Source organism: Populus alba, chromosome 14 (assembly GCF_005239225.2).
Source record: "Populus alba chromosome 14, ASM523922v2, whole genome shotgun sequence".
Classification (NCBI taxonomy): Eukaryota; Viridiplantae; Streptophyta; class Magnoliopsida; order Malpighiales; family Salicaceae; genus Populus; species Populus alba.
Window position 1 is genome coordinate 4,630,147 of NC_133297.1, and position 120,178 is coordinate 4,750,324.

Here is a 120,178-nt window from a genome sequence, read left to right on the forward strand (position 1 = left end):
GAAAGCAGTCGCGGGAAAAGAAGATGAAGCGCTGCCACAGCTGACGATCCATACGCTAGAAGAAGTCTCCGCCAAGACCGTTGTGCGCAAGCTGGCTCCAGGCGAAAAGTTTCAGAATTGGGTGACACAAGAAGCTCCAGTGGTTTTCAAAATGTAAACCAACTTTTGTTTGCCTTAGCATGTTTTTGTCATTGCCTATGTTTGCTTTGTTTTTCTCTAGTTGACAATCAAGGCTCATGATGTCAGCTAGATTTCTATATTTGTCATAGAGCCCACCTTTTTCCTTTGAATGAATGTGAGATCATGCACTTTTTCAGAAATTGTTTTATATATATATGCATTTACACCAAGCACTTCCCGCTTTCAGGAATCCTGAAAGCGGATCTCCAACGACATCACATACATTTAGCATCAAGAATAAATGGCCAAACTTGAACGAGCATGTAATAGCTATGGAAGAAGAAGAGTGGGATGAAAGCAATATCAGTGAATTCACCAGGCTAGTAGAACAACAGGAACATACTTGGAAGCCTGCCACCGAGAAACTCGAAACCATCAATGTGGGCAATGGTCAGCTCAAGAAAGAGTTAAAAATAGGTACCCTAGTTACTTCTGAACAAAGGATAAAAATGATCACCCTATTACAAGAGTATTCAGATGTCTTTGCTTGGTCCTATGAAGATATGCCCGGTTTGGATACAAGTATTGTAGAGCACAAGATACCGTTGGAAGAAGGTTATAAGCCAGTCAAGCAGAAGCTAAGGAGGGCCCACCCGGACGTCTGGATCAAGGTCAAGGCAGAACTCGAAAAGCAGTGGGATGCTGGTTTTTTAGAAGTAGTTAGATACCCACAATGGGTGTCTAACATTGTTGTGGTGCCTAAGAAGGAAGGGAAGATTCGAGTTTGTGTGGATTTTCGGAATTTGAATAAAGCTAGCCCTAAGGATGATTTTCCTCTACCACACATAGATGTTTTAGTGGATAATGCGGCCCGAAGTTCCACTTATTCCTTTATGGACGGTTTTTCAGGATACAACCAAATAAAAATGGCTTTAGAGGATAAGGCGAAAACAACTTTTGTCACGCCTTGGGGGACCTACTGCTACAAGGTCATGCCATTTGGGTTAAAGAACGCGGGTGCAACATATCAAAGAGCAATGGTGACTCTATTCCACAACATGATGCACAAAGAAATTGAGGTGTATGTAGATGATATGATTGCCAAGTCTAAAAAGGAACAAGATCATATGGAAGTTTTGAGGAAGTTATTTGGGAGGTTGAGGAAGTATGAACTAAGGCTTAATCCTGCAAAATGTTCATTCGGAGTTAAATCGGGCAAGCTGTTGGGATTTGTGGTAAGTGATAGAGGTATAGAGGTGGATCCGGATAAAGTAAGGGCCATCCAGGCCATGTCGTCCCCTAAGACGGAGAAAGAAGTAAGAGGATTCTTGGGAAGGTTGAATTACATTGCTCGGTTTATAGCTCAGCTAACAACAACATGCGAGCCTATATTCCGGCTACTAAGGAAAAAGAATCCCGGAACCTGGAATGAGGAGTGTGAGGAGGCATTCAATAAAATCAAGCATTATTTACAAAATCCACGTTTACTGGTTCCTCCTGTATCAGGAAAACCTCTAGTATTATATCTAACCGTTACTGAAGTAGCCATAGGTTGTGTATTGGGTCAGCAGGATGAAACCGGAAGGAAGGAAAGAGCTATTTATTACTTGAGTAAAAAAATCACTGAATGTGAGTCCAGATACACGGAGATAGAAAGGCTTTGTTGTGCGTTGGTGTGGGCGGCAAAGAGGTTGCGACATTACATGTTATACTATACCACTTGGTTGATTTCAAAAGTGGATCCTCTGAGGTATATTTGTAATAAGCCTTTTCTCTCAAGTAGGATTGCAAGGTGGCAAGTTTTATTAGCAGAATATGACATAGTGTATATGACAAGGAAGGCCGTAAAAGGGAGTGCAATCGCAGACCATCTGGCCGATAATGCTATTAAAGATTACGAACCTTTGGATTTTGATTTCCCTGATGAAGATATATTGTCAATAGAAAAGGAAGAAGAAAAGACAGATTGGTGGACCATGTTTTTTGATGGGGCAGTAAATGTATATGGTAACGGGGCAGGGGCGGTAATAATCTCTCCTGATAAGAAACAATACCCAGTTTCAGTCAAACTACACTTCAAGTGCACCAACAATACAGCTGAGTATAAAGCTTGTATCCTCGGTTTAGAAGCAGCATTGGAGCTGAAAATAAAGAAGATAGATGTATATGGGGACTCAATGTTGATCATCTGCCAGGTAAAAGGGGAATGGCAAACCAAAGAAGAAAAGTTGAGGCCTTACCAGGAATACCTATCCCTGCTAGCAAAGGAATTTGAAGAAATTAGATTCACCCATCTGGGAAGGGAGGGGAACCATTTTGCGGATGCTTTGGCCACATTAGCTGCTATGACTACCATTGATCTCAAGTGCAAGGTACAACCGGTACACATTGATATTAGAAATGATCCAGCTCACTGTTGTTTAGTTGAGGGAGAGATAGACGGACAACCTTGGTATTATGATATCAAGAATCTTGTGCAGAATCAGGAATATCCGGTGGGAGCTTCTAAGACGGATAAGAAAACCTTGAGAAGGTTGGCTATAGACTTCTATTTAGATGGAGAGATTTTATATAAAAGGTCATTTGATGGAACCTTGTTAAGGTGTTTAGATGAGGCAGATGCTGGAAGGGCATTAAGAGAGGTCCATGAGGGGATTTGCTCAACCCATGCTAGCGGACATATGATGGCAAGGAAAATCCAAAGGGCTGGTTATTTTTGGATGACACTAGAAAAAGACTGTATAGACTATGTCAGAAAATGTCACAAATGTCAAATTTACAGTGACAAGGTCAATATGCCACCCGCTCCTCTGTTTAACTTAACATCTCCATGGCCCTTCGCGATGTGGGGAATTGATGTGATTGGACCTGTAAACCCAAAAGCGAGCAATGGTCATAGATTTATCCTCGTGGCTATTGACTACTTCACAAAATGGGTAGAAGCCGGGTCATTTGCTCATGTGACGCAAAAAGTGGTGAAGAAATTTATTGAGAGAGATTTGATATGTCGGTATGGTCCACCAGAAAAGATTATAACTGGTAATGCCCAAAATTTCAACGGCAAGAGGATAATAGAGCTCTGCACTAAATGGAAAATCAAGCATTCCAATTCTTCGCCTTATAGACCAAAGATGAATGGGGCGGTAGAAGCTGCTAACAAGAATGTCAAAAAGATTATTCAAAAGATGGTAGTCACCTATAGGGATTGGCATGAGATGTTGCCATTTGCCCTTCATGCATATCGCACCGCAGTTCGAACCTCGACAGGGTCTACACCATATTCTCTGGTATACAGTATGGAAGCAGTGATGCCCTTGGAAGTGGAAATCCCGTCGTTAAGAGTTTTAATAGATTCTGAGTTAGAAGAGGCCGAGTGGGCCAAAGTGAGACACGAGCAACTGAACCTGATCAGTGAAAAGAGGATGGCTGCAATATGTCATCACCAGCTTTACCAGAAACGAATGGCTAAGGCGTATGATAAGAAGGTTAGACCGCGGATGTTTCAAGAAGGGGATCTGGTATTAAAGAAAATATTGGCATTACCCGGAGATGATCAAAGCAAATGGGCACCAAATTACGAGGGTCCTTACGTAGTAACAAAGGCATTCTCAGGAGGAGCATTGAAGTTAGCTAGAATGGATGGAGAAGACTTAGCTAGGCCTGTGAATTCTGACTCTGTAAAAAGATATTATGCTTGATGTAAGCCCTTAAATCAATAAAGCAAAGTTTGGCCATTGATTTCTTTCTTCTTGCATTGATCTCACAACATTCATTTTCGCATTAATCCAAACAGTGCATGTCTTGGTGTTATTCTCATCACTTATTAAAAAGTTTAGCATCAGCTGAACGCATGTCTTCCCTATATAAAAGCTCAGACTAGGATCACACCCCTACGTTGGGGGCAATACAAGATGTTTTTACGGAAGCTAATAGATTTGAAAACCAAGCTAAAGCATTTGACAAAAACATGACAAAAAGGCAATAACAAGTCATACATTTTGAGAAAGTGACTACTTGAAGAAAGTCAAAGACTTCTTCTCCAAGAATATGATCAATAAAAAGAGGCAACACGAGAGATGAATCCAGCATACGACTTCAAAAGCAAGCCCGTGTTAAGAAAGAGCTTCACGAACTAGAAGAAGATGATGGGGCCTATGTTTCAAACCAGGTACGAATGCATGCATTGCATCTAATCATAAATCATTGCATGTTTGTTTTTTATCGTTACAGGAGGAGATCTTAGTGCATTCCAACAAGATTGTGGACGAAGAAAGAATCGTTGAGTTGATTCTAGAACAACAAGAAGAGAAGATAATAGCTTCCAAACCCTGCCCGTACGAAGAACGACATCAATATTAACTTTGGTAATAAAGAATCGCCAGATGGGGTTCCAGGCTGTTTGAGATCGCCAGAAGGGATCTCGTATTTCACTATTGTGGAGGTCGCCAGATGGGACCTCATAGTTCACGTTTGCTAAAAGGAATCGCCAGATGGGATTCCGAGATGATTAAAGGAGATCGCCAGAAGGGATCTCGTGTTTCGCTATTTGGAGGTCGCCAGATGGGACCTCATATTTCATGTTGGTAATAAGGAATCGCCAGACGGGATTCCAAGTTGTTTGAGATCGCCAGAAGGGATCTTGTATTTCACTATTATGGAGGTCGCCAGATGGGACCTCATATTTTATGTTGGTAATAAGGAATCGCCAGATGGGATTCCAAGTTGTTTGAGATCGCCAGAAGGGATCTCGTATTTCACTATTATGGAGGTCGCCAGATGGGACCTCATATGTCATGTTTGTTAAAAGGAATCGCCAGATGGGATTCCAAGTTGATTAAAGGAGATCGCCAGAAGGGATCTCGGGTTTCACTATTTGGAGGTCGCCAGATGGGACCTCGTATTTCATGTTTGTTAAAAGGAATCGCCAGATGGGATTCCAAGTTGATTAAAAGAGATCGCCAGAAGGGATCTCGAGTTTCACTATTTGGAGGTCGCCAGATGGGACCTCGTATTTCATGTTGGTTAAAAGGAATCGCCAGATGGGATTCCAAGTTGATTAAAGGAGATCGCCAGAAAGGATCTCGTGTTTCACTATTTGGAGGTCGCCAGATGGGACCTCATATCTCATATTTCATATAGGAATCGCCAGATGGGGTTCCGATTTGATTAAAGAAGATCGCCAGAAGGGATCTCGTATTTCGATAATTGTCAAAAGAGGTCGCCAGAGGGGACCTCATATTTTCTATTTTCAGGGAATCGCCAGATGGGATCCCAAAATTTGAGGTCGAAGAGGATTGCTGTAAAGAAGGAGTTTCAGATCGATCAAGCTTCGACCAGATCAGTTTCAGGAGTTCAGACTGGGTTATCTTTATAAAACTTACTACGCCTTTGCTTCGTAAGCATTATAAAGAGGGGGCATCTATTGTAACCCATTTTTGGGCTAAATAAATAAATAGTCGAAGAAGGTTAGAAAAATAACAAGAGGCATAAGCGCTCAGAACATGGTCGAAAGATTGGTCAAGGAGGTTAAAAAATACAGAGATTGGATTTTTGGCAGTATTTTCTTGAAGGATGAGAGCCCTGTTGAGAAGGAAAATGTGAATTTTTGAGGAGAAAAGCCCAAATTTAGATGTTTATGGACTTAATTGGATTTTATAGAGGATTGGAGTGCAAGAAAAATTGATTTTTAAGTCAATTTGGGCTTTAATTAGAAGAAATTTAAGTTCTAGGGCCAAAATATATTTTTTAGGAATTTATTGGGTCAAATCAGGGGCTTAATTGCATAAATATTGAAGTTTAATGGCCAATTAGGGGTTTAATTGTGAAAATCCGAAACCAGGGACCAATTTGGAAAAAGCGGGTAAATATAGGGGGCTGTTTTGAATTATTCAGGGGCGTAATTGAAGAAATTGGAAGTTTATTGATCAATTGAGGGCTTAATTGCATAAATCAGAGGCCAAGGACCAAGGTGAAAAACGCGGCCAACTATGGGGGCGAGGACCGAAATTGGCAGGGACTGAATTGAAATGAACAAAGATGATTGAGGGCTAAATTCGAAATGGGGCGCGTTTTGGCGCCATTTTTAAATGAAACGGCGTGTTTTCTCCGAAAACGACGCCGTTTCATACATAAAAAAAAAAAAAAGACCGAACGGTGCCGTTTTGAACGGCACTGTTCCCCTTTCTTCTTCCTCCCCGAACGTGCAGCAGCATGGACGAAACCTTTGTTTAATCAGTCGGTGCCCCTCTCTCCTCGCGTGCGCTGACATACCAAGCCCATGCACCTCGGACGACGCGAAGCCAGGAGGGCCACGCCGTGATCGACCACGCTCACCGACCAGCCGACCGGCGCTGCCCCCCACGTTGCCCAGCTCAACCCACCTTGTTCTGCTCCCCACGCTGCCCATGCAGCCCCGCTCCTTTGCCCACCTATAAAAGAAGAGGAAAGATGTGAAGCACGGGAGGGAGAGGAAGAAACCGAAACCAAGAGAGAGAAAGAGACTGAAGGAGAGAGAAACAGTGGACCTAAAGAAATAAACACCTAAAACTCAAGAAAACGAAACTGAGAAAAGGGAGAAGAGGACAGAAGCCGTGGGAGAGTTTAAAGAAAACGTTAACCGAACACGACCCGAGAGTGCACACCCGAACTGTTGGGAACCGTCGTTCTGAGCCGCCGACCTCCGCTGCAACACCGTCAGCCCGTACGTTCGACCAGCAGCCTCACCTCCGCCGTGCCAGGTATTTTTTCTTTCCCCCCCTACATTTTCATTTTTTTATATTTGTTATCCTCCTGCATGCAGAATCATTCTGCATGCAAGAGGTAGGGGAAAGGAAAATAATTCCCTTTCCCCGTGGGTTTTTACACTGGGCCGGGTTTCCGGCCCAGTTTTGTTATTATTTATTTTGGGCCAGACCGAGTCTGGCCCAGTCTAAAGAGTTTTTTGTTGGGCCGAGATCGGCCCATCCTCCTTGCGGGCCTAGATCGGCCCGATTCTAGCTAGGTTGGGTTCGGCCCATTCATTTGGGCCGGCCCAACCCGAATTGTTATTATATATATATTATGAATTATAGTATATTGTAATATATATGTGTGTATATTGTGTTATATATATTTTTACTAAAAAAAAAATATTTCAAAAAATCTTAAAAAATATTGTTGATTTCCCTGAATAGTTTTTGTCAAAATGGGTTAATGTTGGTTGGTATTTTTATACTGTAAAGATACCAAACCAGTGCTAAAAATACCCGGTTTTCGTAAAAATATCAAAGATTTTCCGAATAAAAAATGTTTTTGCTTTCAAAAGAATTTCTAAAAAATACCTAAAAATGTTGTTGATTTTTCTGCATTTTTATTAAAGTGTAATAATATTGGGTTGTATTTTTATACCGTAAGGATACAAGCTCAGTATTTAAATACCTGATTTACGTCAAAAAAAAAAAGAATTGATAATAATAATATTTTCAAAAATTTTGTTTTGTTTTAAAATACGGCCTAGTCTCTCCAATATATATATATACATATTATAACATCATATTTTCACACAACAAATGAAATTTTCAAAACAATATATGTATTATCATGCTTTTTGGCTTTAATAACTAGTTTATTCAAGCCATGAGAACTAGGCCAATATTTCAAAAATTCTAAAAAATCTTTTTGGTGCTATTAGTAGTATTTGGGATTACGAATTTATACGTAAAACGTATTCCTAAATATTATTAATAAAGTTTTGGTATAGACATTAGAACGGTTAGGATTTTTTCCCGATAAGATAAAGACCTTCTTACCGAGGAGGATTTTTCTTGAACCATAGACAGACCAACAACTAGAAAAACACGAAAATACCTTAGATTTTATCAGACAATAAAACAATGCAGCTTACCTTAGGTAGGGCGTATTTGGGGTGCTAATACCTTCCCTTTACGCAACCAGTCCCCGTACCCGATCTTTGAGACCAATTAGGGTTCCTAGTGACCAAAATACTAGGTGGCGACTCCCATTCCATTTTCCACCCACAAAAGACAATATTTTCTTGTATCCCCATAGATATAGATAGATTTACATTGTAGATAAGAAAATGGAACAATCATATGATTTTCGCCGCGACACCGCACACGTGCGACAACAATAAACACACAAAAACACAAACAAATCAGACAAAAACAAAGCTTAGTCTACAAGGTCCCCAGCGGAGTCGTCATTCTGTCGCACGTGTGCGGCGTCGCGGCGAAAAAATAATTTATTTTCATTTTAAATCTACAATGTAAATCTATATCTATGTGGAAAATGTAGGGAGACAAGGAATTCTTGTCGTTTATTGGTAGAAAATGGAATGGGAGTCGCCACCTAGTATTTTGGTCACTAGGAACCTTAACTGGTCTTAGAGATCGGGTACGGGGACTGGTTGCGTAAAGGGAAGGTATTAGCACCCCAAATACGCCTTACCTAAGGTAAGCTGCATTGTTTGATTGTCTGATAAAAAACTAAGGTGTTATTGTGTTTCTAGTTGTTGGTCTGTCCATGGTTCAAGAAAAATCCTCCTCGGTAAGGAGGTCTTTATCTTATCGGGTAAAAACCTAACCGTTCTAACGTCTATACAAAAACTTTGTTTTTAATATTAGGAATACGTTTTACGTATAAATTCGTAATCCCAAATACTAAAAGAAAACACAATAATTTTTTTGGAATTTTTGAAACATTGGCCTAGTTCTCATGGCTTGAATAAACTGGTTATTAAAGCCAAAATGCATGCTAATACATATATTATTTCGAAATTTTCTTTGTGTGTATGAAAATGTGATGCGATGATTTTTCTTTATTTTGGAGTGACTAGACCGTATTTTAAAACAAAAACATTTTTTTTTATGTAAATATATTTTTGATGTTTTGACGAAAATCGGGTATTTTAATACTGGGTTTGTATCCTTACGGTATAAAAATACAACCCATATTAAGCCATTTTGATAAAAATATGCAGGAAAATCAAAAAATATTTTTCAAGGATTTTTCAGAATATTTTTTAATTTTTTTTTTTGATATATATCCACATATATTTAAATAATATAAAACAATATAATAAATAATATAATATATTATGTGGGCTGGGCCGGCCCAACTAACTGGGCCGGACTCAGCCCCCAAAAGGTAGGGCCAGGCTCGGCCCAAAAGGGAGTGGGCCGATCTCGGCCCAACAAACCCTCCTATCTTTATGTGGGCCAGACCCGGCCCAGACAGCAGGTCTGGGCCAGAATCAGTCTGGCCCGCCAACACATCATAACTGGGCCAGAAACGGCCTGGCCCAGTTAGAGAAAAAAAACATCAGTGCTGGGCCAGAACCAGCCTGGCCCAGCACTGGAAAACCAACCGGGGGGGGAATTATTTTTCCCCTCCCCTCCTCCTGCATGCAGAACGAAGAGGAAAACGCAAACAGTGGAAAAAATGCAGGCGAAGAAGACTTTACCTGGCGCGGAGGAGGCGGTGCTGCTGGTCGGACTGCTTCGCTGGTGGTGCTGCGATGGAGGCTGGTGGCGGTGTCGTGGCTCACGGACGGCGACTCCCAGCAGCGGTGCAACTGTTTCAAGCGGAGGAGGGAGAGATTACTGTTCTTCCTTTCTCCTCCGTGTGCTTTCTTCTTCCTTTTGTTTTCGGTGGTTTCCCTTTATCTCTTTCGTTCCTCCCTCAGTTCGTGCTCTCCGTTTTGTTTTAAAAAAACTCCCCTCCCCGTTTTCAAGCTTCCCTTAATCTTTCCTTTCTCTCTCTATTTCATTCCTTTCTTTTCGGTCTCTCCCTCTTGGTTCCTCCCTCGGTTCGTTCTTTCCGTTCCTTTCGTTTTCCCCCCCCCCTCGAACTGGTCTTCAGAGCAGTATTTATAGAGTAAAGGGGAGCGGGGGTGTCATTATGGCTGCTTGGGGAGCGGGGCAGCGCCGGTCGGTTGGCCAGTGGGCGTGGCTGGCAGGCGCGACTCCCTCGGCTTTTCATCATGAGAGGGCGTGGGGTTTCGAGTTGTGGCAGGCGTTGGCGGAGGAGAGAGGCAGCAGCATTTAAAGAAGAAAAAACAAAAATCTTTCTCTCTTCCCTTGCCGGACGTCTAGGGGAAGAAGAAAGAGGAACAGTGTCTCAAAACGACACCGTTCCGAGCTTTTCCTTTTTAAAAAAAAAAAAAAAACATGAAACGGCGTCGTTTTGGACAAAACGCGCCGTTTCATTTAACTGGCGCCAGCACGTCAACTTCCAAATCAGCCCTCAATTATATTTTGTACATTTCAATTGCATCCCTTTCAATTTCCGTCTCCGCCCCTCTTGTTGGCCGCGTTTTTCACTTTGGTCCTTGGTCTCTGATTTATGCAATTTGACTCTCAATTAATCAATAAACTTCTAATTTCTTCAATTAGGCCCCTGAATCAATTCAAAACAGCCCCTTCTATCTTCGCGCCTTTTCCAAATTGGTCCCTGGTTTCGGATTTTCACAATTAAGCCCCTAATTGGCCATTAAACTTCAATATTTATGCAATTAAGCCCCTGATTTGACCTAATAAATTCCTAAAAAATATATTTTGGCCCCAGAACTTAAATTTCTTCTAATTAAAGTCCAAATTGACTTAAAAATCAATTTTTCTTGCACTCAAATCCTCTATAAATTCAATTAAAAATCCAATTAAGTCCATAAACCTCCAAATTTGGACTTTTCTCCTCAAAAAACAAATTTCTTATCCACCAGGGCTTTCATCATTCAAGAATATATTGTCAAAAATTCATCTTTGTATTTTTAACCTCCTTGACTAATTTTTCTGACCATGTTCTGGGCGATTCATGCCTCTTGTTATTTTTCTAACCTCTTTTGGCTATTTATTTTATTTTTTGTGGGGACCCAAAAAAAATAAGAGTTAAGATGTTATAACTTAACTTTTCAAATTTATTATTCAGATCATGAACTCAATTGTATTTAATAATGTTTTTTTTATGAATTTATGTTTAATTTAGAGGGTGTTTGGAAATGTGGTTGTTGTTGCTTTTCAAAGTACTTTTCACTTAGAAAAGCATGTCAATAATGTTTTTTTTATTTTTAAAAAATTATTTTTGAGATTAGCATATTAAAATGATTTGAAAACATCAAAAACATATTAATTTCAAGCAAAAAAAAATTTAAATTTTATAAAAAATGCTTTTAAAACGTAATTACAAATGCACAATAAATATATATAAAAACAAAAAACAAAAAAAGCCAAAAAACTTTAGCCCGGGAGCCCTATGGAATAGCCCCTTGTGATGAAGAGCTTATTGGCACGTGGTGGGGTCTTCAAGCCAAGACCTTGGACTTATTTTTTTTTTTTTTTTTTTAAAGGGTTGGACATCATTCCTTTTTTAAAAAATACGTGAGCAATAAGTCACATGCTGACGCAAACATTATTTTATCTACGAGTCTAAATTTTAATCATTATTATAATAGCTGGAAAATCAGGTTATTATAATCGAGAGTCGACTTCTTTCAGATAGAAGAATATTACTACCAGTCAAGATCGAGGGAGCAATGAGCTGGATCCATCTTTGCTTCTTGACATTGACCCATGCCGAGAAAAGACAGAGGAGATGGAGAATTAATGGAACTTGGGATTTTGGTGAACGATGATAATCAGATGTGGGGGCATGTTATTATAAGTATTATCTGAGCACCCTATGGCATAGCCCATCGTAATGAACAGCGTATTGGCACGTGGGTGGGCCTTCAAGCCAAGAACTGAGCTCTTGGAATTGATTTTATTTTATTTTTTATGTTTTAAAGGGTTGGACATCATTCTTTTTTTAAAATATACGTGAGCAATGCGTCACCTGCTGATGCAAGAAACTTTTCATCTATGAGTCTAGATTCTGACTACTACTATGGTGGTGGTGGCTGGAAAACCATGTTAATATTTTGTTTTTTCCTGATAAATTTAATTTTTAAGCTATTTGAATTCAAAACACCGTATAGAAACATCTAAAAATCAATTTATTAACTAAAAACACTTAAAAAATATCTAAAAATCCAAAATTAAATCAAGTTTGATCTAACTTCCTCATCTTAGACATTCTTTCAAGCAACACGATAACTATTAAACCTCTCTCATTGCATGGAGCCTAGAAACACTAAAAAAACTATTTTGATGGTCAAGGATGATATGAACAATGACCTTCTCTTTAACAGCTATACGCTAGTAATCTTTTTCTCTCCTTTTTCTAACGAGGGTGGCTAAAAACTAATACAAATTAACTTTTTTACTAAAATTGAATATGTGATTTGAAGGGATCTAAATTGTATAAATTATATTATTTTTAAAAATTGAGAACCTATATGTATTCTTTGTAAAAAGTTAAAAACCCTAGTACGCCATCTATTTTTGATGTATTTTTAATTTCAGCTCCTTTTTTTCAATTCCAAAATTTCCATAATTTTCCATCTATTTCACCTCTATATATATATCATCTCATCAGCCTCTCGAGAGTCGACTTCTTTCAGATAGAAAAATATTACTACCAGTCAAGATCGAGGGAGCAATGAGCTGGATCCATCTTTGCTTCCTGACAATGACCCATGCCGAGAAAATACAGAGGAGATGGATAATTAATTAATGGAGAATTAATGCAATCAGCTTTCAAAACGAGAGTAGTTTACATATCTTGCCCTCCCTCTTCAAGCTTCAAATGAAATGGATCTTTAATGCCGTCGTTGTAAGGCCAAACTCGGTAACTATACCGAGATATGTAAAAATCTCAACTTGGACTATTTTTTAATATTTAGTCAGTCTTTCATAACTCGCAGTTATGATTCAAGTGGTTTAGATTATTTATTTATTTTATTTTATTTGATAGTAAAAGATACAAAAATTAATTTATCATCAATTCAATATTCAAGATTAAAATTCAATAAAAATCTCAAATTAAATGATGTAATTAGAAAAAAAGGCAAAGATTAAAAAAGAAAAAAACCAAAAAATCTTGACCCAAATTTTTAATATTTAATTAACATGTTAAATTTATGACTCGAGTTATGAACTTTATTAAATTAATTTTATATTTTAAATTTATTATATAATAAGATGAAAACTAATTTATTAGGAAAAAATGGCAGAAGCTTGAAAGTTAAAAATTAGAATTTCATCTTCACACGATTGATCGATTGATATTGACTCAAATCAATACGAAGTGATAGGTTTTTATAGATAATTAGCTTATCATGGAGATAATATACAAAGTTAATTTGGTCATTTCATTAAATTTGAATAGTTAAGTTGTCTTAAGATGTAATTAAATGGTAATTTTTTGGATTATAGCAAGTAACTATATATTAATTGGAATAAAAAAACACCACCACAAGACAGGGACGTCACACGTTACGTGCCACCTAATCTTACACTTCTCTTTAATTCTTTGAAATGATGGTGCTAATTTTGGTTTTTGAAAAACAAATTATTTGTTTAAAATATTTTTTTTGTTTTAAATTATTTTTTTATATTTTCAAAATTATTTTGATGTGTTAATATCAAAAATAATTTTTTTAAAATAAAAAAATATTATTTTAATATATTTATAAATAAAAAACATTTTTAAAAAACCAAACATTACTATCCCACCAAACACCACATTAACCAATATGTTATAAAAAATCTCAAGGGGTCCATTCCATAGTAGTGGTATGACACAGTTAGCAATTGTGTCTTTAAATAAAATAAAAATAAAGTAGCCAATCCTATCCCAGATAGTGACATTATTATATTTTTTTTTCCTATTTCTTTTTATTGAACAATTGTCAAAATTTCTCAGACAGAGATTAAATTATCCAATAAAAAACAAGTTATTTATACAAATCTTAATGTAATATTTAGCATGTTTACAATATTAGTTGATCCTAATTGTCCTGTGTTAGATGTTCTTTGAACTGTATTGAATAATTTTGTCTTATTATAATTTTGATAGACATTGAACGAGACTTAATCAAGCCTAAATCTGGATCAGTCCAGATTTTTATATATATAAAAAAATAGAAGAAATATTGGTCAAATCTAACTAGTAAAAATCTCAAATCAACATGCAACACAATCGACTTGAGATAAAACACGGGTTAGAAATTTATTGATTTTTTTTATTAAAATAAGTTTGTTTTGATTTTTTTTTTAATTTGGATCAACCTGGTTGACCCTCTTCTCACGTGATCCAAGCTTTACCCTAGATAATAATTATTTTTATTCATACATTAACTTAACTCAACTCGAGTTGACCCTTTAGACCAGTGAATCAAGTGTTGTCTCGGGTCGACCTCTAAGTTAGATTTTAAAATTATCTTATAGATATTAAGTGAAAATATATATTTTTATGTTGACTTGAATCAACCATGTTATAGATATTAAGTGAAAATATATTTTTTTCCCTTTTCTTTTTATTTTTTTTTTAATTCCTTTCATTGCTATTTCTTTTTAATTTAATAGATTGCAGGATCGAGAGATTAACCGGGGTTTAAAAGGCTCACCTGTGCTATTTTTCTTTCTTTTTTAAGCTCTTTTTTTTTTGTTTCATTTTCTAACATTGTTTTGCTTCTTCTTCTTCTTTTTGGTTGTTTTGAAAATAACATGGGCTATCTCGAGTTTTTTTTTTTTTGCCTTTGTTGAATTTAAATGTTTTAAAAGAAATTTTGTTTTTGAAATCAGATCAAATTAATTGATTAAATATAAATATAAAATATTTGTTTCATGATATTTTATTTTTTAATTAAATTAAATTAATTTATTTTATCATTTGACATTAAACTGGTCAGGAGTTGAGTATTTTTGAAATGAGCTTGGGTCTACAATTTAATGGATTGTGGGTCTGAAAGATTAACCTGGGTTTAAGAGGCACACATGAACTCTTTATTTTAGCTTTTTTCTTTTATCGTCCAACATTGTTTTGCTTATTTTTTTTATACTTTTTATAGAATTTTTTAGTCGGTTTTAAAATAACACGGATTATCTTGAATTATTTTTGGACTTTGTTGAATTAATTCTTTTTAATTAAATTAATTAATTAAATAAATATAAATATAAAATAACCATTTCATAATATTTTATTTTATGTACCTTTTTGGGTTAATATTGATCTAATAGTGCATACACTCCTTTCAATTTTATTTTATTTACTTTTTGGAAAGTCATTTTGATCTGATAACATTGGAGATGAATAAAAAATCTCTTATATATCATTAATAAGGTATAATATCTTTTATATATCATTAATAAGTGATAAATATTAAATATTTTTTTAAAATTTTTATTCATCTAAGAGTGTAAATAGATAAATACCATTGATCTTAACATTTTTTGTTAAAACTTATGACAAAAAACAAGCGGAGTTCTGCGACCCAATAAAGGGCCTCAAATGATCACTAGTTTTACATGCATCTTGGCTCGACAAGATGATGAGTCTAAGAATGTTGAGTTGGATAGCTTTTTAAATCTACATATATTTAGGCTCATCACGTAGCATGATTTATAAATATTGAGCTTGGTAGATTATCAGACTCACGTGTATGTGGGTCTAACTCATAACTAAGTGCATGTATACTTAAACTCAACATGTATCCGAGCTTGGATATTGGTTCATTTGGTCTTTTTTAAGCTATTGCAAATGTAAAAGATGCAAGATGACAGCATAAAAAAAAAAAAAAAAAAAACCTTCAGTCCGCGAGTGAGCTTTGCCTTACCTCAATTGTGTGACGTCCTAATTTGCCTCAGCCGAAAGACATCATATATTCTCTAATCATCACCTAACTGCTCTCTAATCACCAAAAAATTAAAAAGAAAAGAAAAGACAAATATAACATGGTTCATGATTTGTTTCTTAATTATTTTTTAATTCGAAGTTGAAACTCATTTGACGTATTGCTGAAACCTAAGTTTATTTTTTAATAAAGGCCTTCGAGAGTCTAAGGTTGTCCCCATGCGTGAACTGTTATTTTTGTTTCTATACATTACTCTGATGAAATGAAAATTAAATATTGTTCTTCTGGTGTTATAATTAGTGTAAACAACTCTAGGCAATGCCTTCTTTTTTTTTTGACAACCCGGGGTGTCCGTACCAGCTTACGTGCACCACAACTAATTCCCGGACCCATTGAACATCCTGCAAACCTAGTAGGCAAGTAAGGCACTGCGGGAGCGACAGACGTACACCCTATGACTCGAACCAAGGATGTATAGACAAGGAAACCCTTGCCAGGACCGCTGAGCTACATGCCTCGGTGCGCGGCAATGCCTTTTTATTATTCCTATATGAGGTTAAGGTAGTAGTGAGCCATAATTTTTTAAATGAGGAGGTAAATTACTCATAATTGATGTGGTTCTTACTGACTTGTTGTTTTATACAAGTGGATTAAACATAAATATTAAATATTTTCTTTTTAATATATCTACTATATCTATAATTTATATATTTTAACTTTTCTAAAGCATAAGACATAAGAGGTTACTTGCCTAATTAATTAATAGCTTATGGCTTGAAGATAAATTTTACAAAAAAGATAGAGGCAGGTACAATAGTAAAAAAATAAAAAAGAGTTTGGATGAATTAACATCTAGCAAAGAAAATTAAGCGTGAGTATGTGTGGGCAGGTTGCCCGTGAAAATAGACCAGCGTGAGTGTGTTGGCAGGTCGCTCTTGAAAATAGATCACTTTTCTTTAAAAAGGGCAAGTTGTCTAAGATAATGAGACTATTTTCTTTTAAAAAGCGAAGTTCTTGGATGAGTGAATCACTCAGTAAGTAAGGAAGACCTTTTGTTTTCTTTACAAGTTTATTATACAAAATATTGAGGAATTTTTGCTTTGTAAGCATTATAAAAAGGAGGCATTTGTTGCTACCCAATTTTTTACCCATATTTTTGATAAATTTTAAGAAAAATAAAAAATAGCAAAAAAACAAAGAAAAACCCAAAAAATATATTTTTGATATATTTGCATCATTTTCAACGTCATTTCAGAAGAATCTAAATTTTCAAAGGTATTTTGAACGCGTTCAACTTTTAACGCGTTAATTTTACAATCACTGATTTTTCTTGTTGAGTCGACATTGATATTGCTCACTTTCAAAAATACCAAAAATAAGAAAAATCAAAATTTACAAAAAAGAAGGAAAAGAAAAGAAAAGTTGAGGGACTAGTTTGAAACATGGGGGGAAGAAAAATTGAGAGAAAAGAAAAAAAAGTTAAACCTAAAAAACCCATCTCTAATGTAGCCACCACCTTTCTCCTCTAAAAAACAAACCGGCCACCCCCCCCGCCTTGAAAATAGAACAAGGACCCTGCCTTTTCTCTTTTTTGGAGACCGTCCCTAGGCTCTCCATCTTCCCGGCAAAAGGAGAGAAACCCAACGCCCAGCCAATAAAAACCAGTCGGCGGCTATGGCCATTTCAGATTCTCCCTTCTTCTCCTTCCAGCCGATTTCCCCTTTGTAAAAAAACAGAGAGCGCAAACCTCCCTCACCAGCTGGTCTTCGCCGGCGACGGCACGTGGATCCACGCACTGTCAGTGGCTAGTCCAGCTGATCCTAGAAGGCTTCCCTGCGGTTCTGTATTTTTTAGGGGTCTTTTCTGTAATTTTGAATTTGTTAAGGCCTTGCTTGGGTAAATTTTAAATATTTGTTATTTTGTAATATGTAAAAGTGAGGTGTGAGTTGAGAATAGTAAAAAGTGACATGGAAGTGTGTGTTTGTATTTTTATTTATTTATGTTATTGAATTATAAAAATCAAAAAGACAAAAAATTAAGGGTTTAATTTGAATATAGTTAAATATCTCAAATGACAAATAAAATTAAGTTGTATTTTTCATGAAAATGTAAGAACAAGTTTCTACATATATTCTGAGATTTAATAACTGATTTATTAAAGCCTTAGAATTTGATTAATGTTTCAAATTTTTAAATCACATCAAACCGCAAAGTAGCTTAATAGGATGCGCTAGAGGTGCTAATACATTTTTTAGTCACAAACCAGTTCTTGACTCGTGAATTTCTAATAATGACCAATATATTAGGGTTTCCTAGTAACGCTTAATGAAATATTAAATGGCGACTCTCAAATCAAGCAAGACAACAAAAAAATCGCTAATCAATCACTGCGCGCAGGTGATGTGTGATGTCGCACGTCAAATCCGCGTGGCTTCAACTTGATAATTTTTTCTCGTTTATGCGTTGATTTGATTGGTTCGTTGGAGTCACCATCTAAGAATTTATTAAAGGCTACTAGGAAACCGGATGTACTGGTTTTGTCAGAGATTCGCAGGTAAGGAACTTATTGTGGTTATGGAAGGTATTAGCATCCTAACGCACCCTACCTGATGTAAAATGCTTCGTGACTTTGATGTATTAAAAAAGTTTTAAAATTTTTATTTTTTCATTGAATATTAAAAATATAACTTACGTATAAGTTAATAATTCTAAACCATAAGCAAATTAAAATATTAAATTCTTCTTTATTTTTTACAATTTTATCATAAATAAATAAAAATCCATAATAAACATTCAAATACATACATACACTTTTGACTATATATATATATATATATATATATTTTACCCTTTTCTTTTCTTTTTCTTTTTTTTTTAATTTTTTTTCTTTACATCCCCAAGTACAAAATACAAATTCAAAATAACTAAAAAAAAAATTATATTAATAGCCCCAAAACAATCTGAAAATTACAGGGAAGCTCTTTTGCAGGCCGGAACAGTGACAAGGAAGGTTTCTGGGCTGCTGTTTGGGGAAGAAAAAATTTCAAGCAAGCCGCGGGGGGGGGGGGGGGGGCGGCCGATAGGGTTAGGTTTAGGGTTTGGGCAGTGCCAGCTCACTTTAGTGGCAGCTATTAGGTGATTTTGTTGCCTCAGACAGATTGGTGCCAGCTTAGCTTGACAATTATGAGAGTAGTGGAGAGGAGAGTACTCCTCCTATATAATCTTGTTTGGATTTAAAAATCGGCCCCTCAACTTTTTCTTTATAAATTCAATATTTTTTAATTTTTTTATATTTTAAGAAACAAGTAATATAAATATTAATTCAAAGAGAAAAATCAATGATTTTAAAAAAACCACGTAAAAAAGTCAAATGTGTTTCAAAAACCTATGAAAATTTAATTTTTTTTTAGACAATGTTAAAAATGCTAAAAACGATGTAAATATATTAAAAATATATTTATTTTGAATTTTTTTTATTTTTACTAATTTTAAATTTTAAAATTTTTTTATCAAAAAAATGTATTAGTAAGAACATTGTCGGTGGACGCTGTGTTCCATTAATGATTGCTGCACATACAGTACTCCTCCTCCTATATATAGCATGCACAAGAGACACAAGTTACAGAGAATGGAAGTGTGAGAGAGGCTGCCATTTTTCAGCTAAAGCAGTATATATTGCGTTCAGGATCAGAGGAAGCTCTGCTGTTTGATCTCCATTTGTAAAATATTATTACTGTTTTTCACAGGCCAGGTACTCGGTTTCTCTGTGTTTTTTTTCCCTTTCATTATTTTTATTCAGCGTATAATTTCTTTTTATTTCAATAAAGCTAGTTTTTAAATTACTGCATGATGTAAGCTGTTAATTATCTCGTTAAATCAAATAAATTACCATGAGCGACCTGACCCTACCCTCGTGCATGTGAATATCGGGTTTAATGATTAATTAAGAGGTATACTCCTTTCTTTGTTAATTATTGAGTTTTAAAGTTGGTTTAGTTTGCAAGGGAATAAAGAAGAAAATAATTTTTATCTCATATTAAAAACATATTTTTAAAAAATATTTTTAAGTGTGAATTTTTATTATATAGTAAATTAAGTAAAAATTATAGTGGGTAAGCTTCTTTAGTGTGCCTTCTAATACTATTATATAAATATTTATAATATAAAATAGAAGATACTTGACACTTGAAGTTTAATTTGTAGTGAGATTAATTCTTTAATAGGTTATTTTTTTAATTAATTTTAATATTTATGAATGTTCGGATAAAATTAAATAATAGTTATTGAGTTTAATTCAAAATATAATTTTATTATTAATAGTCATATAATTTTATTAAAATATTTTAAATCTATATAAACTTGTCATTACATAAAAGAGATAAATAAAAAAAATATTTTTTTTCCCTTTTTTTTGTTTTTATTCTTTTAGTGTTTTAAAGATGTTGTCTCAGTGTGAAAATATGTGAATAAACATTAACCAGCTAGTGTGCTTTCTAGTACTATTATATAAATATTCATAATATAAAATAGAAGATACTTGATACTTGATACTTGAAGTTTTAATTTGTAGTGAGATTAATTAGGTTATTTTTTTAATTAATTTTCATATTTGTAAATGTTGGATAAAATTAAATAATAGTTATTCAGTTTAATTCAAAATATAACTGTATTATTAATAGTCATATAATTTCATTAAAATATTTTAAATCTATATAAACTTGTCATTACATAAAAGAGATAAATAAAAAAAGTTTTTTTTTCCTTTTGATTTTTATTTATTATTCTTTTAGAGTTTTAAAAATGTTGTCTCTGTGTGAAAATAAATAAAACAATGTTTTTTACCTATTTAGTTTCTATTTGTTTCCATATCCAAAATATTGCCAACACAAACACCCTAAACATTAACCAGCTAGGGAGGTGCACTTTATGGTGAGAATATGTGAATAACATAACAGAAGTAGTTCAATAGTATGAATTAATTTCCCTTGTTAACAAAAATAAAATCTTTTACGAATTTAAAGATCTTTTACACTTTTTTTTTTATCCTAATTAAATTTTGGTGAACTAATCCATTATCTTGTCAGATAAATCACTTAGTTTCATTGGAAACTAACAGCAAATATTAGCATTGTGTTATGCTGCATAAGCAAAAAAATTCAAACGCGTGGAAATATTTTTGTGAAATAGATTCTATTGTTAGTACGTAACTGTTGTTTATTTATGTTCCTGGACAGCAAAATTTGATAGATGGGAGAGATTCGTTCACCATACTTTTCTATTGATCAAGAACACCTCGAAGATAATGCTGAAATTCGTTCACCATATTTCTCAAGTGGTGGAGACTACCTTGGAGTTAATGCTGAAATTCGTTCTCCATATTTCTCAAGTGGTGGAGATTACCATGGAGATAATGCCGGAATTCATTCCTCGTATTTTTCAGCTGCAGACTACCATGGAGAAGATGCTGAAATTCCTTCCGGAACATTCTTTCACCAAGATAATATTGTTGAGAATCCATACAATCAAGAACACCAGTATATTTTTCAAAACACGTACAACGCAGAAAAGGTCAGTCAACAGTCAAAAGGTGAAGAACTGTACTCGGATCTTGAAGCTGGAGCTGTACCTAAAATCGGGAAATATTGTATCTACAGAGTTCATGATGCAGTTCGCAAATCAAATGAAGCCATCTATACTCCTCAAGAAGTTTCTATAGGTCCTATTCACCATGGCAAGACGAATTTGCAGCCCATGAATACGCAAAAGCGGATTTATTTGAAAGCATTCTGTAACAGGGTGGTAGGGGAAACAAAGGATCAGCGTGTGAAGCTCCTGGATGAAATTTGGGACATCATTAAAAACGCAGAGGAGAAAATCCGCCGATGTTATGAAGATGGTTCTCATAAAGTTGACGATAGTGATCGGTTTGTGAAAATGGTGTTGTTGGATGCTGTTTTCATCTTGGAGTACTTGTTGAGGAATAAAGATTCTAAAAAATATGAAGATGATTCCTTATTGAGTAGAAGCGGGTTAAGGTTCCTGATTCGACGAGACTTGTTGCTGCTCGAGAATCAGTTGCCATTCTTCATTCTTGAGAAATTACATGGCCATCTTCTCGAAGACGGCGAAGGAGAATATACTTCTTTTCGAGATCTTGCCTACGAGTACTTAAATAGGTACAATGCGAGTGTAAACAAGCCGAGCGTCGACAACAAGGAGATATTACATTTCACCGATTTGGTCAGATCTTCATTATCCATCAAAAGCCATCCAGAAAGGAGGAGTGACGAACCGATTATAAATCCTTATAGCGCAACCAAGCTGCATGAGGCAGCGATTAATTTTAAGAAATCTCGAAATGATCAATGCTTAGTTGACGTAACATTTACTTCTACAAAAGGTGAGTTACGCATACCAGGTCTTCAGATAGACCACCACACTGAATATCTCTTCAGCAATCTCATTGCCTTGGAGCGGTGTCATTATAAAGGAGAAGAGTACATCAGCCATTACGTTAAGCTACTTGAAACTCTTGTTGCCACACCCAAAGATGCGGCTCTCCTCATTAAAAATAAAATCATTGACACAAAAAGAGATGGTGCTTCAGTGAAGCATCTGATTGACAAGCTTTCCGCAGAAACTTTTGAAGTATATTCCAGTTATAATAGCCTCTGCAAGCAGCTGGATCAACACTACCAGAAATCCTGGTTGAAAAATAGCGCATACTTTAGAGAGGTATATTTTGGAAACCTTTGGAGAAGTACTGCAACTGTTAGTGCAACTGTCTTGCTCCTCTCCACTCTTGTACAGACAATTTGTTCAGTCCTTTCCTTGACAAGGGGACCAAGTTAGCCCCAATCCGGTGTCATTTTATTTCTCTCATTGTTGACTTTCGTTGTATTGTTTGTGTACTATCCGTTTCCTTTGCAGTTTTTCATTGTACTTCAACTCATGGGCTTTCTTTGTATTTAGTATTCATGACTTTGTAATGGATGCTGTCTTCACTATCAAGTTCATCCTGCAGAATTCAACAAATCTCCATCGTAAAGAGTAAAAAATTATCTTAGGAAAGCAAAAATTGATAGTGAAGATTATCTTAGGACTTGATACTACTCGAAAATCAACTACCTTACTTAATTGTTGAGAAACAGTATGACAAGAGATATTACCCTACATTTCTTCAGCTTATCTATAACTACCCTGCAGTGGAGGCAAAACCTCATCCAAGGGAAGTAAGACATTTCATTGATTTGGTAAGGTGTTCTATGTTGATTGAGAAACAGTATGATGATGATGATGATGATCAATAGTGTAAAAGAAAAATCCAACTGTTTTTAGCAGAATTCAAGGCTGGCTTTCTATGGTTGCACCTGTTCTCATAGTACTAGGCATTCAAATCAACACAAAAATCATGATAACAAGTGAAAAATTCACTAATTTGCTCGCAGAACAATAATAATTGTTTTCAAAAGTATTTTTATTTTAAAATATATAAAAATAATTTTTAATATCAACAGTTAAATAATATTTTTCCTTACTTTTTTATTTAGATCATTGAGAATGTCAAAAAATGTTCGTAAGAGTTAGAAAGATTTGGATTTTAAAAGGGAAAAAAAATGCATCTCTTAGATCAATGTCTTCATTCCCTTTTTATGTTTTTTTTTTTTTGACAAAAGAATTTAATTAACAATGTTCTTTTTGAATCTTTATTACAAAGAACATTGTTAATTAAATTCTTTTGTCAAAAAAAAAAAAAACATAAAAAGGGAATGAAGACATTGATCTAAGAGATGCATTTTTTTTCCCTTTTAAAATCCAAATCTTTCTAACTCTTACGAATATTGATTTTAATTATTAGATGATTAAATAAAAATTAGTTTTTGAAATTACCCCCGCAACATGATGCTGGCGGAAAAGCTATGTACGTTACTCTCTCTCTCTGTTTCGTCCTTTGACAGCTTGTTCATTCCAGCAAAGAAACAACAGTGGGTGTGCTGGGGATGGGACTTGGGATTTTGGTGAACGATGATAATCAGATGTGGGGCCATTTTATTATAAATATTATCTGAGCATCCTATGGCATAGCCCATTGTAATGAAGTGACTAGTGGCACGTGGGTGGGCCTTCAAGTCTAGAATTGAGTTCTTGGACTTTATTTATTTATTATTATTATTATTTTATGTTTTAAAGGGTTGGACATCATTTTTTCTTTAAAATATACGTGAGCAATGCGTCACCTGCTGAGGCAAGTTCTAACCATTATTGTGGTGGTGACTGGAAAATCAGGTTAGTATTTTATTTTTTCTTGATAAATTCAATTTTTAAGCCATTTGAATTCAAAACATCTCATAAACATCCTTGGAACACCTAAAAATTAATTTATCAACCAAAAACACTCCAAAAATATCCAAAAATCCAATTAAAATAATTAAATGAATTTTTATGAATACTGATTTTAAGAGTCTGAATTAAAGATTCAAGAAAGACAACAAACTTCATTAATCTCTAAGCCAATTTCTTAGGATCTTGTGCTCCTCAAGTTTACACGTGTTGATTTCTCAATCATAATTATTTTTATATAACGACATATCTATATCTAATTAGTTTTGTTTAAAATTATGTCATATTCGAGTGTCTCAACTTAATGCAAATACAATTATTGCTTTTAGACATGCACAAGTATAAAAAATGCAGTGTTTAGTTCAACAAATCCAACGGCCAGCGAATTTCAGTAGAAAAAAACAAGAAAGAAAATACAAAATACAATTATGGCTGCACCTTTCCTGGACATGAAATTAGAGAAAGATAAGTAGAAATTGTATAATAATGCTGGACACAAACTCGGCTTGGTTTATGATTGTGTTTGGTAATTTATTATGATTTGTTTTTAATTAAAAAATATATTAAAATAATTTTTTTATTTTTTAATTAATAAATTAAAATCATAAAAATACATCAATTTAATTTTTTTTAAATAAAAAAAATTTAAAAATTACTTTGCAAGGAAAAAAGTTACGAGCACTAAGATTCGAAATTTAGCCACTTGAATTCTGGGTTTATTTTTGTACACGGTGAAAATTATAGTTTTAAAAAGCATAAAAATAATATTTTTTTAGCATGAAATAGAAATAAATACATAGAAAAACAAGCACCGGCCGCGAGACAAACCATTATAGCAGGAGAGAGTAGAGAGCACTGCCGCAATAAATATACTTGTGCTGGGATTGTTGAACGAACCATTAAAAGCCAACTCTACCAGTAAACCTAACCACATACGGATTTTTATTTTATCACCTCAATGATAAATACAATTTAGATATTTATGATTTCTTTTTGGCTAAACAGCTTAAACCTCTGGGAATATTAACCCATTTAATTAAAATCAGATTCTTTTATCAAATATTATATGTTCATTCATTAAAAGACTCTAATGTGTGAAAGTCACTTGTAAATTGTTCTAAACCTTTTATTTATGATTTATTTTTAAATATTTATTTTGAGTATACAAACAAATAAAATATCAATAGTGGTTGATTCAAATAATTTAGTGCTTGTTTATTTTAAATAAGGTTTTGAGTTCAAGTCTCGTATAGTATATCATTGCTGGGAGAACCTTTTCTTTTTGTGGACTAATCTGGCTTAATAAAATTAATCAGGGTTTAATGAATTTCCGGATTCTAGGATTTAGATTTAAAAAAAATGATAATTGAACTATTTTTCTAATTTATTTCTCACCATCTAATTAAAATAAAAACAGCAACAAAAAGCGCCAGTAATTTCAGAACTAGCCACGCAAACTTGATTAAATTAGATTTCATTAAATCAGGCATCAATTGGCATTGCAATCATCCAACCAAAAACGCCAATAATTTCTTTCATTCGTCCCTCTCGGTCAAGGCAGCCCCCTGTAGCACAGTCAAAAGGTAGCTTTTTTATGCTCCACAAAAAACCTTCATCCGAATCATCCTTATCCTGTTCTTTTTACTTTCCCTGCATAACCTCTTCCCATCTGGACCCATGCTAGCTTGACTAAAGAAAAGAGTTGTCCATGAATAATTAGTGAGGTGAAATGCATGTTTTTCGAACCAAGCACCACTGACCTCGAGATATTTAGTCTGCTGGTCACTTGAGTCCACTAAAATTTTTGAATTTTATGATAACACGGTTTCAATTGTGTTTCCAGACAGTTCCTTTAGTATTTTTATCTCGCAGTCACAATTTTAGTTTTGTTGTGAAAAATCATGGTCTCTCAAGTTTTTATTCATTCAAGTTATACTGTTTTTGTCCTACATGTTATCACGCGTCGACCGAGTAATCAGAGATTGTTTTGAGGTTAAATGATAGGTTGATTTCACATCATAAAATTCTTAGTTATTGTTAATAACAATATTTAAAAAACAAGATTAAAATTGATATCGATAAGAATCAATTACCTTTCCCCATCAGCATTGCTCAAGATATGCATAAATTTACATTTTAGTCCCTCAAGATTTTAATTATTTATACTTGGTCCCTTCTATTTCTGGATTTGCTATAACTGGGGATTTGCTATAACTGGATTGTGTGGATAGATTTACAGGGATAATTATGGGCCAATAAAAAATAGCTAAGTGCAAGAAAAGTTCTAAATTGAACAGAATAAATGACTTAGAGTTTATTTGGCAATGTGGTTGTAGTTACTTTTCAAATAATTTTTTGTATTAAAATACATGCTAATGATTCTTTTAATTTTTTAAAAATTAATTTTGAAATCAGCACATTAAAATAATTTAAAAATACTAAAAACATATTAATTTGAAATTAATAAAAATATAAAAAAAAATTTAATTTTTTCAAAAGTACTTTTAATATATAAAAATAAACAATCCCTTAATAAAAAGTCTCTTTAACTTTCAATTCGAACATTAAATTATGCTTGGATTTTACCTATAGGTTCCAAAAACTAGTTTTATAGGGGCTGTAACTAGTCTAGATTCAGAAGGATTCCAAAGTAGACTTATAAGGTTTTGTTTGGATCAGAGAAACAAGCTATTTTAAAAAAAATTAATTTTAAATTAATTTTTTTTTGGTATGTTTATGATATTCGGTGAAATTCTTTGTTATTTGTACTTTTTTTTTTTTTTTTTACAGTAACCCTATTCGACAAAATCGTATCAACGGTGCGTGAATTGATACCAGAGTTGCGTCACCGTGGATGCGTCGCCGTGGGTCAACACGCTGTACCCCCAAGGTCCGATAGCTGTATAAAAGAGTGCTATCACCTTACTAAAGAGCATCACAAAACACACACACACAGAGGGAGGGAGAGAGAGGGAGAGAGAGACTGCATTCAACGTATGATCAGTATAGCTTCGAGGAAATCTAGAGCCTCCTGCTTCTCAGGTTAAGGTACTTGGGTTCTTCATGCACTAGTTTTTTCTCCTGTTCATACTCCCTTGTTTCATTATTTTTGTTCCAACAACTGACAACGTTTAAAGCTCCCAAATCATTGAAGGTTTCTTAATTTCAGTGTTACAAAGCTCACATAGTATGCATTAACAATAAACCTTCGATCACCTTTGTACCCTGAAATGGTCAGGGTTTTCGCCTTCCCCCCACTTACTTTGCAAGGGATGAAGTTCGGTTATAGCTTTTTATTTTTTATTACTCCATGTATTCCTATTAAAGTTTGGTTGCAGTTCTTTTTTTCTAGATCAAAACACCAAGTTCTATAATACTAGGCTGCTACCTGCTTGTTTGTTTTAGTACCTTCTCCTTCTTCTAGCTAACTAGGGGCAGCTACATGATGCTTGAGGAAGAACTATTGGCTGTACATATACAATATCTAATTTGGAACATTATGCTATACAAACCCTGAACCGTGTATTTTACTAGAAAATCTAATTTGGCTGGTTTGGTTAGTAGAAGAAACCGAGCAAGCAACTAGTTGCTCCAAACGATCCACTGTGATAAAAAGTTTGAGATGTCATGAAAGTCAGACTCCTGATAAATTTGATGTTTTGCATAGTATTGACTTATAGGTGATCAATAAATGAACTCTTATATAAAATATACGACAAATTACAATGCACTTTCACAAGCTCTCGTTTGTTGGTTGGATCAATAGTGAAAAATGAAAAAGAGCTTGGATTAATTAGCAGCTAACAAAGAAAATTAACCCTGTAAAATTATTATAATAATATTTTAATATAAAAATAATTTAAAAAAAAAAGACCAGGGCAATTGCCCCTTCTTGCTCCATTGTGGATAATCGAACATTTGGTAAATAAAAACAAATTATGTGGAAATATTTTTATTGAAGTGTCTTGCACATGGGCCAACTGTAATAAAGAGAAAAAAAAGGTGGCATAAAATAGAAATTGTTTTGGAACGTAATAAAATATTGACACCGACAATCAATTAAAGATGCTCTTAATTAATTAATTTTTACATTAGTGAAATAAATTATGAGAGTAGTGGAGAGGTGATTACTCCTCCTCCTATATATAACATGCACAAGACACACAAGTTACAGAGAATGGAAGTGTGAGAGAGGCTGCCATTTTTCAGCTAAAGCAGTATATATTGCGCAGTATATATTGCGTCCAGGATCAGAGGAAGCTCTGCTGTTTGATCTCCATTTGTAAAATATTATCTCATATTAAAAATAATTTTTAAAAAATATTTTTAATTGTGAATTTTTATTATATAGTAAATTAAGTGAAAATTATAATGGGTAAGCTTCTTTTAGTGTGCTTTGTAATACTATTATATAAATATTTATAATATAAATTAGAAGATACTTGACACTTGAAGTTTTAATTTGTAGTGAGATTAATTCTTTAATGGGTTATTTTTTTTTATTTAATTTTGATATTTATAAATGTTTGAATAAAATTAAATAATAATTATTCAGTTTAATTCAAAATATAACTGTATTATTAATAGTTATATAATTTCATTAAAATATTTTAAATCTATATAAACTTATTATTACATAAAGAGATAAATAAAAGAAAAGTTTTTTTTTCCCTCTGTATTTTGTTTTTATTTTTTTAGAGCCTTAAAGATGTTGTCTCGGTGTGAAAATAGATAAACATTTTAAAAAAGTGCTTTTTACCTATTGATTTTATTCTTTATTTGTTTTCATATCCAAAATATTTCCAACACAAACACCCTAAACATTAACCAGCTAGGGAGGTTCACTTTATGGTGAGAATATGTGAATAACATAACAGAAATAGTTCAATAGTATGAATTAATTTCCCTTGTTAACAAAAATAAAATCTTTTAGGAATTTAAAGATCTTTTACACTTTTTTTTGTCCTAACTAAATTTTGGTGAACTAATCCGTTATCTTGTCAGATAAATCACTTAGTTTCATTGGAAACTAACAGCAAATATTAGCATTGTGTTATGCTGCATAAGCAAAAAAATTCAAACGCGTAGAAATATTTCTGTGAAATAGATTCTATTGTTAGTACGTAACTGTTGTTTATTTATGTTCCTGGACAGCAAAATTTGATAGATGGGAGAGATTCGTTCACCATACTTTTCTATTGATCCAGAACACCTCGAAGATTACCATGGAGATAATGCCGGAGTTCATTCCTCGTATTTTTCAGCTGCAGACTACCATGGAGAAGATGCTGAAATTCCTTCCGGAACATTCTTTCACCAAGATAATATTGTCGAGAATCCATACAATGCAGAAAATTTTGTTGAGCAGGATATTCTTCAAAACACATACAACGCAGAAAAGCTCATTCAACGGGAAGAATTTGAAGAACTGTACTCGGATCTTGAAGCTGGAGGAAAACAATTGGAAAAAAAAGGCGGAAAGCCGAATTAATGATGAGAATTATTGTATCTACAGAGTTCCTGATGCACTTCGCGAATCAAATGAAGCCATCTATACTCCTCAAAAAGTTTCTATAGGTCCTATTCACCATGGCAAGGAGAATTTGCAGCCCATGAATAAGAAAAAGAAGAGTTATTTGAAAGAATTCGGTAGCAGGGTAGGGGAAACAAGTGAGCAGCATGTGAAGTTCCTGGAGAAAATTTGGGACACCATTAAAAACGAAGAGGAGAACATCCGCCAACGTTATGAAAATGGTTCTCGTGAAGTTGCAGAAAGTGATCGGTTTGTGAAAATGGTGTTGCGGGATGCTGTTTTCATCTTGGAGTACTTGTTGAGGAATAAAGAATATCCTAAAGAATATGGAGATGATTCCTTGTTGCGTAGAAACGAGTTAAGGTTTCGGATTCAACAAGATTTGTTGCTGCTCGAGAATCAGTTGCCATTCTTCATTCTTGAGAAATTATATGACCATCTTCGTCAAGACGGCAAAGGAAGTTATAATTCTTTTCTAAATCTTGCCTACGATTACTTCAATAGGTACAATAAGAGTCCATACAAGCCGAGCGACAAGGAGATATTACATTTCACCGATTTGGTCAGATCTTCATTATCCTTCAAACATCCAGATACGAGGAGTGACGAACCGATTGGAAATTTTTATAGCGCAACCAAGCTGCATGAGGCAGCGATTAATTTTAAGAAATCTCGAAATGAATGCTTACTTGACGTAAGATTTTCTTCTACAAAACGTGAGTTACGCATACCACGTCTTCAGATAGACGACCACACTGAACTTCTCTTCGGCAATCTCATTGCCTTGGAGTGGAGTCATTATAAAGGAGAAGATCAGTACATCTGCCATTACGTTAAGCTACTTGAAACTCTTGTTGCCAGACCCAAAGATGTGGATCTCCTCATTAAAAATAACATCATTGACACAAAAAGAGATGGTGCTTCAGTGAGGGATATGATTGCCAAGCTTTCGGCAGAAACTACTGAAGAATATTCCATTTATTATAACCTCTACAAGCAGCTGGATAAAGACTACCAGAACTCCTGGTTGAAAAATAGCGCATACTTTAGAGAGGTATATTTTGGAAACCTTTGGAGAAGTACTGCAACTGTTAGTGCAACTCTCTTGCTCCTCTTCACTCTTGTACAGACAATTTGTGCAGTCCTTTCCTTGCGCTAGTACTCCAAGTTAGCCCCAATCCGGTGTCATTTTATTTCTCTCATTGTTGCCTTTCATTGTATTGTCTGTGTACTTTCCGTTTCCTCTGCAGTTTTTAATTGTACTTCAACTCATGGGCTTTCTTTGTATTTAGTATTCATGACTTTGTAATGGATGCTGTCTTCACTATCAAGTTCATCCTGCAGAATTCAACAAATCTCCATCGTAAAGAGTCAAAAATTATCTTAGGAAAGCAAAAATTGATACTACTCAAATCAACTACCGTACTTAATTGTTGAGAAACAGTATGACAAGAGATATTACCCTACATTTCTTCAGCTTATCTATAACTACCCTGCAGTGGAGGCAAAACCTCATCCACGGGAAGGAAGACATTTCACTGATTTGGTAAGGTGTTCTATGTTGATTGAGCCTAGTCCTCGAAACCTTGATTTTCCTATGGAACTCAAATATAAGGCAACCACGCTCGTTAAGGCAGGAGTTAAGTTTGTTGATAATAACCATCTGGTTGACATAAGATTTGATAATGGGGTGTTGAAAATACCACGCTTGGTCACTGGAAATTAACATTTTCGAATGTACAATTCGAAATATTATATGGCCTTGGAGCAGTTCCATTACTATCCAAATGCAACTAATTACATATGCGATCACTTGTCAAGACTGAAGAAGATGTGGATTTGATTGTCAGCTGGCTAGAGGACAACGCTATGGTACCAGATTTGATCAACCAACTTTGTGGAGGATTTGGACAAATTTACACTCGCCATCGTCATGTCCGTGAAGGATTAAATGCTTTTTTTTTTTAAATGAAGAATTTACAAGGACTAATTAACACAACCACAGAAGAGTAGTAACCTAGAAAGTAGAAACTTATTGAAGAAAAAATGAATGATATAGGCAGCCATGTTAGAGGTCTTAAGGAATTTTGAATAAGGTGCAGAAATGCTGAGCATTTTCCTCTTCATCACATAAACATATATTTAGGGCAACGAACAGGAATGTTCAACTTCCATGAAGCCCTCGGGTCCACAGTTATTAGTAGAACCAAAAACCAACAGAGTTAAACTAATTAATTGAATTTTTATCGATGTAACTATGAGATTAATATTTTATCAATGATGATGATGATGAGATCAGTAGTGTAAAAGAAAAATCCAACTGCTTTTAGCAGAACATAACACTGCATTAGGCTGACAAAAACTACTCGGAAAACAATCCTGCTACTACAGTAGCTTTAAACCTCCTGCTTCGAGCCTATAGAAGCAACTGTATTGAAATATAAACCAATTATGTAGACCATATGGGAAACCATAACCAGATACTGACTGTAGTAATAAAACTAGATCAGCTGCTTTGGACCTAGAAGTGACATTATTGAACATACAGTCTGTATCAAAGTGAGGATCAGCAGGGCAGCTGCAGCAACAGTACCGGTACCTCTCCAAAGATTGCTGAAATATACAAGTTTCAAGGTTGCCTTTCTATGGTTGCACCTGTTCTCATAGTAGGCATTCAAATCAACACAAAGATCATGATAACAAGTGAAAAATTCATTAATTTGCTCGCAAAGCCGGTTAATCAAATCGGCAACCATGGCATTGTTTCCTAGCCAGTTATCAATCACCCCAACTTTAACCAGCAAATCCACATCTTCTTCAGTGTTGATAAGATGGTCCATTAACATAAAGTAATTGCATATGTAAGTACTATATGGGTAGTGGCACTGCTCATATGCCATGAGGTTTCGTGTCACATATTCGAAGCTCTGATTTACTTCAAAGCGTGGCATTTTCAACACTCCGTTGACAAAATTTATGTCGAGTACACAACTGTTTTCAGTTGCCTCAAACTTCAATCCTGCTTTATGAAGCATGGTTGCACTGTATTTCAGTTTGACATTGGCACTAGGACGACGAGGTAATATCTCCAGGGATTCATTCAACATAGAATATCTCAGAAAATCAGTGAAATGATTTATCCCTACTGAGTTGACTTTTGGTCTCTGTGAAATCCTGTAGTAATGTCCAAAGTAGAAGGCGACAAGCTCAGGAAAAGTAAGGTTAGCTTGTGTTTCAGGGTCTGCATAGGTTTTCTCGTATATTTTCTCCAGAATGAAATAAGGTAGCTGATTTTCAAGTAGTATCAAGTCCACTTGTAAACCAAACATCATCCGAGGCTCAGGTAATATAGGAACTTCTTCACAGAGAAGGTTAAAGAACTGCAACAAGAATTCGATGACGAATACAGCATCCAACAGAATCATCTTTACAAAATCGTCACAGCTACGATTGAAGTTATAACAGCCTCGAATTTCCATTTCATTCTTCTGAACTATGGTCACAAGATCGTCCAATGTCACCTTCTTCCCATCCATGAATTCTCCTAAATATCTCAATTTCTGCTTCTCCATGGACACTAGTTCCTCATGGCCACAGTGAGCAGGGCCCAGTGATACTACTTGTGGGGTGTAGGCTTTCGGTTCTATGCTTCGAAGTGAGCGGGGTACCTCGTAGATACAGTGCTCGGGACATTTTCCAGGTTTGAACCTTGCTATCCCATCTGCTAGATCTTTCAGAACATTTGAAGCACTTGCCGCTTCAATCTCCTTTCCCGTGTTTGAAGCACTTGCCTTATCAATCCTGTTTTCATTATTTGAACGTGTTGCCATGCCAATATCCTTATTTGAAGCACTTGGGGTATTAATATTGTTTTCCATTTGTCAACAGATTTTTGTCCTGGAGAGATACAACCAATTGAATCACTGGCAATAAAAATATATCTCCAAATCAAGTGTACCATGGCTGCTACAATCTTACATTCATTTCAATTCACATTTAAAACGATTTATTTTTGTTTTCCAGCCACTCTTAACAAGTTTTAAGACTAGATCAAACAAATCAAAACAAAACAACTGTATAAGAAACTATTTTCAAGGAAAGATCATGAAAGTTCATTGAAAAATACAGAGCAAATCATGGGAGATTACATGTGTATTATGGCTATTGTTAATTTTCCATCATCCTGATCCATAGATTATATAGGTGTATCATGTAGAGTGCTTTTTAACATTATCTATGATATGATCGCAGTCGTGTGGATCCGTAATTTTATCATTGTTTTGATTCAGCTCTAGCAATTTATTTGTTCAATTTGTCTGTGTTTAGTATTTTTTTTGTTTTGTTTTAATTATGAACGTTGAACCTCCACTGGCCTTAAATAACCCAAATTGAGATGTGGGATTAAGTTACGTCATGGGAAGTAAGAATTCTGCTTCAAGATTGTCAATTGAATGTTTTATGAAAAAAATGTGAATTCTCTTTTTTATCATGAAATGATCTATCTGGGCATTTCATTGATTTATTTATTGGTTGCATTGAAGATGAGGCAGAATTCATGAGAACTAAGAACATCATCATATACTAAATTCTTTTATTCTTTTTTTTTTTTATATATATATACACTATTTTTTTTGGTCCTCCAGCTTTAGCTTTCAATTTGTTTTTCTAAGGAGTCATAACCTAATTTTGTAAAATTTAACAACAAAAAAAACCTAACAAAATATAAGGAAATGTGGACAAAACAGATTAAAACACTCCCAAGCGAATAAAACCACGAAAACATGCAACTCTCCCTTGCTAAAGACCATCTTGTTTTAGTTTTGTTCTGCAAAAAGCCAAAACTGTTTTCTGTCAAGTATAGAACCATTTTGGAATATTTATTGCTGAAGCAATGCAATTGCCTTTTCCGAAGGAAAGTTGTGTGCTGGGATATTTCTACGTACACTATTCCTTCGGAAGTAGTATGTATGGATATCTTACACAGCTTATCAACTGTGATCTTACGAGAGAATCTTAATCTTTCGTTATAATGGAACAATTAACCTCACAGGGTAGGGGAGATCAGCCAAGTAATCGAGAACTCAAAAGGCTACAGACCGACCTCTTTCATGAGGGTTAAAGCCTAAAAGACAAACTTCATTTATCATTAAGAAGTAAGAACCGCTAAATTAAGGCTTAATTAAAAACTTTAAACAAATATATATAGTGAAACAAAAGATGAACATGAACAGAAAGAAAAAAGAACACTAAAAGTAGCTAGTGCGCAAAGAACCTAAGTGCCTTTACCTAAGGAAAGCAATTGTTTTGTTGTAAGCAGCACACAGCTCCTTCCCTGGATATTGCTATACTGATCTGTTGAATGCAGCCTCCCTCTCTCACTCTCTCTGTCTCACTAATATGTATAATATACGAGTAGTATTCTTCTCTCTCTAGCTGTCATTGTTTCTCTCTCGTTTGGAAATTACCGTCTTTTGATTATTTTTTTAGCTTCCATCCATGGCTTTTCATAGTTTTTAATATCATAGTTTTTTTCACGCTTAACTCTACGTAACTTTATAGTTATTTTCAAAAGGGAATGAAGACATTGATCTAAGAAATGCATTTTTTTTTCCTTTTAAAATCCAAATCTTTCTAACTCTTACGAATATTGATTTTAATTATTACATGATTAAATAAAAATTAGTTTTTGAAATTACCCCCACAACATGATGCGGGCGGAAAAGCTGCTGTAATCTAATCAAGAACGATGACAAGACCATTCTATTATATTACTAACAAAGACCAAGTGAACGACTTCTACGTGATAACGGGACGGGATTGATAAAGAAAGGCAAAGTTGTCAGATGTGGGAGCATTTGATTATAAATATTATCTGAACGCCCTATGGCATAGCCCATTGTATTGAAGAGCCTATTGGCACGTGGGTGGGGGCTTCAAGCCAAGACCTTGGACTTGATTTTATTTTAATTTTAATTTTTTAAAGGGTTGGACTTCATTCTTTCTTTAAAATATACGTGAGCAATATGTCACCTGATGAGGCAAGCCATTTTTCGAGGGTGTTTAAGAGTGTGGTAGCGGTTGCTTTTCAAATAGCTTTTCGTGCCGAAAAGCATGCCAATAATGTTTTTTCATTTTTTAAAAATCATTTTTAATATCATCACATCAAAACGATCCAGAAAGTACAAACCAAATTCAATTTTAACAAAAAAAAAAAAAATTTAAATTTTTACAAAAAACTATTTGGACTGCAGTGCCAAACAGCTTCATCTATGAGCCTGGGTTCCAACCATATAACGTGCTAGGTTCATGATTTGTTTCTTAATTATTTTTTAATTGTAAGTTGAAACTCATTTGACGTATTGCTGAAACCTAAGTTTATTTTTTAATGAAGGCCTTCGAGAGTCTAAGGTTGTCCCCATGCGTGAACTGTTATTTTTGTTTCTATACATTACTCTGATGAAATGAAAATTAAATATTGTTCTTCTGGTGTTATAATTAGTGTAAACAACTCTAGGCAATGCCTTTTTATTATTCCTATGAGAGGTTAAGGCAGTTGTGTAGCTATAATTTTTTAAATGATAAAGGTAAATTATTTATAATTGATGTTGTTGTTGGTGACTTGTTGTTTTGTACAAGTAGATTAAATATAAATATTAAATATATTTTTTTTAATTTATTTATAATATTTTTAATTTTTTGAGTTGTCCTGTACTTCATTTTTAATCACTAATAAATTTATCACCATCAGTTTTCATATAAAATTCATAGTAAAATACTTATCAATTCATTAAAACTCATTTCAATTTATATCTATTAGAATATGATATTACCCATACACATATCAATTCATCAAAACTCATTTCAATCTATATCAATTAGCATATACACATATTAACTCAAGAAACTAAAAAATTATTATAAACCCCAGCATTTTCAATAACTAGTTATAAGAAAATAAAACTAAAATTAGATAATGAAACAAATAGAAAAGATGAAGAAAACTTTTCTAAAACATGAAGCATAAGAAGTTGTTTACTTAACTAATTAATAGTTTAGGGCTTGAAGAGAAATTTTATAGAAAAGAAAGAGGTAGGTACAATAGTGAAAAATAAAACAGAGCTTGGATCAATTAGCAGCTAATAAATTAAAAAAACTAAACCTATAAAGTTATTATATTAATATTTTAATATAAAAAAAAATACTTAAAAATAAAAAAGACTAAGGGGGCAATTGCCCCTCTCTTGCCCCATTGTGGATAATGGAACATTTGGTAAATAAAAACAAACTATGTGTAAATATTTTTATTGAAGTGTCTTGCACATGGGCCAACTGTAATAGAGAGAAAAAAAGGTGGCATAAAATAGAAATTGTTTTGGAACGTAATAAAATATTGACACCGACAATCAATTAAAGATGCTCTTAATTAATTAATTTTTACATTAGTGAAATGAATTATGAGAGTAGTGGAGAGGTGATTACTCCTCCTCTCCTATATATAACATGCACATGAGACACAAGTTACGTACAGAGAATGGAAGTGTGAGAGAGGCTGCCATTTTTCAGCTAAAGTAGTATATATTGCGTCCAGGATCAGAGGAAGCTCTGCTGTTTGATCTCCATTTGTAAAATATTATTACTGTTTTTCACAGGCCAGGTACTCGGTTTCTCTTTGTTTTTTTTTCCCTTTCATTATTTTTATTCAGCGTATAATTTCTTTTTATTTCAATAAAGCTAGTTTTTAAATTACTGCATGATGTAAGTTGTTAATTAACCCGTTAATTAAATAAATTACCATGAGCAACCTGACCCTACCCTCGTGTGAATATCGGGTTTAATGATTAATTAAGAGGTATACTTCTTTCTTTGTTAATTGTTGAGTTTAACGTTGGTTTAGTTTTTAAGGGAATAAAGAAGAAAATAATTTTTTTTATCTCATATTAAAAATATATATTTTTTAAATGTTTCCAACTGTGAATTTTTATTATATAGTAAAATAAATGAAAATTATAGTGGGTAAGCTTCTTAATTTAGTGTGCTTTCTAATATTATTATATAAATATTTATAATACAAAATAGAAGATACTTGACACTTGAAGTTTAATTTTAATTATTTATAATACAAAATAATTCTTTAATGGATTATTTTTTTAATTAATTTTTATATTTGTTAATGTTTGGATAAAATTAAATAATAATTATTCAGTTTAATTCAAAATATAACTGTATTATTAATAGTCATATAATTTCATTAAAATATTTTAAATCTATATAAACTTGTCGTTACATAAAAGAGATAAATAAAAATAGTTTTTTTTTATCCTAATAAATTTTGGTGAACTAATCCATTATCTTGTCAGATAAATCACTTAGTTTCATTGGAAACTAACAGCAAATATTAGCACTGTGTTCTGTTGCATAAGCAAAAAAATTCAAACGCGTAGAAATAAGTGATATTTTTGTGAAATAGATTCTATTGTTAGTACGTAACTGTTGTTTATTTATGTTACTGGACAGCAAAATTTGATAGATGGGAGAGATTCGTTCACCATACTTTTCTATTGATCAAGAACACCTCAAAGATAATGCTGAAATTCGTTCACCATATTTCTCAAATGGTGGAGACTACCTTGGAGTTAATGCTGAAATTCGTTCACCATATTTCTCAAGTGGTGGAGACTACCTTGGAGTTAATGCTGAAATTCGTTCGCCATATTTTTCATTTGATACTCAAGATCATTACCATGGAGATAATGCCGGAATTCATTCCTCGTATTTTTCAGCTGCAGACTACCATGGAGAAGATGCTGAAATTCCTTCCGGAACATTCTTTCACCAAGATAATTTTGTTGAGAATCCATACAATGCAGAAAATTTTGTTGAGCTCATTCAACGGGAAGAATTTGAAGAGCTGTACTCGGATGTTGAAGCTGGAGTAGTTGTATGTAAAAGCGGGGACAGTCCAATTAATATCTACAGTGTTCCTGATGCACTTCGCGAATCAAATGAAGCCATCTATACTCCTCAAAAAGTTTCTATAGGTCCTATTCACCATGGCAAGGAGCATTTGCAGCCCATGAATAAGAAAAAGAAGAGTTATTTGAAAGAATTCGGTAGCAGGGTAGGGGAAACAAGTGAGCAGCATGTGAAGTTCCTGCAGAAAATTTCGAACACCATTAAACTGCAAGAGGAGAACATCCGCCAATGTTATGAAGATGGTTCTCATAAAGTTGCAGAAAGTGATCCGTTTGTGAAAATGGTGTTGTTGGATGCTGTTTTCATCTTGGAGTACTTGTTGAGGAATAAAGATTCTAAAAAATATGAAGATGATTCCTTATTGAGTAGAAGCGGGTTAAGGTTTCGGATTCGACAAGATTTGTTGCTGCTCGAGAATCAGTTGCCATTCTTCATTCTTGAGAAATTATATGACCATCTTCGTCAAGACGGCAAAGGAAGTTATAATTCTTTTCTAAATCTTGCCTACGATTACTTAAATAGGTACAATAAGAGTCCATACAAGCCGAGCGACAACAAGGAGATATTACATTTCACCAATTTGGTCAGATCTTCATTATCCTTCAACCATCCAGATCTGAGGAGTGACGAACCGATTGGAAATTTTTATAGCGCAACCAAGCTGCATGAGGCAGCGATTAATTTTAAGAAATCTCGAAATGAATGCTTACTTGACGTAAGATTTTCTTCTACAAAACGTGAGTTACGCATACCACGTCTTCAGATAGACGACCACACTGAACTTCTCTTCGGCAATCTCATTGCCTTGGAGTGGTGTCATTATAAAGGAGAAGATCAGTACATCTGCCATTACGTTAAGCTACTTGAAACTCTTGTTGCCACATCCAAAGATGTGGATCTCCTCATTAAAAATAACATCATTGACACAAAAAGAGATGGTGCTTCAGTGAGGGATATGATTGACAAGCTTTCGGCAGAAACTACTGAAGAATATTCCATTTATTATAACCTCTACACGCAGCTGGATAAACACTACCAGAACTCCTGGTTGAAAAATAGCGCATACTTTAGAGAGGTATATTTTGGAAACCTTTGGAGAAGTACAGCAACTCTTAGTGCAACTGTCTTGCTCCTCTTCACTCTTGTACAAACAATTTGTGCAGTCCTTTCCTTGCGCTAGTACTCCAAGTGGACCAAGTTAGCCCCAATCCGGTGTCATTATATTTCTCTCATTGTTGCCTTTCGTTGTATTGTCTGTGTACTTTCCGTTTCCTTTGCAGTTTTTCATTGTACTTCAACTCATGGGCTTTCTTTGTATTTAGTATTCATGACTTTGTAATGGATGCTGTCTTCACTATCAAGTTCATCCTGCAGAATTCAACAAATGTGGGGCCATTTGATTATAAATATTATCTGAGCGCCCTATGGCACAACCCATTGTAACGAAGAGCTTATTGTCACGTGGGTGGGCCTTCAAAACCAAGACCTGAGCTCTTGTATTTGATTTAGACTCTGTTTCTTTATATAGCTGCGGCTGCATTTTATTTAAAATGCAATTTGTATTTGTTTGGTAATGAAAAAATTGATTTACTATACATAGAGCCCACGTGATTTTTGCGCTCAAAACACTATAAATAAAAAGCTATGAAATCCTGCTTTTCATGCATTGTAGACTTTAAAAAATAACAAACAGTGCAATTTACTTGCATTGTCCACATATGTTTTTTTTTTTTTTAAGTGTGTTAATTGTATTAATTTTTTTTTTAAAGAAATTAGTTTAGAGTGAATTAAATTCATTCGAACTGTGATGTGAACAATATTTTTTATCTCGAAAAAATAGTATAGAGTGAATTAAATTCACTCGCACAGTAATATCAATTTTATATCTGATAATATTTTATCTAATTTTATTACACGCTCAAAAAATTATGAAAACTGTAGCTCTTATCGGATGAATTTTGTACGTAATGGAATTATAAATAGTTTAATGGAATAATAAAAAATATTTTATATAAAGTATTATTTATTTCATGATGTAATAGGAGTAATTAATTTTACAATATTTAAATTTAAAACCATCAATATTAATATATATATTTTTAAATTATTTTATAACCTCAATTTCAAAAGCATTTAAACCAAACACATTAAACTACTTTTTCTTCAACCACAGTTTTAACCAAACACCTATTTTTTCAAACCAACCTTAACTAAAAGTACTTTTTATGAAATAACTTTTTTCAAACCACAACCACAACAGCTACCACAATACCAAACACACTCTTAATTTGATTTTTTTTTTAATGTTTTAAAGAGTTGGACATTATTTTTTTAAAAAAAAAATACATAAGCAACATTTCATCTACGAGTTTAGATTCCAACTACCATTGTGGTGGCTGAAAAATCAGGTTAGTATTTTGTTTTCCCCAATAAACCCAATTTCTAAGTCCTTTGAATCCAAAACACCTAATGAACACCCTTGGAACACCTAAAAATCAATTCATCAATCAAAAACACCAAAAAAAGTCCAAAAACCCAAAATCAAACGGGGTTAGATCTGACTTCCTCATCTTAGACATGTTTTCAAGCAATATTGAGACTCTAAACGACTACTATTAAGCCTGCATGAAGCCTAGAAACACCAAGAAAATCATTTTGATGGTCGAGAATGGTGTGAACAATGACCTTCTCTCTCACTGCTATACTCTAGCAATCTGTCTCTCACATCTTTTTAATCAAGGATTGAAAATTAATGCAAATTAATTTTTGTACCAAAATTAAATTTGTGATTTGAAGGGACCAAAATTGTATAAATTATATTATTTTTAAAGATAGAGGACCTAAATGTATTCTTCGCAAAAACCCTAGCACGTCATCTATTTTTGGTGTATTTTTCATTTCAATTCTTTTTTTGTTTTATTCATGATTTAGTCTCTGTATTTGAAAAAGATGAGGAAGAGAGATTCATAAAAAAGAAAAAAAAAGATGAAGGAGATAACAAGTTGTTAATTGTCCATGTTCGAGTAATTAGAAAAGCTGATATTGATGTCAATAAATTTAATTTAACAACAACTAGAGAAAACATTAAACTTATTAAAAATAAATATAATTTTTAATTATTTTAGTACATGCATCATCTTTTCAATTCACAATTAAATTTAAATTTTTTCACAATACTACAAATAAAAATAAAAATGACAACTCATTTTTTTGGATTGAAATTTAACTTATAATCCCAGTAACGGAAAAGTTGGCAAGTATCACCTATATATATCATCTCATCAGCCAATATAAATTAAATCTCCTAACCTAATACATCAAATTTTCAACACAAAATTAAGAAACCTCACAAACTAGATAACTAGGGTCCCTTGATCAATTAAAAAACAACACCAATATTCCATTCCAATGTGGTTTGATTAGCAAGAAGGCCCTTCATTAAAGGATCCTACGCCTCTCGAGAGTCGACTTCTTTTAGATAGAAGAATATATATTACTACCAGTCAAGATCAAGGGAGCAATGAGCTGGATCCATCTTTGCTTCTTGACAAGGACCCATGCCGAGAAAAGACAGAGGAGATGGAGAATTAATGAATGGAGACCAATGCAATCAGCTTTCAAAACGAGAGTAGTTTATCTTGCCCTCCCTCTTGAAGCTTCAAATGAAATGGATCTTTAATGTCGTCGTTGTAAGGCCAAACTTGGTAACTATACCGAGATATGGACCAACTTTTTTTTTTTATATATATATAAAAACAAATTAAAATTTAAAATGATATTATTTTATTAAAAAAATAGACTATTTTTTAACTAATCAGTTGACAATAATAGAATATTTTAGATTGTGCCTTAGCCAACTTTCCTATTTATATATATGCAACAGAACACGACAGTAACTATAGAGATTACAACATCGGAGTAATCCTATATTAATTTCATATTCTGATATATACATGCTATACATTCTATAATATGCCTCCTCAAGATGAGGGTGGGGGATCAACCCGAAGCCTGAACCGAAAAGCAGTAAAGGATGCAACAGGAAGCGGTTTAGTGAAAACATTGGCAAGTTGATCCTGAGAAGGAACAAAACGAATCTGAATCTCTTTCTTGGCAACACGGTCACGGACAAAGTGATAATCCACTTCAACATGCTTAGTACGAGCATGGAAGATAGGATTTGCTAAGAGATAGGTCACACCAAGATTATCACATCAAATGGTAGGAGCAGAAACTAAGGGAACCTGCAAATCTGTTAACAAGTATTGAATCCAAATGACTTCAGCAGTACCATTAGCAAGGGCTTTATACTCAGCCTCAGTAGAGGAGCAAGTAACTGTGCGTTGCTTGCCGGATTCTTAAGAAATTAACGTCTGATAAAAAAAGACAAGATAACCACCTGTAGACTTGCGATCATCAATTCTACCAGCCTAATCTGCATATGTAAATCCATGTAGAGCAAAATAGGAGCCTCGAGTAATATGAAAACCATAAGATGTCGTACCTTTAAGATAACGTATAATACGCTTAATAACGGCCCAATGAAAATTTGTAGGAGCATGCATAAACTGACAGACTCTATTAACAACGAAACATATATCTGGACGGGTGAAGGTAAGATATTGAAGAGCACCCATGATTTGATGAAATCATGTAGGATCAGAGAATGAGTGATCCGGTAATAGAGTGACTTTCAAAGGGGAGACTGGAGTATCAACAGGTTTGCAGAAAGTCATACTAGCTTAGGTGAGGATGTCAAGAATATATTTATGTTGACGCAGCATTAAACCCATATCAGTAGACTAAACTTCAATACCTAAAAAATAGTGAACAACACCTAAGTCACGAAGTGTAACAGTTCGACTGTACGACTCGATCGATGTTAAAAGTTCCCAACATATCCTTTTTATTTGAGGGTAATTTTTTTTTTTATTACCAAAAATTCGACAGAGCTTCATTTGCATTTAGGACATCCCAAGTTATCGACTACTATCAATTTACTCAATCAACCCATCATCACAAGGTCCCATAATTTCGGACCTTATATCAAACCTCATAATTCCACACCTCATACAATCTACACAATAAATGTATCCTACGAGTAAGTTCAATTTGAACATAGTCCAAACATCATATCATAAAATTTAAAAGAAAATGAATACTATCATGCAAATAAAGCATTTACAACATAATAAGTGTTCTTAAATATTTTAAAAGGGTTAATTACAAGATAACTAAAATACTACATGCTAAGCTGAACTTTTATAAATACATCAAGGTTTACAAAAAAATATACTACATAAACGTGTTAATTCTCTTTTGTTTAAATTAAGTATTTACATAAGCTTCCCAAAGTAAGGTCCTAAACTAATGATCTCCTTGGATATTTGATGCACCTGTTACATAAATAAACATACCATTATGTTGATAAAGAATACACACACACACACACACACACACACATATATATATATATATATGCTCATGTAATGAATACGAATGGAGTATAAATTTTCTATCGGATACATAAGAATTCTAATAGAAAACTTATAGTATGCTTGTAAATCTTTTAAACCCAATTAAAACTCATTTGTATATTCTTAATTTGAATACTCTTATTTACTTGCATAAATTGGGTGACCTTGCAAAGTCTAATCTTGAAATCCTATCACGGATGCCATTAACTGAAGCTAATCTTGTAATTCATATCTTGACAATCCTATCATGAATGCCATTAGCTGAAGCTAATATTGTAAATCATCTCCTGGAAATCTTATCACGGATGCCATCAGCCAAAGCTAATCTTGTAATTTATATCCCGACAACCCTATCACGGATGTCATTAGCCGAAGCTAATCTTGTAAATCACTAGACTTTATTTACGTTGAACATGACATTTATTGTAATTGCATTCACCAGAAGAATTTTAAATTGTATAAGTGCAAATAGAAGGAAAATCACGCACCTGCTTTGCTTGTCTCGCGACCTCCCCTAACATAAGATCCAATCCTGGTTGCTCCTCTTGAATCATAAGGAAGTTTTTTGTTATGATTCTTTCAAGCCAATATTATAGAGAATCCATATTCATCCATTACTCATATGTTACTTTTTATGCATGTTCATTTCCTCATAATAACACACACACACACACACACACACACATATCATGTATATTTTCAGAGTTAGTATCTCAATGTGCAAGTGTTCATATGACTCAATTCTTTTATATTCTTATAAATAGTATTCACGTGAAAGTTTACTGTTAATAACTAACTTTGAACTCTTACTGTCCACTTTTCAACTGTTATTGTCCAATTTTCATCCATTATTGTCTAACTTTGAACTGTTACTGTCCAAACATTCATTAGATTTTAACTATATCTAAAGTTATAAAACTTCATTTTAAGTGAGATTGATCTCGTTAGAAAGCTAAAACACGAGGCTACAAGTTCTCTGAAGGGAGGAGAACCCAGCTTTGCCTTCAAGATAGTCAAAATTGCTCATTAACTAATTAGTCCTACTGTCCTACATAATCAGTCACGACTCAGTCTTAGTTGGTAACCTAGAACTGGAGTTCTACATCTCCAAATTGAACAAGAACAGTTTCCTTGATTAGCTAACATTCAAATCAACAATTTCTATGAGGAACCCGATCCTAATTCCCTCATCCTCCTACCTAAAATCTCACCGAAAGTCAGGAGACAAGTCTGTCCAGATTCGTCTCCCCCTCCCCTTCACACAATACTTTCATAAACTACATACCACATACATGAATTAACTTAATCTTAACAATAAGTACTTTTTCCCCAATTTATGTCTAAAAACCCTAACCTATGATTTAATATCAAGGCATCAATTCTTTATCAAATTTGAAATGAATTTGTTTAAGATCATGTTTAGAACACCTTACCTGGTTCAAATTAAGATTTTGATCTTTCAACCAGTTGGAGATTTTCAACTCCCTTCTTTCTTTTCTTCTTGTTCAATCTATTGGTAATCCTTTGCTCTCAAGTGTTTATCCCATATATAAACTCCTAATCTTGAATGGGTTCTTGAAATTTTAGTGTTTTTCTCTTGATTTCTTAAGAATTGGTATTAAACTCCATATTTTCTCTCCTTAGCGTTCCTACAGATTTTTGGTGAGGAGAGAGTATTTATACTCTATATTTTCCCTTATTTGCATTTAGGCCCCCATTTTCCTTTGAGTGTATTATTCTCTTCAATTAAATCCAACCCTCAACAGTACTAAGTTTATTATAATGTCCCAAATTATTTCGCTCAGAAATTTATATTTAAAATTCCTGAATTCCTGTTTTTTAATTAACCAGATGCATGAATTTCTTTATTTTTATTTATTTATTTTTCCTGGGGTTTACACGAAGCTTGAACTTAGAGCTTAGTAACTGTATTAGGTGATGAAACATAGCAGATTTGCTACCTGTAAGTAGAATATCATCAACATATACCAGGAGATAGAAGATATTAGTACCATAAGATAAGATAAACAAGGAGGTGTCAACCTTAGAAGCTCGGAAACCAATGGAGAGCAAAAAATCACTTAGACGAGTGTACCATGCTCTCGGTGCATGTTTCAAACCATACAATGATTTGTGCAATCTGCACACATGAGATGGAAGAGAAGAGTCAACGAAACCTGAAGGTTGTTTCATGTAGACCTCTTTAGTAAGAACGCTATTGAGGAAGGCATTATGAATATCAAGCTGATGAATCTTCCACTTTTGCAAAACCGCGATAGAGAAAACCAATTAGATGATGGCCTGCTTAATAACTGGACTGAAGATTTCAGAATAATCAATGCCTTCCTGCTGGGTAAAACCTCTAGCAACAAGGCGCGCTTTATAGCGCTCAATACTACCATCAACACAATGTTTGATCCAATATACCCATCTATTAGCCAACAACATTCATTAAAGGATGAAAGGGAACCAAAGACCAAGTGTGATTAGATTGCAAAGCGGCGATCTCATCACACATAGCATTATGCCAATTTGTATACCAGTTAGCATCAAAAAATGCAAAAGGCTTAGAAGAGGGAGAATGCAATACTCGTATGGAGGTAGAGGTGGCGGCAACTGAAGCAATTGGATTTGCTGTCTTCGGCTGCAGCAGTCTGAGAATCATAGGATGTCTGCTACTTGCTGGTGAAGATGCAGGGGAAGATGGTGGCAGTGAGGAGACCTGTGGCAGCTGATAAGAAGATAGATCGACCATAAGTTGCAGACCAGCTGGAGAGGATGATGAAGAAGCAAGTGCAAGATTAGGACTATCAGCAGAGAAGGGGTTGTAAGTAGAGACCGAATCTGCAGAAATATTGGCCAAGGAGGGCGAAGCAGAGGAGGAACTAGAAAGTGCCCCAGGACCAGGAGGAGATGAGACCAATTGACAAGCTAAACCTGCATCATAAGGGTTAGATAAATAAGCATGAGATGATGGCTAAAGGCTGGGTGGAGGCTGTGGTCTGGTGGCTATTTAGAGTGGCAGAGCTGAGTGATGGGGGCTGTTTGAGAGGATGGGGAAAGTGGGTAGTGGTGGGTGATGAAGTAGATTTTGGGAGGGTGACAGTAGCGGGTTGGGTAGGGGTTGTGTTCGAGACCTTTGCAATCTGTTCAGAATTATCAAATGAAAACACATGTTCATGGAAGCGGACATGACGGGAAATATAAATACGATGAGATGTAATGTCAAAACATCGATAACCAAGATGTAAGGAACTATAACCAAAGAACACACATGGAGATGAACGAAAATTCAATTTATGATTATTATATGGATGCAGAAAAGGAAAACAAAGACATCCAAAGTACGTAAAAAATGATAATCAGGAGACCGTTGAAATAAACAATCAAATGGAGATCGATGGGCAAGAACAGGAGTAGGCATGCGATTTATAAGATAAATAGAGGTTTCAAAAGCATAATTTCAAAATAAAAAAGGTGTTTTACATTGCCCTAAAAAAGTAAGACTTGTTTTCACAATATGCCTATGATGACGCTCTACTATGTCATTTTATTCATGAGTGTGAGGACAAATTAGACGATGATGAATACCATTGGTCTGAAAAAAGATGGATAATTTTCGATATTCACCGCCCCAATCAGTTTAAACAGAGATGGTGCTTAAGTGAAGATTCTAATTGACAAGCTTTCGGAAGAAACTTCTGAAGAATATTCCATTTATTATAAGCTCTACAAGCAGCTGGATCAACACTACCAGAACTCCTAGTTGAAAAATAGCGCATACTTTAGAGAGGTATATTTTGGAAACCTTTGGAGAAGTACTGCAATTGTTAGTGCAACTGTCTTGCTCCTCTTCACTCTTGTACAGACAATTTGTGCAGTCCTTTCCTTGCGCTAGTACGTCAAGTGGACCAAGTTAGCCCCAATCCGGTGTCATTTTATTTCTCTCATTGTTGCCTTTTGTTGTATTGTCTATGTACTTTCCGTTTCCTCTGCAGTTTTTAATTGTACTTCAACTCATGGGCTTTCTTTGTATTTAGTAGTCATGACTTTGTAATGGATGCTGTCTTCACTATCAAGTTCATCCTGCAGAATTCAACAAATCTCCATCGTAAAGAGTCTGGACCGTCAGAGAAAGCAAAAATTATCTTAGGACTTGATACTACTCGAAAATCAACTACCTTACTTTATTGTTCAGAAACAGTATGGCTAGAGATATTACCCTACATTTCTTCAGCTTATCTGTAACTACTTTGAACATCGCTACGTGCCTGCAGTGAAGGCAAAACCTTATCCTTAAGATAGGAGTTAAGTTTGTAGTTGTTGATAATAACCATCTGGTTGACATAAGATTTGATAATGGGGTGTTGAAAATACCACGCTTGGTCACTGGAAACATTTTCGAATGTACAATTCGAAATATTATATGGCCTTGGAGCAGTTCCATTACTATCCAAATGCAACTAATTACATATGCGATCACTTGTCAAGACTGAAGAAGATGTGGATTTGATTGTCAGCTGGCTAAAGGACAACGCTATGGTAACAGATTTGATTAACCAACTTTGTGGAGGATTTGGACAAATTTACACTCGCCATCGTCATGTCCGTGAAGGATTAAATGCTTTTTTTTTTAATGAAGAATTTACAAGGACTAATTAACACAACCATAGAAGAGTGTTGAAAAAACTAATATATAAAGAACAGATTATTGTTGATGAACTAAGAAAAACAACAAAGAACAAAGAACAAAGTCTAAAGTCTTTACAGTTGAAAGAACAAGGAGCAGAAAATATCTCGGTTGGTTACTGCCATCTCCAGTGTTTTATTTATAGAAGAAAACAAACATTACAAAAAAATGAAACACTAAAGAAACGTACTAGCTATGTTCTTCTTTATCAAAGAAGTTGTATAACAAGCTAGTCTAATCCTAGATAAGCTTAAACAAATGAATTGAAAGAAACATCATAATCTAGATAATGCTATCAGCTAACAAATAGATAGCTATCAGCTAACAGATAAATAGTAATGTAGTAGATTACTACTAAGTAATCCTATTCCAGCTTTGGTACCAAACTTCAACACTCCTCCTTGGTTCCAAAGCTACACATTTCAATTCTTCCTTTCAGATCTTCAAACTTCTTTCCTGTTTCTAGTTCAACTGCTGCTTTGAATTTAACAAACTCAGCAAACACATAAGATTTTGATTTCAAAAAGTAAATCCAGCAGAATCTACTGTAATCATCAACAAATAAAAGAAAATACTTTGAATCATTCAATGATTCATTATGCATTGGCCCACACACATCTGTGTGTACAAGCTGGAGTTTTGACAGTGCTTTGAATGCATTGTCAGGAAAAAAAACTCTAGTTTGTTTTCCTAACTGATAGGCTTCACAAATACTCTTTTGTTCCTGTATATCTGGAAAATCGTGAGTCATCTGCAGGTCAACTATTTTCTTTAAAGTTGCATAATTGAAGTGCCCCAACCGTTTGTGCCAAAGAACAGATTCATTGTCTTCACAAGTGTTAGCACTCAAACATACTTCTTTCCAATCAACATTAAAACTTATGTTCATCATTTTAGCAGAAAGCAGTAGCACTCCATTTTTATCTTTAATATCACATACTCCATCATTAAAGAATATTGAGTAACCAGATTCAATTAATTGTCCCACACTAACTAGATTCTGATTGATCTTAGGCACATAAAGAACATTTTTAAGAGTTTTTGTACCTGATAAAGTTTCTACTTCAATTGCTCCTTTTCCTTCAACCTTCACATAGTCTCCATTCCCAATTATAACTCTAGATAGATAACTTTTATCCAAATCTTTGAATAAGCTCAGATCTGCAGTCATGTGATTAGTGCAGCCACTATCAATAAGCCATGATGAGTCATTTGCCTTGGTTGTGTTACACATCTCCTGTATTGTAGCCATGAATAAAAAATCTTCCTCCACTTTTGAACTCTCGGCTACTTGAGCTTGTTTTTCTGGTTCTGCTTTATTTTTGCAAAATCTTTGAATGTGACCAAATTGCTTGCAGTTTCGGCATTGTGCATTCTTGAGCCAACACCAGGCTTCAAGATGATTTGTTTTCTGACAGAATTTGCAAGCAGGAAAATGTTCTTTCTTCTCTTTCCCTTCAGTGAAGATGTTGTTCTGTTGCCAGTTATTGGATTGCCAGCCTCTCCCTTTTTCTTTTTTTTCTTCTTGATTGTTTCTGTAAAAATTCTTAGCCCGACTCTTCTCCTTGTAAACTGCAACAAGAGCTCCTTCACTTGATCCTTCTTGTCTATATGCTTGCCTTTGCTCAACAGCTTGCAATGCATTCACCAATTCTTGCAGGCTTATCTCAGAAAAATCTTTAGAATCTTCTAAAGAACAGATTTTGTGTTCAAACTTTTCTAGCAAACTCACCAGGACTTTCTCTACAATTCTAGAGTCTGGAAAATCTTCTCCCAAGAGTCTTACTTGATTCACAAGTTTCAAAATTTGAGAAGAGAAATCTTTGATGCTCTCATTTTCTTTCATCTTCAGACCTTCGAATTGTCTTCTCATATTCAGAATTTGCATCCTTCTTGACTTCTCATCACTATGGAACTCTGCTTTTAATTTATCCCATGTTTCCTTGGCAGATTTGCATGCCATGATCCTCGTGAAGATGTCTTCACTTACAGCATTATGAAGACAAGAAAGAGCTTTGAATCTCTTTGCCTTTTCTTCATTAAAGAACTTCATCTGTGCAATTGTGGGATTGTTGCCTAGAGGAGTAGGTTGCTTATCACTTTCCACTATCTCCCATAAATCAAGAGCTTTGAGATAGGTTTCCATTTTTACAGCCCACACACCATAATTCTGCCCTGTGAACACTGGTGTTTTTGCTGGAAAATTTGCAGAATCCATTGCTTAAAAAAAAACTCACTTAATCTCTCGTGTTTCACTCACAAACCCTTCAAAGCAGAAAGCTTTGATTTAACCTTACTATTCTCTCGTGTTTTCACTCACAAACCCTTCAAAGATCCTAAGGATGCTCTGATACCAATTGTTGAAAAAACTAATATATAAAGAACAGATTATTGTTGATGAACTAAGAAAAAGAACAAAGAACAAAGTCTAAAGTCTTTACAGTTGAAAGAACAAGGAGCAGAAAATATCTCAGTTGGTTACTGCCATCCCCAGTGTTTTATTTATAGAAGGAAACAAACATTACAGAAAAATAAAACACTAAAGAAACGTACTAGCTATGTTCTTCTTTATCAAAGAAGTTGTATAACAAGCTAGTCTAATCCTAGATAAGCTTAAACAAATGAATTGAAAGAAACATCCTAATCTAGATAATGCTATCAGCTAACAAATAGATAGCTATCAGCTAACAGATAAATAGCAATGTAGTAGATTACTACTAAGTAATCTTATTCCAGCTTTGGTACCAAACTTCAACAAAGAGTAGTAACCTAGAAAGTAGAAACTTATTGAAGAAAAAAAATGATATAGGCAGCCATGTTAGAGGTCTTAAGGAATGTTGAATAAGGTGCAGAAATGCTGAGCATTTTCCTCTTAATCACACAAACATATATTTAGGGCAACGAACAGGAATCTTCAACTTCCATGGAGCCCTTGGGTCCACAGTTATTAGTAGAACCAAAAACAAACAGAGTCAAACTAATTAATTGAATTTTTATCGATGTAACTATGAGATTAATATTTTATCGATGATGATGAGATCAATAGTGTAAAAGAAAAATCCTGTTACATTAGACTGCATTAGACTGACAAAAACTACTCGGAAAACAATCCTGTTTCTACAGTAGCTTTAAACCGCCTGCTTCGAGCCTATAGAAGCAACTGTATTGAAATAGACACCAATTATGTAGACCATATGGGAAACCATAACCAGATACTGACTGTAGTAATAAAACTAGATAAGCTGCTTTGGACCTAGAAGTGAAATTATTGAACATACAGTCTGTATCAAAGTGAGGATCAGCAGGACAGCTGCAGCAACAGTTCCGGTACCTCTCCAAAGATTGCTGAAATATACAAGTTTCAAGGTTGCCTTTCTATGGTTGCACCTGTTCTCATAGTAGGCATTCAAATCAACACAAAGATCATGATAACAAGTGAAAAATTCATTAATTTGCTCGCAAAGCCGGTTAATCAAATCGGCAACCATGGCGTTGTTTCCTAGCCAGTTATCAATCACCCCCACTTTAACCAGCAAATCCACATCTTCTTCAGTGTTGATAAGATGGTCCATTAACATAAAGTAATTGCATATGTAAGTACTATATGGGTAGTGGCACTGCTCATATGCCATGAGGTTTCGTGTCACATATTCGAAGCTCTGATTTACTTCAAAGCGTGGCATTTTCAACACTCCGTTGACAAAATTTATGTCGAGTACACAACTGTTTTCAGTTGCCTCAAACTTCAATCCTGCTTTATGAAGCATGGTTGCACTGTATTTCAGTTTGACATTGGCACTAGGACGACGAGGTAATATCTCCAGGGACTCATTCAACATAGAATATCTCAGAAAATCAGTGAAATGCTTTATCCCTACTGAGTTGACTTTTGGTCTCTGTGAAATCCTGTAGTAATGTCCAAAGTAGAAGGCGACAAGCTCAGGAAATGTAAGGTTAGCTTGTGTTTCAGGGTCTGCATAGGTTTTCTCGTATATTTTCTCCAGAATGAAATAAGGTAGCTGATTTTCAAGTAGTATCAAGTCCACTTGTAAACCAAACATCATCCGAGGCTCAGGTAATATAGGAACTTCTTCACAGAGAAGGTTAAAGAACTGCAACAAGAATTCGATGACGAATACAGCATCCAACAGAATCATCTTTACAAAATCGTCACAGCTACGATTGAAGTTATAACAGCCTCGAATTTCCATTTCATTCTTCTGAACTATGGTCACAAGATCGTCCAATGTCACCTTCTTCCCATCCATGAATTCTGCTAAATATCTCAATTTCTGCTTCTCCATGGACACTAGTTCCTCATGGCCACAGTGAGCAGGGCCCAGTGAAACTACTTGTGGGGTGTAGGCTTTCGGTTCTATGCTTCGAAGTGAGCGGGGTACCTCGTAGATACAGTGCTCGGGACATTTTCCAGGTTTGAACCTTGCTATCCCATCTGCTAGATCTTTCAGAACATTTGAAGCACTTGCCGCTTCAATCTCCTTTCCCGTGTTTGAAGCACTTGCCTTATCAATCCTGTTTTCATTATTTGAACGTGTTGCCATGCCAATATCCTTATTTGAAGCACTTGGGGTATTAATATTGTTTTCCATTTGTCAACAGATTTTTGTCCTGGAGAGACAGCCAATTGAATCACTGGCAATAAAAATATATCTCCAAATCAAGTGTACCATGGTTGCTACAATCTTACATTCATTTCAATTCACATTTAAAACGATTTATTTTTGTTTTCCAGCAACTCTTAACAAGTTTTAAGACCAGATCAAACAAATCAAAACAAAACAACTATAAGAAACTATTTTCAAGGAAAGATCATGAAGTTGAATGAAAAATACAGAGCAAATCATGGGAGATTACATGTGTATTATGGCTATTGTTAATTTCCCATCATCCTGATCCATAGATTATATAGCTGTGTCATGTAGAGTACTTTTTAACATTATCTATGATATGATCTCGGCCATGTGGATCCGTAATTTTATCATTGTTTTGATTCAGCTCTAGCAATTTATTTGTTCAGTTTGTTCTGTGTTTAGTTTTTTTGTTTTGTTTTGTTTTAATTATGAATGTTGAACCTCCACTGGCCTTAATTAAACCAAATTGAGATGTGGGATTAAGTTATGTCATGGGAAGTACGAATTCTGCTTCAAGATTGTCAATTGAAAGTTTTATGAAAAAAATGTGAATTCTCTTTTTTATCATGTAATGATCTATCTGGGCATTTCATTGATTTATTATTATTATTATTATTGGTTGAATTGAAGATGAGGCAGAATTCATGAGAACTAAGAACATCATCATATACTAAATTCTATACACACACTATTGTTTTTTGGTCCTCCAGCTTTAGCTTTCAATTTGTTTTTCTAAGGAGTCATAACCTAATTTTGTAAAATTTAACAACAAGAAACCTAAAAAAATATAAGAAAATCTGGACAAAACAGATTAAAACACACCCAAGTGCATAAAACCACGAAAACATAACTTTTAAGGCCTAATTTGAAAGGAACAATAGTTAGGGAAACAAACTATATAATTGATTGTCGTCAATTAACAACAAAAAAACCTAACAAAATATAAGAAAATCTGGGCAAAACAGATTAAAACACTCCCTAGCGAATAAAACCATGAAAACAACTCTTCCTAGCTAAAGACCATCTTGTTTTAGTGTTGTTCTGCAAAAAGCCAAGACTGTTTTCTGCCAAGTATAGAACCATTTTGGAATATTTATTGCTGAAGCAATGCAATTGCCTTTTCCGAAGGAAAGTTGTGTGCTGGGATATTTCTACGTACACAATTCCTTCGGAAGTAGTATGTATGGATATCCTACACAGCTTATCAGCTGTGATCTTACGAGAGAATCTTAATCTTTAGTTATAATGGAGCAATTAACCTCGCAGGGTAGGGGAGATCGGCCAAGTAATCGAGAACTCATGAGGGTTAAAGCCTAAAGGACGAACTTCATTTATCATTAAGAAGTAAGAACAGCTAAATTAAGGCTTAATTGAAAACTTTAAACAAATATAGTGAAACAAAAGATGAACATGAACAGAAAGAAAAAAGAACAGTAAAAGTAGCTAGTGCTCAAACAACCTGAGTGCCTTTACCTGAGGAAAGCAATTGTTTTGTTGTAAGCAGGACGCAGCCCCTTCCCTGGATATTGCTATACTGATTTGTTGAATGCAGCCTCCCTCTCTCACTCTCTATGTCTCCCTAATATGTATAATAAACAAGTAGTATTCTTCTCTGACTACTTGTCATTGTTTCTCTCTCGTTTGGAAATTACCGTCTTTTGATTTATTTTTTAGCTTCCATCCATGGCTTTAATCATAGTTTTTTTCACGCTTAACTTTACGTAACTTTATAGTTATTTTCAAAAGCTACGATCTTTAATTTTTGAACTACTATTAAAAACACTTAATCAGCTAAAAGCAACAGTCATATCTAATATAATTAATTAATAAGAATTCTAAAACGCGTAGCTTTTTTAACGTAGCTAAAGCTTTTTTTTTTCTTTTTTTTTTTTTCTTCTGTGGCTTTTTTTTTATTAGCAATTTTTCCTTTTTTTTTTGCTTTTGCTTTTGTTTTTTTTTTTAATGTTTTTTTCACTATAGTAAGTTTTTTTTTTTAAATGTTTTTTTTAACGCGTAGGTTTTTCACTGTAGCAGCTTTGTTTTTTTTTTTTTCCTCGCTTTTGTTTCTTCTATTTTTTACATATAATGTATCACTGTGCACACAGTGAAACACTTGACTTTTTTTTTTTTTTACCATGGATTTTTTTTTTTGCTTTTTTCTTTGTGTTTTTTTTTTCTTTTAATGAATTTTTTTTTGTTTAATTTAGTTTGTTAATGTGAAAAAAAAAAATTTAATTTAGTTATCATACTTCCATTACATGGATCTCAGTTTTTTTTTCTATATTAAGCTGGTTGAGAACTTAGCTTTGTAGTTTTTTTCAAAAAAAAAAAAAAAACACTATGGATTACTACAGTGTTTTCCTTGTATGATTTTTTTTTTGCTGCAGTGTTTCCCCCACATGTTTATTTTTTTAAATTATCTTTGTTAAATTTATTTTTTTAATATTGAGTTGGTTGAGAATTTAGCATTAGATTTAGCTTTTTCCATGTTTTTTCATTATAATTATTATTATATTGTATTATATTATATGACTGTTTTTTTCTTTTGTTTTTTCTTTTTTTTAATGAATTTTTTTTATTTGATTTATTTTGTTAATGTTAAATTTTTTTTATTTACTTATCATATTTTCATGATACGAATCTCGAGTTTGATGGGTTAACCTGATTTGACGAGTTATTTTTTTTTATTTAGTTTAGTTTGTTAAAGTTAATTTTCTTTTTATTTAATTATCAGATTTTCATGACACATATCTTGGGCTTGACGGGTTAACTTGGTTTGATGGGTTAATCCGGTTAATTCTGGGTAAACCCGTCATTTTTTTTTTCTATTTAGTTATCAAACTTTCATGACGCAAATCCCAGGTTTTACGGGATAACCTGGTTTAAAGGGTTAACCCAATTAATTCAATTTCTTTTTCTTTTTCTTCATTAGTTTTTTCCTTTCTGATGATTTTTTTTCTTTGTTTTTTTTAATTAATCTATTTAATTATCACACTTTTATGACACGACCTTATAGCCAGACCCACATCCAATATTCTTGGGTCTGGTGTTACAACCAGGCTCACTTAAACTTGGGTCATGCAAGTTTAATTTTATTATTAATATTATAAATATTACTCTTAGGTCAGGCGTTGCAGCCAAACCCAAGATTTTTAGGTATAACTTTGCAGAAAAACCCAAGATTTTTCAATTTTTATTTTTTTAAATATTTTATATATAAAAAAAAATGACCCGCGGCATTGCGCGGGTATCAAAGCTAGTTAATTTTTGAAAGGGTGTTTGAATGACGTGATATCAATTGTTTTTAAAAGTATTTTTTATTTAAAAATATATTTTTTATTTTTTAAAATAATTTTTAAAATCAACAACCTAAATATCATAAATAATAATTTGATAAATTAACAACCCAAACCCTACATTTTAACTATCATCGTCAACATGCTCTTTGACAATCAACAACCCAAACCCTACCTGTAACAATGTTAAATGTGCACGAGTTGCACACTTCGGCAGGCTATTTAAAACAGTGCTTGAGGGTGCTGACAGCCATGCCAATAGTGGGATAAATCGGTAGTGTAAATTTGTGTAACTGTAGGTTTGTCAAGGGAAAATCAGCAACACAGATTGTTGAAGAACATAGACTGGACGATGGGCTGTCCAGGCCAAGTAGGAAAACTCATCAGGGGGGTAGGCTAACGAGAACTAGGGCTGCCGTGGAATTCGGCAGCACAGACAGTGACATCCTACACACAGATGCGAATTCAGCAGCGCAGACATTGGCAGCCTGCACGTAAATGCAAATTCGGCAGCGCGCAACAACTTGTGCAAGTCATTGCTTCGACTTGGCACGATTTGAAACTTGGACGAAGGACTGTCCAAGGCATGCGAGTGACTCAATAGATGACGCAGCAAGAACTGGCAATTAGGGCTGTCAAGTGGGCATGCAGAATGTGGGCTAGTGGCAGTTATGGATATCCAAGATTAAGGAATCATAGGGGCTGAAAACATGAGGGCTACCCAGGGGTTGCTCTCAACCCACTAAGATCCTAGGATATCATGGAGAAAAACTACCCACTACTTGGTAGATAATGGGGCCACTATGTTTATGGGTGAACATGGATGAGATAGTATCCCACTATTTTCTTAAAAATAAAAATGAAAATTGTGCCTTGTAGATGCTTATCTATAAATACTTGTTGCAGCTCTTGCTTCAAGCAGGCATGCGAAAATGGTGAGAGCAAAATGGTGCTAACCACGCCTAGCCTGAGAAAGATGACAGAACCGGGTAGGATCTGAAGTGGGGCAGCTATACTTTAATGGAGGTGTCAGTTTAGGTGATCAATAATTGAACTCTTATATAAAATATACGACAAATTACAATGCAATTTCACAAGCTCTCGTTCGTTGGTTTCTTGATTGTTTTGTGTTAAAAAGGAAACAGACCTCTATGGGCTACAATACAACCACTGAACCTGATGTTCGAGAAACAGTACCGAGTTCAATGGGCTATCTGAGTCGTAATATTTCGAAACATATGATCACGTTACTGCTTACTGAGTTGGATGATCCGAACATCTGTCATCCGTTTCAGTCGAGTTTTTGAATTACAAGAGCTGATAGACTCAAGATATCAAAACTAAGTCAAGATATTTTACTATCTCTCGTCCCCAATTTTACAGAATATGCATCCCAAAGGCACCGGAGAAAGTTCTTGTTCTTTACCTTCATGTTTCTTTCCATTGCGTTTTATGACAAGTAGCCAGCTAAAAGTCGAACCACCTCACTTTAAAAAGAGGCCCTACTTCTTCCACCTGCAATGTCTTTTCCCATCTCGATTCCTTATCTACTTTGGCCATTCTTTTCACGTGTTGCTGTGAAAAACGAATGCATGATTGCAAAAAAATCTTGTGGGGGCAATTAAGATTACAATGTACAGACAACCTATTCATGGGTCTCGGGGTTCCATGGTTTTTTCTACCTTTATTTATTAGGAAGAAAAATGACAGAACCTTGAAAGCGAAAAATTAGAATTTTATCTTCACACGATTGACCGATTGATATAGAACTTGGGGTATTAATATTGTTTTCCATTTGTCAACAGATTTTTGTCCTGGAGAGACAGCCAATTGAATCACTGGCAATAAAAATATATCTCCAAATCAAGTGTACCATGGTTGCTACAATCTTACATTGATTTCAATTCACATTTAAAACGATTTATTTTTGTTTTCCAGCCACTCTTAACAAGTTTTAAGACCAGATCAAACAAATCAAAGAGTAACTATCAACTGTTTTCTGTCAAGTATAGAACCATTTTGGAATATTTATTGCTGAAGCAATGCAATTGCCTTTTCCGAAGGAAAGTTGTGTGCTGTGATATTTCTACGTACACAATTCCTTCGGAAGTAGTATGTATGGATATCCTACACAGCTTATCAGCTGTGATCTTACGAGAGAATCTTAATCTTTAGTTATAATGGAGCAATTAACCTCGCAGGGTAGGGGAGATCAGCCAAGTAATCGAGAACTCATGAGGGTTAAAGCCTAAAGGACGAACTTCATTTATCATTAAGAAGTAAGAACCGCTAAATTAAGGCTTAATTGAAAACTTTAAACAAATATAGTGAAACAAAAGATGAACATGAACAGAAAGAAAAAAGAACAGTAAAAGTAGCTAGTGCTCAAAGAACCTGAGTGCCTTTACCTGAAGAAAGCAATTGTTTTGTTGTAAGCAGCACGCAGCCCCTTCCCTGGATATTGCTATACTGATCTGTTGAATGCAGCCTCCCTCTCTCACTCTCTCTGTCTCACTAACATGTATAATATACGAGTAGTATTCTTCTCTCTCTAGCTGTCATTGTTTCTCTCTCTAGAAAATCTCCCATCCAAGGATTTTTACTTTGAAGTTTTATTCCGTTATTTGTTTTACCCTCCTTCACCCCTTCAGAAAACCCTACCTTTTAACCATCATCCTCAACATGCTCTTCGACAAATCAACAACTCAAACCCTACCTATCTCAAATCTGTTTACCTTGAAAGATCTGAAAACGCTACGGGGCTGGCCTGATCCTATGCCCGTAAAAACCTTTTTTCTTTTTTGTTCTGTACTATATTTTGCTTTGGCTAATAGTTCTATTAGTTTTATGTCTTTTCAATATACTTTCTATAATTATTCAAAAAATAATAATTACAATGTTATATATAATAATTCATCTAATTAAGTTATAATTTTTAAATGATATTTTATGTTTATATTTACAATCACCTTTTTAACAACTATATATAAGCATAATATACAATAAATTATAAAACAAATTGCACATTGAATCAATGGGAATTATTAAACAATTTCTTGATTGTTAATTTCTATGTGGGTTTCATTATTCGTTGATTTTTTTTACATTGTCTCATAATAATTATGAAGATGTTTTTTATTTTTGTTTAAAACTTGTCTTTTGCATTATTGTTAGTTTTTGCTTAAAATGCGTGATTAAGTTGATAAGAAATGAAAGTTTTGCCTCAACAAATATTTTTTTCTTACTTCTTTATTTAAATTATTGAGAATTTTTATTATAAAGAAATTGTTAATAAAAATCTTTTGTCAAAACAAATATTGAAATGCATTGACTTTTAGAAATACATTTGTTTTTCTTTTAAAATCTAGATCTTCTCAACTTCTACAAATATTGATTTTAATTATTATATAATTAAATAAAAATAATTTTAAAATTACCTAACAACAGCATCATGCAGGCGTAAAAGCTACTGTGATTGATAATAATCAAGGACAAAGTATTCGATAAAGAAAGGTAAAGTTATCTGTATCTTCCGATGTGGGTTACTCTCTTTTTCGTCCTCTGACAGCCTGTTCATTCCCCTCTTTTATTCTATTCCATACACCACAAAGAAACGACAGTGTGAGGTGGGGATGGGACTTTGGATTTTTGTGAACGATGATAATCAAATGGCCCTACAGCTCGTGCTTCTGACCACATATTTCACCGCGCTCTGCTGCGGGTAAACATTTTTTTTTTTATATAAATAATAATAAATAGGTTTTTACTATTGCTTTTTTACCAAAAATATTTTAATACAAATTGAAAAGCTACACTATATAACTAATTAAATAAATTAAAAATTATTTATATAAAAAATATTAACGATAAAAAAAAAAATAAACTAGAAAAAGATTTGTGTGTTTGAGCTTATTTAAATTTAAATTTTATTTTTTAAAGGGTTGGGCATTAATTTTTTTAAAAAAAAAAAAAATACATGAGCGACATGTCACCTGCTGAGACAAACAATGTATTATCTACAAGCTCAGACTCCAATCATCATTGTGATAACTGAAAAATTATAATAATATTTTTTTTCCAAAACAAACCCCATTTCCAAGTACTTTGAATCCAAAATATCTCATTAGCATCGTTGAATACTTATAAACTAATTCATCAATTCAAAAACATCTTAAAAAAAGATCCAAAAACACAAAATCTAATTCGAGTTAGATTTTGTTTTCTCAACTTAGATTTGTTATTTTTCAAGCAACATTAAGACCTGTAAAGGACCACTATCTAGTCTTTGTTATAGCAAGGAAACCGAAGACATCAAAAAAAAAAATTTTGGTTGTAAACGGACTTTCTCTCTCTTACCTTTTTAAATAAGAACTGAAAAAATAATATAAATTAATTTTTATACTAAAATTGAATTTGTGATTTGGAAAAAACTTAGATTGTATAAATTATATTATTTTAAAAATTGAGGATTTAAGTGTATTTTTCGCACCACCCTATTTTGGTGCATTATTCATTTTAGCCCATCTTCTATTAATTCCATAATTTCTTAAGAAATCAAAAGTAATTAATCTTTAATTAGGATTAAATCACATAAAATTTAAATTTAAAAATGAAAAAATAAAAATAAGAAATGAACAATGAGTTCACATGTGAGTTTGTGAATATTATTTTTCTGCATCTACCTCTTTTAATGTTTTCAATAATTTCTATTAAAATAATCAGGTTATTTTATTTTATCCACTGGACCGCTCTCCTACACCCTCCAAAATAATTTTTTTTGTGCTACTTTCCGCGGAAGACCAAAAACCGAATTCAGTTAGTCATTCGAATTACAAAGGGGAATTGGTGAATCTTTTGAAATGTCTGTGGGTGGTGGGTCGCAGCTGAAAAGTAATTGCGTTTTAAAATTATTTTTTAAAAAATTATTTTTTTATTTTAAATTAATATATTTTTTATATTTTTAAATTATTTTGATATGCTAATATCAAAAATAAATATTTTTAAAAAAAAAAAATATTATTAATATACTTTTTTAAGTGAAAAATATTTTAAAAATTAACCAAAATCACATTCTTAAATATACAATAACTCCAAGACGAAATCAATAATCTTGATTTATAGTTACATTCAAGGGTCAGTTCTCATTTATTTAAAGAAAACTAATTCCTGAGGGGCTTGTTGGAGGTCAATTGAATGAGATTTGATTTTAATTTATAATATAAATAAATAATTAAAAAAATAAAAATCAAACGTATAAATAAAAAAATTACATGGCTTTTATTATTTCACAAGAAAAATACTATTTAATCCACATATTCTCTATTTACTTCTTGTTTTGTCTTTTTGATTTTAGGATTTTTAGTTTTTGTATAAATCTTTATTTTATTTATATTTTAGTTTTTATATTTGGGAAATGAGAGACCATGTTTTAACCAAGCAAAGTCTTTAACTTGAAGAAATGATCTTGTTTTATACTCTCTCTTGTATATTATTACTAAACATGATTTTTATTTTTGTTTTTTTATTATATTATTTTCTTTTTCTTTTTTTGCCCAAGAAAATAACTAAATGTTACCTAACTTATAGGTATTTGTTCTTGGTATCATCCAAGAGATCATAGGTTTAATTCTCCAAAAATATTAAAAGTTTAACTTAGTTTACATCTCATGTAAGAGACGGTCTAATTAATCCCTTGATTTTGTTATCAGCTTGTCAACAAAAAAATGGCAGAGCAAAATTAACTCCAACGGCAACGAGCTTTTTAACTGGAAAAAAAAAAAAAAAAAAAATAGCCAGCCACATACGTGTCTTCTCATTTGACCAGGACTAGAGTCCACAGAGGATTTAAAAGGCCTCGTACCAATACCCAGCGACCTGTATGGGCCTACATGGGCTAAAAAGAAGAAAATCAAGAATTATTAGGCCTCTATGATGAAGGCCTGCAAATCAGACCCCTTATCAATGACCGCAAAGAAATGAGTTCAAGGTGGGGTCCCAGTCACTCAGCGGAAAGAAAGAAATGGAGAATGGCTGCGGTGGCGGCATCGAGACCCAGTGGTGGTGGTGGTGGGCAATGGCAAGCATGGCCAAGTTAGGGTGGGGCATTTCAGCATATAAAAGAGGCTTCGCTGGAGACTCTCGTCTCATGCCTTTAAAAGCGTTCGCCGTTGCCTCCCTCTTTGTGGGTTCCGCCGCCTCTGCTTCCATTGCTTCCCTTCAAGCCTCTGGCATCCACAAGGTACAAGATCTTATAGAATTGGGAGAAAATATAAGGACTGGGCTTGGGGTTCCTCCAAGAGTAGCAAAAGAGTAAGTTGCTTGCTCTCTTTTATCATCTGTATATTTTTTTTAGAGTCCCAAAAAATTACATCTGTACAACCATTGATTGTTGTTTATCATTGTTTTTCTTGTTAGAAAAGCTGATGATCTATGACAAGGTGCATCAAGAATTTTGGAGATGTATGCAGTTTCGTGTCCTATATTTTGTAATGCTAGAATGCAAGCTGTAGATGTCAACAATATGATGTACTCCACAATACTTCTTTTGTAATAAGATTTTTTCTTTTGATTATTGTTTGAGAGAGTACCTTTTTCTATAACCATTGCCTAATGAAGTTAAAATTCTGTTCTGGTTAACTTGCTTCAAAGAGTCAATTAGCATGGAAATAAGCTTTTGATGTTCTTGGTCTTGCTTGATCAAATGCTTAACAGACACATTGAACAGACCCTCTGGGACTCAATTATAGTGGTTGATAAAGAACGTGCTCAGCAGAAGTTAAAGAACTCGTTTGCAGCAGGTTTATTGCGAAGGTAATGTTTGTGCAGACTGTTTAGCAAACAAGGGAGGTAGCATGGCTCGGGATCTTCTTCGGATGTTTAAAATTTCTGTAACTTGGGAGATCCAACTGAGGAAAAAGATTTGTTTAGTGGCAGAATTGAGGCTAATTATATAGTTGAAGGGATTTTTTGATGTTTGCAATATAAATATACTTCTGTGTGTGTGATGGAGATGGCCCTGTAAAAGTTGCGGATAAAGAAGTCGAAGAAGCTATAGTTTCCATCATTCTTGAAAACTTCCCTTCCCATGCAGTTTTCGGCGAAGAAACCAAGAGGAATTCTAACGATATCATCATCAATGACACCAAGCTTCCAGACTTTTTTAGGGTTGTGGATCCTATTGACGTAACATACAGCTTTAATTTGGAAAAGGTGCAAGTTTGGAACCCTTATTGCTCTTATTGTTCTTCTTTACAAGGGGAAGCCTATTCTTGGCATTATGATCAACCTGTTACGAAAGATGGATGGATGGGTGTAACAGGGAGCATATCAACGAAGAATGGCGAACCATTGTAGGCCACTGCCTGTCAGGATTTGGTTCATGCGCGTGTTCATGTAAAATCCAGGAATTACAGTGATGAAGTTGGGTTTGCTTGTAACGGAATTGTGCGGAGCATCACGATCATGCTACGTCATTATTTGGCTCTCGCTAAAGAAAAACGTTCCGTGTTGCAAGTATTGGTTCATTCAGATCCCGAAGACTCAATGAGACCGTACCGGCGAACATCTGTTGTGTTCAATCCACGTTTGTTTCCTTGGTTAACGAGGACAGACTATAACTTGAGCACCTTCTCTAAACAAGTGATTAAAAACACAACGTTAATCACCAACAAAATTGTTTAATTCAATGACCAACCAATCACATTTCAGGATCTTTGCTTTCTCAGTGAACAAAAACTTTATCAGCTCAGAAGGACAAAACTGGAACTCCCAAGAAAACTAAGGATCAATCTCACGAGAACGTATACAAATTATTCATATCTATTGACGTGAGTTAGCAACCCCAGCTCCAGATCAAATTGGTACAAAAAGAAACCATATCTAAGCTATGGAACGCTTGTGTACATATTTTACGCAACCACTGGCGCAGGCATATAAGACTCCAGAATCAGCTGTGATCGTGAAGGTTGCATGGTCTCGACAATTAAGTATGTATACTTCCACTGCTTGTCCGCTTTGTCTTTGAACATCTCAGCAGAAACCTTCCCAGCACCATGCGGCCCACGAATATAGAAATTAATCTACATTCAATGAGGCAACGAGTAAGCAGATATCAAGTTACACAGAAAATCAAAATTATCCTCAATTTCATTTGTTCTTGTGAAATTTTTTCACTTTATTTCTTCTTAAAGTGGAAGGAGGTTCTGGAGATAATTCAGGAATGTTATTCACAATCCTGGAACCTTTTGCATTTCTTGGATCAAAAGACAAATTTCATATGGTTATTATAAATTATGTTGCTTCACAGTTTACCTGGACATGCTCCACACCATCTTCATCAGTAAAGATCCTATTGGGAATACGTTGGCGAGCAGCACGATTTCTACTTTCCTGACCATAACCTGTAATAGGGGATCCAATCCTCACCCTGACCTGATTTTCGAAGAAAATATAATCCAAAGTGAACAACAAAATTGCAAATCAACATATGTAAAGAATACCACCAATATGATTCAGCTTTCAAATTTTGAAACAGCCTGCAATCATGGTCATTTTAAGTACAAGAACATAGATGGCAAAGTTTAGTTGCCAGTGAGAACCCTTGTGACCATTTACTACCAGATCTTTCTGGATTTTATCTAAAGTATTTAAAACCTCCCTCACAACTTTGTGATTACATTTTGAAAGAATTTGTTTTCTCTATATTAGTTTTGCCAATAAACTGTACCCAACTACTTGAAGTTAAGCACCCACTGCCATTCTTATTTTCAGATTACAGTACAAAGAATATCAATTTTCACAAACCTGACTGTCATCTTGAATCCTTTTCAGAGCCTTGTTAAAAATCTTGTATCTATCACAGATCATGGTTCAAATCAGAGTGGAATCAGGAAAAGAAGGCAAAACCTCAAATAATTTATTTTTAACCATATTTGTATAATTTAATAAGAAAAATCAACTCTTACTCTTTTGGTTCAAATATCAGCTCCTTGAAAACAGCATAAGCTGCTGCAGCAGCAACACCAAGTCCTGCAAGAATTATAATGCTGTAGGAAGCACCCTCTGTAAACGTCACAGGCTTCTCTGGGATATTGTATGTTGGAGCATCAAAAGGATCCTCAACAGTAGATAAGTCCTTTCTGGTCTGTCCAGAGTGGCAGAGCACAATTAATAGTTTAAGAGAACAAGTTTTCAGGGGAAAAAAAAAAAAACTTCATGAAGAGAACACAAAGTGAAACCAATATATAAAGCAAAAAGGTAAAACAAAAACATATGTAGTCAGTATGGTTCAGATGCCGCTATGTTGGGAGTACATAAACACAGAAGAAATTTAAAAATTCCCTTTTGAAAGAAACAATTTGTTTCAACAATGAAGTATGGAGCAAGCATATATTTCCTATATAAAAATCTAGAACCACCCAGATAGTGATAGTATCCTTAGAATAGAAATACTCTCCATTTTTATCATTTTATAGATAAAAAGGTTGACTGCATAGAAACACAAGATTCATTCAAGTGTTCTACTTAAACTGTAATCAGAGTAATCTAAATAGCATGCGGATAAAACATAAACACGTAAGTTCAAGAACTTTGATTTGAATTCAAACCTCAGATTGATTTCGTGTCTCTTTCTTCGAAGCTTTCGATGCAAAGGATCTAGCAACACAAATATTAATGGTGCTTCCTACATGGTTTTCCATGATTTGAAAGGGTGACCCAAGGCTAACCAGGCATTCTCTGTTAGATTTACCTCCATACATAGCAGGGATACCTGCCAAATATCACTGTCAAGAATTAATTTGCAAAAAGAGAGAAATCAATAAGCAAAACAACCTTGCTCCAGAACCGGTGGATATGCATGTCTGACACTAAATGTCAGTAAACTTGCAGAACTTTGTGTGGCTCCAAATACTTTATTATATTATATGAATTGTATGGCTACAACTCCTCTCCTGCATTGAGTTTAGTTACACTATCTAACACTGTTAAGTTTTCAATTATTTCTTGCAGGTCCTAGCATTAAAGCAATCGATCCTACTATAGTTTCTTTATGATCTTTTACTTAAACTCCCAATGAGACATCCAAGCATTCAATAAAATCAGCTCATAGTCATGTTCTTTCTTTGCTAGACCCTTTATCAAAAAGGCCATTAGATCTCCATCACAACAGCACGAAATATGAGATTTAGTCAGTAAACATGCAAACTACAACTTGCAGTGAAACATTCATAGGGATAGACTAGATCACTACTGATTCAGGAGGGCATCCTGAAACTTCCTGTTCTGCCAAAATAAAAAATCTGGAGGAGCGGATGAGGGTCACTGGCTCCATATCAGAAAATGAGACCAGCCAATAAAAATGATTAGTATAAGATCTTTGATCCTTGTATAATTCTCTTGCAAGCAAACAAAAAATGAGTTCCAGGATGAGCAATAATGCAGTAAGCAAATAAGAAATCCCCAGATTACTATAGTCCAAGGGCACAGCTCTCAATAAAGAGCATGGCTTTTACTGAAACTTTTGCCAAAGAGGCAGACGAACAACTCTCAGCAACAAGAGAGAAGACTATATCACATTTGGGCATATGAGACTTACACAAGCATAATGATTCAATAAAGTGGAGCATAACAATCACTAACCATTACCCCAAAGTATGTCCTACAAAATGGAATGAAATAAAACAAAATCAGTCTGCAGTTACAAGCTGAGGGGAAATGAAAGTGAAAATAACTAACTACCTCACCTTAGTCAAATGGTTGGCATTGGAAGCAAAATGTCTCACATAATCTGACTTTGGCAGCTGAGTCAACATCAGAATGTAACTTAGATCAAATACCAATACATCACATTTAACTAATATGCTTGAAACAAACAGGATTTCAACTATAAAAAGAAAATTACCCAATTGTACCGTAAGTTTATGGTAAAAACAGTTACTTATTGACAGACATTTCCAGAAGCATTAAGGTAACAACAGGAGCCAACAAGCAGAACAAAGGTAGTAATAACAAAGAGCAAATAACTGGTTGAATTAGTTGCTTCATTTAAAGCCAGGAAGGGGAAAGGAAGAGAAGTGATTTTTAGAAGAAAGCAAAAAAGGGGTAGCAGGAAAATTATAACTAGAAAGAGTATGATTGGGGATTCAATCTCGTTTCTGACAGGTGAATTTTTCTAATATCACTGAAACTAATCTTGCCTCCTCATTTTAGAAGGCCAGAACCTGGAGAAATCTACAACTCCAGGATGTCATTTGCATTACATTATTTAGGCTAAGTGCCGAAAAGAAAGGTCAGCATATCTTAAATGAAGCTAAGATAAATTTTTCATTCTGGAGGTTAAATTCGTTCATTGCAATACTTTGGCACAATGAGTTCAATAGGATCCAGGTCTCGTTAATATACCTCAAAGTGGCAACACTTTGCGGCAACATGCATTACCATTACATTGACATTCAAGTTCTATTGCATTCAATATAAAACAACAAGTTTCTTCAAACAACCATAAAACACACGAGGCACAAACTAAATTTGAACTCAAACCACAACAAAAGCTGTAAATAACCTCCGAAGGCAAGTCGCAGTGTCTCAAATGTACAAAGCTGAAACTAAAAAGGAAAAAAGAAAAATATTTACCCTAGTGGCTGAATTACCAAGTGCACTTCTTTGTGCAGCCATGGATGTTGAAAAGGACGCCAAACCCACATCAGATACTCCCTTAACAATCTTTCTCTCCAAAAATAAAGGCAGCCCATTTTGAGATCTCAAAAAACCGCTGCATCTCCTAATATGTTGCATCTTCTAATACTACAATAAAAACCCCTACCTTTTCTATTTAGTAAAAAACAAAAACCAAAACTTTAACACAAAAACCAACTCTTATAGCCTAAAAAAGGTTAAAAAAACCAAATACAATAAGACCCAGATGCTGAAATTGAGAGATATTCAAGACCCAGAAATCATATACTTCAACCCTGTATTAAGATATCGAGAGAGAGAGGGAGAGAGAGAACCAAAAACCCAATGGCAAGCAATTTGGGGTTTTATTGCAGACACGTGCAAGAAGAAAACTCACGTGTAAGAAACCCAAGAAGGCAAGAACCCAGTATTCTTTGGGCTCACTCCTCAAAACTTAGCCCGTATAACGAAAGCCCGAATTTGAACCGAATGGCTTGTTTTCCTCTCCTTTTTTGTTCCCTCAAAATCAGAGGAGAGCGCACTCGCACCTAGCAGCTGCCAGAGAGAAAACTCATACACAGCGAGGTAGGGAAAGAAGAAAGAAGGAAAGGAGTTGAATTTGTTTAAAAAGAATTTGGCTTGTCTTTTTAACACTACTGCTTTGCAGCAGCCCAGTTTTGTTGCTGGTAAGTTCTCTATTTACATAAATATGAAGAAACTCCAAGGCACCCTCGAGGCCAGGAGAAAAATGGAGAAAAGTTCGAAATTTTTTAACACTCAATTTAGTGCAGTTTTTCTTAATAGTTTTTTGTTTATGGATTCATTTCTGTATAGAGCTATTTGTTTAGGAGTTGTTAAGAAGATAACTTTTTAAAGGTGTACAAGAACTTTGAAGGATTTTTTTTTTATATATATACATTTTGGGTTGTTTTCCAAAAGTTTAGACACTAAGATTATGACAGGAAATTTGAAGATTGATTCGTACATCCATAGTCAATATGTTTAAATTGTAAAGTCATTATGCTTGTACAAAGGTCGGGTTTTTTATGCTTGTTTTCTATATTTACAGTTTCAAGATAAGTTGATTACAGGAGTTGATATGATAAAATAGATTACTGGTGCTATGATTCATTTTAAAATTTTAATAATTCCAAGATATGTTGATCAAAGGACTTGATATGATGCAATACACTGATGGTACAATTATTTGTTCTGATTTTGCAATAGTCTGAAGAATAAGGATTTTTTTTTTTATATATATATAATTTTAGTAAGTTCATCAAACTTGGGTTTGATGAGATGTCTCTTTGTACAAGGTTATAACCCTTCAACTATTCACTGACCTAATTCCTGTTATGTGCATTTTTAGATGGCCAGATGGGATGAGATTCTGTCCCTTCCTGTGCAGAATCCTCCAACTTTGGAATTCTCTGCTTCTGATATTGTGTGGTCAAAGGTTGAAGGCTGGCGTGACAATTTGGATAGACTCGCTCTTATCCCTTTTGCTCGGGTGGATGATTTTGTCAGAGGTGAGTCTGCTAATAAAGACTGTCCAACGAGATTTCATGTTGAAGCTAGAAGGCGTCGACCTCCACAAACATCTTACAAGCAAAAGGTTGATGGCATCCTTGAGTACATATTGTAAGTTTCACTCTTCTTTTGGCAGCTCCTACTTAGTGGCCATCAATGCTGTGAGTTAAGTGATCCATTTGAATTTTTAGGTATTGGTGTTCTTTTGGCCCTGATGATCATCGGAAAGGTGGCATAGTACGGCCCAGTAGAACTACTTATGTTCCAAAAAAGAAAAATGCTGGTAGACCAAACACTAAGAGGGGGTGCACCTGCCATTTTATTGTAAAACGTTTAATTGCTGAGCCATCTGTAGCACTGATCATATATAATCAGGACAAGCACGTGGATAAAAAAGGGTTACCATGCCATGGCCCTCGGGATAAGAAGGCTGAAGGAACTCGTGCTATGTTTGCCCCATATATCTCAGAGGATCTTCGGCTTCGTGTTTTATCTTTACTATATGTTGGGGTCTCTGTGGAGACCATAATGCAAAGACACAATGAATCAGTAGAAAGGCAGGGCGGTCCATGTAATCGTGATGACCTGTTGACACACAGGTATGTGCGGAGGCAGGAAAGGAGCATCCGCCGCTCTACATATGAACTGGACAATGATGATGCAGTTAGCATTAACATGTGGGTTGAAAGCCACCAGAATCAGGTATTCTTCTTCGAGGATTTTTCTGATTCAGAGCCTTTCACTTTGGGAATTCAAACAGAGTGGCAGTTACAACAAATGATTCGGTTTGGCAATCGTGGTCTTGTGGCTTCTGATTCAAGATTTGGAACAAACAAATTAAAGGTTTGTCATTTCAGTTAATATGGTCCAAATCCTGTCTAACCAAATATCAATTACAGTGCCTCTATATGTTTCAGAAACTGACTTTGCTCTTTTCTTTCATTTTGTTTAGTATCCTGTTCACAGTCTAGTTGTGTTCAACTCAGACAACAAGGCCATCCCTGTAGCTTGGATCATAACACCAAGATTTGCTAGTGCTGATGCACATAGATGGATGAGGGCACTTTACAACAGAGTTTGTATGAAAGATCCTTCGTGGAAGTTGGCTGGCTTTATAGTGGATGACCCTTTGACAGACATCCTCACAATAAGGTTGGCAGTTCCACTTTCTTTAATGTGAATTCGATGATTTTTTTCTTCTTGGTCATTTTTAGTTGTTTTACAGAGTGTTCCAAGGGTCATATGGCCCATATCCATGGGTTTTTTTGGTATTTTTTTTAATTCTGTATACTGAAATTTAGAGTTCAGTACAAGCATTGATTGATACCTTGAGATCTCTGGTGCCTTAAAATTTGCTTGACACGGTATTGCTTCAGACTTTCTGCTTGAGGCACCAACTATTGTCTACCATTGTGATCTTAAAGGACACTTTAGAACCTGTTTGGAAATACGGTTCAAACTGCGTTCCTCTAAAATTTGAATTTTTTTGCTTAAAATTATTTTTTTTTATGTTTTCATATTGTTTTGATGTGTTGATGTCAAAAATTATTTTTAAAAAATAAAATGAAAAATTATTTTGATGCATTTCTAAGCGAAAAACACTTTGAATCGCAACCGCTACCACATTTCCAAACACACCATTTAATAATGTGCTTTTTAACACATGTAGAGCTGAACTGCAATGCTTGGTGAAATGCTCATAAGAATTTGTAGGATGAGATCTGTGGAGATTATTTCAGATTCTCAATCTGAGCAAAGATCTGGGACTTGGCAGTTTAGATTGATTGTGTTGTGGACGTGATGTGTTGGTCCAGGCAAATAGAGAATGGTTTTGGGCCCAAGTGTTTCCTTTTTGGATGATATATATCTAAACAAAAACCTTATTTTCTTACCTTGTTCTCAGGGAGGTGTTTCAGTGCTCTGTGTTGATATCGTTTTGGCGAGTTCGCCATGCATGGCATAAGAATCTAATAAAGAGGTGCATGGAAACGGAGATCCGTGTTCAGATATCGAGACGGCTTGGACAGACAGTAGATGATATTTGCAAAGGACAAGGAACTGTACGTTTGTTTGAAGATCTCATTGAAGATTTTGTTGACGGCTCTAGTTTTATGGATTACTTCAAGGCAACCTGGTATCCTAGAATAGGTTAGTAAATTTCTCTTCTTTTCTTTTCAATAGTAATTAAGATAGCATAAACAGGCTGTACACATTTCTATCTTTCTTCTCAATTTCCCTGAGCTGGTTTGCAAATGGGCCTCATATCTCAATTTGGAAGAAGATTAACTTGGCTGCGTGTGATAAAATATGTGGAGTATCGCTATAGAATCTTGAAGTTAGTTGGGTTTTTCACAAAACTCTTTATTTCAGAAAACTAAAAATGATATTTCCTTGTATCAGGGAGTTGGACTACTGCACTAAAAAATCTGCCATTGGCAAGCCAAGAGACTTGTGCAGCAATGGAATTTTACCACAGGCAATTGAAAGTGAGGCTCTTGAATGAGAAGAATCCTGGTGTTTATCAACGTGCTGATTGGTTGGTTGATAAGTTGGGTACAAAAGTGCATTCCTACTTCTGGCTCGATGAATACTCAGAAAGGGATGATTTTGCAAGATACTGGAAAGATGAATGGGTTAGTGGTTTAACATCTTGGCGAAAAGCATTGAAGATTCCAGACTCTGATGTTGTCGTGGAATATAGATGTGCAAAAGTCACTGACCAGCTTGATCGGGAAAGGGTTCATGTTGTCTGGAACCCTGGTTCAGAATTTGCTATTTGTGATTGCAAGTGGGCGGAAATGGGCAACTTGTGTGAGCATGTCTTTAAAGTTATTAAATTATATCGTGATAAAGGGAGTAGAAAGTCATCTATTAGCCTATTTCAGTATAATCAGGCCCTGATCAACATGCTACGCTGCCCACCTTATGATTGTTTGATTCGTGATCATGCTGTTTCTCTAGCAGTTGCTGTACAGAAGCAATTAGATGGAATAGTTAATTTAGATGGCAGCCAGACTAATGCAGATACCACTGAGAAAAAATCTGCAAACTCACTTGAGCAGCAGGTGGTCTGTGGGACCGATTCTTCAAATCAAGATAAAGAAGTAGTGAATGCGAATCATCATATTGACAAAGATCTGCCATCTTACACTGAGAATGATTGTCAGGAAAGAGATTCACATGAGATTTCTCGTGGTGTTACAGGTGATTTTGTTGATGGTGTTAGAGAAGAATCGGCTTGTGCTCAGATGGATGTTGACCCATCGTCCAACTGCATTTCTCCACCCGGAATACTTTCTGTTGATGATGTCACTCGGAATCAAGTTGATTTAGATAGCAACCAGAGTACTGTGGATGCCACTCAGAAACAGGCTCTGGACTCCCTTGAGCAGCAGGTAAGTGGGACAAACTTATCAAATCAAGCTAGAGAATTAGTGAATGAGAGTGATCGTATGGACAAAGATGTGTCATCCCTTAACAGGAATGATCATCAGGTCAGACATGAGGCTTCTGGCAATCATAGAGGTGATTTTGTTGATGGTGTTGGAGAGCAGGTTGCCTGTCCTCAGATGGATATTGACCCGCCAACCACCTGTATTTCTCTGCCTGGATTACTTTCTGTTAATGAAATTGCTTCTAATGAAAGCTTTGAAAATGGAGACAGGATTATAAATAATGCAGTTTCTGACACGAGCAAGAGTCCTCCTTCTCATGATGTTTCGACTGATCAAGTCAGGCAAGAACACAATAGTGTAATGGATGTGAAACCATTATCCATCGATATCCCTTCATCAATGGAGTCCATGGAGCAATGTGAGGTGACCAATCGAAATGTTTCTCGCAACAAGGATCCTAAGCCATTAGTGAGTACTAAAATAGCAGATGCAATTACTGACAAGGCTTCTGATTCACAAATTATTGATACAGTTCAATCGTTGATGGGAACCGCAGATAATGAAATGATGAAACCAGAAAGTGATGGTGGAAGCAGGACTGCAAGCCACAGATGTGATGGTAATGCATTCTCATTAAAAGGGGTTTGTGATAACAAAGCTAGTAATTCAAATCTTCATCACGATGCTAAAGCAGTTGACAGCTTGAACTCAGAATCATTGCCAAGTTCCTCACCAATATCGAGGTGCATTGAAGAACAACCTTCCGGTAAGGTTGAAACTGAAGGAGCTGGATCTTTCAAGAAGCCAACTCTTAGTGATAAATTGGTTTTTACTAGACGTACACGTCAAAAGCGTGTTGCAAATGACAAAAGTGATAATTAGATTGCCACTACCAACCAGCTGGTTACTGTAAATGTTGTCATTTCAGAGGGAACTGGCTCAGGTCAAATTGCTGATGGCTTGGTGGCAAGTAGTCTCTGATAAAGGCCGTAGAGTTGCTTGTGTTGCAGCTAGTGATGGCTAGCTCTTGCTGATCTGTGTAATCAATTTTATCTCTCTCCCTTTTTTCACTTGTAGTTGTACATATACTCCTAAGCAATTCTTTGTGACATTATGCTGATTTACCTGGTGAGAGAATTTAACATATTTAGAAGGAGCCTTTTCATGGAGTCACTGTAGAATCTTGTTCTTAGCAACAAATAATTGTCTGAAGGAAGAGCAAATGCTTGAAAAAGTTTATGGGTTGGAAGTGAGAAGAAACCCAGTTCATGTCTTTACATGCAGCCGATTGAAATGCTACGTGATGCTTTTGAAAAACAATTATTTGGTTACTGTTCTAATACAGATGATACAGAAAGACTGGATATAAAAAGAGAGATTTTTTTTTTATTTTAAAAATATAAAAATTTGTTAATTTATTAAATTTTCTTTGTTTTTCTCCCCAACTAAAATATATTTTTGTCTCTTTTATATCTATTTTTTTTGTTATATATATATTTTTTGTCATAGGACACTAATTAAATACAATATTAACTCCATCTCTGGCATTTACTATTGACTCCATCTACGATCAGATTTTAAAACAAGCCATCTATATTGATTTTCCTACATTTTTTTCTTTTTGCAAACATTATTCGAATTAGAATTTAAATTTATAAAATATAAAGTAAAATCATTTACCATCTAAACCAATACCTTAAAATACCCCCCCCGGGTTTAAATCTAGATGTTAAAAGGAATTTTAATTAAATTGCTAAATTAAAAAGAAAAGGAAAAAGAAAAAAAAAACCCAGTTTACTTTAAATACGAACCTGGTTCGGGCCTAGTCCGGGCCTGAATCTCAAAGGAAATTTGGACCCATGGTTAGAAGAAACAGGGACATAAAAGTAACCTCAAAACCACTTTGAACTAGAGAGAAAGTCGGACAAAGTGGGCATATTAGTGGGGAGGGTAGTGGCAATAACCGCCTTAACCGCCACTTCCCCATAAACAAAGAACAAAAAAAAGGAAGCACGCTTCTTTTTCATCTTCAAAAACACCACAGACTCCTGTGTCGCAGAGAGAGTCTAGCAGCAAGAACAACATAGGAGAGAGAAAGAGACAGAGAAGCAAGTGTCTAGTGGTCAGAAAATGGAAGGATTTAAGAGAGAAGAAATAAGAAAAGGGCCATGGAAAGAGGAAGAAGATGAAGTACTGATTAACCATGTTAAAAAATATGGTCCCAGAGATTGGAGCTCCATTCGATCCAAAGGCCTTTTACATAGAACTGGCAAGTCTTGTCGTCTTCGCTGGGTTAATAAGCTTAGACCCAACTTGAAAAAGTAAGTAACAAATTTACTTAGTTAATTACATTTTCAACTTGTTGCAATTTTACATGCATGCAGTGATAAATTATCAAGATTTTGATCCTGCGTTGTTTCAGTTTCTCTTTGTTTTTAGTCCATTGCAGTAATGTGTGATTTTCCAGAGATGGGATTTCCTCTTGATTTCTTATTTCTTTGTTTGGTCGTGTCTGTGTGTGTGTGGTTTTATAGTGGGTGCAAGTTTTCAGCAGAGGAAGAGAGGGTGGTTATAGATTTGCAGGCAGAAATTGGGAACAGATGGGCAAGAATCGCTACGTATTTGCCGGGAAGGACTGATAATGATGTGAAGAATTTCTGGAGTAGTAGACAGAAGAGGTTGGCTAGGATTTTGCAGACTTCAGGAACACCACCTTCCTCTTTTAATTCCAAACAACAGAGGAGTAAAAATAAAGTTCCGGTCTTTCTGGATGTTCCCACATTCGAGGTAATTGGAAATATTTGCATCATCACTTGCTTTCAAGAAAATTTTGGGATTTTTAGTTGCTGCAAAAAAAAAAAAAAAAAAAGTGTTTCTTCTCCGGTCTCTGTTGAGTACTTCTGGTAGTATTTGATTATTTGACTCTATGAAAGGATTTTTCCGTAATTCTTTTTTTTGCCTGTCGTGGAAGGACAATTTACTTTCTTCTTGTTTTGCTGTGTGTTAAGGCTCCAATGTTCAGTTCTTCAATGGAGGAAGAGGTATCCTCGAAGGCTTGCTCATCATCCTACTTGGAGAACCCTGAACAGATAAGAATGATGCCATTACCGCCATTGGTTAAATCTGAGTTGCCAGGCTGTGATGCAAATCTTGTTCAATACGAGCCCATGTCAGGAATTCCCTTCCCTCAAATCCCACAGCCCCAGCCAGACCTTGTATTCTCCCCAGAAAGCCATGAACTCCTGGCTAGGCTGGATGACCCTTACTTTCTCAGTGTGCTTGGAACAATAGACGCTCCTGAACTCGGAGATACAGCACCATTTTCACTTGGGCCTCCATTGTTTGATCCAGTAACAAGTTGTATGAACAGTCCAAGTGATGTAAAAAATCCTGTGACACCAGATACCCTCTTCGATGAGTTGCCACCGGACATGTTTGATCATATTGAACCGTTTCCAAGTCCTTCAGAGTGGTGAAAGACTGATCACAAGGCTGTTTTTATGTGGGTGTAGAAGGATGATTTATTGAATAGTTTCTTCAGGTGAAAAATTTGGCATGGTTCTTATGAAATTGTTGGTCATTTGACAGCTATACTTTGTACTAACTCCAGAACTATAAATGTGACGGTTTGCTACTAGTCTCTCTCCCTCTCTCTGATAAAGATGTGAAATTGACTGCTAAACATAAAATTCCAGCCCGTTTGTGCTAATTTCAACGGCTAATCTTCTTTTTTTTTCTTCTTGTTCATTTACTTTATTTATTTATTGGCTGTTCAGTGAGTCGCAGAACCCGAGGTAAAGAGCAAGTGTTGCCTTGTCGGGTGTAGCATCACCATGTCTCTTTCACTCTCTTTTACTCGACTTTTACCAGCATCGCCATGTCTCTTTCACTCTCTTTTACTCATTCTATACCGGCATCAACATCCGATTGATGGCAGGGTTGTACTATTGTGGGTGATCTAGACGTTTAGAATTACCCCCTTTTTTTCATGATGGTTGAAAGCAATGTTCAAGAGAAGTAAAACAGCTTATTATACAAACTCTTTCCCTCTTATAAAGTTGGACAGGCTTAACCCCTCACATCTCCGATATATTAAAAGAAAATATAAAGCTGAGCTCAACCAAGTCTATCCTACGGTAAAAGAAAAAAAAAATAAAACCAATCAGAACAAGGAATTCAACATTTTCCGCAGAAACGGAGTTCAACCAACATTTTCCCAAAGAAAAGTTTTCGCAATCGATACAACAACAATTCAATTCTCTGATGAAACAACGATATGCAATTGAGTACTTGTGTAATCAATTTGCCCTAAATTAAAAATCCCTTTGATCAGAGTTCTAGTAAAACAGCACACAAAGATTGACGGAAGGCATGTCTAAAATGGTGTTTGGCATAGAAAAAAGGTCACACAGCATCATCCATGGCACCGTTGGCCATAGGGATTTTATAACCAATGCCGGTTCTACCATTATGAGTAAGCACCTCAAACTCTCCAGCAGTAAATGACTTGTTTTTGTGGAAAACATGTCTTCTTAGTTGGGAATATGCACAGTACTCTACAGCATCAACTGTTATGTCTTCCAAAAATGCAGAAACTGAAACTCCGACTCCTTCCCCTGAATTTACAAGAAAGAGGTACATCAGAAGACCTTACATGATTATTTCTTAAGCATGCAGCAAAAAGTTTTGAAGACTTATTTCATGCATTTCCTACCAGACCTTGAGGGAATTGGGTGTTGCAGATTAGCAAGCAGGAGATAATTAAAACTAGGCCAGCCAAATACTGAGCTTACCGTGTGTGACAAGCAGCAAGTTTTCTGAAGGGTATTTATCTGCGAGCGTCTTAATAACTCGTTCATATCTAGTCCTTGCACCCATCACAGTCTCTTCCCATTGTGGAAGCTACAATTCCTCAAGAAAATAACCAAATATCAGACATGATTAACGTAGGCATGTACCTTGTTACTCTTTAATGCTCTTCTCCCTTAACCAAACAGTGTTTCCTATACTTACCTCTTCATACACTGGTTTCACAGCAAGGTCCACTGTCCCCGCTGGTAGCAAGGCTTGAAGCTCTGCGATATTGAATCTAAAGTTCCCATCTTTGGGCACGGAAACACGCCTAATGGCTTCCCTATTCAACATCTCACACAAACCATACTCAATAGAGACCTGAAAATGTACAATCAACAGTTAAAACACAAAAGCCTTAAAAACAAATGGAGATCCAGTCAAACAACATGAACACCAAAATAACTACAATCAACGACACCATTATACAAACGAATAAAATATGAAAAAAAATAAAAAAAATATGAGACCCCAAATGAATAATTACTAAGTTAGCATGAACTTTCAGAAAGATTTAAGCTCCCAAATGCCATTATCAACTCCATAAACATCTTATATAAATTTCTAAATACGTTTCCAAAATTAACTAGTAAAAAATATATCAAATCCTTCAAGATTATACATGAAAATAATTGAAATTGAAATTTATTTTGAACTGAGCTCGAGAAGCTTCGCTCATTTCATAGTACTTATCAAAGTACATAGGTCACTGTTTCATTGATTTTGACTAAAACCCAAACGGATACGCAACCAAGTCTCGGTTCACTAAAGCTAGCATTAAAAAAAAAAAAAAAAAAAAAACGAATACTTAGCTCTCTATTAAGGCATCATTTATAATCATATACTTAAAAACAAAAAAAACTTTAAAAGTTCCTAATCATTTATAATCTAAAAAAAAAAAATACTTAAAACCATGATCATCAGTAATCAATCAACTTATCTAGCTAATCAGTTCCTTATTATTTATAATCTAAAAAAGTTGCCGTATTGCAAATGTGAAAACGGGAAAAAAAAAAAAAAAAAACACCTGCCTTGAGTTTAGAGGGATCGATGGCGACACCGTGGCTACTAACAATGTCAGGCCCATCATTGACGGCGCAGAGGGCGGAGACAACCGCGGAGGCGGTCTGGATACAACGGAGGAAAGGAGAAACAAAGACCCGATGGATTGGGAAGCCAAGGTTGGTTTTAAGTTTCCGACCCGTACGGAAAGCTCTTAACCGACCCGCTTCCACAAGAGGTGGGTCCCATGGTCTCGTGGCAGTTGTGAGCCATGATGGCTCGAAGTTATCGATTCGGTCACCGTGTCTCATGACGACAACGTTTTGCTGGTGTTTAGCATCGTTATTTTCAGGTGAGGTAGGGTCCATTGTTGTTTTTGTGGAAGTGATAGCTCGAAGTGTGGAGGTTTAAGAGGAAATGTAATGTTTATATAGATAGAGGAAATGTAATGTTATATAGACAGACGAAGGAGAAAACGTTTTTTTAAGTGTGTTTCGTGGAAGAAGAACATGTAGCGTAAGAACACTCCCATCCTATCATTTTTTTATTCCACTTTCCATCAAATTTCTCTATCTATGTATATATGTTGAAAAATAAATGATAAAGATTACTATTTAGATTACTTTTTGTTTATTTAATCTGTTTTGGATTAAAATATAATTAATTACGTGTAGTTGTTTTTAATTACTATTTAGGGGTAGAAAAAAACAAGATATATATATATATTTTTTTATCTTGAAGATGTAAAAAAATCATTCTAAACATATTTTATTTCTCGAATTAAATATATTTTTATTTTTATTTGTTTTTTCTTTCTCAAAATATTATCCAAACAAAATCTTATATTTCACTTTTATAACGGTAAGATTTAAAGTTTTGATGTATGGTATAAAGAATTACGTGTGTTAAATGAATTTAAAATATTTGTCTTTGTTTTAAAGGCTTTTGAGTTAGTCAACCGTCAATGATGGTTTGCGCCGCAATTTTATTTTTTTTTGTAGTTTTTTTTCAAATTCAAAATCAAGAAGATAATATTATGAGACTGTCGTTTGTAAGGGTTTTGTTAGGATCAAGAGAGATTGTATTTTAAAGTGTATTTTTATTTAAAAATATATTAAAATAATATTTTTTATTTTTAAAATTTATTTTTGATATAAATCCATCAAAACGATACAAAAATATTAAAAAGTTAATTTTTAAATAAAAAAATTAAATTTCATACAAACAATATTTTGAATACACTAGTGATTTGAAAACTTAAGAAATAATGAATATCACTAAGGTCTTTTATATGAAAAGTAGCAGAAAGATGAGCAATAATCTTGACAATATGTGAAGAGAAACTTTTTGTTAAAAGGATATCACCAATATAAATGAGTAAAAGAAGTATGTTTTATTCTTGAGTTTGACATAATAAAGATTGATCATAAGGACATCGTGTGAAGCTCATATATTGGATATAAATACTGAATTTTAAGTACCAGGCACATGGGGCTTGCTTTAAACCATACAAAGCTTTATGAAGATGACATGCATGATCAGGATGAGAGGAATCCTCAAAACCTGGGGGTTGAGCCAAGTATACTTGTTCTTATAAGTCACAGTGAAGGAAGGCATTACTAACATCTAGTTGTTTGGCAGACTAGCCTTGAGACAACCCAATGGTAAGGACTAACCAAATAGTACTTGGTTTGATACTGGACTAAAGGTTTTAGCATAATCTAGACCCGATAGTTATGTAAATCCATGAGCCATTGGTCGAGCTTTATACCTTTCAATAGAGCTATCTGACCGTGTTTTGATTTTAAACACTCATTTACTGCTAATAACATTTATTTTTGGTTGTCTAGGTACCAATGTCTAGGTTTTGTTGGTGTGAAGAGCATCCATTGCAACTTGCATTGCTTGCTACCATTGCGAATGACGAAGAATGTGTTGAAGTGAAGCTAGTTCTTGTTGTTGAGCTGCAAGAAGAGCAAAAAAGCAAGCAGATATTGGATGTCGTAAAGAGAAGAATACCTTGGGTTTCAATTTCCATGTTTGAACTCGTGTAATCATATGATGATGCCGTTATGAAGCAGGTTTGGGATAAGACTCCGGTGGTAAAACATTTAACTCTGGTGCAGTGGATTGAGAAATATGTATAGGAATTGGAGACTGAGGTGTTGACACACCTTGGATAGTTGCTGCTGGAACATGATGTATTACTTATTGAGTTGAAACAAGGGATTTTTTTTTTATCACGACCTTAAATAGTTGAGGAAGTGCTCTAACTTTAAACAACTGAGAAGCATGTGTGCCAGGTTCCAGCATGCATTTAAGGGAAATTGAAATTAATTGAATTTCACATGGAGAGATATATAGATGTGACTTGTCTGAGATTCAAAATAACGATATCTTTTGTGATTGTTTGACTAACTAATAAAAACACATTGTGTGGACTTGATGTCCAATTTTGATCAACCAAATGGTGCAAGTAATGGATAGCAAGAGCACCCAAGAACTCATAAAGAGCCATAACCAAGAGTAGAACAAAAAAACAACTTCATGAGGTAACTTGTAACCAAGAATTGAAATAGGTAATACATCATGTTATTGAGAATAAATCCTCATAGATAAAACATAAAATAACATTTATTATCTCTTGTAAATTAAGAGAGAGATAACAATTTCTTCTTAATAGGAAGAACTACAAGAGCATTATTCAGCTTAAGATTAGTAGTAGGAAAAATAATGTGTCTAGTGCTAATGATAAGTATGTCATGACCATTGCCAACCATGAGAAAATCGTTGCCAAGATAAAAGTTAATACCTTGTACTTTGCTTGTGTCAGAAGTCATATGCTGGTTTGCACCAGTATCAAAATACCAAGTCTCTTCTGCAATCTCTCCAATTTTGATAGCATCAAAGGTTTTGTACCGATCAGTTTGTTCATCAGAAGCAAAACATCCATCCGCTTTATGATTAGGCCCCCCACATCGAAAACAAGTGATGCCACCACATCCATGACCACCATGATTTGACAATTGTTTCTGATGAGTTCCAGAGGAACCCCCATTAAATCAAGAGAATCGAGTCTTTTTAGCTTGTGATGATGAAGCACTTTTAGTGGAATTTCAATCATTGTGGCAATGAGTATCAAGATTCACTCATGGCTTTGGGTTTGTTTGGCCATTATTTGTATAAAAAGCAACATTGGAAGTAGTTGCTCGTGCTCCTTGAAGTCGGATTTCAAAATCATAGAGTTTGCCAATAACTCCTTCAAGAGATGAGAAAGTATCTCTAACATTCAATGCTACTACTATAGGATCAAATTCAGATTCTAATCCTCGAAGAATACAAATGATGAACTCATCATTATCCATTGGTTTTCCTATACCACAAAGAGACAAAGCTAAAGATTTTGCTTTGTGTAAATAATCATCTAAAGAAGAAGTACCTTTGTTCAAGGATTGCAACTTGCGCTTGATTTGTTGAATGCAATCTCGAGTGTGAATATCATAAAAGGTTTCTAACACTTGCCAGACATCATACGAAGATTTGTTATTGATGAAAACATAATGAATAACAAATATTGAGAAGATCATGAGGAGAATAAATAGGAATCCTGTTGAAGAGATCTCAACAAAGAATCTCGAAAAATCCCTTAATATCTCTTCATGCCAAACGTTTTTTTAAATATCTTATAACTATAGATACCAACTCAAAATAAGCTATTGACACCCAAATCAAGAGATTCTTGATTTTACTTTAAGTAAATTTATATATTGATGAATAATGTTATTATCTAGACTAATAGATAGTTATTTAGAATCCATTTTTTAACAAGATATTAAAAATTATAACACCATTGTTCTAGAAGTATTCAAATTTTAAAATGTTTTAATTTTTTTTCTCAACACTGTTAACCAAAAGAAATTGCATTTTATGGGTCTTTATTCACTTTATTATAGAATCATACGAGTCTTTCATTTTTTACTTTTCTTTTGTAATACTTTGACTTGGTATTTTTATTTTGGGGGGTTTTGTAAATTGTTTTTTTAATGAGAAGTTCACAAGTAACATGTTGAATACATTGATAAATATCTTATAAAAAAAGATAATTACGCAGGAATGTTTTAAAAAGATATAAATTTATTTTAAAATAATTTAGAAACAATTTTTTTTCTAACTAAACGAATTTTTTTTTGTATTTATGTTTTCTATTACAATACACTAACTAAACAGAAAATAAATAACATATGATGTGAACAGATTATATAAATGTAATTGTTTGAATAAAGTAGTTTCGTGCAGGTCATGTGGACCGCCGGCGAAATAGAGGAAAAAGTATAGTGAAATAACCAGGAAGGAAAGTCATGGATGATCATGATGTCTCTCCACAGCCGACGTCAAGGGATGACTTCATTCTTTTTTAAAAAAAAAAAAAAAAAATAAGCTTAAATCAATTGATTAGTTGACTTCGTAAGCCTGTACCTCAAGTCAACTGCTGGATCGATTGTAAATTTCTAACCTCCTTCCCCTTTTCCTCCCGATCCAAGTAAACGCAGTGCAATTTCTTCGAAGGCCAGTACACAAAAAGACAGATTTATTCGAAGCTAAAAATCAGATATCTCATCAGATTATTTAATTATTATCAATTTTATATCCGAATTATTTTTTTAATCAACTTTACCATTAGATTATATTGACTTCTCAATTAAGATTTTATATTGAGATATTTAATGTAAAACATTAATTTCTCTACAAAAACACCATTTAAAAAACAGTATAATTTAGATAAAATATCGTCAAAAAGATTTAAAATATATGAAAGTATTTGATTAAATTTTCTTGAGATCCTGAGGGTAAAATTAATATAAATAATTTAGTATTTTTGAGGTTTGCTTTTTTATCCAAAGGTGCTAATTCAGTCTACTTGGAAAATTTTCCTCGGAGGCTTAGGACTAAAAATTGATGCATACACTCATATGAATGTTAATGAATGGAGCATTTGAAGTGGGCACCTAGACTCAATTAAAAGAAAGTTAATAGAGGGATTAAAGTGTTTTGTGAAAAAAATATGATGATAAGAATTTTTTAATTAAGAACTTATTTATATAAAAAATATCAAGTAAATATAAAGGTCCAAATAACTTTTATATATTTTTTTAAATCAAGGGACTATAATGAATGACCAAGCATTTTTTAGTGGGTAATAAATAAAATAAGCAGCAAATTAAGGGCCGGATAGCTTTTTAATAGATAGGCATGTAAACGGCTTGCTAAACGTGATATCCAACTATACCTAACTTGTCATCATTCTCAATAATTGACCTTTTTTTTCTAGGTAAGCTAAATGACGTATGAGCTAATTCGTAATTCAAGTAACTTTGTTAAAATTTAATTTATTTTTTTAATTAAATTTAAAATATACAATTTTAAATTTACTACTTAATGTACATGCATATTTAATAACTTCGACCAAAACTTATAATTTTCTTTATAATAATTTCACGGTAAATAATTGATATTTGTGCTCGATAATATTAATTGTCTCCACTACCCACCCAACCCAACAAGAACTTTCCTAGCAGTTAACAAAATCATGGCTGGTATAAACAGACGCCGTGAAGACTGACTTGCCGGAGAAAATACGACGCCATGAACAAAGCACTGGTCTTAAACTAGTAGGTATTAGATAATTGATGACTGGGTCTCGAGCTAGTTCCATACATACCGAACTTAGTTTTTCAGACAAATAATTTCTATGTAAAATCAACAAAATCATGCCATAATATTCTTAGTTTGACCGGGTCTTCATCTAATTCCATACACACCAAAAGATTACTTCTAAATAGTTAGTTTTTACTGACATGATAAAATAACGAAAAATAACATATTTTATAGGAAATGTTTTTTTGTATAAACCAAACACTAAATATCACACATATATATCCAAAGTTTGCCGACTTTAACAACTTCTTGACCCATATCCAAAAAAACAAGTTCGAGACAACAGCCGACCATAGTTTTTGCCTTGGAATTTTAAGTTCATTGTTTCTTTCCCACCATCCTGTGTACTGTACTTTTCCATAATTGAAAAGTCTCTCAACCTGTGTAAAATATCTATCTAACTGGCTCGAATAATTTCTTTAATTAGACATTAATAGGAGGGTGAACCTATTTAATGATTAAAGCATGTGTAAAATATCACATGCCATTGCCGGCATTGAGTATTAGTGTATATTAGTTAACAGAATTTAACCGGCTCCAATCAAAAGAAATTTGAACATTAAAAAATATTCAAGCCATATAAATTTATTTGGCATTGTTTTTAAAGATAGTTCAACAGCTTAACCTTAAAACTCCTACCCAAGTTTAAGTTCAAAATTAAACCGTGTGAGAGATGTACTGATATGACTTAGTCAACCTGATGAATCTAAAGACAACCTGGATAATCGATAAAAAAAATATAATTTAAGGAACAAATTTAGCATAATGAAGACTTCTAATTAGCCTAAGAATCCTAAAGATTTCAAGAACAAAGGGGGATAAAAAGAGCAGAACACAGTAGAAACAAGGTTCAAAAAACATTCCTTTTTTTTTCTATTTTTATCAATTAAAAAAACCATTACCAGACTTTGAGAGACAAACCCAAACAATGCCTATTTACTTATTTGTTACCAGATTTTCCAGTAATCATGAACTAAACTCTTAAATTCAGTTCAAGATGGATACACATCACCCCCATTAGCATATTGTTAGAAGTAACATATCATTGCAATTCTTTCAAATTTAAGTATTTATTTTTTCTTATTCAGAATTATGTTATTGATTGTTATTCAAACTTATTTAATTGCTTTGAGATGTCATATATGCTTTCTAGTTTTTTTCAATTCATAATTGTTGTTAGAGACTAGAGTGAGAAGCAAGATAATTAATTTGATTGTTGCGACTCTCATCTTGATTTATTAGGGAAGAATAAACTAAGTTAAAATTGTCAAGTTTTTGAATGTTTGCTTAGAATAAATGCATATAATTTATTCCTAAAACTACTACCGAGTGAATGAAAATTGCTTTCAATGTTACATTCGCTTGATAGTAAGAAATTTATTAGAGAGCTTTTCCTAATTAATGCATTTATAATCTCATCGATTTCCCTCAGCTTTAAGGGATATCAAATTTATTTGCTTGACGTGAAATAATATTTATTTTACTTCGATAATCAACAGATTTATAGAAATGAATGTGTGTACTCTTAAACTGATTTAATGATATATGATCAATTTATTATTTTTAGAATTATTGTTTCTTGAATTTTTCTTTCAAATCCCCCATTCTTTTTCATTTTAGTATGTTATAGGAAGATTATACAAAATTTTTCTTGGATTCGACCCGGTTTTTATGATCATATTATTTTGTTTTTATGATAATCAACAAAATTTATTTTGTTTTTATATTTTGGTGATTTCAATTATCAACTAAGACTCCACCTTTGACACAAAAAAGAGAAAGGAAAAAAAATTGCTTTATCACTTGATGATGGGCCTCCTTTTTTGTTTCTCCTTGGGAATGGGTTATTCAAAGGAAGGTGAGTGAGAATCCAACTAAACTACTTTTTTCATGAGTAGCACCGAAAACTTCAGATTCATACTAATTGAGTAACATCAACAACAATAATATTAAAAATAGTTTTTTAATATATACAAAGTCTTTGCAAATATTTAGAAATTAAGTTTTTTTTAGAAAAATAATAATGATAATTGCGCCCGAAAATCAGTTCAAGCTTTTAATACATGAGCTCAAGACTTTGAAACAATAAAAAAAAATTCTAATCCTAAGATGCTACTCGGAAGCACTTTTAAATAGTTCAAGCTTAATAAAAAAAATTCCTATTTGGTTTCATTCGAAAGATTTTCTAGATGAGACAAATCACAATTCTGGTATATACATCTATCTCAACAGATTTTTTATTTGAGTTCTGCAACTTTAAATTAAAAAACATCAATCAAATAGCATTTGTTTGTATAAAAAATTGATCATAATAGCATTGTCACGTCAAATAAACAACAGATTATACTAAGAACAAATACACTTATTAATTTAAAATAAGAGCACAACACAAAGTTTTTGAATAATAAATTTGGTGCTGGACACTAGAATAATTATTTGTATCCACTCCTCTTCTTGGGCTTGAACCTCTTGCCCCAAAGAGGTTTAGCATCGACCCAGAATTTGGCTTCGGTTTTTCCATTCAGGATCATGGCTGGTATATAAGACGCAGTGAAGACCACTTTCCCGAACAGCGGTGGTGCACCTTGATCCTTCGGCTCAGGCCAATGCACGTACACCCTTTCCACACATGACCCGTAATTCCTGCTCAAGTTATAAAAACACAATTTCCAATCGTCAATTATTTAATTTACTTTATTAATAATTAAGACTGTACTAGTGATGATTTTCCTAATTTTTTTGATAGGGGCTATGAATTAGAAAGGTAAACAATCACATGATTCCTAGCATAACTAATAAACAAACACAAAGAAATTAACCAAAAATTATGTATATATAATGGAAAATGATTTGTATACTAATAAAAGGATAATTAACTAAAAAGTAATGCGTAGAGACCATTGGTAATAGACAAAATATTGCTTAAAATTACCACCTATTTCATTGTCTCCATTCATTACCTTTTCGTTATTTATATTCGTGTGATATAGCATTTCTCGAATAAAGTTATAGTTATACTGTTATACCATGCTAATTATTGAATTAAGCTGAAATTATAATATGACTCAATTGGAAATATTTCAAATATTTTTAATATTGTATCAATAAATAATAATAAATATATAATGTACTGAATCCCTCGAGTAAAACTTTAAACTCAACACGCACAATTCAACCATGTCTTTCAAATATTATCCAGTTTAGTGATTGAACTAAAATATTCATTGCCATAAAAAGAAATTTTACCAAATCTAACTTTTTTAAAAAAAAAATTCATTCATTGAATAAATAAATTGAATCCTATTAGTGGTTTTAATTCAGTATTTATGATTTTTAAGAAACGATTTAGTACTAAAATTTTGGGCACTACAATATGTTATCATTAAATAGACTATGTACATGTAGCAACTACATTAATTGCCTCTATTTATTTGTAACAAAATCCTCCGATTAATATACTTACATTGTGAAAAACCTGGAGATTTGACTTTCAGTGAGAGGGTATCCATTTGAGAACGTCAAGAACAGACATCTATTTTCCTCGGCCGCTCTCTCTGTCACAGGATTCCACTCTTTGGCTGAAGGGTTCAGCCTGGATCCAGCATATGGTGCAATTGGTTTTGCTCTGCTGCCATCTTTCTCGGAACCCAATTTCTTAACTTTTTGCAGGGGACTAAAAACATTCCCCTCGGTTATTTGCTTTCCCATCCTTTCTAAAATATCCTTCAAGACCACACAACAGACTCCATTATAGATCTCTGTGATACCCTTTAAGGCCTTTTCTTTATCAGCAAGGATGACATTGAGAGACAAGAAATGTTCGGCTAACTTTGGAGTGAAACGCATCAAATCTGGTGATATGGGATTCTTTGACAGTTGTTTCAGAAACGACAGAATATCCTCAGCTTCTTTGGCTAGTAGAGTCAAGAATCTATCATCATGAAGTAAGATCTTTCTCATAATTTCTTGAAACCCTTGTGTCTCTAACCAAATCCAAAATGCCACCGCCTTCATTGCCACTCCAACTTCAATTCCAAAATGAATCATCCGAACGAACAGTACTGACCTTTGACTAGACTCGTCTGATGATGATGATGCAGCCATGTGGTTAGAGAGGGAAACTGTGTTTCCTGTGTAGGAAAATAGAAGATGAAGAGTAACCCTGTGGTTTCTGTGTTCTGTGTACAGATAAGAAACTGTGTCTGTGTGTTGATGAGAGAAATGAAGAGGGGTTATGGGGGTTTATATAATACAGGGGAGGTTTTGATTTTTGAAGGTTTGCGATGGTCCACAATGGCTTTACAAGGAAATTGAAATCCCTTATCTGAAAAGGGAACGGGCCGGTGTGTTTCATCAGGAAAGTTTCCAGCTTTGAAAATAAGATGATGTTCTGCGAATGGCTGTGTCTAGTTATGCAAACCTCCACACAAACTAATTGAAGGAAAAGGAGTTGTTCCATGCAAAATTAATTCTTGATGTGATTAAGATTCAAACCTCGGATATCAAATTAATTAAGTTTCCACGAAAATGCATGAAATGAAAGGAAAGTTATCAAGAGAAAATTGGCAGTTTTAGTTCTTTTTGATTTTTTATGCACTGATTTGGATTCAATTTCATTTTGCAATGTCCGAGCGAAACTATGGTAAAAATATATGTAATCCAACTTGAGTCGATTCAATTATATTCCAATTCTAATATATATATATATATATATATATATATATATATATATATAATTTTTTACTGTGATTATGTGTGGAATGCATTGAGAGATAGCTTTGCACCGAAATTATGTTAAAAATTTATCTAATACAATTCCAGTCGATTCAATTATGTTCCAATTATAACAACTATGATTTTTTTTTCTTTGTAAATATGTGAAGTATATTTTGAGGCAATATCCAAATTCAATAGCAATATTGATCAGATTTTGTTAAAATGGACAGAATTGATTCGGAGTTCTTCTAATTGCAATTGTGGGGAAAAAGAAGGAAAAAAATTCATTCTTGATAGATCCAACAAAAAGAGTTCCTGTTTTTGATTAATTCCTCATGTAATTGTGAGAAACTCCTGACATAGATTAATTCCTCAAGTTGCATATATTTACAAGCAAAACTACAAGAATTATTTTTGATAGATCCAACAAAAATAATGATGATTTAATTTACAAGTTCATATGAGTTCCTTACTAAAATATCAGTATTATATTAGTTTTAAAAGATTGGTATGATGGTTAAGTAGATATGTTTCCTTTCTCTTTTTTTAAAAAAACTTAAATTATGGAGCTAGCACTCAAAAAAATTTATTAAATTTTTTAAAATGTACTAGACTGATATAAAAAATATATCTAAAAAACTATTAAAAATAAAGCTTTATCTCGATTATTTTACCTCAAAAATTTCTTTAAATGTACTAAACCGTATAAAATGGTTTGAAGATATGTACATTGAATAAAAAAAAGTTACTTATAGACCATGCCTAGCTAGCCTACCTGATGGGATCACCAACGCCCGAGCCAAATAGCAGCCACCTTGTAAAAATGCGTTCATTCCCTTAACTCAAAGGACGTAAATGAAGAAACAAAGATGGATCCTATTTTACAAGAAATAAGAAAGTTCTTTATCCAAAGATTGGGAAGTTCACTGCACGAAGGCAGCTGCTGTGCGAATTGGCTAGCTAATTATAGTCACGGTTTGGAGCTAGGAGCTCACCCTTTTAGCAACTTTCCAGAGGGCTTTTTCTTCTTTGATTTTTGCTGATATGGTGTGGATATCCTTACCCAGTAGTGGTGTGTTGTTTTCCAAGTTTTAGGTTACGGCACGTTTACTACAACAAAAAGAAAAGGATGGACACTGTCCATTTCTGCTGTGTCCTTGATAGAAATCAACGCATGATTTTTCATAGAAAGGTCACTTAACAATAAAACAGAGAGGTTAATTATTGATACGAATAACAGAGTGACGATTTCAGTGTGAGAAAAGCTTGGACACGGACAGGGTAAGAATTTCAGCTTCAACAATTAAAGTGTCACTCTTAACATAGCCCTTGGAGACGTCACGGAGATCTCCCAGTGGCATGAACTTGGGGAAACCACGTGTATAACTGGAGGAGGTTAGCCAACGTGACGCTGCAAGAAAATAATTTGTGAGAAACTTTAGTCAATAAGAAGTTCAATAACTAAAACTGGCAAAGATGGAAAACTTTTCATGCCTGTAAGCAGCCGTAGAGAACACAACTACTGTAGGCAGCATGAGTAATGTTAATTTTCCAAAAATATTGTTCTTGACATTACTTCTTAAAAAATCTCATGCATTTAAGTATATCTAACAAAAAACCTATATGATTACTTTTTTCTTCGACATGTTTGCCATGGGGTTGCTGGTTCAAAACTCGTAGCTTGTATTCTGCCCACACAGTTTTCTTTGGAGGAAGTTTGCCACCATCAACTAGTTCCAGGTATACAGATAGTGAATTTCCCTTTCCATCATCATATCCTTTGGGATAAACTTTTATTCTCCTGAAACGATGGGAAGAGCCAAAATTAAAAACAAAACTCAATAGTGGTTCTGAAATAGAAACGTTAGTGATTACAAGGCAGCATACCAACTTCTGCCTCCGGCAGTAAAGGCTTTGGATAAATATGAGCTCTTATCTAATTTAGAGAAATCTTCAATCTTCCATGTTAAAGAACCATTTGCAGGTTTCTTAACCATAGAAAGTAATTCCCCTTTTCCAGTTGGTTTGATAACAAAAATCTCAGCTCCAAAAACACAGCAGTCATTGAAAAGATATCCATTAGAAGCATCATTGAATGTTTCAAGGGAAAGCAATTGATCGAAACCCCATTCGGTCTTCACCTCATTAAAACGTTTTACTGATGCATCCGATTCTGCAAAACAGTGGTTCTCCATTTAAATTCAAGAACATAAAGACAAGAAAGTGAAAACATTTGCAGCGTTGCACATATTATTAGTAAAAGAATCCACCTCGGACAGTCAAATATTTGTCATTTATATGATCACGCACAAACAATTTGAATTCGGTGGTGACCTCCCATCGATGACCAAGTTTGCTTGTATTTTCTATTTGCAGGTAAAGGGAAACAAAGCCTTTCCCTATTCCTTTAGTGTTTCCATTTGGGTAAAGACACAACCTCCTGGAAACAAGAAAAATTAATTATCAGTTGATGAATAGCCTAATTATCTTTTAACTGGACATTTATTTTTCACTTGTAGAATCAAGTATTAGTCAAAGGAAGGTGGTGAAGATCAACAAACCATGTGTAGCCTCCGGCCTTAAAAACATCAGATTCATACTTTTCGACTTTTGTCTTCAGAAGTAAGGAGAATGACTCTATCTTGAGGGTGTAATGCATTGGAGGTAGATCTCTTTTGGATCTTGTGAGTCCTGAAAAAGAAAAGGAAACATTTTGGAGGCTGAAAACTCATCTATGATTAACGAGAAACCAGCGGCATGCAAAGCAGAATTCTTATATGATATACAAAAGTGAAAAGCATCATATACATGACAGATCACTAACAGCAGACTGAAAGAAAAGAGTTCCAAAATATGAATAAGAAGCATACCTCCGGAATTCATTGAATCGCACTTCTCTTTCTTGTTCTCCTTTGCAGACTCGTGGCCAAAGTGGTGAATTAGACAGGGAGTCTGAACCTAAGGATGGGCAAGCTAAATTGGTGATAGCATTAGCTGATAGAGTTTACTCATATAGAAAATTGACAGATGTAGACATTACACTAATAACATGATCATCTTGAAAATTTTGACAGTTAAAAAAGACCATAACTTAGTCGTGATTAATAAACAAGTTCACATGGCTACAGGGATTAATTGACAAGTCATTTTAAATTTCTTATATTTCACTTTAATAAAGAATCACTTTATACCTTATAAAAAGATAAGCACCAAGACCAAGACCGACCCATTTGGAGAACCTAATAGATAAGCTTAAGTTAGACTATTGGCTATTGACCTCCAGTCAACTCAAGTATACTGTTGCATCGATTGTAAAGTTCTAACCTCCTTCCCTTTTTTCTCCGGGTCCAATTAGTAAACGCAGGGCAATTTCTTCGACGGCCAGTACACAAAAAGACAAATTTATTCCACAGTTTTACCAAAGGAATTTTGCCGTCCAATTAAAATTATTATTCCATTCCATCAATGATTTAAATACCAATGTTATTATTAAAATATTCTTAATGTTTATGAGCTTGAAAATCAATAAAATTAAAACAATATTAATTAGTTCACGCATTCCTTTTTTTTTTTTTTGAAAGATAAGCTTAAGTTAGACTATTGTTTATTGACCTCCAGTCAACTGGAGTATACTGTTGCATCGACTGTAAATTTCTAACCTCCTTCCCTTTTTTCTCCCGATCCAAGTAAACGCAGGGCAATTTCTTCGACAGCCAGTACACAAAAAGACAAATTTATTCAACAGTTTTACCTTCAGAATTTTTCCATCCACATAAAATTATCACTCCATTCCATCAACGATGTTATTATTAGAACAGCCTCAATCTTTATAAACCTAAAAATCAATAAAATTAAAATAATATTAATTAATTATTCACAAATTACATTAAAAGAAGAAAAATCAAATCAATACAAACTTCAAAATAAGCTTATATTGAAAGATCATCCTTTCAATATATTTTATATTTACAGGTGAATTAATCCCGCTATAAAAAAAACACCACCTCTACGTTATAAAACCACACAGGAAGAGGAAGCATCGTGAGTCGTCCACACAGTTTTCTTTGGTGGAAGTTTATCACCATCAACTAGTTTCAGGAATACAGATAGTGAATCTCCCTTTTCATCACCATTTCCTTGGGGATAAACTTTTATTCTCCTGAAACGATGGGAAGAGCCAAAATTAACAACAAAACTAAATAGTGGTTCTGAAATAGAAACGTTGGTGATTACAAGGCAGCATACCAACTTCTCCCTCCGGAAGCAAAGGCTTTGGATAAATATGAGCTCTTATCTAATTTAGAGAAATCTTCAATCTTCCACGATAGAGAACCATTTGCAGGTTTTTTAACCATAGAAAGTAATTCCCCTTTTCCAGTTGGTTTGATAACAAAAATCTCAGCTCCAAAAACACAGCCGTCATTGACAGGGTATCCTTTAGAAGCATCATTGAATTTTTCAAGGGAAAGCAATTGATCGAAACCCCATTCGGTATTCATCTCATGAAAACGTTTTACTGATGCATCAGATTCTGCAAAACAGTGGTTCTCCATTTAAATTCAAGAATATAAAGACTAGAAGTAAAAACATTTGCAGAGTTGCCCATTTTATTAGTAAAAGAATCCACCTCGGACAGTCAAATATTAGTCTGATATGACCATGTATGTAGGAGAATTAATAGCCATCTTTCTTTGCTGTAACAGATATCCATTGTATCCATTGTATATATACCTCTGCTGCTGTAACAGAACATACATGAAATAAGAAACTTCCTTCCTTCTGTTTCTTCAGAAACATTGATACGCCTGGGCTGGGCATCATCATTATTATATAACCTTTTTTTTAAGCCAGATTCAGTGCTTATTGATGTTATGCAAATCATATAGATAGATTCGACATTCTGGAGGCTGAAAATTCAGCTATAACTTGCATATCAGAATTACTTGTATATATCCAGCCACATAACTATTAACGATAGCATCGACTTTTGTTGGTCACGGTAAACAAAGGTGAGAAACAACATATACAGGACAGGACTCACAACAGACTGAAAAAAAGAGAGTTCCAAGATAAAAAGAAGAAGCATACCAGAATCGCATAACTTATGCTTGTTCTCCATTGCAGAATACGTAATGAGACTCCTGACCAAAGTGATCAATTAGACAGAGAGCCTGAGAACTTTAAGGATGAGCAAACTGTTGAAAGCTAAGCTGGTTACTTGTTTTTGAAGTCTTAGAAGAAGACTCTGCAGGCTGTAGCAAAAAGAACGAAGAAATGGAAGAAATTTTGTTAAAACAGTTAAAGAAACAGTTATGACAGTTATAATCAATTTTACTTTTAAAAATCTGTTATAAACAGATTCTTACATGTGTAAGAATCATAGCCCTCCATTAATGGATGGATGAGATGATCTTGGTTCCTAAAATCTAGGAATCAATTATTTGCAACTAGTATAAAAACAGAGTTTTATGCACTAATAAAACAGTAGAATATACAAGATAATTCTTCTCAATCTTCTCAACAAACTTGCTTATAATTTTCTTCTCATTAACTCTAGAAAATAAACATGGTATCAGAGCACTAAAACTGATTCTTGAGAGGAGCATAAATTGTGAAATACATTGATTAAACTATTGCTTACTCAAAAATGGTAGGATCAAGCTCTGCTGGAGGAGATCTAAGAACTCCACAGTTTAATGGCACAAATTATGATTTTTGGCCTGTAAAAATAGAGACAATCCTTATAGCATTTGATCTATAGGATGTAATAGAAGTTGAAATACAACCTGAACAATCACCTGAGGTTGTAAATGGATCAGGCGATGAAGAGATTGAAGCTGAGCAAACTACTTTGCAAACATCCACTACCTCCAGAGAAAACAAAATTAAGAATGCAAAGGCATTAAGCTTCATACAATGAGCATTAACATATGACCTTTTTCCCACGCATAAGAAACGAGAAGACTACAAAAGGAGCTTGAGACATTTTGAGCTGAGAATTCAGAGGAGATAAAAAGGTTAGAGCTGTTAAACTTCAAGTAGTTAGAGTAGACTTTGAATACATGAGAATGTTAGAGGTGAAAGTTTAGATGGATATCTAGCTAAATTCTTTGCAACTGTGAATAACTTGAAATCATTGGGAGAAGATGTATTAGAAACCATAATTGTGCAAAAACTGCTAATGAGTCTAAGTAGAAGATATAAGTCCATCGTGTCTATCATTGAAGAGACACAAGACCTTGATGTTCTAAGAGCAGAAGAGGTCACTGCATCTGTCAAAGTCTATGATAAGAGGGAGGATCTACATGATGAAAGGGACAAGTTAATAGGAACAAAGAAAGCCTTTAGCAGTTTAAAGGTTGGAAACAATCAAGCCTACAGTTCACACAAGGGTTTCCAAGGCAGATCTACTAAAAAATGGCAATCACAATACAGGAGGGGATCAAATTGGACTCTAAACAGAAACTTAAACAACTACAACAATTCAAGTTGGAACAACACTGCTTGGGGAAGTAGTCAAGCAAGTGTAAAACCACAGTGTCAGTCTGCTAGAAGCAACACTTTGGATTGTGTAGACACAAAGGAAAACCAAGATGTGAAAGATGCAATCGGTTTGGCCATATTGCAAAAGACTGTGAAAGTCACAGTCACAAACAACTAGCAAATTATGCAAAAGAAGAAAGAGTAACCATTAGAACCATGTTCTATGCATTCCATTCTACAAGCTTGTAAGATAGAAAGGTATGGCTTGTGGACAGTGCCTGCAGCAACCACATGACATCTCAAGAATCTGAACTAATCAACATCGATAGAACAGTGACCGGCAAAGTAAAGATGGGCTCTGGAGACCTTGTGCAAGCAATTGGAAAAGGCACACTGGTGGTGGAGACTCAGCATGGGAAGAGATGCATAAAAGAGGTGCTGCTTGTTCCCAGATTAGATGAAAACTTATTAAGTAGAGGCCAGATGATAGAGCATGGTTATTATATCCTTTTTGGGGGAAACAAAGCGGTGATATTTATGAAAGCCTCAACAATATTGTAGCAATAATGATCATAGGAGGAAATCGATGCTTTCCCCTTTCACTTAAATCTATGACACCTGCAGCAAGGAAATCATCAGTGATTAAGGATTCCTGGATATGGCATAGAAGACTGGGACACTTGAACTTTGCTAGCATGAAGAAGATGGAGCAGAAGGAGATGGTATGTGGACTTCCTGTATTGACAGAAGTGGAAGAAGTGTGTGCAGGCTATGTTTCAGGAAAACACCACAAGGAGAAATTTGACAAAGAACAAACATGGAGAGCAAGCTATCCACTAGAGTTGATACACACAGACTTGTGTGGACCAATGCAAAACGAATCAGTTGGGGGGAACATATACTTATTACATTCATTGACGACTATTCAAGAATGTGCTAGGTATACTTCCTCAGGAATAAATCTGATACACTTAATGTGTTTAAGAAATTTAAAGCATTTGTTGAACTCCAAAATGGGTATAAATTGAAGAAGCTAAGGAGTGATAGAGGTGGTGAATATACCTCAAATGAGTTTCAAGAATTCTGTGTAAAACAAGGAATAGAGAGGCAGCTGATAGTTGCATACTCTCCTCAACAAAATAGAGTTGCAGAGAGGAGAAACAAAACAATCTGTGAGATGGAAAGGTCCATGTTGATAGAGAAAGAAATGCTAGTGATTTTATGGGCAGAAGCTATAAGTACAACTGTGTATCTTCAGAACATATGTTATACAACATTAGTTATGAAAAAAACTCCATTTGAAGCCTTTATAAGAAGAAAGCTAGGAGTCAAGCATCTGAAGGTGTTCGGTTGATTGTGTTACACATATATCCCATCATCACTAAGGCATAAATGGGATAAGAAAGCTGGAAAGGGAGTCTTTGTTAGATATGGTAGTTGTGAAAAGGGGTATAGAGTGTATGATCTGAAATCTGATAAGATTGTTCTCTCAAGAAGTGTGATCTTCAGTAAGGATAAGTCATGGAATTAGGAAAGAAATATGATGAATCAAACATATATGCCTCTTAACCTTGAATGAGATGAAGTTGAAGGTGAAAATCCTGAAAAAATACTACAATCCAACCCGATAATGTTGAATGTTTCCATCAAAATTCTACAGTTGGAGAGTTAGTTGAGAATATTGGCAATGATAACAATCAACAATCTACACCTAGCTCTACTCCAGTAAAATTAAAAACCTTGGAAGATATATATGCAAGGTGTCACATGTGCATCATAGAACCTGAGAATTATCAAGAAGCTACTGGAGATAAAGCCTGGCAGGAGGCTATGAAGGAAGAATTGGAAATGATAAAGAAGAATAATACTTGGGAATTGATGGAGAGACCAATTGACAAACCTGTTATATGAGTGAAATGGGTGTACAAAACTAAACTTCATCTTAATGGAACAATATAAAAACACAAGGCTCGCCTTGTAGCAAAAGGATATGAATAGAAATCTAAAGTTGATTACAATGAAACCTTTGCACCAGTAGCAAGATTAGACACAATTCAGACTCTTATTGCACTTGTAGCACAAAAGGGGTGGAAGTTGTTTTAGTTGGATGTTAAGTCAGCATTCCTAAATGGTGTTCTTAAGGAAGATGTGTATGTTAAGTAGCCTGAAGGGTTTGAAGTAAAGAATGCAGGACATAAAATTTATAAACTAAGGAAGGCCTTATATGGATTAAAGCAAGCACCAAGGGTCTGATACAATGAGATTGATGCATACCTGTTTATATGCAAATTCAAAAGGAGCACAAGTGAAGCTACTTTGTATACAAGGTCTGAACAGGAAGGTAACTTGATCATTGTTTCAATCTATGTTGATGACATTGTATATCTGGCAGTAGTGAAAAGATGTTAGTGAATTTAAAAGAGAAATGATGCAGAGATATGAGATGTCTAATCTTGGACTTCTTCACCATTTTCTTGGCATAGGAATAATGCAAACTGATTAAGGGGTATTCATTCATCAAAGCAAGTATGCCAAATCCTTGCTTGGTAAGTTTGGATTTGATGACTGCAAACCAGTCTCCATTCCTTTGGCCACTGGTTAGAAATTGAAGGTGGATGGAAGTGAGTTGGCTGATGAAGGACTCTATAGAAAAATAGTAGAAAGTTTACTATATTTGATAGCAACAAGACTTGATCTAATGTATGCTACCAGTTTATTGTCATGGTTCATGAATGGACCTACCAAAATTAATATAGGAGCTGCAAAAAAGGTCCTAAGATATGTGCAAGGAACTCTCAGCTATGGCATTGAATACGTAAGAGATCAGTCAGCAACTCTTATTGGATTTTGTGATGCAGATTGGGCAAAAAGTGAAGATGATATCAGGAGCACTTCTGGCTATGCATTTAGCTTTAGGAGTGGAGCATTCTCCTAGGCCTTTGTGAAACAGAACACCGTGGCATTATCAACTGTAGAAGCTGAGTATGTCTTAGCATCTGAAGCAACAACTCAGGCTATTTGGTTAAGATTTGTTCTTGATGATTTTGGATGAAATGCAAGCTGAAGCAACACTTTTGTTTTGTGATAACATGTCAGTAATTTAAATGGCCAAGAATCTTGTTTTTCATCAAAGAACAAGACACATAAACAGGAAGTATCATTTCATAAGGGATGCTCTACAAGAAGGAGTAATAAATGTGAAATTCTGCAAAAGTGAAGAACAACTTGCAGACATCTTCACGAAAGCATTGCCTAAAGATAGATTCAAGCAACTAAGGCTGAAGCTTGGAGTTAAACCAGTAAAAAACTTAGGAGAGGCTGTTGAAAGCTAAGCTGGTTACTTGTTTTTGAAGTCTTAGAAGAAGACTCTACAATTAAAATGAAAGAAATTCTGTTAAAATAGTTGTAGAAGCAGTTAAAATAGTTATTGTAGTGATATAGTCAGTTTTACTATTAAAAATTTGTTACAAACCGGTTCTTACATGTGTAAGAATCGTAGCCCTCCATTAATGGATGAATGAGATGATCTTGGTTCTTAAAATCTAGGAATCAGTTATTTGCAACTTGTATAAAAGCAGAGTTTTATGCACAATGAAACATTAGAATATACAAGATAATTCTTCTCAATCTTCTTTGCAAATAGGTGATAGCATTACTTGGTCGACGGGTTAGATAAAGAATTTTATAAGATCAAGTTGATATGATTTATAGTTGATTACTATCAACTCAATCCTTTTCCCTCAAAAAATCTAACCTTAACCGGCAAGCCTAGCATAGTGGTTTACGGGCATGGATACAAATTTTAATGACTATAATTTTGGTACAGCTTATAAGGATATCAACGGCTCTACTTCTACCAAGTGTTAGAAGATTATAGACTGATATTGTTAGAATGCTGTTAGTATTGTTTGTAGTTAAGAGAGTTTGTTAACATTGTTTCAGTGCCTAAAGAAAGACTAGATACCGTGCATTATCTTTCTAATATAGCATATATAAACAAAGGATTAGTTATGTTAACAATTAATAAAAAGAATAATAAAATAGTGCTAGAATTCGTCTTCTGCTTCTTTATGTAACAGAATCAATCTATGTTCTTCTTCCTTTTCTATTCTATGTGTTTTCTTCATTTATGTTCCTTTTCTGTATAAACTCTACTGTCTTTCACATCTTTCCATTTGAAAAAAAAAAAAAGTTTTGGATCTCTTTTGATCCTTTTATCAAAGAACCAATTCAACCCAAAAGATTAATGGGAATAATAGTGATATTTGAACCCATGACCACATAGTCATCAATGCTTTGATACCATGTTAAATAACATTCTTAACTCAATATATAGTTTAAGCTATTAGGTAAAGTCTCAAGATATGATTTAAGAATTAATTATTTTATAATATCTTTCTTCAAGTGAAAATCCTTTGGACATGAATTTGTTAAAGAACCATCTCAACCTAAAAGTTTAAGTTGTTAACTGATGGGTGAGGTCCCAATATATGATTTATATTATTCTCTAACACACCCCCTCAAGTAAAAGCCTTAAAGACTTGAAACTTGCATAGATCCACATTACTTTATACATAATTTTTATCAAATAAATAGGGATGATGAGATTCGAGCTCGTAATTACTTGGTCATTAAGGCTCTGATATCATTTCAAAAACCAATTTAACCTAAAAGCTTAAACTGTTGGGTAAGCTTAAACCTAACCCATATGTCCATTTCTGTTCCTTCTCCAAAAATCTCATCTTTATCACTTGTGCAAATTCTTCTCCATGAATATATGCTCCTAAGGTTTCATTTTCCAAAAACATCATTTGCCACTTTCTTAACTTCTTCTCGAATGAATTTGGGCTTACAAGGATTCCATCTTGCAAGGAACAAATATGGTGTGACCAATTAAGATAGCAGGTATAATCAGAAACTCATATTCAAGAGATTGAGTTTGTAATTTAGAGAGAATATTTATTATTTTATTAACTATTTTTATAGGATAAATTTTGTAGATCCATTGAAAATAATTTGTTAAATATGGTTGTCATCACATGCTAATGTTTCTAATTCTTAATGTAATGTTCTTTATCTTTATGGTTTTGTGATGATTCCATTGTTGGTTGGTTAGGTAGTGAGGTTTTTTTGGGGTTTTGGTTTTTTTTGTTTTACCGGGTGTATGTATGTGGTTTTTCAGAGGAGAAATATGGGTAATGTGAGATAGGGTCCGTAAATAAAAGTTAGATCTTGGATTTAACTAGTGTGCTATGAAAGATGTCTAGTTGGTTAACATTTTTTTGCATATTAAATCATTTTCACTCATCTTCTTCAACATCACTTCTCTCCAGTGAAATTGTTCTTGTTTAGTAGTGTTAAACAAAGTAGAGTAGAGATAGTTGTCGCACCTGACATCGCAGCGGCCCTAAAAATAATTCTTGAATTATAGAAAAAGAACAGATTTTTGGCATCTTGTTCTTTTAGGGGAAAAATATATTGTTTAAAGAGTCGCCACCTAGTATTATGGTCACTAAGAAACCTAACTGGTCAACAGAAATTCTATGACTCAGGATTGGTTACGTAAAAGGGAAGATATTATCATCCTTTAAACGTTCTGCCTGAAACAAACTGCATTACTGATTTTGTCTTAAATTGCTAAATATTGATTAGTTTATGCTATGATAATTTGCTTATAAAATTCCTGACTCTAACACCAGTGAATATTCACATAAAATAAATTTATTTTTACACATGAACATTTTTTTTTTAATTTTCTAGCTAAATAAAATAAAATACAATGAATAAAAATAATATAAATTTAAGCTGGTATTTTTATTCCTGACTCTAGCATTAGTAAATAAACCAATAAATTTATATTATTTTTATTTATTCATACACATTTTTTTATTTTTTATTTTTATTTTTTTTCTACTTTTTTATTTTTTATTTTTTTTTTATTTTTTTTTTTGGGCTGGGCTGAACCCAGCAGGCTTAGCCGGGTCACAGGCTTGACCCGGCTGGCCATTGAAAGCACGCGTGAACTTATTCACATGTGCATGACCCGACTGAGTAGTGAATTAATTATAATTCACTTGTTAGTGTAGCGTGAATTATAATGCAGGAGGGTAGAGATGAGGGACGACTTACCTGGTGCAGCAAGGCGTAGCCGAAGATGTTGTGCTGGAAGAACGACGCTGCCTCCTCTTGTTCTTCCTTCTCTTCCTCCTTTTCTTCCCCGGTTTGTCACTGTATTTCTCTCCTGGAGTGCCCTGTTTCTGGTGCAGTGGCTGCTGAAGATGGAGCTCTAGAGTTGTTGCTTCTGGAGGCGACGAAAACGGTTTTGACGCTGGTTGTGACTCTTGTCTACTGCTTTCCTTGGTCTTCCTTATGTGCTTCCTCTGCTCAGGACATCAACGATGGTGATGAAGATGTTAGGTGCTGTCAATTGAATGGAAGCTTGCTCCCCTATTTCTGTTTTTCTAAGTCTTCCCTAGTTTTCCTTTCCTAAGCTGTTGCGTGTGATATTATTGGAAAACAAAGACGCAGAAGAAGACAATGGTCGATGGTGATGGAGGTCTGAACCTAGGAGATGGGGGTTCTTCCCCTGTGTTTTTCTTGTTGTTGTTTGTCTCTGTGTCTTTTTTCCTGTTCTCTGTTTTGGGTCTCCTCTTTTCTCAGTTTTCCCCCCTGTTCTTTCATCTCCTCTGTTTCTTTGAGAAGAAACCAGGGGAACGAAAGTCTGGCCTTTCTTTTCCTTCAGTCCCTCTCGGTTCTGCCCTCTTCTTTTCTCCCCCTCAAAAACCCTGCGCTCTCTCATCTTCTCTGGCTTTATAGCCAGAGAATACCAACCATTTGAAATGGCTTCCATCATTTACTCCAGCAATGGCTCTTGAGGAGGAAGACGAAGAAGGCGATTAACAAATTCTAAAAAATGACGTTGGAAACGTGTGGTGGGATATCCATTTTCAATCTGGTCACTGAAGTTCTGAAATCATGCAATCAAGTCCCTAGGCAAATTATAATTGGACCCCTGTACTTTCACATCTTTTACAAGCTAGTCCTTGGACTTTAATCTGCTGCAATTTGGCCCCAAATTAGCCCCAAACTTTGATATTTTTTCAATTAAGCCCCTGATTTTATTAATTAAATTAAATCCAAGTCCAATTAAGTCCCGAACTTATCAATTCTCCAATTAAACCCTTGATTTGATTAATTAAATCAATTTCAATCTTAATCAAGTCTCAAAACTTATCAATTCTTCAACTAAACCCTTGACTTGGTTAATTAAACTAGTAAAATATTTAATTAAATCTTTAAACTTCCAATCATTTTGCCCTTAACCCGAATTTTAATTCATTCTTCATTTGTTTCATCATTCATCATTTTTTTTTATAATTTTCAGTAAATAAAAATAATAATAATAATTAAAATAAAAGGGTCAAAATTTGAGTTATGATAGTTGCCCCCTCTTTATAATATTTACGATGCAAAGATATTGGAAGATTTCATTTTTCTTTAGCTTTGTGTAGTAAATTTATAAAGATAAGTTGACACAGAAAAAACTTTTGCTTCTTTTTTTTTTAGTCTTGAAAACTTTAAAAATAGTAGATTGACATATAACTTTTACAGAGAGATATAGAAATCAAGAAACAAGTCATTTGGAAGATGAATTACTTTTTTTTATTATTTTTTTGAGATGGATCAAATTGTTTTGGGTGATCTATCCAAGTGAAAAAAAATTCACAGAAAAAGTCTTATTGTAATGGGTGACCTACCCAAGTAAAAAAAAAGAAAGGAAAATAAGGAATCGAAGTCGCACTCAAAAGAATGATCGAGGGCTCGAAAGCGCGCTTGAAAGGAAGCGAGGGCTCAAAGGCGCTCGAAAAGGAAGCGAGGGCTCAAAGGCGCGCTTGAAGGGAAGCGAGGGCTCAAAGGCGCGCTCGAAATGAATAGTTGTTGTCATGGTTTTTCAGTTCTTTCTTTTAAAACCTCTGGGTGCTTGTTTCCTATGGTTGTGGATGCTATTTACTTTTAGGAAGTCATAACTTTTATTTCGTAGTATAACTAAAACTAAGTTGCAAAAATATCGATTTCACTTTAGGAAAGTCTGAATGTCTACGATCCATGTACAAGAAATATGTGACATGTAAAGATTATAAATTTGGTTGAAGACCATGCAGGGATCTCTGGGTGCAGGGGCGGAAGGAGGGGGGGGCAAGCAGGGGCCCGGGCCCCCCCTAAAATATTCCGCCCCTGTATAATATATATACAGGGGCGGCTTCCGCCCTTGCATTAGAGAGTATTTTGGCCAAAACGGGTATCTCATACTGGTAAGCCCTCTCCCATTCAGGATTGCTGGTAATATCCCTTACCTGATAATATATATATTATATATATATATAGGTAATTAAGTGTGGATGAGGTTTTTTATTTTACAAAAGTAAGTTTTTTTACTGTAATCAAGTGTGATTTTTCAATTTGAATTTTTTTAAAATTAATTTACGTACCCTAATATAAATTCTGTAAATATAAATTCATTACTTTGCACAATAAATTTTACAGCTGGTCAAAAACAAAAATATAAATATAAATTATAAGTAAAAATTTTCAACGAAAAAAATTGAAATAGAGCTATCAATTAATTTATTTTTCATTAAACAAAACAAGGTAACTTAAATTTAAAATCTATTTTTATTTTATTTTGAGATGTTTGTTAATAATTTGATGAGGTTTTTTTTTATATAATTCTAACCATTTTTGCTTTATTTTTTTCTTAGATATGCTAATTTTATCAATTGTTTTTTAAATTCTTGTTATAATGTTTTTTTTAATTAATTAGATATATTTCATTGGTTTGTTTTGATTATACTTTGATTTTTTTATGTTTTGTTTTTAGCAGAATCATCAAAATTATCTATTTTTTCTCACGATATATGTTTTGATTTTAGGTTGAACTATGAACAAAAATAAAAAGAATTTGATTTTTTTTTCTAAAAAAATATTGATAACTCGCAGCCTAGTGAACCAACTCCAATGTGTAATGTTAAAGTTATGATTGAGCAACTCCAATGCGTCTCAGTTTATAAAGAACCCGCATTGATTAGTGAGAATAGTTCTTTATTATTTTTTGCTTTATTTCAAAGTTTATCAAACATAAATAATGCTTCGTTTTAGCTAATGTTTCTTATATACTTTGTATATTTATATTTGATAGATATAAAGACCAACATTAAAGTGATGAATATATTATGAAGATGAAATTAACTTCGTTGCTTTGACTCAATTTGGTATTTCTTCAAACCTTTTACCTCATACAAAGATCATTATATGTTTATAGTAAGTTATTTGAATAAAATTAAATTATACAGGTTTTTTCACAACTCATGTACAATAAAGTAAAATAAATATTATATTTTATTATATTAATTATGGCCCCCCCTAACAAATAATTCTAGCTCCGCCCCTGTCTGGGTGTTGAATTTCCTTCATCATCAAGATAAAAACACAGTGCTAACAAGTTTGCAATGGTTTGTGTTTTGTTACAATCATCTATTTATCAACTTCTAGTGCTATTGTTGCAAAATCTGAAAGTAAAGGTGTTCATTAGGATAGTGTGATTGATCTGGTCTGTTTATGTGTGCCTTCTGACACTCATCTATTGATCATTTTTTACCGGTTCAAGTGGTTATCTCAAGCTTATGAAGTCCTTAGTGATCCAGATAAAAGAGAAATTTATGATCAATATGGTGTAGATGCACTTAAGGAGGGAATGGGAGGAGGAGGTGGTGGTGGTCAGAGTCCATTTGATCTTTTTAAATCAATTTTTAGCAGAGGTGGTTTTGGCGGTGAGGCTGAGAGACTCCTTGATGCATTTTGCTTTTTATTGACTAATTTTCTTAGATAAAGGTTCTCAAGTATCTGTATTTTCTTAGACTAATTTTCTTAGAGTGCATTCTCTGAGGGTTTGCTTAGAGGACTTGTACAATGGAACATCCATAAAAGTCTCTTTCTAGAAACATTTTGTGTGCCAAATGTAAAGGGTATGTTCTTTTACCTTAACTTTATTAGTTCGCTTGAAAGTTGTTTTTGCCTGTTTGGCCCTCACCAGTTCTCTCTTAATAGTTTGCAAGTTGCAGTTTCATTGATGAGATTGGCTGTATTTTTCTTCATACCTCACCGCCCTGCTTTTTGTTCTGTTTTTTCTATACCAGCCTGGGTTTGTTTTAAACCTTTTTGTCTAGTGTGTAGGTGGATGGACTTTTGTTTTTATATGTAAGCTAATATTTCAGGAAAGGTTCAAAGAGCGGAGCCTCTGGTACATCTCATGGCTGCCAAGATTCCGGAATGAAAGTTCCAATTCAACAGATCAGATTGGGCATGGTCCAACAAATGCAGCAGCATGTGTGTACCATAGGAGCCCTGGGACAAGATTTTAGTTTTTAAGAGTTCCAAGAACCAGCATTCTTGAGGTTTTTGTTTTCTGTTCCTGCGAACTGGTGCAAGAATGGGCACATTTTATTATCAATTTTCTGAATGCCCACATTGATGCTGTTGCGACACTTCAGAATCAATTTTGCGAATGCATTTGAAGATAGTGGGTTGATCTGCAATTTAATTCTCGCCATTAGACTTTAATATAATTTTTAGTTCTTCGTTGTTCCAATAACGTCTATAGTTAATTATATTCGATCTATAATCTGTAGTGTTTTTAGTTAGATTATTTACCCTAACTTTATGTTGCGTATTTATGGTTTGTGTTATCTATCTCCGGTTAGTCTCATGTTTTTGACAATAAAATTAAGATGTTCCAATATTCATAATAGACATTAAAAGATTCATAGATGTTTTATTGCGTGTACTATACCAAAAATTTGGCTCATCATAATTATCATCATCTTGCCCAATCAAATCATGTGCTATGCAGTTGCGGAGTTGCAACTTATTTGTGATCAAGAGAGTGAGTTCTGGATATCTTCCCCTCAAATAATAAAGTGTTGGCTTGTTTTTGTTATGTCTGGAAATGAATTTGTAAGACCAACTAGCGAAAGACTGGTGGGATCTTCTCTAAATTCAGTTTTTTTAGTTTATTTAATCTTGGCATGCATGCCAGTGCGGTTGATCTTTTCGTATATCTGTTTTCCTGGCTTCGTCATTTTGGTCCTGTTGTCAAGATATTTCACTGATCTTCACTATTATTTAAATTGCCTAAAGCCTGCTTCTAAGGGATTTGCCATCATCTCGCGGCATGTTTGCTTCCTTCAATTGTTCATGATACGCATCTACTTTGAAGGCATAAACTGCTGTAAAGTCTCGAGTCACAGCCCTAAGCTAACAAGTAGTTCTGATATTTCGCAGGAAGGAAGGATGCGAGGAAACATTTAATTATATCATGTTTACTTGTGGAATATTTTTCAGTTTTTAAGAAAACAATTTCTAGTAAATCGAAAATTATAGAGAATACATCAAGTAGTTTAAAATGAGATCATACCTAGCTAGCCTACCTGATGGGATCACCAACGCCCGAGCCAAATAGCAGCCACCTTGTAAAAATGCGTTCATTCCCTTAACTCAAAGGACGTAAATGAAGAAACAAAGATGGATCCTATTTTACAAGAAATAAGAAAGTTCTTTATCCAAAGATTGGGAAGTTCACTGCACGAAGGCAGCTGCTGTGCGAATTGGCTAGCTAATTATAGTCACGGTTTGGAGCTAGGAGCTCACCCTTTTAGCAACTTTCCAGAGGGCATTTTCTTCTTTGATTTTTGCTGATATGGTGTGGATATCCTTACCCTGTAGTGGTGTGTTGTTTTCTAAGTTTTAGGTTACGGCACGTTTACTACAACAAAAAGAAAAGGATGGACACTGTCCATTTCTGCTGTGTCCTTGATAGAAATCAACGCATGATTTTTCATAGAAAGGTCACGTAACAATAAAACAGCGAGGTTTATTATTGATACGAATAACAGAGTGACGATTTCAGTATGAGAAAAGCTTGGACACGGACACGGTAAGAATTTCAGCTTCAACAATTAAAGTGTCACTCTTAACATAGCCCTTGGAGACTTCACGGAGATCTCCCAGTGGCATGAACTTGGGGAAACCACGTGAATAACTGGAGGAGGTAAACCAACGTGACTCTGCAAGAAAAAAAAAATTAGAAACTTTAATCAATAAGAAGTTCAATAACTAAAACTGGCAAAGATGGAAAACTTTTCATGCCTGTAAGCAGCCGTAGAGAACACAACTACTGTAGGCAGCATGAGTAATGTTAATTTTCCAAAAATATTTTTCTCGACATTACTTCTTATAAAAAAATCTCATGCATTTAAGTATATCTAACAAAAAACCTATATGATTACTTTTTTCTTCGACATGTTTGCCATGGCGTTGGTCCAAAACTCGTAGCTTGTATTCTGCCCACACAGTTTTCTTTCGAGGAAGTTTGCCACCATCAACTAGTTCCAGGTATACAGATAGTGAATTTCCCTTTCCATCATCATATCCTTTGGGATAAACTTTTATTCTCCTGAAACGATGGGAAGAGCCAAAATTAAAAACAAAACTCAATAGTGGTTCTGAAATAGAAACGTTTGTGATTACAAGGCAGCATACCAACTTCTGCCTCCGGATGTAAAGGCTTTGGATAAATATGAGCTCCTATCTAATTTACAGAAATCTTCAATCTTCCATGTTAAAGAACCATTTGCAGGTTTCTTAACCATAGAAAGTAATTCCCCTTTTCCAGTTGGTTTGATAACAAAAATCTCAGCTCCAAAAACACAGCAGTCATTGAAAAGATATCCATTAGAAGCATCATTGAATGTTTCAAGGGAAAGCAATTTATCGAAACCCCATTCGGTCTTCTCCTCATGAAAACTTTTTACTGATGCATCCGATTCTACAAAACAGTGGTTCTCCATTTAAATTCAAGAACATAAAGACAAGAAAGTGAAAACATTTGCAGCGTTGCACATATTATTAGTCAAAGAATCCACCTCGGACAGTCAAATATTTGTCATTTATCTGATCAAACACAAACAATTTGAATTCGGTGGTGACCTTCCACCGATGACCAAGTTTGCTTGTATTTTCTATTTGCAGGTAAAGGGAAACAAAGCCTTTCCCTTTTCCTTTTGTGTTTCCATTTGGGTAAAGACACAACCTCCTGGAAACAAGAAAAATTAATTATCAGTTGATGAATAGCCTAATTATCTTTTAACTGGACATTTATTTTTCACTTGTAGAATCAAGTATTAGTCAAAGGAAGGTGGTGAGAATCAAACAAACCATGTGTAGCCTTCGGCCTCAAAAACATCAGATTCATACTTTACGACTTCTGTCTTCAGAAGTAAGGAGAATGACTCTATCTTAAGGGTGTAATGCATTGGAGGTAGATCTCTTTTGGATCTTGTCAGTCCTGAAAAAGAAAAGGTAACATTTCTGGAGGCTGAAAACTCATCTATGATTAACGAGAAACCAGCGGCATGCATATCAGAATTCTTGTATGATAGGATCAACTTTTGGAGGTCATGCAATACAAAAGTGAAAAGCATCATATACATGACAGATCACTAACAGCAGACTGAAAGAAAAGAGTTCCAAAATATGAATAAGAAGCATACCTCCGGAATTCATTGAATCGCACTTCTCTTTCTTGTTCTCCTTTGCAGACTCGTGGCCAAAGTGGTGAATTAGACAGGGAGTCTGAACCTAAGGATGGGCAAGCTAAATTGGTGATAGCATTAGCTGATAGAGTTTACTCATATAGAAAATTGACAGATGTAGACATTACACTAATAACATGATCATCTTGAAAATTTTGACAGTTAAAAAAGACCATAACTTAGTCGTGATTAATAAACAAGTTCACATGGCTACAGGGATTAATTAACAAGTCATTTTAAATTTCTTATATTTCACTTTAATAAAGAATCACTTTATACCATATAAAAAGACAAGCACCGACAGAACCAAGACCGACCCATTTGGAGAACCTAACAGATAAGCTTAAGTTAGACTATTGGCTATTGACCTCCAGTCAACTGAAGTATACTGTTGCATCGATTGTAAATTTCTAAACTCCTTCCCTTTTTTCTCCCGATCCAAGCAAACGCAGGGCAATTTCTTCGACGGCCAGTACACAAAAAGACAAAATTTTCCAAACCACTATAATATTTTGCAGTTTTATCAATGGAATTTTCCCGTCCATATAAAATTATCACTCCATCCCATCAATCATTTAAATGCCGATATTATAACTAGAACGGACTCAATGTTTATGAAAATAAAAATCTATAAAATTAAAAAAATATATTAATTAATTATTCACAAATTACATTTAAAGAAAAAAAAAACTCAAATCAATACAAACTCCGAAACAAACTTACATTGAAAGGTCCTCCTTTCAATGTGCCTTGTACTTGCGTGTGAATTGATCCCATTGTGAAGGAACACCGCCTCTTCATTGTAGAACCACACTGGAAGAGATAACATCGTGAGTCGTTGCAAGTGTCTCTTCTTGTTCGGCATCTAATGACACTTCATCATCGCTTCTAGAAGAACTGGCTCTGACCATGAGCTCATGACGTGATGTTGATTTTGTTCTATTTATCTAAGGATAGGTTCTATTCATTAAGTGAGACAAATGATAGGTTGATTATCTAGTCTCAAAAAAGGTTTCGTATCTGCCTAGTGACGATCTTCATAAAGACAGTGTAGGGGCATTGCAAGGAATAGTTAAGACACGTATGCCCATTATTACCAAGCAGGCACTCGGATATAAGTTGGATGTTTCACACATCTGAACCCTGACCAATAGTTATAGGGCATATCATTAATTCTCCACTTAACTTAGAAGCTTGTGTGTGCTTTCCAAAAAATTAAAGCATGTGATGTATGGGGCAGTTCTATACAATGCATGAACATAAATGTACAGAAATTAAAGCATGTAAAATAAATAAATAAAATAAAATAAGCTTATTAACAGAAAACACGCAAACCAAACAAAACACAGTTATCAAATAAAAACAAAGCTTAGTCCACAAGATCCCCAGCGGAGTCGTCATTCTGTCTCACGTGTGCGGCGTCACGGCGAAAACATCCAACCTCAAAATGTGTTATCTTCTATCTATTTGGAAAATATTAGGAGACAAGGAATTATTTTCTCTTATCAATAAAAAATATGGGGACTGGTTACGTAAAGAGAAGATATTAGCACCCCAAATACGCTCTACCTAAGATAGGCTACATTGTTTTATTGTCTGATAAAATCTAAGGTCTTGTCGTGTTTTCTAGTTGTTGGTTTGTTTATGATTTAAGAAAAGTTCTCCTCGGTAAGGAGGTCCTTGTCTTATCGGGTAAAAACCTAATCGTTCTAACCTCAACAAAAAAAATTTAATATCTAGAATACATCTTACATATAAGTTCATAACCCTAGATATTAAAAAAAAAACAAAATAAATTTTTTTGAAATTTTTGAAATATTGGCCTTGTTCTCATGACTTTAATAAACTGGTTATTAAAGTCAAAATGCATGCTAATACATATTTTTTGAAATTTTATTTGTTGTATGAAAATACAATATGATTTTTTATTTTTTTGAGAGACTTGGTTGTATGTATAAAAACATATTTTTTTCATTTTTTTTTTGTTTTGACAAAAACCAGGTATTGTAATACCAAATTTGTATCTTTACAATCTAAAAATACAAACTAATATTAATAAAAAATACAGTAAAAAATTGCGGAAAATCACATATTTTTAAAATAATTTTTGAATATTTTTTTTCCCGAGCTAGGCCCAGCCCGGCCCATGTGGCAGGGCTGGACCCAGCTGGTTTCTACCCGCAAGCGTGCGTGAACAATTCACGCACGCCAGCTACAGTCATGGTGTAATTAATCTTCAAGTACACAGTGTTTGTGCATTATCTGAAAAGTTGGAGAAGCTTACCTGGAAGCAACGAAAGCAACAGCATGCGACCTCTATTTCTTCTTTTCGTTTGTAGCTTCTGGTTCAACTGGTTTCCCTGTTTTCCTTTCCTATCCCTTCTGCCCTGTCTCTCTCGTTTTCTCCTCCTCCCCCTTCTCTGCTCCTCCTCTATTCCTTTGTCTCTCCCTTCTGCTTTCTCTTCTGTCTCTCGGTTTCTTTTCTTTTCTTTTTATATATCTGTTCCTCTCTGTTTTACTCCTCTTTCCTTCTCTTGGTTTTCTCCTGTCCTGCTCGCACTGCTTCCCTCTTTTTCTTCCCCCTCTGTTCTATCTATCTTCTCTTCGTTCTCTCTTTTTCTCCCCTCTCTGTCTCGTACTTTCCTCCCTTATTTTCCCCGTTTTCTTTCTGCCCTGCTCTCCCTTACTCTTCTTCTTTCTCCTCTCTCGTTCTCCTCACTGTCTCGTTCTTTTTTTTTTTGCTGTGTTTCTGCCTTGTTCTTTTTTATTTCCCTCTCTATGTCATATTTTTCTCCCTCCTTCAACGTTCTCCCCTCTCTGCACTGGCTTCGTGGTGGTGCTGCTGCTCTAGTTGGTTCACAGTGGCGGCTTCGCGGTTGCAGACGAAGATGACAGTGTGCAAGGGCTGTTCCACCAACACTGCTTCCTCTCCTCCTGTTGTTTCCTCTGGTTTTTTCTTTGTTGTCCCGTTCCTCCTCCTCCTTTTCTTTCTCCTCACTGTCACCTCTCCTCTCTCCTTTCTTCCTCTCCTCTGCCTCGTTCTTTTTCTCTGCTTTTATAGCCAAAACTGCATGCGTTTTTTCTTTTATATTAAAGACGTTCGGTAACGGTCCCACAACTGAAGCAATCAAGCAATCTGCGGCATTTTCTTCTTGCGGTTCCTGTCTGCTGAAACGGCTGCTTTGAAGATATTTTAGATTCGGTCCTTGGCTGTTTTGACAATTTTGTAATCAAGCCCCCGGATGAATTGCAATTGGCTCCCTTGATTTTAGCGTCTTTTCTGGTTTAGTCCTTGGTTTCGGATTGTTTCAATTAAGTCCTTGATTAGCCATCAAACTTCAATAATTATGAAATTAAGCCCCTGATTTGACTAAATAAATCTTTAAAAATTATAATTTGACTCTAGAACTTTAATTTCTTCCAATAAAAATCTAAATAAATTTTTCTTGCAATCAAACCCTCCATAAATTCAATTAAACCTTTGATAAAATTTAATTGAGTCCAAAACATTTGATTTTTAAATATAGTTTTTTTTTCAAAATTGAACTTTTGTTGTCAACAGGACTCTCATCAATCAACAACATACTATCAAATTTTAACATTTTGCATTTTTGAACCTCCTCGACCAATTTTTGGCCATTTTCGGTATTCCAGCATCCTTTTCTCGCTCTTATTATTTTTTGGATTTTTTCCGAATATTATTATTATATATTTTTTTGTATTTGCTCATTTTTGTGTGGGAACCCAAAAATGGATAACAACACTGCTGATGGTACATCTCTTCAGGTAAATCAGTTCTTTCTTCATTGGAAACAACAAGACCAACTCAATCTAAGTGCTCTACTTTCTTCTCTATCTATGGAAGTTCTCCATCTTGTTAACTGCCAAACTTCAAGTTCTGTTTGGCGCACACTTGAGTAAGCTCTAACTTCCACATCCAATTCGCTTATTATGCAACTTCATGGCTCTCTTTAAGCTCTTCGACAAGGTGATTAGTCAGTAACTCAATTTATGCAAAAAGCTAAGGCCTTATTTGATGAATTAGCTGCTAATGGCTGGCCGATATCGCTGGAGGATTTCAACTTATATGTGTTTCGTGGCCTTTAAAGAGAGTTTAAAGACTTAATAACAAGTCTTGTGACCAAAGCAGAGCCTCTCTCGTATGCTGATCTTCATAGTCATCTTCTAACACATGAATTCCTTCACAAAACGCCCCTTTCATCCATAGGGTATGCTGTCATCAATACACCTCTGCTACCCACGCCCAACACCCCTCTTACAGTCTTCTTTTCTCACTGCCAGTCTCCTGGCAATTTTGGCCACTATAGAGGAGGCCATTTCCATGAAGGATGGTGCCCCAACCAATTCAACAACAGAGGGCACATGTTTGCTCTATCCAAACCTGATTTTCGCAACCTCCCTAGCTTCTTCAATAGTGATGGTAGGTAAGGCAACTGGCAAGGCAATTGGCAGCGCAATAGAGGGTAAAATCCACGCTGCTGATTGTGCCAAACATTCGGCCATACAGCCCCTCACTACCCTCAACTCCAGCATCGAGGCTATGGACAACATCCTAGTGCAAATCCGGTGCTGCTTAATATTTCCTCAACAGGTGTCACACCCAACATCGCAACGACCTTAAAAATTTTCATGGAAAAGAATATATTTCTGGCATCCTATTTTTTGATGGGAAATGGTCTTGTTTAAGGAGTATTCACCTAGTATTATGGTCACTAGGAACCCTGACTGGTTAACAAAGATTTTATGATACGAGACTGGTTACGCAAAAGAAAAGATATTATCACTCCTTAAATATCCTGCCTGAGGCAAGCTGCATTGCTGATTTTGTCATAAATTGCTAACATTCTGGTGGTTTACTTGTAATATTCCTGACTCTGGTACCAGTGGATATTCAACTACGGATATGTCCAACTCTAGTGTTGGTAAATATTACGTAGCTATAAATTTAACTCAGTATTTTTATTTTTGTCTCTAGTATCAATGAAAAAATAAAATAGATTTATTTTTATACATACATATACTTTTTACTTATTTTCTATATATATATATATTATATATTTTATTTTCTTTTTTTTTCTTTTTTTTTCTTTTTTTTTTTTTAGGTTGGGTCCAGCTCAACCCATGTGGCTGGGATGGACCAAGCAGGCCTAGTGGAGTCACTGGCTGAAGCAGTGACCCGACTGGCCAGAAGGAGGCACACGCAATATGTGTGTGCACAATGAAGGCTTAATTAAATTCAAGCTGTATAGTGACTTTGTAATGCAAAATGGAAGAGGAGGGAACACAAAACTTACCTAATCTGCAGGCGTTGCTGGATGCGAAAAACTGGGAATAACATTGGCTTTGGAAGATTCTCTTCTCTTCCTTTTTGTTTTTTATTTGCTTTCTCCTCTAGTTTCCTCTGTTATGTGCTCCCTAGTCCTTCTTCCTCGTGTTTTTTCTTTCTCTTTCATCCCTGTCTTCTCTGGTTCTTACTTGTTCCTCTGTTTCTTTGAGAAGAAATAGGGGAACAATAGTCCTGTTATTCTGGTTTGTCCTTCTGGGTTGTTCTCTTTGTGTGTTTATTTCCTAGGTTTTCCTCTCTCTCTAATGGTTTTTTTTTTCGTGTTTTGTCCTCTGGTTTTTATGCTCGTCCATCCTCTGTCTCATTTCTTTTGTCTGTGTTCTAGTCTCTTATTTTTCGTTTGCCTACTGTTTTTGTGCTTTGAAGACGAAGGTGAAGCTGGGGTACGCTGGCTTTTTCTCTGGTTTTTCTTCCCTTGTTTCTGTCTCGTTTGCCTTCTCTCTTCTTTTTTTTTCTTCATTCATGTCTTTTTTTCATCCCCCCTGTGTTCCTTTTTTTTTTTTGTATCCTCCCCCATCGGTGCACATCCCTTATTTGGCTTTTATAGTCGGAGAATGGCATGCTTTTTCCTTAATAATGAAGACACCCAAGACCATTATTGCAAGAGTAGTGATGGCAAGGGCGTCTGTTTCTCTGGTTTGATGAGCGGAAGAAGACAAGTGGTTCTGTTTGAAACGACGTTGTTTGATGTTAATGGCCATTTGCGTTTTGGTCCTTGAAGTTTTGAAAGTTTTGTACTCAAGCTCTCTGGATAAACTCTAATTGGACCCCTGGATTTTAGCAACATTTACAAAATGATCCTTAGACTTGAATTTCTTGCAGTTTTAACCCAAATCACCCCAAACTTTAGTATTTTTTCAATTAAGCCCTTGATTTCATAAATCAAACTAATTCCAAGTTCAAGTAAGTCTCAAAACTTATCAATTCTTCAATTAAGCTCTTGATTTGATTAATAAAACTAATTCAAAGTTTAATTAAATCCCAAAACTTCCAATTATGATGCCCTTAACTCGAATTTTAATTTATTCTTTATTTATTTGTTTTTCATCATCATTTTTTAATTTTTTTTTTATCAATTTTTAGTGAATAATAATAATAGTAATAATAATTAAAATTAAAATAAATGGGTAAAAAATTGGATTATGACAATAGGGAGAATTTTGTCTTCAAAAGTAAGGAGAATGACTCTATCTTAAGGGAGTAATGCATTGGAGGTAGATCTCTTTCGGATCTTTTGACTCCTGAAAAAGTAAAGGAAACATTTTGGAGGCTGAAAACACATCTATGATTAACGAGAAACCAGCGGCATGCATATCAGAATTCTTGTATGATAGGATCACCTTTTGTAGGTCATGATATACAAAAGTAAAACGCATCATATACATGACAGATCACTAACAACAAACCGAAAGAAAAGAGTTCCAAAATATGAATAAGAAGCATACCATGTCCTCCGGGGCTCATAGAATCGCACTTCTCTTTCTTCTTCTCCTTTTCAGAATACTTAATGTGAATCGTGGCCAAAGGGATCAATTAGACAGAAAGCCTGAACAGAAGGATGAGCAAACTAAATTGGTGATAGCATTGCCTGATAGAGTTTACTCATATAGAAAATTGACAGATGTAGACATTAGACTAATAAAATGATCAACTTGAAAATTTTGACAGTTAAAAAAGACCATAACTTACTCGTCATTAATTAACAAGTAATTTTAAGGTCCAGTTGAAACAAGTTCACATGGCTACAGGGATTAATTAACAAGTCATTTTAAATTTCTTATATTTCACTTTAATAAAGAATCACTTTATACCATATAAAAAGATAAGCACCGAAAGAACCAAGACCGACCCATTTGGAGAACCTAATAGATAAGCGTAAGTTAGACTATTGGCTATTGACCTCCAGTCAACTGAAGTATACTGTTGCATCGATTGTAAATTTCTAACCTCCTTCCCTTTTTTCTCCCGATCCAAGCAAACGCAGGGCAATTTCTTCGACGGTCAGTACACAAAAAGACAAATTTATTCCACAGTTTTACCTTTGGAATTTTTCCGTCCACATAAAATTATCTTTAGACTAATAAAATGATCAACTTGAAAATTTTGACAGTTAAAAAAGACCATAGCTTAAACATTGATTAACTAACAAGTCATTTTAAGGTCCAGTTGAAACAAGTTCACATGGCTATAGAGATTAATTAACAAGTAATTTTAAAGTCATCCTAAGCCAAGTTCACAGGGCTATAGGATAATCAGAGAATAAAATGAAAAGGTCTGAAAGATTGACAGATAAAAAAAATTCGTTTCCCAGAGCAGATGAACAATAATCGATTAAACAAAGATTGTGGAGAGCTGGAAGGAATTTTTTAATTAGATCAAGTTGTTGGCAGGTTTTATAGTTGATTACTAGCAAGTCAATTCGTTTAAGAGCTTCATCAGTGATTGATTATAAGGGAGTGAATAGAGGACTAATGTCATAGAATATTAAGTTTCACACTAGCTAGGCAAGTATCCAGGCGCATTTCACCCGAAGAACATAGGAGAAAAAAGGATTAGATAGGGGAAGCCGACCGCTCAAAATTAACTGTCCAATCTTGTCCAAAATAAAAACAAGAAGCATACCAAGTCCGCTGGAGCTCATGAATCGCAGAACTTGTTCTTGTTCTCCATTGTAGAATACGTACTGTGACTCGTGGCCAAAGTGATCAATTTGACAGAGATCCTGAACCTAAAGATGAGCAAACCACGTGGGTGATTGCATTACCTGATAGAGTTTACTTTTATAAAAACAGACAAGTCTCTAGACATCAGACATAAAAATGATCAACTTGAAAATTTTGATAGTTAAAGAAAGACCATAACTTAATCGTGATTAATTAACAATTCATTTTAAAGTTTTAATTTGAGACAAGTTCACATGGCTATGGGACAATCAGAGAATAAGATGAACGAGTCCGAAACATTGACATCACATTCACAAATAAATGAAAGTCGTTCCACACAGTAGATGAACAATAATGGATTAAACAGAGATTGTGAAGAGTTAGGTGATGGACATTGTTTGATCAAGTTAACGTTGAAAATAAACATGATGTTTAGTTTTTTTCTGAAAAACAAAGAACCGTTCTAATAGTTGGAACTAATTGATCGGTTAAATTAAATAAATCAGTCAATCAATTTAGAAATAATCGACCAGTTAAGTCTGTAAAATTATTTTTTCTGTTTAGAATAAGGTTTTTTTTAGTTAGTTTAATATTCCTTAATTGTCTTGAACTTTAGACCTATAAAGAAACTTGTAATCGGAAGTATAAAATATAAGTGTAATAAAGAAAAAAAATACATAAAAGAAAAAACATTTAATAAAATATTCCTTCCTTTCGAACATTCTTTTTATTCTTTAATTTTGCCTCTATTTCTTTTTGTTGTTGTTCATATAATTTTCCTCCAACAGTTACATTCTATATTTGATTGCTAGCGAGTCAATTTTATTAAGGTCTTCGTTATAAAAGGTATTGGATAGATGATTAATGTCATAGAATATTAAGTTTCACACCAATAACTTGGAAGAAAAACAAATAAGATTAGACAGGAAAAGTTCAAATGTTTATATATACGACCTCTCAAAATTAATTGTGGTATCACCTCGAGTTCGAGAAATGATTTGTAAAAGGGTGCAAGTTATTATGTAACTGTACCAGTGCAAGTCAATATTTTTTATCAAAACAAGAGTGTTTTATTTATTTATTTATTTACAAGATATTAATCTAGCCAGCTTTGGAACAAATTAAATCTTCAAAGTAAAATACTACCAAGACTTACTTTAAAGGCCTGGAGATTTTACTTTTAATGAAAGAAGAGTCATTTGAGGAGAAATTAATTTACGGTATTAATTCTATAAATAAAATAAAAAAGCATAATGTATCTAACTCAAAGAAGATAGAAAGAAAATCAAGATGGATGACGCTCATTACATAATGTGGTGCATCTTCATTAGGAATTAATGTATGCTCGGGAACTTGCATCTCGTAGCGTTTGGAACCCAAACGACAGCGTTGCTTCCCGACCTTAAGACACGACCTACAAACTCAAAACTTTTCCCTTGTTACAAGCAGCCTTCCAGTCCAAGCACTCCACACAAAAACCGTCCGATATTTCCCATCCAACGGCTGCGATGACACACATCTATCTCTAATCAGACTCTTGAATCTGTGTCTTTATCTTAGTTATAAAACTCAATACAAAATTAATTTGACTCAAAATCTAAGTCATGAGTTGGATTGGGTTGATACAAGAAAATTGAACAGGTTTTTAATTTAAAAAAAAAAACACAAAATATCTTGTTTGTTTATTTATGCGTTTTGAGTTTTTTTTTTTTTTTTTTTTTTGAGTTATGGTTAAAATTAAAGGCACTTAAAGTAATAACTTTAGTTTAAATTTTAATATATTTCAAAAATAACTTTCAAAAAAACATATGTATTATACCATCCATGAAAGTCTTATAATGAGACTTCACACTTGATCAAATACAAACACAACCCTATTCTAGAAAGAATTTATAGTTCTTTTCGATTGTAATAATATTTTTTTCAAATCTAATAATAATAATAAACGATGTTTCTCAAGTTTTAAGTGAGTTTCGACATGCTTGACAGATTCACGGTGGATTGGGTCTGGTTAGCATGCCAGATTCGTGGATATTGAGTTTGACAAAAATTTCAAATCCACTTTTCTTTTGTTTTTTTTTTTTCTCTCTACCTGTCTCAAAAATCAGGTTGGCTATTTAAAATTTTAAAATTATATTTAAATTGTTTCAATAAAAATAAAAGATAAAAAAAACTTTCAATTCAAAAATTAAAATTATATACCCTAAATAGCTAATCAGTATATTCTACAGCCCAAAAAACCCAAACAAATTATTATATCTTCAATTATTCTTTTAATATAAAATATATCCAATGAAAAAGATAATTACAACCTCAACAACATAATTATCT

At 34.3% G+C, this 120,178-nt stretch overlaps 14 protein-coding genes and 1 long non-coding RNA gene across 22 annotated transcripts; 6 read left to right on the forward strand and 9 right to left on the reverse strand.

Moving 5' to 3' along the window:
- Positions 1-21,094: 21,094 nt before the first annotated feature.
- LOC118041939 (UPF0481 protein At3g47200-like) lies at positions 21,095-22,699 on the forward strand. Its single transcript, XM_073404430.1, has one exon. It carries the CDS (start codon positions 21,095-21,097, stop codon positions 22,697-22,699), a length of 1,605 nt encoding a protein of 534 aa, XP_073260531.1.
- Positions 22,700-29,354: 6,655 nt separating this feature from the next.
- Positions 29,355-30,879, forward strand: LOC118041938 (UPF0481 protein At3g47200-like). The gene is made up of 2 exons (XM_073404431.1): positions 29,355-29,617; positions 29,703-30,879. The coding sequence occupies exons 1-2, from the start codon at positions 29,355-29,357 to the stop codon at positions 30,877-30,879; spliced, it is 1,440 nt and encodes a 479-aa protein (XP_073260532.1).
- A 1,147-nt stretch (positions 30,880-32,026) lies between these two features.
- LOC118041946 (UPF0481 protein At3g47200) lies at positions 32,027-33,639 on the reverse strand. Its single transcript, XM_035049461.2, has one exon. It carries the CDS (start codon positions 33,596-33,598, stop codon positions 32,222-32,224), a length of 1,377 nt encoding a protein of 458 aa, XP_034905352.1. The 5' UTR covers positions 33,599-33,639; the 3' UTR covers positions 32,027-32,221.
- Positions 33,640-38,793: 5,154 nt separating this feature from the next.
- LOC118041937 (UPF0481 protein At3g47200) lies at positions 38,794-39,873 on the forward strand. Its single transcript, XM_035049447.2, has one exon. It carries the CDS (start codon positions 38,794-38,796, stop codon positions 39,871-39,873), a length of 1,080 nt encoding a protein of 359 aa, XP_034905338.2.
- Positions 39,874-48,963: 9,090 nt separating this feature from the next.
- Positions 48,964-55,187, reverse strand: LOC118041935 (UPF0481 protein At3g47200). 4 transcript variants are annotated; one of them, XM_073404336.1, is made up of 2 exons: positions 54,986-55,187; positions 48,964-53,489 (listed from the first exon to the last, which is right to left on the reverse strand). In XM_073404336.1, the coding sequence occupies exon 2, from the start codon at positions 51,076-51,078 to the stop codon at positions 49,249-49,251; it is 1,830 nt and encodes a 609-aa protein (XP_073260437.1). In that variant the 5' UTR covers positions 51,079-53,489; positions 54,986-55,187; the 3' UTR covers positions 48,964-49,248. The 4 variants fall into 4 exon arrangements, with proteins under 4 accessions (XP_073260437.1, XP_073260438.1, XP_073260440.1 ...); XM_073404337.1 differs by having other exon boundaries at positions 48,964-53,513; XM_073404339.1 differs by having other exon boundaries at positions 51,909-53,513; positions 54,986-55,179.
- A 7,584-nt stretch (positions 55,188-62,771) lies between these two features.
- On the forward strand, positions 62,772-63,379 carry LOC118041945 (uncharacterized). 2 transcript variants are annotated; one of them, XM_035049460.2, is made up of 2 exons: positions 62,772-63,117; positions 63,228-63,379. In XM_035049460.2, the coding sequence occupies exons 1-2, from the start codon at positions 62,828-62,830 to the stop codon at positions 63,229-63,231; spliced, it is 294 nt and encodes a 97-aa protein (XP_034905351.1). In that variant the 5' UTR covers positions 62,772-62,827; the 3' UTR covers positions 63,232-63,379. The 2 variants fall into 2 exon arrangements, with proteins under 2 accessions (XP_034905351.1, XP_034905350.1); XM_035049459.2 differs by having other exon boundaries at positions 62,774-63,117; positions 63,223-63,379.
- Positions 63,380-64,543: 1,164 nt separating this feature from the next.
- On the reverse strand, positions 64,544-68,803 carry LOC118041944 (probable mitochondrial import inner membrane translocase subunit TIM21). 2 transcript variants are annotated; one of them, XM_035049458.2, is made up of 8 exons: positions 68,440-68,803; positions 67,551-67,607; positions 67,453-67,465; positions 66,414-66,577; positions 65,772-65,950; positions 65,611-65,659; positions 65,119-65,238; positions 64,544-64,886 (listed from the first exon to the last, which is right to left on the reverse strand). In XM_035049458.2, the coding sequence occupies exons 1-8, from the start codon at positions 68,599-68,601 to the stop codon at positions 64,716-64,718; spliced, it is 915 nt and encodes a 304-aa protein (XP_034905349.1). In that variant the 5' UTR covers positions 68,602-68,803; the 3' UTR covers positions 64,544-64,715. The 2 variants fall into 2 exon arrangements, with proteins under 2 accessions (XP_034905349.1, XP_034905348.1); XM_035049457.2 differs by having other exon boundaries at positions 67,447-67,465.
- Positions 68,804-68,970: 167 nt separating this feature from the next.
- On the forward strand, positions 68,971-74,559 carry LOC118041943 (uncharacterized). Of its 2 annotated transcripts, XM_035049456.2 has the most exons (7): positions 68,971-69,167; positions 69,851-70,122; positions 70,203-70,854; positions 70,964-71,163; positions 71,915-72,159; positions 72,412-73,874; positions 73,963-74,124. In XM_035049456.2, the coding sequence occupies exons 2-7, from the start codon at positions 69,851-69,853 to the stop codon at positions 73,972-73,974; spliced, it is 2,844 nt and encodes a 947-aa protein (XP_034905347.1). In that variant the 5' UTR covers positions 68,971-69,167; the 3' UTR covers positions 73,975-74,124. The 2 variants fall into 2 exon arrangements, with proteins under 2 accessions (XP_034905347.1, XP_034905346.1); XM_035049455.2 differs by having other exon boundaries at positions 72,412-74,559.
- A 140-nt stretch (positions 74,560-74,699) lies between these two features.
- LOC118041876 (transcription factor DUO1) lies at positions 74,700-77,011 on the forward strand. The gene is made up of 3 exons (XM_035049390.2): positions 74,700-75,727; positions 75,941-76,193; positions 76,415-77,011. Exons 1-3 carry the CDS (start codon positions 75,537-75,539, stop codon positions 76,880-76,882), a joined length of 912 nt encoding a protein of 303 aa, XP_034905281.1. The 5' UTR covers positions 74,700-75,536; the 3' UTR covers positions 76,883-77,011.
- A 537-nt stretch (positions 77,012-77,548) lies between these two features.
- On the reverse strand, positions 77,549-79,746 carry LOC118041875 (uncharacterized). Its single transcript, XM_035049389.2, has 4 exons — positions 79,289-79,746; positions 78,420-78,578; positions 78,200-78,308; positions 77,549-78,022 (listed from the first exon to the last, which is right to left on the reverse strand). Exons 1-4 carry the CDS (start codon positions 79,625-79,627, stop codon positions 77,811-77,813), a joined length of 819 nt encoding a protein of 272 aa, XP_034905280.1. The 5' UTR covers positions 79,628-79,746; the 3' UTR covers positions 77,549-77,810.
- Positions 79,747-87,309: 7,563 nt separating this feature from the next.
- Positions 87,310-89,558, reverse strand: LOC118041390 (uncharacterized). Its single transcript, XM_035048704.2, has 2 exons — positions 88,438-89,558; positions 87,310-87,617 (listed from the first exon to the last, which is right to left on the reverse strand). The coding sequence occupies exons 1-2, from the start codon at positions 89,076-89,078 to the stop codon at positions 87,407-87,409; spliced, it is 852 nt and encodes a 283-aa protein (XP_034904595.2). The 5' UTR covers positions 89,079-89,558; the 3' UTR covers positions 87,310-87,406.
- A 1,264-nt stretch (positions 89,559-90,822) lies between these two features.
- Positions 90,823-92,771, reverse strand: LOC118041391 (uncharacterized). Its single transcript, XM_035048705.2, has 6 exons — positions 92,561-92,771; positions 92,252-92,381; positions 91,961-92,130; positions 91,578-91,863; positions 91,322-91,491; positions 90,823-91,101 (listed from the first exon to the last, which is right to left on the reverse strand). Exons 1-6 carry the CDS (start codon positions 92,571-92,573, stop codon positions 90,941-90,943), a joined length of 930 nt encoding a protein of 309 aa, XP_034904596.1. The 5' UTR covers positions 92,574-92,771; the 3' UTR covers positions 90,823-90,940.
- Positions 92,772-93,677: 906 nt separating this feature from the next.
- On the reverse strand, positions 93,678-99,233 carry LOC118041393 (MATH domain and coiled-coil domain-containing protein At2g05420-like). 2 transcript variants are annotated; one of them, XM_035048709.2, is made up of 5 exons: positions 97,236-99,233; positions 95,477-95,558; positions 94,779-94,942; positions 93,936-94,221; positions 93,678-93,849 (listed from the first exon to the last, which is right to left on the reverse strand). In XM_035048709.2, the coding sequence occupies exons 3-5, from the start codon at positions 94,807-94,809 to the stop codon at positions 93,702-93,704; spliced, it is 465 nt and encodes a 154-aa protein (XP_034904600.2). In that variant the 5' UTR covers positions 94,810-94,942; positions 95,477-95,558; positions 97,236-99,233; the 3' UTR covers positions 93,678-93,701. The 2 variants fall into 2 exon arrangements, 1 of the variants encoding a protein (XP_034904600.2); XR_012167877.1 differs by lacking the exons at positions 93,678-93,849; positions 93,936-94,221; positions 97,236-99,233 and adding an exon at positions 94,238-94,429 and having other exon boundaries at positions 95,489-97,208.
- Positions 99,234-108,038: 8,805 nt separating this feature from the next.
- Positions 108,039-110,000, reverse strand: LOC118041392 (uncharacterized). Its single transcript, XM_035048707.2, has 6 exons — positions 109,778-110,000; positions 109,443-109,572; positions 109,151-109,320; positions 108,768-109,053; positions 108,515-108,681; positions 108,039-108,292 (listed from the first exon to the last, which is right to left on the reverse strand). The coding sequence occupies exons 1-6, from the start codon at positions 109,788-109,790 to the stop codon at positions 108,132-108,134; spliced, it is 927 nt and encodes a 308-aa protein (XP_034904598.1). The 5' UTR covers positions 109,791-110,000; the 3' UTR covers positions 108,039-108,131.
- A 5,384-nt stretch (positions 110,001-115,384) lies between these two features.
- On the reverse strand, positions 115,385-116,927 carry LOC140954477 (uncharacterized). Its single transcript, XR_012167742.1, has 2 exons — positions 116,630-116,927; positions 115,385-116,425 (listed from the first exon to the last, which is right to left on the reverse strand). It is a non-coding gene; the product is annotated as an uncharacterized lncRNA (long non-coding RNA).
- Between the last annotated feature and the right edge of the window lie 3,251 nt (positions 116,928-120,178).

Excerpts from the sequence above, each read along its gene's own strand:
- LOC118041939 (XM_073404430.1), top strand. The coding sequence starts at position 21,095 with ATGGGAGAGATTCGTTCACCATACTTTTCTATTGATCAAGAACACCTC.
- LOC118041938 (XM_073404431.1), top strand. The coding sequence starts at position 29,355 with ATGGGAGAGATTCGTTCACCATACTTTTCTATTGATCCAGAACACCTC. Across the intron at positions 29,618-29,702 it reads CGGGAAGAATTTGAAGAACT|AGTTCCTGATGCACTTCGCG; the intron begins GTACTCGGATCT and ends TTGTATCTACAG.
- LOC118041946 (XM_035049461.2), bottom strand. The coding sequence starts at position 33,598 with ATGGAAAACAATATTAATACCCCAAGTGCTTCAAATAAGGATATTGGC.
- LOC118041937 (XM_035049447.2), top strand. The coding sequence starts at position 38,794 with ATGAATAAGAAAAAGAAGAGTTATTTGAAAGAATTCGGTAGCAGGGTA.
- LOC118041935 (XM_073404336.1), bottom strand. The coding sequence starts at position 51,078 with ATGGATTCTGCAAATTTTCCAGCAAAAACACCAGTGTTCACAGGGCAG.
- LOC118041945 (XM_035049459.2), top strand. The coding sequence starts at position 62,828 with ATGGAGAATGGCTGCGGTGGCGGCATCGAGACCCAGTGGTGGTGGTGG.
- LOC118041944 (XM_035049457.2), bottom strand. The coding sequence starts at position 68,601 with ATGCAACATATTAGGAGATGCAGCGGTTTTTTGAGATCTCAAAATGGG. Across the intron at positions 67,608-68,439 it reads TTGGTAATTCAGCCACTAGG|CTGCCAAAGTCAGATTATGT; the intron begins GTAAATATTTTT and ends ATGTTGACTCAG. Across the intron at positions 65,239-65,610 it reads GGATTCAAGATGACAGTCAG|GTCAGGGTGAGGATTGGATC; the intron begins GTTTGTGAAAAT and ends TTCGAAAATCAG.
- LOC118041943 (XM_035049455.2), top strand. The coding sequence starts at position 69,851 with ATGGCCAGATGGGATGAGATTCTGTCCCTTCCTGTGCAGAATCCTCCA. Across the intron at positions 70,123-70,202 it reads GGCATCCTTGAGTACATATT|GTATTGGTGTTCTTTTGGCC; the intron begins GTAAGTTTCACT and ends TTGAATTTTTAG. Across the intron at positions 70,855-70,963 it reads TTGGAACAAACAAATTAAAG|TATCCTGTTCACAGTCTAGT; the intron begins GTTTGTCATTTC and ends CATTTTGTTTAG.
- LOC118041876 (XM_035049390.2), top strand. The coding sequence starts at position 75,537 with ATGGAAGGATTTAAGAGAGAAGAAATAAGAAAAGGGCCATGGAAAGAG. Across the intron at positions 75,728-75,940 it reads CTTAGACCCAACTTGAAAAA|TGGGTGCAAGTTTTCAGCAG; the intron begins GTAAGTAACAAA and ends GTGGTTTTATAG. Across the intron at positions 76,194-76,414 it reads TGGATGTTCCCACATTCGAG|GCTCCAATGTTCAGTTCTTC; the intron begins GTAATTGGAAAT and ends CTGTGTGTTAAG.
- LOC118041875 (XM_035049389.2), bottom strand. The coding sequence starts at position 79,627 with ATGGACCCTACCTCACCTGAAAATAACGATGCTAAACACCAGCAAAAC. Across the intron at positions 78,579-79,288 it reads TCGATCCCTCTAAACTCAAG|GTCTCTATTGAGTATGGTTT; the intron begins GCAGGTGTTTTT and ends GTACATTTTCAG. Across the intron at positions 78,023-78,199 it reads CTTGCTGCTTGTCACACACG|GGGAAGGAGTCGGAGTTTCA; the intron begins GTAAGCTCAGTA and ends TTGTAAATTCAG.
- LOC118041390 (XM_035048704.2), bottom strand. The coding sequence starts at position 89,078 with ATGGCTGCATCATCATCATCAGACGAGTCTAGTCAAAGGTCAGTACTG. Across the intron at positions 87,618-88,437 it reads ATCTCCAGGTTTTTCACAAT|GAATTACGGGTCATGTGTGG; the intron begins GTAAGTATATTA and ends TAACTTGAGCAG.
- LOC118041391 (XM_035048705.2), bottom strand. Across the intron at positions 91,864-91,960 it reads CAAATATTTGACTGTCCGAG|AATCGGATGCATCAGTAAAA; the intron begins GTGGATTCTTTT and ends ACTGTTTTGCAG. Across the intron at positions 91,492-91,577 it reads ACTGCCGGAGGCAGAAGTTG|GAGAATAAAAGTTTATCCCA; the intron begins GTATGCTGCCTT and ends CCATCGTTTCAG.
- LOC118041393 (XM_035048709.2), bottom strand. The coding sequence starts at position 94,809 with ATGGAGAACAAGCATAAGTTATGCGATTCTG. Across the intron at positions 94,222-94,778 it reads GCATAAGTTATGCGATTCTG|AATCTGATGCATCAGTAAAA; the intron begins GTATGCTTCTTC and ends ACTGTTTTGCAG. Across the intron at positions 93,850-93,935 it reads GCTTCCGGAGGGAGAAGTTG|GAGAATAAAAGTTTATCCCC; the intron begins GTATGCTGCCTT and ends CCATCGTTTCAG.
- LOC118041392 (XM_035048707.2), bottom strand. Across the intron at positions 109,321-109,442 it reads GAGGCCGAAGGCTACACATG|GAGGTTGTGTCTTTACCCAA; the intron begins GTTTGTTTGATT and ends TCTTGTTTCCAG. Across the intron at positions 109,054-109,150 it reads CAAATATTTGACTGTCCGAG|AATCGGATGCATCAGTAAAA; the intron begins GTGGATTCTTTG and ends ACTGTTTTGTAG.